Source organism: Lytechinus variegatus, chromosome 4 (genome assembly GCF_018143015.1).
Source record: "Lytechinus variegatus isolate NC3 chromosome 4, Lvar_3.0, whole genome shotgun sequence".
NCBI classification, from domain to species: domain Eukaryota; kingdom Metazoa; phylum Echinodermata; class Echinoidea; order Temnopleuroida; family Toxopneustidae; genus Lytechinus; species Lytechinus variegatus.
The window spans coordinates 49,956,682-50,100,860 of record NC_054743.1 but is presented as its reverse complement, the minus strand read 5'-3'; the positions used below and the strand labels follow the sequence as shown (position 1 = coordinate 50,100,860).

At 36.2% G+C, this 144,179-nt stretch overlaps 3 protein-coding genes and 1 long non-coding RNA gene across 4 annotated transcripts in view; all 4 read left to right on the top strand.

The window, feature by feature from the left end:
• Positions 1 to 77,931: 77,931 nt before the first annotated feature.
• On the top strand, positions 77,932 to 95,982 carry LOC121414242. The gene is made up of 2 exons (XR_005969828.1): positions 77,932 to 78,475; positions 93,523 to 95,982. It is a non-coding gene; the product is annotated as an uncharacterized LOC121414242 (long non-coding RNA).
• Positions 95,983 to 102,419: 6,437 nt separating this feature from the next.
• Positions 102,420 to 106,448, top strand: LOC121413049 (uncharacterized protein K02A2.6-like). Its single transcript, XM_041605810.1, has one exon. It carries the CDS (start codon positions 102,420 to 102,422, stop codon positions 106,446 to 106,448), a length of 4,029 nt encoding a protein of 1,342 aa, XP_041461744.1.
• A 10,057-nt stretch (positions 106,449 to 116,505) lies between these two features.
• On the top strand, positions 116,506 to 135,762 carry LOC121414241. Its single transcript, XM_041607355.1, has 8 exons — positions 116,506 to 116,931; positions 126,658 to 126,751; positions 127,667 to 127,844; positions 128,955 to 129,129; positions 131,308 to 131,472; positions 133,355 to 133,651; positions 134,038 to 134,202; positions 135,493 to 135,762. Exons 1-8 carry the CDS (start codon positions 116,683 to 116,685, stop codon positions 135,631 to 135,633), a joined length of 1,464 nt encoding a protein of 487 aa, XP_041463289.1. The 5' UTR covers positions 116,506 to 116,682; the 3' UTR covers positions 135,634 to 135,762.
• A 4,062-nt stretch (positions 135,763 to 139,824) lies between these two features.
• LOC121412739 overlaps positions 139,825 to 144,179 on the top strand; it is a 10,630-nt gene continuing 6,275 nt past the window's right edge. The window contains exons 1-3 of the mRNA XM_041605507.1: positions 139,825 to 140,149; positions 141,681 to 141,774; positions 143,578 to 143,755. Of these exons, the coding sequence (XP_041461441.1) occupies positions 139,889 to 140,149; positions 141,681 to 141,774; positions 143,578 to 143,755 (533 nt within the window). The 5' untranslated portion in view covers positions 139,825 to 139,888. The remainder of the gene's footprint in view (positions 140,150 to 141,680; positions 141,775 to 143,577; positions 143,756 to 144,179) is intronic.

Sequence of the window (144,179 nt, the reverse complement as noted above, 5' to 3'; positions counted from 1 at the left end):
CTCGGTTGGACACATCATTTTCTTAAAGGAGCACTTTTACTTTTTAGAGTTTAATATTATCAGTAATAGAGCGTAGACAGAGAACATGGGGAATGAACGAGAAAAGAAGAAAGATAGACAGAAGGAGGAGAGAGGAAGACAGACAGAGAGAGAAAGGGCCGGAGAAGGGAAACATGGGGAGAGAGAGAGGAAAAGAGAGTAGGGAGGGGTGGGGGAGAGAATGGACAACGGGTCGATGCCCCTCCCCTCCCTCCAGTTAACGTTTCCCTAATTTTTCGGGTACACAATTATAGGCTGCTTAAACAAATTATTGCCAATGTTTTAATTTTACTTTTAAAGGAGTAATATATTTTAAAAGTCAACCTTCCGATAGAAATGCAGTATCGAATGGCAAGGTTGGTGTGTAAATGTTTGATTTGCGGGCGGGGAGGGGGCGAGAGAAACAAAAAATCTTGTCGTATGTGACCTGGTTGAATTTTTTTTAATGTTATGGACATTTATCATTTAAATGTCATGCATCTTTCACTCATCCAAAAGCAGAGCTCCTATCAATATTGACAAATCCTTGATAATTGCCATCAACTGATTAGGGCTTATATTGCTCGCTCGGCAATACCAAACAAGCGGCTTTTTTTCACCCCAAGCACCAACAGAAAAAAGGTCCCAGGACATTTGCTCCAGCGAGAATTGCTCAGCTGTATATTCCACACACTAAACGAATAACCAAATTCAACACCATGTCCTTTCTTATAGGACAAGTCCACCCCAACAAGAATTTGATTTGAATAAAAAGAGAAAAATCCAGCAAGAATAGCACTGAAAATTCCATCAAAATCGGATGTAAAATTAAGAAAGTTATGACATTTTAAAGTTTTGCTTAATTTCACAAAACTGTTACATGCAAATCCAGGTCGGTATGCAAATTAGGAGACTGATGATGTCATCCACTCACTATTTATTTTGAATTTTATTATTTGATAAATGAAATATTCTAATTTTCTCCTCATTGTCAAGTGAAACAATGATTAATTCCTCCTTGAACATGTGGAATTAGCATTGTTCAATACTATATGGTTCATTCAACTTGGTACTTACTGTCAAATCTGTAAAAAATGGAAATATTGCATAATTCAAACAATAAAAAACAAACGAAATAGTGAGTGATAGACATCATTGACTACCTCATTTGCATGACACTGAGTTGTGCATATCACTGTTTTGTGAAAAATAAGCAAAAGTTAAAATGCCATAACTTACTTATTTTATATCCGATTTTGATGACATTTTTAGTGTTACGCTTGTTTTATTCTTCTCTATTTATTCAAATCAACAATTTTTCTAGAGTGGACTTGACCTTTAAACCTAACCCTAAGAACCAGCATAAACCCCATCGCAACCCTAACTTATATCTTAAAGGAAATAAAGCACAGATCAAATGTTGTGTCACTAAAAAAAAGGAGGGGGATAAATGGTCACAAATGTATCACAATATATCCCTTTTCCTGACTATGTTTTGAATCCGAGTCATTGATGTCATATAACAATCCTCTATAACAAGGTCTATTATTGAAATCTTTGGTTCGAAACAAACACACGACTTCCCGTTTAAGATGAGGCTGGTAATTTATCTGCTCATTAATCAGCCATCATGTTTAATCCGGTTGTTATGTCAAATCGTCTCCCAAGATTGGAATATTAGTTAAAACGTAACGAAACGTTAAACGAAATTATCTTCAAATCTATCTACGTGAGAAACAATAGCATTTTTGCCGATTGAAGTTACTTAAATAAAACATACGTGTTGTTTGCCATGCTTGCGATAAATATGTCATACAAGTTGACGAAATCTCAGGAATTGATGAATTGATGAATGTCTTTTTTCATAACTTCTTTTTTGTAATAAACAGAAGCTTAAAAAATCCAATGAAGTCGAGTGGTGCAATTAAGTCTGTCGAGTTTTGTTTGATTTAAATAAAATGTGGAATAAAAGATAATCATAAACCAAATAAAAGTGAGAAAATGTAAAATTAGCCGATAGCTATGAATGTATTTCATATTTTTTACATCTTGGCAACACATCTATTATGAATCCTTCATTCCAAACGAATTATGTATCTTAGAGGTTTCAAAAAACTATTTTGGTCACTCATTCACCTATAAATAATACATCGTAACTTATTAAACTCCCACAAACTTCGTATTTGTACAAATAGTATTTGATTTTTAACCATAGATTACTCTAGACAAGAGTGACGGCTGTGACCTTCGGGCAGATTCAAATTCCTTCACACCATACTCGATGGGATATTTCCTACTTTGAAAATTACATGCTTTATTCATCACTGCTATACAAACCATTAACCGTATTACCAACGAGTTGTTTTGATGTCAGAGACCTAAGTAGAGAGGGGTTGTCTTCAAAGGACAAGTCCTCCCCAACAAAAAGTTGATTTTGAAAAAAAAATGAGAAAAATCCATTAAGCAGGCATATCACTGAAAATTTCATCAAAATCGGATGTAAAATTAAAAAAAGTTAAGCATATTCGAGTTTCGCTTAATTACCCTTAACAGTTATAATACCATCCTGGTCTTTATGTAAATGAGGGGACTCATTTACCCAGCCACTACCCTTTTTTGAATTTAATAACATGAAATACGCTTTAGAAAATCATTATTAACAAGGGAAGCCAAGTATTATTCTTCTTGGAACATGTAAAATTAACATTGTTTCAACATTTTGTGGTAAAGTGAAGCTGTTCTTTGCTGCCAATCTTGCAAAAGATGAAATATCCTATTATTAAAAAAACCCGTAAAATACATCTTCAACTTTCCCAATCGCATATCACTCAGTTGTGCATAATTATAAAAGTTTTGTGAAATATGAGCAAAAATTTTAAATGCACAATCTTCCTTATTTTACATCCGATTTTGATGGAATTTTCAGCGTTATACTAGTTTCATTTTTTCGATTGGATCAAATCAACATTTTCTGAGGTGGAGTTGAGTAGGTGACTTAAATATAAAACGGCCTTGGAAAAATATTGAACTGTTATTATCCGGCCAAGTTGGTTATTATCATTACTTTTGTTCAATACCTATAAATATACAACATATAAATTGATGAGTAAAATGGCCTAAACAACGATAGGGACTGAGATAAAGATAGATAGATAGATACATTCATAGATATATAGATAGATAGATAAATGGATAGAGAGATAGATAGATAGATATATAAATATAAAGAGAGAGAAAGAGAGAGAGAGAGAGATGATGGGGCATAGCATTATGATGAGGCATAACTTTAAAGTATATGGGAAGCTGACAATGTATTTTCACATGCCGAATCAACGCCCCCAATAAAGTCACTCTAAACTCCACTGGTTACATCTTTTTCACGCAATCAGTTTAAGATTTGCTAACATATTTCCGAAATGTCTTATAGTTTGCATTAGTATATTAATACTACCATCAAAGTATACACACACAAAGCCAGGTAATCTCCGACTTAAAACCTGCATCAGCGTGGAGCGTTGTGGCCAGTGGATAAATCTCCTGACTTTGAGACAGGGAGTTATGGGTTCGAATCGAAGCCATGGCGTAATTTCCTTCAGCAAGAAATGTATCCACATTGTGCTGCACTCAACCCAGGTGAGGTAATGGGCACGCGGTAGAAAGAAATTCCTTGCATGCCTGAGCGCCTAGACAGCCCAGTTTTCAGAACTGGAGTGGTTTCCCTGGGTAAATATACCTATATTATTAGTATTGTTATTATTATCATTATCGGCCGAGGAAACATTTTGCTTTTGCAGCTTCCAACACTTGGACATTTGATTGATATTCCTCTTTCAATAAAAGGGCTTCTAGTATTCTTCCTCTTAATGTATTTTGCAAAGTTCCATTTTTCGCCTGCAATCCTTATATCATTCTTGAATAATTGATTGTTGATGTAGTCATGTTATCTACATATTTACCGTTGTTATTACGATCATCATTATAATCATTATTAGTATTATTGATTATATTATCATTATTGTTATTATTGTAATTATTATTCTTATCATTATTACTATTATTTCTTCATTAATATCATTATTACAGATAATATTAATGCTATGTTCATTATCATCATCAGAATTATCATCACCAAATAAATAGAACATGGCTGTCAAGGGGATCCCCCGTTCAGGGTCGGCGCTGCAAGGATGGGGGGGGGGGTAGGATTTTTTTAGAGGAAAACAAAGTTGGTCGAAAAAGATGAAACTGGTTTGATTTTCTTTGGACCAAACACAACGTATGGTCAGTAAAAGCGTAACGCCAATGTGTGAGTAGTAATCCTAACAATATCAATCCCTTAAAAATATATATATAAAGTACTTTGCGTAATTTCTCGGTTCCATTAGCTTAATGGAAATAATATTAACAATAAAGGATGTACATGTACTTAATGTACGACGCTAACAAATCAAATGAAAGCAGATTTATTTTTTATGATAGCACGGAAGCCTGAAAAGTAGTTTGGTTGAAAAAGGGAAGAAAAAAAGAAAAAAAAGAAGATTACAGAGTTGAAGTGGTCGGATGAAAGGAAAAAAAAGATAATATGCCAACAAGAATGATTAATATCAGTCCATTCTTAATAAGATAATATGAGTGAATTTCAAAGGAAAAGTGTCCTACGACTGAAACTCAAATATAACATCCGAAATCAAGGATTTATGACTTGTTTAAATCATCCGAATGATAGCATTATTTTCATCAGCATTATTGCAGTAAAATCCAATAAGTTCGTAATGCAGTCTATAATTTACACATCATTAGTTTACAAGGTCTATATCATCATGGACCTACTAGTAGGTCCGTGATATAATCAAGGACCGCCCCTATGAAGTTTCACATGGGGTGGTGTAAAGCTGACTCTATCAACGAAATAATAAAATGATTATATAGGTATCCAATCCAACGCAATCTTTTCAAATCACGTCTTCCTTCTGTCCTTATGAACATTCTTCCTTCTTTCAACATTGACAAACTCAAAGGTTTAGTGTCTCCCTGTCCTTTGTCGCTCCAACGGGCATTTTTTCTTTAAGTTTTATAGATCTATAAGAGAATTCAAATCACACAATGTGCTTATTAATAAAACAATAAACGGATAAATACTTTTTTGTTCAATTTCATCGAAATTCATCATGATCATCAATGATTAATTTACACTTTACATTAACAAAATATTGACACCCTTTTTTCAGATTCGGTTCAACGTTACGGTGTCTGTGCATATTGAAATCAAATAGTGAATTAAGGCATGTAGGGAAGGGTATAGTTTCGGCCTTTGTCGGGCTCATACTGTTAAAAACTTATCAAACATCACTTCACCCCCTCTCTCTCTCTATATATGTGTGTATACATACACACACGCATAGGCCTAAATATGTATATACATATATGCATATATATATAAATAGTTTGCTTCGGCATATGGAATAAAATAATCATAAATGGTATAGTAAATGCCGTAGAAATAAAATCATAGATTTAAAAGGAGCATAGCTCTCAAAAATGAAAGGTAAATTCACACTCTCCGTCAGTGCCCATGATGTGACAATAAAAAAGAGAATTCAAAATCCGTTTCTGAAACAGTCGCAAAACACGTCTGTTCATGGGCATACGGATTGTGAAACTCACCTTTCAAAGAAGTCAATGCGCTGAAAATGGCGTTACAGTGCGCTTCCTCCATCTTCAGCGTATTGATTTCTTTGAAAGGTGAGTTTCACAATCCGTATGCCCATGAACAGACGTGTTTTTGCGACTGTTTCAGAAACGGATTTTAAATTCTCTTTTTTATTGTCACATCATGGGCACTGACGAAGAGTGTGAATTTACCTTTCATTTTGAGAGCTATGCTCCTTTTAAAATCTATGATTTTTATTATATTTCTACGACATTTACTATACCATTTATGATTATTTTATATATGTGTGTGTAAAGTTATACATGTACACCAGCTTTTAGCAATTCTTTTTTATTTAAATATTGTATAGAAATGGATTAAGAGAACAATGGTAGGCGTAGCTTAAATCAAGGTTCCCCAGAGCTACCTACCCTTTGGAAAAATTGGTGATGCCGAAAAAATGTCTCTGCCGGGAATCGAACCCGGGCCCCCAGCTTTAAATATTTATATATATATGTGTGTGTGTGTGAGGGTGTATACATGTTGAAATATTGTGTGTATACTGTTGAAAAAAAAAGTATGCATATACCTTTGTTGTCCTCCTTTCTTGCAAGCACCGCTTACTCTACCACTGTCGAGCAAGATGTCAGTATTGAAAATGAATAAAGACTGCTTTATCTTGAAAAGACACATCAATCCCGACGTTGTGCACGAGATTGCACAAACTAATCACATGGCGGCATATCATTTTCAGAAAGGACATCTATGCAAGTATCGCCTCAAGGACGACAAGGGCATTAAAGTGATTGCTAATAATGCAATAGGCTTATTCCTCGTGCCTTCAAATCCCTCACAATATTTAACGGGTCTCGTCAATAAGATGGCCGCGCTCAGGGCTAAGATCATTTCAAGAGTCTTAAACAAAATGTTGAAGGAACCAGGTCAAACGGGAAAGTCTTTGGCAGGAAGGGCAACACAAAATAAAAGTTGCAAAGCGAAATACGTGTCCCCTGTCATGTTTTCTCTATGGAATATATTTCCGATCAGACAACTGAATACAATGCAAATGTATCAACCTTTTTCCATTTCTCAATGTAGCATTGCAGCCCAAGGAATTAGTCTCCAGACTTTAGAACAGATGATCGTTGATTCGAATCTCAGCAATGGCTTCATTTTCTTCTGCAATAAATTGATTTTTAAAAATGTGCTGGACTCAAACCTAGGTGAATTGGTACCCGACAGGAAAATACCTTTAATGCGCAGAGAACTTTAGCAGTTGGAGCTATGAAAGCCGGTGTGTCATTGAATCATAGCTATAAAGTCATGTAAAACTGAAAATCCGCGCCTCATAAATGCTTTGTTAGTAATGAATTTTGCTCTCAGAAAAAGTTTCAACCTTTAATTGGTCATCTTGCACAGAAAAAAAATGAAAATCCATAATTTATTGTTCGAAAGAAACATGAAATGAAATACTCCGAAAATTTGCTTTGCCCAATTGATCGTGGGCCCGGCAGCCGCTGTGCTGCAGCGCCAGATCGACGAGGCTCTATCCCTTTAATCGTTGAACGCCAAACAGGGTAGTAGTAACTCCCATCATAAAGTATTTTGGTCGGACGCGGCCGGGGTTTGAACCCCCGACCTCCCGGTTGTGAGACGGACGCTCTACCAACTGAGCCAACACACCGGAGGGGAATCTTTCATGAAATGCCTTACAAGTGATAAATCCAACCGGAAAAATGGTTCTCAGCCAATCAGAGAGGCCTAAATTGATTACAGTAGCTTATAACAGTGTGAAGGTGAAATCAGTACTAACGCTGGACAGAATGCTTCATGAACGCTCGTACAGCGATCTACGGTAGATGTGAATGTGTTCTTTCATAATTACTTCACTATTATCTTCAGCAGATTATACCTACACCTCTTGGACAATTGGCAGGATACCATGCATACTTTTTTCGATGTTCTTGAGCTGTCTTTGATTCAGCGTAAGGAATGCAAGGTTGTGCCCGCTAATATTTGTTGTGACCACGCTATCTTCTGTAGATGTAGACCTGTTATTTTCAAAGTGGTATCTATTCAATTGCTTGTTGATCTATTCTCGTATTAGAGAGAGAGATAGAGGGGGGGGGGGGGGGTGGAAAAGAAGGGAGCATTTATTTACCACATTATTTTGTCTCATTGCCTCTTCGTCCGGCGCACGCTATACGGTCCGTTTGCGATCTGATTTTGAAAAAAAAAATATGTAAAAGCTTATATGAGCCGTTCAGTCTATACCAAATTTTCGAATAGTAGTGTGAGTATTGAAATTCCAGTCTTCCCTTAAGAAATAAAAGCGATTCTAAATCCAATTCGTTGTGACGTCATAGCAGTCTTGCAATCGGCTGCGATTTGAAGCAAGGGCAATTTACTCCACCAACGAGGCCTGCAGTATGCATTTTTTTTTTTTTAAATTTCTTCCAAATACTTCTTCTCCTCCCCTTCCTCATCTTCTAACCTCCTTTTCATCATCATTATTTAAATGGCAAATCAGAGGTTCATTTCCTTTCATAATGGAAAATAAATGTATAGTTGATGAACCAAAATTTGATATGTGAACAAGAATTTTCGGCATTAATCCTATTTAAGATCGCATGCTCGATCTGTAAAATAAAAATCAAAAGTAAGAAAAAATATTGGAACCAGTGGGATTCGAACCTGTCATCTGCCGGGCAGCGACTCAACCACCAGGCTATTCTGGTTCACGGCTTAGTCACGATGAACTGGAATACGAATACCCTCGATCCTCTTATTCCTGACTCATTAATATGCAAATTTAATGCTGAATGCTTTCAAAGCCTCTTAATTATTCATTGTCCATTGCGGAATGCATTTGCATACTAATCCCACTGGCTCCAATTTTGTCTGACATATGATTTTCATTACAGATCGAGCATGCGATCTTAAACACATAGGAATAATGCCGATTTGTTTTGTTTGTTCACAAATTATTATTTTACCTCCTATTAAAGCATCTTTATTTACAAAATTTGATAGTTTCAAACATCAAAGAATGTATATTATGTAACCCTTGTTTTGATGATATTAACATTAAAAGTCTGCAATAAAATACTTTCAAGTGATTATTGTATCAACCCCACCCCTACAAGAAATAGCCTTTCCTTTGTTGTTCGAAATGTGAATACCGTGACCTCGATTTCAAAGAATGTATTTACATTTAGATCGATACCGATCAAAGAGAATTGTGTACATGATCTATAATCTCATATATTCAATAATATTAAAGCAGATACGAACCAATGACGCCATCTCGAGTCTTCAACTACTCATACCTGGCTATTTTCCTGACCCATAATGCTCGTGTAGTCTAGTAGACCCACTCGAATGATAACATGCTAATTAACTACTCAATACATTTATACCACTATAATTATGTTAATAATAATAGTCAGTTCTTGTATAGCGCATAACACATAATGAATAACGTCTCTATTTCGCTTCCAAACGACTTGGATATTATTACCCCGGCTGTAGCTCAAGCAGCTTTCACGCGCTCGACATGTTACCAAGAAGCAAAACAATTACTTTTCCTCTCAAAATATTTTAACTTCTTTATACAAATACAATTAAAGTTCGATTTATTCTCTTTAGTATTAGTAGATACCTAAAAACGTATATGCTAAGACTTTGTAATCATAACCAGTGAGAGACCAGACACAGTTCACTCCCCCTTTAAATGCCTATCGGTAGATGTACATTTGTGGAAGCGCCGTGGTGTAGCGGTTCTGACTCTCGCCTTGTTATCAGAGGGTCGTGTGTTCGAATCCCACCATGGCCTAGAGCCCTTTGACAAGGCGTCAATCCACACTTTGCCACTCTCACCCAGGTGCTAATTGGGTACCGGTAGGAAATAACCGTCATAGTGGTTGGTTTTAGCAAGTTTGAGCCTAACAGGCTGCTTGGAATGCTATGAATCTAGTGACCGGGTAATAATAATTGTGAAGCGCTTTGAACAGTCGTAGATTGATAAAGCGCTATATAAATGGCAATTGTTATTATTATTATTATCATTATTTTGCGTCTTTCCAGAAATAGACTAATAATGATCAGATAGAACGAAAAAGCCTCCACCCCCCAAAGTACCAAATGCAAAGTAAACATCAAATGATGAAATAAAAATGGCCCCTTGTTTGATTATTCTAAGCGATTAAACCAAAGAAGTGGGCAAATCTGGGGGGAGGGGGGGGGGGATGCAGGGGAAAGGCCTCATAAGCATACCACCAGACCCTTGAAGAAAACACTGGTCAATGTTGGTAAACACCTGTGTTACGATAATAATAGTTATACTACTACTGCTGCTGCTGCTACTACTACTACTACTACTACTAATAATAACAATAACGTCATATTTTTTCCCCAGGGAAGCCACTTAAGTTCTGTGAAACTGTTAAGCGGGCCCTGCTTAACATGATACTATCATCGTGCGTATGCATGCTTGACTTCATGGTCATTCAATGACCATTATGCTGATCAAGAAGCAATCTAACACTCAGAAATATTTTTGATACAAAAACATAATAAAAAAAAGATGGTGGAAGTGAAATGTCAAGTATTGTACATATTTTTTTCCTATCAGAAAATGTATACTTGAGATGTATGCAAGTAGCATATCATACGACTTAGGATAAGTGTCAATAAAAAGTATTATTTGTCTCTTGAAGAATATAAAGTGAATTAAAGTTATTTTACCCCACGCAACATGAAATGAAAGCCTTCCGATAATCAACCCGAGGGCAGTCGTCAACAGATATGACACGGCGGCTTATTGTGCCATTTCCCCCTCCGTTTCAATCGTTTCGGCGAATCTTGACAATGGTTTTGAAATGCTGTGTGAATGCTTTTTCGAAAGCCTTTGAGGAAATTTCAAAGGAATGTATCAAATTTATTTGACATTGGTGTAATTGAATTCTTAACGCGGCATTATCTTGAATGTTTTTTCGCTTTCATTTCAATTTTAGCAACGTCATCACGGATACACCTCGTAATTCCGAAGGTTCGTAATTTCTAAACACGTTTATACCTCGATGTTCGTTAATCCGCAAACGTAAAAGGGTTCGTTAATCCGAAAACGAAATAAGGTTCGTTGCTCCGAAGGTTCATTAGTCCGAAAATAAACTAATGTTCGTTAATCATTACGTTTTCGGACTAACGAACCTTCGGAATTACGAATCTCATTTCGTTTTCGGACTAACCAACCTTCGGAATTACGAACCCCACTTTGTTTTCAGACTAACGAACATTCGGAATTACGAATCTGACTTCGTTTTCGGACTTACGAACCTTCCGAATTTCGAACCTTCGGAAATACGAATCTCCGGAATAACGAACCTTCGGAATATCCGAACCTTCGGAATAACGAAGCTTCGGAATTACAAATGAATGCGCGTCATCACAACTCCCACCACAGTCCTCATCACCATGTCCCTACACATTGTTATACTCATTTAATACAGCATATTTTTAACTATTGCCATTATCACGTCCTATTTTTGTGATCATCACATTTATTCATTCTGATATCCATTTACCAACTCACTTTCGATGCAATTTTAGTTTTTACTATTTGGAATGAATTTCACACTTTTCAATATCCCAATCTAAGAATGAAAAAGAGGTACTTCGTAAAGTTTTTCGGTTCCCGCTTCGTGCACTAGGGCCGTTTGGTAATGTAAAATCCTCATTATCACATCCCTCGGAAAGGACCTTGAGCCGTCGATCCTCTGGTTGCTTGCCTACAAGCATTCATGTTTTCTTAGCAATCAGGTAAAAAAATCCTCATTCACCATCGTTAATGAAAGTACAAATATGCAGCTTTTTTTTACTGTGTGACAGATTTCAAATTTTGACAGCAAAATCTACCACAACCTTGGTAATCAATCATGTATGAATATTTGCATGCTAACTTCGCTAACTCGCAGTTTTAGAGAAAAAAAAATATATTACCCTCCCGTACCCTGAATGTCATTCCTTTTTTTGTGTGTTTTAGAACGCTAGTGTTTCAGCATGGAGCTATTAAACACATGCTTTCAGTGTGTGAAGGAAAGAATTACAATAATAATTTTGGCTTATAAAGGTCACCATTCAACGTATTCCAAATAAAATAAAGGCTTCCTCTCTTTTGTTGTAAAGTAAAATCTTTCTAACAAAATGCGCTGCATTGTTGAATTGTCGTGGTATAGTGGTTCTGATTCTCGTCCTGTAATCAGATGATCTAGCATAGGTTCGAATCCCACCAAGGCACTAGCGTACTGTGGCAAGGCGTATTTCTACACTAGACAACTCAATTACGATAGGCATGTTCTGCCTTCTTTTGTGTCCTAGAAGGCTAAAACTAACATTGCATGTATTTCTGGGTGCCGGGGAATAAAATATTACTATAAATATTTTCATCGGTATAACATTCCATCGGTATCCTCGTCGTAAAAGACAATTAATGATAATACTAGTTTCCGTATGGGTAAGATTAGGATTTGATGATACCAGACCATGTGAAAGGTATTGGAAATTGCTGTATGATATCATAGTTGCACCTTAGGCAGTTAGGAAGGGTCAGTGAATATACTGTAACGTGACTTTATTTATTTATTTTATTTATTTATTTATTGTAACATATTTAATCAGGATAAAGATAAAACATGATCAGCCGGGGCTGTTTTACATCATGGTCCTGACAACACACACAAAATATATATAATGCATAAAAATTATTTCTAAAAAGTAGGAAACTACAATGGCTCACAATATAAAAAGATTTATAAGTGGTATGACCTAGACGAAGAACAGGATAAAAGAAAGAAGAGAGACGAGAGAGGAAGGTAAGAGAAAGAGAGGGGTGGAGGTGGGAGAAAGAAATAAAAGAAGGTCGGTCAATTAGAAAACAATACATATCATTTCATTGAACGACAGCTTTAAAATATTGGCATTTATACATACGTTTAAAAACTTCAAGAGAATTTGCATTTTGAATATTAGATGGGAGGCTATTCCAAACCAAGCCACCAGCATATTTAAAACAACTCTTAAAACATTCAAGAGTAGGCTTTGGTAAAACGACGTTCAACGTATTGGCAAGTCTAGTATTAACAGAATGTCTTTCAAAAACCATTTCCACTTCATTGCACATTCGAACTGGGGCCTTTCCATGGATACAGTTATACATTATACAAGCTAAAAAGTAATCACGTCTGATATCAAGAGTTTGCCATTTAAGAGAATTAATTATATCAAGGCCATTTACATTATAATCAAAATTGCCTGTTACTATGCGTGCAGCCCTTTTCTGTAATCGTAAAAGTGTATTTCTATTATATAAAGAACAGTTCCCCCATACGGAACAAGAATAATCAAAGGTTGGTTGTATGGTGCATTTATATATTTTATTCAAAACATCCTTGCTTAAAAATTTACTAATTTTCATTAGTGTGAATATTTTGTAACTTAAAGATTTAATTAAATATTTTATATGAGCATCCCAGCATAGTTTACAATCTAACATGATGCCTAGGTATCTTATGCTTTGTACTTGCTCAATGATAACATTATTAATATACACTTTCAATTTAAGATCATTATTATTCCTTAAGTTATTGGCCAAAATCATAACATTGCTTTTCTTCGCATTAATCCTTAATCTGTTATTATTATACCATTCATTAATAGAATTTAAATCTTCTTGAAGCTTGGATGTTATAACATTAATATCTTTATCGGACACATATATTACCACATCGTCAGCGTAAATATTACATGTACAATTCTTTAAACAATCTGTAATGTCATTTATAAAGATTAGAAAAAGGGAAGGACCTAAAATACTACCTTGAGGAATTCCTATAGATATATGTTTTGTTTTAGATTGTTTACCTTGAGAAAAAACTGCTTGTTTTCTGTCTGAGAGAAAACTTTGAAACCAAAGGAGTTCAGTGTTAGAAATGCCATAATTATTCAGTTTAAAAAGTAATAATTCATGGTCAATACAATCAAAACATTTAGAAATATCGAGGAAACATGCACCAACTTTTTCTTTTTCATTAAAAGATTCGTACCAGTCATCAATAATTCAATGTAAGCAAGTATTAGTTGAGTGATTTGGCAAGAAGGCATATTGGTCAATATTAATGAGATCTTTGGTCTGTAAATAAGACAAAAATTGGGATTGAACTTCCTTTTCCACTAATTAAGCAATATGACATACAACAGAAATTGGCCTATAATTAGAAATATCGTTGGTGTCACCTTTACCCTTATAAACCGGTGTAGTTCTAGAGATTTTCCAATCATCAGGTAATGTTCCAAGCGTCAGACTTGCGTTAAACAAATTATTTAAAGATTCATAAATAATAGGAGCTGAAATACGAAGTAATTTAGTATCAAAGTCTAAAATATCAAGACTACTCTGATCAGATAAAAGAGAAAGATTTTTTATATGTGCTATCAGGAGTAATCGGTTTGAAGGTAAAAGAGTGGATACTGCTAGGATGATTCCATGATAAAGTGTGATACTTCCCTGTCTTATTCAACAGGCACGTGAAGAAAATTGGTGGGCAGAGCAACGGATTCGATTTTGTTCCTCTCAAAATAATTCAAAACACCCGCAAATATATACTTTAACGAAATAAAAGTGTTAGAATAAAAGCAAACATTAGTATTATTCATATAAATCAGAATATCCTACATGTACAGGTATAGCCAGTATTTAAGTAATATATTGTTTTATAATTCCTTTTTTCGGGGAGTGACGGGAGTAGACTACGTCCTCCTTCTCACGCACTAACACACGCACACCTCTCGCATACACGGTCGTACATCCTACCACGAACTATACAAAAATAATGAATGTACCAATTGCTTTTGACTAAAACCCCCACTTATTTATTTTTATATAAAGGTGCCGACATTTAAAGTGTTATTTTGCTTTAATACAGACGGCGTGGGATGGACTAATTCCGTTCCTGCCCTCGACGATTGTAACATCATTGAGCAATGTTATGATACATTAATTCCATTTCTTTGGAGACGATGGTATTTGAGGCAATGAATCCTCTCGTAGACAAATGAAACATACATTTCATCCCGAAGGGCATCCGATTAATGGAGGGCTCACATGACTAAATCATTGCCACAGAGGCATTGGTGCCGCGCCTTTCATGTCGGATAACGATTGGGAGCAAGCAGGATATGTCACTCTAATTTTATCGCTTAGGAAGAGGGCCGGAGCTGGATAAGTTGCTCTCTGGATGAATGGTATTCCAAACTCGTTTAAACGTGCCTGATTTTCATTGTTTGTGACAACATCAATTCCCCCATTCCCGTTTTTGTTTCGTGTTTTTTCCCCGTCGCGGCAGGTGTATGAACAACCTCACACACACTGTGCATAACGCGATTATTCACTGCACTACTCAAACTTTTCTGGTAACATTAACGCAAACTAATACTGACAACCAAACAAAAAGTTTTTACCTAGCAGTCGACGGGGGGGGGGGGGGGGACTTACATTGACGAGTGGATACCATGCGCGAACAAAAACGCGTAAAAAGGATGTCTTTTTCAAGATAGGGCTCGTTACGTACGTAACGTAATAAGGGTGTCAAGAACACTAAAGTAATGAGAAAGGGTATCTATTTCGTTAGGAAATTTACGTGTTTAGTGTCAAATTTGCGAGGGTATAAACAATCAAGACTAAAATGTATCATAAAGGGTGTACTTTCTGCCCCAGGAGTCAACACAGTACGATTTGGGCGAGTTGGGCTGTAATAAACCGAATGATGTAGGTAAAGGTAAAACCGACGTCCGTGTTTGAAATATCGCAGTACTTGTTTAGGGGTACAATTCAGGGAATACTTGCCAACAGTATCGTTTTCTTTCCAATACTTGTTAAGGGTAGGGTTTTACACGCCAATACTGGTTAAGGGGTGCATTTTCAGAATACGGAAAATACGTGTTTAGGGTGCTTTTTGAGATCTCATGGTCGCGCATGGTATCAATTTGTGAATGGAAGTGGGACCCCGGGCAGTTCACGAGTGGACTTAAAACTGATTAGAATAAATTAAAATGGTATATTTTCCAATTGGTCTAATGCCAATTCGTCCAATTACCAACTTGTCTACTATTATTTGGTCTACCATCAGTTCGTCCACTCTCCGCATGCTATAAATGCCATTTTGTCCATTCACAATTTCGTCTTGTAACCATTTGGTCTAATAGCCTCACAATATACCAGCTTTCTAATTGGACTAAGTGTTAATTGAGTAGATGATTGAATATAATATGGGTATTGGACCATCTGGTTACGAGACGAAATGATCATTGGACCGAATGGTTATTGGACCAAACGGCTGGTAGACGAAATGTTGAGAATTAAAAATGTATTTATTAAAAAATTATAATGTTCATTATTATAAACGTGTTTTGAAATTATTTTTAATGCTACCCTTGTAGGATTATTACATCATTGACATCTGGAGTCATTCATTGAAGTCATGTCTTACTTTGGCGAAATCAAAATTTACATCAATTAATACCTCCCAATCATCAAAGCGTTAACTTGGCAGGACAGTTTTTTGCTGTCAAAGATCATGTTTCACAAAGATCATGGTCTATCCTGGCACTTTAATGGAGAGTCTATCATTGAGGCCTCATCTCATAAACACCATCTCAAAAGGGGAAAAAGTGTTCTTCGTGTTGTTTGCTCTTGTTGGGACGTCTTCTTTCAGTGCCAGAGTTGTACCTTGCATTGCTACCATTTTTTGGTCAACTGTCTGTGTCCCGTGCATGTTATATGGCTGCTCCTGCGTGACATTCTCCTATGCTACATGTATGTTTCTTTGATTCTGATTGGCTGAAGGGCACTGTTCCTATGGTAACTGTCGGATAAAATGTCCTTTCATGAAAAGCCCCCAGGGCCATCTTTTCAAACGCATACTATGGCTTCCAGTGTCTGCAGCTGATAAATATGTGTACCTCATGACAGACATACTGCCCTGTCTTCTGGATATGAACGAAAAGCTTTTGTTTTTAATAGGAAAGATCCCGAACGTTGCCCCTGATAGAGCAGAGCGCAGGCTATTTCTTCATAGCATCTGTGCCAGTACCCCTTCTGTTCAACAATGACGCTCTGTTCTCTGGATGCTAAATCTTCCATTGTTGCACGAGCTGTTGGCGAGACCTCCAGTCTACAGCCTTTGGAAACGCGTGGTGGTGTTAGCAGTGACCGGAGCATCGGAGTCCAGGCAAAGTGAGGCTCTCTCAAAGGAAGATTCACTCTCGTTTTGGACCGAAGCCCAAGGCTACTGACCTGTAGCCTGGACATATTAACGATTTTCACGCAACCCACCAAGACCTCCTCCTCCTCAGCAACCTGTATAGCTCTAACAACCCATAGGGAGTGTCTGCAGACATTTCTACTCATACCAGCGATCTCCGATCTTAACGGAGGAAGGATGCAAGAGAGCCGGTAATTGCCAAGCTGTACATAACCAATTACATTTTACGTGAAGCTTAATCAGTCATATTGGATGCCCGTATAGACTTCATGCATGTTTATTAACTTCGGGCCTTTTTTTATCAAAGTGGAGACAATGGCAGAGTGGGGATTTGAACTCACAACATTACGATTATGAGTCCAATGCTCTATTAACCATACCACTAATTTAGTAGTTAAGCCACAAAAGTAAAGCCATGAAGACAACCATGGGCAAAAAAACTTAGCAATGTTAGTGGCATACCTTAACTTTGCTCACCAGTAGTGATATTTTATATAGGTATTCATGTTTTTTGTTTCCGAGTATTATTTTGGATCTTCCATCTCAGTACATTGCTGTCATTCCGTGTTTGGATCACATTTTTGCAAATGGGGAGGGGGCATTCTCTAAAGAAACAAATGAAAAGCAACGAAAAAAAAGCAGAGAAGGTTATCCCATCTAACTTCTTCTTCTTCCTCCTCTTCCCTAAATTCATCAATCCTTCTCTTTTCGTCTTTCCCTGATTTTCTTTATATTTTCGCTCTGGATTAATGTTCCATCTCTATCGTGTTCGTCGTCTCCAAGAAGGGGGACGACAGTACTTTTGCAGTCATGAATAAAACATGAAAACAAGGAATTGTACATTCGATGTTTACAGAAGGGTGTGTGCACTCCACACACCCTTCACTGTGTTCATTATATCACATCAATGCTCTTAATTCATATCATACTACAACATTACCTTGGACGAGGGTTGGATCCAAGGGTGAGCGGTGTCAATTGTTGGCCGGCCGCGGTTTTTGGCGCGCCTAATTTGGCGTGTAATTATTCCCGTCAAGATCGTTCTTAACGTTAGTGTCATTCACCGCAAGCAAACGTTTTTCGCTCTGCATGCGGCTTCAGTGGTTCTGTAGGAGTAGTATTTTCTAATCCCGCGCTGACATTAAAGACATGAAATCCTATGAGAGGAAATGAAATTGATATCATAAAATATAATCATCGATCCACGTCTTCATGATCTTGAAAGGACTCTTAGAATTTGAAATGCTACACCGTTGTATGAATGCAATGATTGTCTGCGGTATATTCGATTTCGAATCAAACAGAAATTGCTTGGGAAATATCAATGGATCAAACTATTAATGTAACCTTTAAAAAGTAAAGGAAATGTAAGAATGAAAGTTTCCCGTTCATTATCATTGATTATTTTATATTATGGAATAGCTCAGAAGGTGACCTTTTCGGATTTTCTAACGATAATGCCACATTTTATGCGCCGTGTTCAACAGTAGGATTTAAGAGGGAAGGTAAATCCCTTTTACACAGAGCTTTGTGACGTATAAAGTAGGATCATTTTCTATACTGCCTAGAAAGAGGGGACTAATTCATTTTTAGTGCATGATCGCACAGTAATATACAATCTTACAGCTCCACAGACATTTTAAAACAAGCGTATGATTGGCTGGATCCGATGACATGCAATACTCATGATAGTACAGGGCAAACTTGTGCAGGTTTTTCTTTTCAAAACGAATAGAATATCAATTCAGTAATTAATTTACTTACTATGTATTGATTTATCCATATCCTTATCTATTCATTAAATTGTCTAACGGCTAGGTACTCGTTAAACTCGTCCAACACTGTCAACGCCTTGCATCGAGAGCGGTTGGAACATTCCACACGGAGTGGAGAATGGGTATACACTGTAATAAAATAATAATAATAATAATAATCCGCTTTTATATAGCACTTGCTACATCGGAACGACGTGTCTAAGCGCTTCACATATATATCATTATCCCGGTCATCGGATTCAATCAGTCATTCCCGCACACAATGTGTGCCCATCCTCCACTCCCTGGGGAGTATTCCAGTCAGTCGCCGGTGAGGCGCACGCAGTACTGGACAAGCTACATTGACTTTCACATCCTACCGGGTACCCATTTAGCACCTGGGTCGAGAGTGGCAAAGTGTGGATTAACGCCTTGCCAAAGAACGCGAGACCGCGGTGGGATTCGAACACACGACCCTCTGTTTACAAGGCGAGAGTCAGAACCACTACACCACGGCTCCTCCACTGTGTGCTGGAATTACTTTTGAGTCCGATAATCAGGGGTAATAATAAGTCTTTATATATTTAGACACGTACAATTGATGTGTTAAATTTCTCATGAAAATGAAGATTATTATCATTATAATTACCATTAAATTACCATTACAATTAGTGTTGGCCGTTTGATTTTTGCCTAACACTTCTTATAGTAACAACCCCGATAATGCGCTTGATACAAATCGAGAATCATCTATAATCATGCATTCAAATAGATAGAAATCCTACATTCAAATGAATAAATTAACATTACATAATCATCAACAGATATCAACCTTAGAAAAAAGCGAAAGAATCGGCCAGCTCGTTTACTGGTAACTAGTTATAAAGATATTTAACACGAAAGGGCTTTATCATTCACTTTATTTTTTTTAATCAATTATTTTTCTAACGCAGACGATTAAAAAAAGACGTAATTGCTAAGTCGCATGGATTTCCAGAGGACAAAAATAGCATTAAAGGAATAGTAAGAAATAAAATGCATTGGTCGAATCTTGTCAAAGAACTATCGATCTGTTAGTCTACCGATGAAGAGTTAGGAAAAGAGAGAAAATTAAACGAATTGGCGCCAAAATCTTCAGTTAACATAGGGACAATGTGCGCAAAGGGTTAAATCTACCAAGAAGGTTGCCACTGACAGCGAACGCAGTCCTCTTCGCGTCGACTCAAAGCGTTTGATTCGCACGCTTTGATGTTGCTGTTGAGAGAATTGATTATCAATCTGCACTCCCTCAATAATCCAACAGTCAAGTGTGATGAAATCAAATGACAAAGAAGAGAAATAATCTCTACGGAATATTATTTTGACCGCTCATAAGGCGGTGTTTAAAATCTTAAAGCCTCCTCTAGGGGTTTATCGATTCCAAGAATTCTTTCACATAGCTCGTCGATTAAAAAAAAAAATGCTCATCAGCGTCATGCGTTATCAGAAAAAGTCTTAATGGCTCAAAGTTCAAAAATCACTTCTAGGATATTCGGGTTTTGAGTATTCCACCATGTCCATGAAGTAGTAAAATTGACCACGGATTAACGTGTAGACATACACACGTTCACTGCAATTACGTATCGCAATGAGTGGCTTTGAGTATTGAAGAGAACCAAGAATATGGCGACTATTTCTACCAAAACGTTTCTTAAGTCACAACCCTTCTTTACTTCTTATCGATGTGTATATCGCAAAGTTTATTTCAAAATATTTCCAAATTCTGTCTACTTTTTCGCCAGAGCTAGACGTTCAGAATAAAACGCCACTCATGCTTTTTTTTCTTAAATTCTCACAAAGAGACTAAAGACCCGAAAAGTTAAGGACCATCAAATATATATAAACAATATTAAGTTTGGTTGTATGGTGGAAGTCGATTCCATGCTTTAATTCAGAAGTGTTTGGTGATTTGGGAATTAAATAATCAGATTGTTTCCAACACTGTGGAAACGGAAGGCTCCTAAGCATGTAATATTAACAACTACATCCGTTTTTTTCTACACTTAATGATACACAAAAAAACATAGATAAAAATGATTTCAACAAAATGATAATTGTAAAAAAAGGTAGTAATGTGTTTTTATTAAAAAAAATCTAGAAGACGTCAGCCTGGATGATTTCTCTGGGGAACGGTTTGTTTGACATTAAATTCGACAATACAAATAGATTTTATATAATTCATCCGTTTATTATGCGTCTATAAATCCTCCCGAGGCAGACTCATATTCAAGTATGTTTCATCAAATGTAAGGAAGAGATAAAATGTAAGTTTAAATATCTGTACCTCATTGAGAAAACACTCCCAATAGACTTGATATTCCCGGAGTCAGAGTTTCATTAAAAATTTAAACTTACGCATTCGTAGAGACGCCGTTTTATATTAATGATTCTGAATTTTGCATAACAACAGGTGGCCAAGTGCGTTTTTTCATTCATCTAAGTTCCATGTACCTCGCATGTCTTTGTGAAAATGCCTCAAATTCATTGATCTGATTTCAAATATGAATGAACTAAGGTAGATGTACAGACATTTCATGGGCAATCATGAATGTATTTTAGTTGATACCCTGCATAACTTGACAAAGACGAGATTTTTAAAATTACTCCCTTCTCTTTTAATGGGTACATAGCTACGTTATCAGCAAGATCAGCAATAGCGTTGATTTCACATGATTGATGTTATGTATTACATGTTATTTCCGTCGCCCACCCTTATCCGTTAATCAAGTTTATTCATCGCACCCTACACACATTAATTTCACATGATTAATATAATGTATTGCATGTTCTTTTCGTCGCTCACCCTTGTCCGTTAATCAAGTTTATTCATCACATCCAATCTATTCCCATTCTTCTAATTACCCACTATCCCAACCACCCACACCCTCTACATGTTCGATTCACTGTATGATCATTGCTGGTGCTACAACCATGACTTTTTTCTGACTTCTCTCCCTTTTACGTACGTTAATAGGGTACTTACCCAGCTAAAAAAAATTCGATCACTTTAAGCCCCTTTCACAAGTTAGGTACGACCTGTTTACGACCGCCTGCAACAGTTTTTTTTCTTGTTGTTGCACGATCGATCTCTTGGTGTCTTATGAGTACTCGCAGTCGTTGTAGACGAACGCACGAATTCGAGGTGGTCGGAGGTGGTCGTGACTGGTCGCATCTGAATTTGAACATGTTCAAATTCCAAACACGATCAAATACGATTGATTTACTCGCATCAGGTCGTACCATCGGTAGGGCGATCATCGTGTGAGTGTTGTGCAACGTTGTACGACTTGGTGCGAGAGGTGGCACTACTATGTATAGTCGCATTTAGTCGAATGGAGGTCGTACAACATTTGCACATGTGCTAGAGACCTACAGACACCAGCCTTGCGACAGGGTGCGATAAAATAAGACTGTTGCGAGACCGATCGAAAATACGGCTTACAACATTCCACTACCGTTGCATTCGCATGTATGCGACCGTTCAGCCTCTTTAACAATTGGCGTCCGACCAGGTTACGACCGCCTGCAACAGTTTTTTCTTGTTGTTGCACGATCGATCTCTTTGTGTCTTGCGAACACTCGCAGTCGTTGTAGACGGTCGCACGAACTCGAGGTGGTCGTGACTGATCACATCTTAACTTTGAACATGTTCAAAATCCTAACGCGATCAAATACGATCGATTCACTCGCATCAAGTCGTACCCGGGGTCGTACCATCGGTCGAGCGATCATCGTGCGAGTGTCGTTCAATGTTGTACGACTTTGTGCGACAGGCGGCATAACCAAGTTGTCGCATTTACTCGACTGAATGTCGTACAACACTTGCAAATGTGCTAGCGACCTACATGTACAGAGACCTGTCTTGCGACTAGGTGCGATAACGTATGGGCCATAAGATTGTTTCAAGACCGATCGCAAAGGCTTACAACATTGCACTACCGTTTCATTTGCATGCATGCAACCGTTCCCCTTGCAATCCCTCGTACAATACTCGCATGTGATCGCACGAGAACAAAAGGATCATAAGCGACTTACTAGTGCAACGGGCTTTACTGGTTGTTTTTGTTGTACGACAGCTGTTGCAACTGTGAAAGCATCTGTGCGATCTTATGAGATGACTGGCGATTGCTGCCTGTTGCAGCCGGTCGCACGACCAAAAGGTCGCAAATGGTCGTACGTCAATTGTGAAAGGGGCTTTAGAGAGACCGGAACAGAATTAGTGAACGCAATACCTTAGGTAAAATACAAAAGTACTGCCTAGTTTTTCCAAAGGCCAAATAATATATAAAATAGTATGAACATAGAATTAATATACAAAAGAGTATGAAAATAGAATAATCATACCGTTTTCATTTTATATACAACCATAAACCATTTTGTCTATTTTTGCTGAATAATCTTCATCAACAAATTCATGTCATCTTTAGGCTACTTACGCCTGTCAAAAATACATTGTGTGCTGATGAATCACTCAATAGCCCTTACTCCTCGTCTAATCCTCTTCAAAGCCCCTTACGCCTTCTCCTCCCCTTCTCCACACCCCGTGCGCCTTCTTATCCCCTTTATAAACCTACCACTTTTTTATCCATTATGTCCCTTACGCCCTCCACTCATCATCCTCCATAAATCTTTCGCCCTCCGCTCATCCCCTCCATACTTTCTGCGCCCCTTCTCACCTTCCTTCGTACCCCTAACGCCCTCCATCATACCTCTTACGCCTCATTTTACCCTGCTTCATACCCCTCTCGCTCTCCTACAATATCCCCCATACCCCTAACACCCTCCGCTTATCCTCCCTCATACCCCTTATGGCCTCCTCTTATTCTCCCTCATATCGGTTATGCCTTTTCCTATACCCCTTTACGTACCCCTCTCACTCTCCTTCGTACCCCTTAACCTCCTCTCACTCCCCAACACCGCCTCCTGCATCCTTTCAGGGTTGCGCACTTTCAAGAGCTGATCGATCAATGGTCTCACCCTCTTAAGATCATGAAGATGAGCCTTGCTACTCGATAGAGGGACAATAAACATGTTGGAAGTGAAACCATGCATGCTTGCGCCTTTTATCTAGTTCTGTTTCGATTCCCCCTACATACTTTCACGATATCATCTCATTTCTCAGCGAGTCATCAATACGTAACGTCCGCCCCCTCCCTCTCCAAGAGACAAATACCGTCCCATTTCTCAAAAAATAAAAACAAGATTTTCCTGTATGGCGAACAAATTATCACGTTAACCAGTGATATCGTTGAGCCATCAATCAAACTTGCAGATTTGAATGATATTTTAATGAAATTACGTTCTAATAATAAGATGACTGATTTATTTTATAAAGTACTCTTTAAAGAAAAAAACCTTTTGAAAGTAAAATATGGCGTAAGAGTATCATTTACAAAGCAAAATAAAGTATGGAAACCTGCTAATTACCAAAAAAGAACCTACTTTTAAGTTTTGACATCAATTAAGAGAACATGAAGACAACAAAATCTCTATTGGACAATTATTGTAATTTGAATCAATGTAAGCCTTTCCTACTGGCATTGACTTTGTTGACGATCTTCATGATCACAATACATACGGAAACGAAGTATAGACAACCGTATTATCCGTGGCATCTGTTCTATGTCAATGGCTATACATTTGTCAAAGACATATCTCACATTTCACCCTTAAAGTGCCCAAGATATATACTTATCCTCTTGTATTCCTTTATTAGTTTCGAAATGTAATCTTAATGATTATATTTTGGTATAGGCCACCTTAAAGATGAATTAGCGGCAATTTGAGAAAGAAAATTCACTCACATTATCTGTGAGCAAATGTGATTAAAACATAATATATGACTTGACATAATTTATCACATGCTATTTTGGGTAAACGATAATCTGGACAATGACACTAACCTTATAGATCATTACTTTAAAAAAGACAACTACACAGTATAACCCAAATTTGTTCCATTGGCTTAGCACTGTTCCGAATGGTTCGCTTGTAATTCATTTTATTGTAGTCCACAAACACTATTGGCAATTTCTAACGACCTGACAATGTATCAGTTTTCTAGATTTAACCCGAGGACGATCTAAGATTCAGTTTAGTTGCGGCACAGGTTTCTGACCAGTTTTCTGAAGAAGATGAATAGATTCATGGTTGCTTTCGAGTATCGGGAATCTTCCAGCCCTATGCGCTTCCTCAGGGGCGTAAAACACATACGAGAGCATGGTGATCTTGTCAGCGTAAGTGGGGCAACAAGCGGACTAATAATTCAGTTGCACTCACATTTCTCTGTAGTGTTCAGACAGGCAAAGGACAAAGGGACAAATCAAAAATGAGGGTGAAAATATGAATCTTATTTTTGTTTTCTTCAAAATTTGAGCTTCTTATTTTTTTAAATTTAGATTTTAAATTGAACAAAATGTTAAATTCTGTTGCAGCCCTTTTCCACACCAATTTGTTGTACTCTATTTCTGCTCAGGTAATACATGCCCACTCTCTCCGCTCACCTCTTTCTCTCTCTGTCCCTCCCTCTCTCTCTCTCTATCCCTTCCTTCTCTGTCCTATCTCAGCTCTTTCCCAGCCCTTCTTCCTATTCAGTATTGTGTTTATATTTGCACTGTTTGTGTTACAGGTGTATCCTACAGAAATCTCTTCCTTTTATCAATTAGACCTTCTTTTGTTAACAAATCTTTTTATTTCATAATCTATATAACACATTTTATGAAAATGGAAGAAAATATATATAAAATGATTGAACGAACGAGTGAATTAATGAAGAAAAGCGAGAGAAAGGGTGAGGGAGGGGGGGGGGGGTTGTTGGAAAAGGGATAGGATGGTACGCCAGTGTTGGTGGCTGCACGCCTGAACGGGCTAAGATGAGGTGCGTAAGCGTTTCCATTTGCGCGCGAGGGTGTGCGGGTGAGGGTGATCGAGTGTGTGCGGGTGTAGAAAGGGTGTGCTTAATGAGGGATGGGTATTTTTGTGGGGCTGAGTAAAGTGTGATAATTGGCGTGTGGCAGGCAAAATGGGAGTAACGGATGGCAGGGAAAGAAGACATCCTAATCATTTGGAAATAAATTTTCACTAGGAACGTTATTCCCATTCTGTCCAGTACCTGCTGTTATAATGCACTTTTAAAACGGCGCCTTTTAGGACTTTCAAGACATTATACATGTACATGCACATCAATCCTCGGAGAAAGAGAGAGAGAGAGAAGAGAAAGAGAGTAACAGATACTGTTTTCCTCAGGTCACTAGACTTATTATTCTAGTTTATTCATTTCAGATGGCTTAGTGTCTGTTTCTTTTGATGGTCATCTATAACCTTTGTGGGGATAATGAAGTAAAATATAGATATCCATCTGTCTGTCTCGTCTTATCATTTCAAACAAGAAGGATTATCTATTTTATCCCGCTGACATTAATTAATAAAAGTAGGAATTCGGGGTCTACTGGCACGATCCTATTGGGGCACCTGCTATCATTTTCTTGCTATCTAATATAGCTTCAATACATCGAAGCACCTCCAGTTCTTTTCACCTTTTCTTCGTAAGCGTCAGCCCGGCAGACACCTGCAAACGAAACAATGAACAATTATTGTTTACCATAAAATGAAAGCGCGCAATTTACTTGCGCGTTGAACTCTAGATGAGTGGGTTTCGTATATTTAGAATGTAGTATGAATTAATAAGGCCTTGTTACAGAATTAGAAGAAAAAATGTAATACAGACGAAATCACCTGTTTAATTTTGAAAGGCTGGAATTCAATGTACTATTTAAAGCTCCTATAGAATTCTTATGTGTGAATTTAAATATTGTCATAGCATTCGTAACAATAAATTGTGTATGAAGAAAAATCACTACCCAAATTGATTTCTTTTGTACTCATTTTCATTTTTATTTGATATTTGTTGGTGACATTATTTCAGTCATCACTAGCATCAAAGTAAATGCATATCATAAAATGATCATTTTAGTTCTAGCTAAACTTTTTTTTGGATTGTACATGATATGGCGTTTTTGAGCAAATTTGTGTCAGTCATGTACTTCTGCAATGTTGCGAAATGCCGTCATATCGTACGTAGATGTTGTAGATTTTGTCTCATAACCTGCGAGAGAGTTGAATAAAAGAATATTGATTAAACGGCGCTTATAGCGATCATCAAATGTCACAGATTTATGGCAACAAAGAAAATTGCGTGGGCCTTTCTGCCCTTCCGGACTATCATGCTATTACTTTTAACGCCTATAGACTCGGATTATCAGTACTCACCTTTATCATCGTGGTCGAATCCAGTCTTAGACCATGGAGGAATTTTAGCGGTTGTCCACTTCAATTATGCGTTGCGTTCATTGAGACCAGCCCGGAGGATGCAAAAGCCGTTGTCTTGGACTCGTACGTCCATTTTAGCTTGGTCTATCCTTGTCCTTCGTAAACAGTGGCAGGTCCAGAGGGGGGGGGGAGGCACAGCCGGCGCCCCTCCCCCATTTAGAGAGCCATAATCAAATTTGTAATGTAAATATATCGTTTTTACCCAAGGGTGTCTCCCCCCCTTTGAAAGTATTTAATAAAGAATTATACTGTAAACTTTTGTTAATGCAGCCGCTGTAGGATTATGACATCATTGACATCCGGATTCATTTATTGCAGTCATGCCACACTTTGGCGCAAATCAAAATTTACATCACTGCATCGAATACCTGCGTCCGTAAGATGGTAAAACGGTCTAACTCGAAAATTTTACTTTTTGATGTAAATTCACTTTCCTTGTAGTGTGAGGGCGCTCTTTCTAATGGTGCTATCGAGAAATCCCATCATGTCTTGATTTACAGATAATTTCCGCTATCCTGGTACTTTTTTTGTATTTTCCGTCAGATTTGATGGTAAAATTGTCTATCTTTGAGTTGTTAGCCCATTGTAGGTAATATCGTTTGGAGGTAAAACAAGCTTTTTATCTTTTACATAAACCTCTTGACCTTCTTAATTGAGATTTTTGAATCATCGCTGTCAGATGGTAAAATGGTCTATCTTCGAGTTAGACCAGTTTACCGCCACGTCACACAGCCGTCAGATAGTAAAACGGTCTCGAAAATCGCTAAAGAATGTTGTGCATTGGGGTAAGATGGTAAAATGGTCTATCTAGAAGACAATTTTACCATCTTATGATGTGTAGTATGAGTGTACACATGTTCTGTGGGTAAACAGTCTATCTACACAAAAATCTCATTTATTTCATAATTAAAAATCCCAAATATTAAGCTTAAAAATTCTTCAGTTATTTGTGTTTATTGTGCTTCTTCTTTTCCTATTGCTAAAAATACATTATTTCCGTTTCATAAAAAAGCTCACATTCCTCAGAACAGCGATTTTTTTAGATAGACCGTTCCTGATCATTCAAGCGTTAACACATACCACGTATGGTATCAAATCGTTTGGGAGAAAATACTCTTGCAGGCCATAAATATATCATAATTATTTGTTCATGACATTATTTTTTGGTAAATTTACGAAGTTGCCATTTTTTTACTGACACAGTATAATCACAAATCAGATATTCATCGTATAAAAAAAACAACGGTAAAAATACATGTATAAGTGGCTTCTACAGCTCATTGAAAAAACACATTTTAATCTCGAAATTCATACTGAATTGAGATTATATTTTCAAGCAAGCATTTAATGAGATTCTGGACTCGTTAGCTTCTACAGGTGTGTGTCTTTTGAATTTTTACACAGTTCTCACCTCGAGACCTCGTAAAGCACAAACCTGTCCAAACTTTAAGCCCGTTCGGCTACACTTCGTAATTCTGAAGGTTTTTCCGAAGGTTCGATGTTCCGAAGGTTCGTTAATCCGAAAACGAAATAAGGTTGGTTGTTCCGAAGGTTCGTTAGTCCGAAAACGAAATAAGGTTCGTTAATCATTACGTTTTCGGACTAACGAACCTTTGGAATTACGAACCTCATTTCGTTTTCGGATTAACGAACCTTCAGAATTACAAACCTCACTTTGTTTTCGGACTATCGAACCTTCGGAATTACGAATCTCATTTCGTTTTCGGACTTACGAACCTTCGGAAATACGAACCTTCGGAATAACGAACCTTCGGAATAACGAAGCTTCGGAAATACGAATGTATACGAGCCCGTTGGAGGGATGAGCATGTAATACCATGCTTCCCACCGGATTTAGAGTTATGGTATGAAACTCACGCCTCACAAATACACCGTAATCGGTCGAGAAGACTTTATTATGCACGCTTGTGGAGAGATCCAATGGAGTTGAGAGTTTATTTCCAAAGTGGATAAAATATTGAGTAAATGGGAATTTCAAGGACAAGGTAAAGCAAACAGATTAATGGGAAAGACATAAAAATAACCGCCATTTGCACTTGGTTGTGCAAATCGATGCAGTAGACCGTTCGGTGAAGGCGTCTGATGGAAGACGTGCACAGTGAGCAAACCAAGAAAAACGTATACATCTTAGGTCGTTTTTTGTTAGGTAAGAAAAGGAGCAAAAACATATTCTTAATCCTTTTAGTTATGTTAAGAAACAGAAAAACATGAAAAAACAAATGAATTTTCATTGAATTTTGCCATATATTATGTAAACTCTGTCAGTCTGTTCAGGGGGGAAATTTCATTAAAAAAAATAAAAAAAAACATCTTGCTAGTAATTGCCATGGACAAATGCGATCTCAGCTAACCAGATTCAAATCAATCAGATTTTTAGAGCTAATAACAACTTTAGACAGTGAAAATAATTGAACATTTGTCATATGAAATGCTCCTACTGATGAATAAATTGAATATTCAGGTTTTTGGTACAGTCTCGTAGGCGTCATGGCAGACATTTTTTCTTTGTTTGTACCGCGAAATTCAGTACTAAAATATATACATTTGGAGAAGAGAGGGAGAGAGAGAGAGAGACAACCCCTCAAATTGGACTGTCATGCCTAATATGCTTGATGAGTGTGGGTTTTGAGTGGTTTATGTTTAACATGTTTAATGTCCGTTGAAATAAACTGATGTAAAGTAATAAAATCTGAAATCATTTCGTAGTTACATTGCTCCAACAATAAATTTTATGGAAAATTTGGGGAAATGGGAGGACATTAATGATTTGAACTCGGAATATTTTGAAATATTCGTGTATAATGTTTCAAAACGAAAAAAAAGTCTTATTGGAGAACATTCAATATCTCGACCTTTAATTTAAATCATCTGCAAGAATAGGTCTGTACAACATGTAGAACAAAACATGGAATATATTACAGTATGCAGACATTACAAGCTCTGCTTTTCATGCAGGTTCCTTCATATTTCACTTTATTTACTGCCATTATCTTTGTATTTGCTATGTAACCAAATGTATTTCTTGTATTATGCTATCATTTTGTTATCTTGTGAAGTATGAAAATAAATTCAATTCAATTCAATGTTTGAAAGTAAATCACTTTTTCGATTTACATTCATAATAATCGATGATTTGTTATAAGATAGATGAATAACAACATGAACAGAGTGGCATCTTTCAAGCAGATACCAAGCCGACACAGAAATTTCCCCTCAGTAAAAAGATGAAGAAAGCAAAACAAAAGCAACCGAAGAAACGAACAATCAAATCAAACAACCTATAGTTGAATCTGATAATGGCAAAGTGCAAATTGTATCAAGTCCATCGTACTTATGCATGTATATATCAGTACAAATAATATTCGCCCCAGTAAATGTCCTTGTTTGCTTTTTGTTTAGCCCCGAATTGAAGATATCTTGAAAGACGACTGACAAGAATAATGTAGCCTGACGTAAGGTTAGGAAATAAGAAAAATCAAGACATAACTTGAAGAAAAGTTGTCTGATATAATTAGTAGCTTTTGATCGACTTTACGTCATAATAAGCGTTATCTCACCAATCTATTGGGATCGACATGAAAGTAGAGTGTGCCTATCGATATTATTTTTCACTTGGATAACTTGATCAGAGCACTTAGTTTAACCCTGTTTCGCAGCAGAAGTCACCGAAGATACAGTTTACTTTGTCTCAGGAGAATATTTTGATGTCACATTGGGTACGTCGGCGAAGCCAATTAGACACGTCCCCCCGTCTCTTGCGGCTAGAGACGTAGAATAATCTCGTTCGAATTTAAGTTTCATACCCTTCGGTAACTATAATGCTGGCATGCTTGATAATAACGATTTAGCGCCCTCTTGAGTCAGAGAGATATCTTTGGTTGTGACGTACATTGGTTCGTTAGCTTTCATTCCTCAAAAGAAAATATATATATATCGAAATTTCGTGTGCAGGCTGGATATACACTCCCCAGTCCTCACCATTAACCGCGTGTACCGCAACGGGGGAACGCACTCAATCCCGCAATTACAACCCGTCTCAAGTTTAAAGGGATACTGAAAAGGTACTGAATAGATTGGTTTATATCACAGCAATCTTCCTCTATAATCCATGTTATTGTTTGCTTTAAAGGATAAACTCAAACGACAGAACAACAAAACCACAGTTCAATACGAATGTATGGGGGGGGGGGGTCACTGGAAGTTTAAATATTTTCATAGCTTCTAAAAAGATTGTTATTGTTAATATTTTTGTACTTCTAATGATTTATTATCGGAACCCAGACTTAATGGTGTACAAACATAATAACGGGGAAGTTCACCCTGATTAATTTTTTTTTAATGGTGGTGTCACACCTTGGCGTTTTAGACAGCGTATGTCCGACGTATCAAAATTTCTCTAAAACGTCGGCATACGCTGAACTTTGATTTTTTTTTCAACTCTGGGCTTATACTAAGCGTATTCATAATGAGTTGGACGTATACATAACTATTAGTAACTTATATCGAACGCTCCGTTAACTTATAAGTAACGTATTCCAACGAATGCTTAGCGTATTGCTGGCGTACACAACTTATGCCCTACGATAGCCTAACTTACGCATAGCGCGCGGCAGCGTATCGCTGACGAACACGTGTCGTAGCCTATAAAAAGGCTGCCGCTCGACTATTCAAATAACCGCACGATACATCACCGTATCAGCACCACCGCCATGCCGAAGAAAACTCCTGTGAACCCCACCTTATATACCAATTCCTGTAAAAGTTGTCAATACGCCATTATACAGTAGCTGTAAGTTATAAACACGTTCAGTAAGTTTTGTGGTACTCCGGAGCACGTCTTCATATGTCAGTATACGTTGGAGTTAAGTTACACATACGTTCAAAGCACGTTACTCATAGGTTAGAAGTAAGTTTTAGGGTACGCTGGACATTATCTCGACGTACATCGACTTATGAGTAACTTACGAGTAACGTGTGTCAACGTGTATCAACGATCGCGTAACTTGCCTACAACTTATGGCCCGCGTATGCGGAACGTATGAGCCATACGATGGCATACGTCGAAAAATTTTGTGCTTGCACAAAATTTTTTCGACGACCTCGCCGTATGACGACGTATACCAGCGTGTTTTAGCGTACTCTTAACGTATGCAAAACTTACCCGTAACGTATTCGACGTACGCCAGCGTATTCGCCAAATTCCTCATACGTCGGGCATACGCTGTCTAAAACGCCAAGGTGTGACAGCGCCATTGATAACAGAAAACTGTTATAATTGCAATAACTTTATTTTTTATGTTTTCAGTCGAACTGTCACGAGTATAGTTCATTATTTTTTTTTTGCTAGTTTGACAGCAAATATTTCGTCAGTGTGAAGTTCCTTTTTAAGTCTAATGCACTGATTGTAACATTTGGAACATGATGAAACAACCAATAGTACAATTATTCCTAACTGTATGCTAATGTAGAAGCTTGCCCAAACCGTTACAATAGCCTTTGATGTTATCATTTCCAAAGAAACAGAAATTCAGTTTTAATCAGACAAAGTTAATGTTGCTTTATCCGTATTCATATAATAATCAATTAAATATACCACACATGATTCGCGATGAATAAATGATAAGATTAAGATTCAGTGCAAATGAATGAATAATGTACACGAACCCCCTTCACAAAATCTCAAATGGAAACACCCACTCTCTTCATAATACTTCTTCTGATATTCAAATGCATCGCTGCAATTAGAAGCATCTCCCAAAAAAGGAACGAGGCATTAGTTACGGTCTGCGAAATTCCAGACCTCGCGCGGCGCTAAATACGCCCTTGACAAGCCGAAGTTATCTGATGAAAATTAGTCAGCCATCCGAATTTGTCATAATCCTTCCTCCTCAAGACATGTCGCTGTGTTAATTTGAGGAGGTTAGTTTCCCATAAATATGGTAGTGATCTTGGAAAGGGAGAAGTGATGGATGCCGAAAGAACCCCCTACACACGTCATATCCTCGTCGTGTGTTCTCCGTGTCAATCACATTCAGTTTAAGCCCTAGTCACATCAACGGAACAGCTTACAAAACTGGATGATGATATTCATTGGAAATAGCATTATATCTCTGACCGGTCTGGAGTAAAAATGTGTTAATATGACCATACACCACTACCAAGCTTGAATAAGCATACCCCCTCCACTGACCTGTACGACCCCTTCAGTTGACTTATCCCTCCCGAGTTATATATATACACTTTAACATGATGGCCAACATACTGTGTTTGGGTAATGTATGTCGGTAAAAAAAAAAATATATAGAGATCCTGGGAAATTATTATCAAATTGAGCAAATTTATTACGCACTTTGGGAAGATTTTAGCCAATAGTTGAGTGGACAGTATGTTGCCCATGGTTGATGACACGTTGGGCATTTTTTATATCTATCTATCTATCTATCTCTCTATACATATATATATATATAGAGAGAGAGAGAGAGAGAAAGAGAGAGAGAGAGTTCCATTGGTTTCAAAAGACTCACATACATTAATTTTTTCATCGTATCTGTACATATGTTTTTCCACCTTCAAATACTGGAGCCTATAACCATTGGTGTGTTTGCATTTATCCGTCAGTGTGTATGCTTGTGTGGATTCGTACTAGGAGTAATAGGATCTTGAGTGTCATTGATTTTTACAATTTTTTGATACCTTAATCAAAATTAAACGACAAAGTGAAATATCATTATGAATGTACAAGACTAATATCATACGGTTGTAAACTAAAGTATAGATTTAATGAGATAAGGTAAACCATGATATGGTTAAAACCCCATAGAGTAATATTTTATGTAGAGTAAAGGTAAAGCAGGTATGTTTCTAGAAAGCACCCTACCCTCTTTTACAATCGTAATTTGCATTTTTTTTTTCCTTTTTGGAATTCTTCAATCAATCAAATTGATCGGACCTGAGTGGTCCTTCAATTATTTCCTCCATTCACGCTGCTTCAAGAAAAAATGATCTTCAGTCTTGCCTCCTGACAAGGTGCATTTATACGATATAACCCTCGCTTCCTTTCACAGAGCTTGGATCGATTTCTTAGATACCACGAAATCCTCCTTCGGAGATTTCTGAATTGACAACTTCTTCGTTTCCCGTTCTTATCAGATCTTCAGTTTTCATGCTTTATTGCATTCCCTCTTCATCTTAATTTTGTATCTCGGTATTTCTATTTCATTTCGCCATGCTCGTTCGTCGAAATCCACATTTTACGGGTATATCGACTTTATTTGTAATAAATGCTTGTCCCTACATTCGTTCTTTATTTCTATGATTTTCTATTGCCCTTTCCCCTTTCTCGGCTCCTTCTGCTCAACATAAGATGTTCCCATAATCCCCCAGTAAATATCAGGTGCGGTGCAAGTGTATTTCAGGGGGGAGCAAACGTCGCCTTCTTTCTCATTTTCCCCCCTATATTCACTGTTTATGACATCTCTACTGTTTTTGTAGTAGAATTTCAACCGATGTCATGAAATATAAAGAAAAGGTATTTGAAATGAGTGTGATTTATAGGAAGTAGGTTCATTGGCATTGTCGTACACGTGGGTGCGCGAATGCTTCTATAGGCCTAAAGACTTACTTCTCAGCCATGACAGCAGAGCTTTCCGTACAACCTAAAATAATTAGAGGATGCATAAAAACATCATTGCATTGATCCATTGATTTCTGTTTGGATTGAGCCAGTATTCCATTCTATGCATAATACATGTTCTCTTTGATGCCCTGCACTTGCCGATCAAACAGACGGAAGGGAAAAAAATAATCGATATTTATCCCAATGGAAATTGAAGATTTCTAATATGATGATGACCATAAAAAATGTTTATTTGTATTTAAACCATTGGAATTATTATACTAAAAGCTCAGGAAATAGATGGAATTCTACCAAGATTATAGGGATATTTCCACCACGAATAAGGTATATATAGAGTAATTCCTACAAAACGCATTTCGCAAATAAATGGCAATGATGGGTCGTCAAATGCAATGGACTTGCAAAATGCAAATGAACACTTCTATCATGTGTTACATGTAGTTCTTGCATCAGTAATATCTTTAACATGCTGGCCATTGGGATAATGAGCTGCAATTTAAGGGGTGGGGTGAGACCTAGCGTATGGAGCAAAGCTTTTAAAAAAGTGCAAGCTCCTTAAAGCAAGCGAGCCAAAATTTGCCTTTTTTAATACAAAAATCCAATTTTGTAATAGATTTCGAAACGTTGTTTCGCAAACAATAACATTTTCACCCTTGTTTCATTGCTTTTTCTTCCCTTTTCTCCCTTTCTCTTGGTCATGATTTTTTTGCGGGTCCATGGTGACCAGGTCCCTTCCCGCTTCCAGTGATGCTGAATACGGAAAAAAGGGTCCGGAAGTTGGTAGGATAAAATGAAACATCGCTAAGGCAAAGGATATAAAAAAGTCTCCAAAGAATATCAGTATCAAAATGGGAAAGTTGGAAAAAATATCGACTAAACAATCAATATGTTCACTGTACATATCAACAGACAAATAGTTACGGAAACAAATATAGTTGGCCATGTACCATATCATGGATACAAAACTCCATTAAACGCCAATGGCCGTCAGGGGCAGACCTTTGACCAAAAAATAGAAACGTAATTTGCGATAGCATGATGAGCAAAAAAGTTATTTCATATCAATGTAATAACCATTATCTAAATGCACTCCGTATTTTTACCTTATGAGATGTTGCGGAAAAGACATATCGTTTTCATATGTATCAGGACAAGAGTTATTGGTACAAGACAAGAAACAACATAACCCCTTCACCTTAATTTTCAATCTGGTTGTGACGTCAGCCGGTAATTTCGCAGAGATATTGCCAATTTGAAGGCTCATTTCCTCGCCGCGTTTAACAAATTGAACCAAAAAGTTGATGGTCTGTATTTATATTCTTCAACGTAAAGCAGGAATGAACTGCCAAGAGCGAGATGATAGCATTTTGATGTCTCACTCTTTTTTGGCGGAGCAGAGAGGAAATCTCTTTTTCGAGAGAAACGGAGCTTTAAAGAGCTGGAATCTCAACTGCCAGCAAATTCAGGCAGCCTCTTTTTTTGAGACGGCAAACGATAGACAATTCAATTTCAATGTCAAAAACTCCCAATTCATTAAGAAAATTGAATTTTTTTCTACTGGAAATAGAATATTAGGAATACTTTATCGTTTTTTCTGAATAAAATAAACATGACTGTATCAACATGAATTGTACAACTTTTGGCGTATTTTTTTTCTAATGTGTCAACGACGCATGCCAGATGAATGAAGATTTACAACAACAACAAAAGTGGCATAACCCTGTTGATGAAATATTGTCCGTGATTTTTTACAATGAAAATGATTTTTTTTTCCCAATCTTTAGAACTTTACAGCTTGAGAACTATTATGTTTCACGATAAGAAAAAAAAAATATTCTCCCTCTTTTATTTTGGCTATCTCGCGAGACACACACCATACCACCTATTCCACATTATGTACTTTATCAGAATTGTTCCTGGTGCTCTGAACATGCTGAAGTAATCGCATGTAAACCATACGAGTAGTTGTGGTTTATGTTGAGGCAGTTTGATTCTTTGCATCATAGAATATTACCTGTGTCCCTGTATATGGGGACAGGAATAGTTTGAGGAGATATTTACCTGGCAGACCACAACCTGTATCTGTGAATCGATTTGGCCATGGTTTACAAAACTATTATTCTTTAAATAGATTATGTTGATGATTCCAATATATGCTTTATTTCACAAAAAAATGTCAAAGTACTTTCGGAAACGTAATAATCAAGGCATACACACACCCACCCCACCCTAGACACATATATAGATACATACATGAATTTAAATCGGTAATAAATTAGTCCCGAACGGAGAAGTACGCGGCTGGTGTTTTCTATATTTATGATTATACATTTGCTCAAGATATTGCTTGGGGACTTTATCTTCATGAACGTTTTGATATCAAGTAGCATCAAGGACATTTGGTTTGCCTTTATCCGAAGTATTACAGAAACCTTTCTTTTCTTTACTTATAATTATCTTAATTAGCACCTCACCTTTGCTCATCCAACACGACATATGCTTATTGTGTTGTCTATACATATGCCACATATCCTAATTTATGTTCTCAACGTGCTATTTCGAACGTGTTCTTTATCAAAAGTCAATGGGGGATTTCAAGTTCAGTGTTCAACTTTTGGTGTTGGTGTTAGGTAAATTTTTACACGAATATAACACCAAACAGAAATGAAGATGGTCCTGAAAAGTCACTCACTGGCTGTTGAGATTTCAATAATGTGATCTGGATCAGTTTTACAAACTGAGAATAGGTTTTGGAGCTGGGCGAAGCAATCCAAATTGTGCTTCCAACATCAGCACCAGACCCATTGTTGATATTTCTAGATTAAAGATGAAAAACATTTTCAGCTTTGCTCTGATTTGAGATTAATACCAAGTAAAACTACAAAACAAGTTGTATAGGTAATGCAAAAAAAGTCAATCAACATCAACATGTCTGTCAATCGCTTAGAGACGTCGTTTCGGTGTATTAAGCGCTATATAAATGCGGAATATTATTATTATGCACAACTCAGGTCGTGTCCGGTTCTAATTAATTAGCTTTTATAAGATCTATATATTTTAATGAATATTGATCACCAGAATGAAGATTTATAGGTCCTATTTAGTGAGGCTAATTAGAGCAATTCAATTATTCAGGACTTTCGTAAATTATATGATGAGGCAAATACTTTAATGGGTAACCCATTTTCTTATTACATTTCGTTTGACATGGATATGGAACAAGAGAAGGACAAATATAAGTGCGCCAAGGATAGAAATTCAGGAAATAAACACACATACAATACGAATGAAACAAATATACGTCTATGTATATGGTAGTTAAAAAAATGCGTCGCTCGTATATAGCCGACGTACACCTTGTATAAACTGTGATATACAATTAACAAAACAAGTAAGTGAAATAACAATTGTAAACAAATCTGAATGGAATTCAACAAATCGTCGAAATTGAAATCATCCAAATATAGAATTTCAGAAGAAAACCACAAAGCCGTCGATGAGTCATCACTGTAGCGAAAAGCGGGTAACTTATACAAGTACGATGGCATCAGGTACATACTCTCTTGAGACCCTAAGGCTCGACTTCACAAAGGTGGTCTTGAAAACCAACTTTTGAGTCCATGGTTTATGCAGATTTCCTGTATAAATTACGCTTATTTTACTGCGTATATTAAAAAATATCCAACGCTGATGCGCGCTTTTGTTACAGTGTGCCAGGGGGTGGAAACTCCGCTTCTGCATCCGGTCAGAATTGAAGAAAATTTTGGAGGGTCAAAAGTGCACACTGCTCCCATTTTACATGTACAAGCCAATGGACACCGCCACTGTTTTGGTACACCAGCGAAATGGAGGCGTGGTCATACAACGTCCTTCGCGCATAGCGTAAAAATATGTAAATTAGCATTTGGTCACTAATTAGCATAATGCGCGACCTGATTTAATATCGATCGTTGGTGTCTGTGATTAAAATAAATCACGCCACTCATTCATTCTTAACTTTCCTGTCACGATTATTACTGCACCTTTGATTTATTTTAGCTGCAAGTTGACAGTATCTATGCTAAGGCAATAACTGGAAACTTTATGGGAGGGAATTTAATTGAGCTTGATTTGCCCTCTTTTCATATAATTTTCATTCTAATTACATTCACTTTTTATATTACAGAAGAGGTTCCCAAAGAAAATGTTGCCATTATATTTTTTCCCCTTAAATCGTGTAAGTGTTCCTCGGTTGACAATAATGGTTGAATGTAATTACGATGACATCTCTTATGTTTATGAAACCCTTATTTATTTTTCAATCTTTTCTTTTTATTACAGAAAACGAAATGAACGTTTATTTCATAATTTGAACAAAAATAAGAACAAATCAAATTCTTTTACACAATTATTGTACAGTCTCCAATATAGGTCCTATTATGAATAGCAGTGGGGAGCACTTAATTCTAAATGGCGACTCAGATCTTTGTCATTATCATTTATCAATAGGCAATGACCCAAGAACAATATTTTAGGGAGATTCTCAAAATTATCTAGGCAAGAGAGCAAACCGATCATAGGCTATTTCTTTTTTATTTTCAACTGGAAATGAATCTGGTGTAATTTTCATATGGAAAGAAAAATGTTTAATATAAATGTTCCAATTTTTTTAGAATTAATTCCCCCTCTCCCATATTCCCATCATGAACAGTAAGGTCTTGTAATTGCTTCATCCAAAACATACTGAACTTTCACTAACTGCCCCCCCCCCCATCTCCTGCCCCTTCTCTCTCTCTCTCATTGTTTTGAAACTGACACGCACAACTATGCATAAAGGCAAACAATTCTCCTGTCAATTTACTTCATTTCCCACTCTGATCCTTATTTCTCTTGAAGAATATTTCAATTAACTGCTGTTTGCTCTCATGATGTCACAGTAGCATCATCACATTTCAGTACAGAGTGTAACATCTTGTGCCATTTGTGCATAAAACAATGCGGTAGCCCGGTAGCAATATATCATCACAATTTAAATAAATCAAAATGACCAAGATCAGATAATTCAATTCAAAATCAACATGTTTATTAAGGAATCCTTTTTCTAAAACATTGAAAATAACATAACAATAATAATTAGAGTCTACCAAACATTAAATATATTTACAAAAATAAAGGATTAAGTACATTTTTCTACACTTAAGTCAAAATGTACAATGTTCATTAAAATTTCATTCAAAAGATGTCGATGAGCCTAATAGTTAATATGAGGGATGCATCCAGGATTTCATAAAAAGAGCTTAAAAATCTGTGATATTCTGTTTAGTTTTTCCACAAAAGTTTGTCACTCAAAAAAATTGTAAATTCCTTCCAGATTTGCTGACAAGAAATATTCTACTGATGTGAGAGCACTCCTCATAAAAAAGGGGGGGGGGCATTCCAGATTCTCCCTAAATAGTGCCTTTCCCAATCAATACATTAGTGAATCATTCACAAAATTTGATACTGTCTACTGTCACTGTGTTTAGAATTCAATCTATTTGAAAAAATAGTTTATTTATACATAACTTTACTGAGGTAACCCATTTCAAAAACTTTAAAAAAAGTAAGATTACAATAAATGCAACTTAATATCCCTACATAATTATTCAAGCATTATGAAGACTTGCAATTATGGTAACTTTGTCCAAGCCCGTTGCAGCTACCATAAAGACCTTATTTCTTGCTCAGCCCTGTTATCATGGTAATTGTCATAGTGACAAGATTACAATAGTAATAACTTGTTTATGAAATGAGGTCCAGGAGTGATACTAAAATTATTTCTTAATCCTCTGATCACCTTTATTAACATTTATCTAAGCATAATTTTTATTTCAAAATATAAATTTTTGTCTTGTATACAATAGGCCTTTAAACTAGAAATTATATTTAATTTCACGAAAACTACTAAGAACTAGTAGAAGTATTAAATATCACTAAAAGGTGATACATTTGCCCATTGGAAAAAAAATATCTCTTACTTGTATTTTGTGTGAAATTGTGTATACTTTAATGTCATTGCCCGCTGATGAACCTGAACTTGTACTGCACTCTTTTCTACAGATGTGCAGTTTAAAGAACATTCAATGTGTTGTTGATATATCTATTCAAATTAATTTGAAGTAACTACTTATTAAAGGTATCGTTTAACTTTGTGAGCAGCCGATGTAAAAAAATTCTTAAACCAAGATGAAACAAGTGTACAAGTGCATGTATTAGAACTAATAAACCCCGAAAACAACCATTATTGAGAATGAAAAGCTAAAACTACAAAGCAAACCCAGATTTTGTAAATAGGCGTCTTATAGACGCCTAAATAGTACACATAAGTGTATGGGATAAAAGTAAGATGATGTTTCCGGTCACTTTATATTTCAATTTTTGAAGCACTAAATAATTATTTTTGAACGCAATTTTTTCTGGGCTTCATTTTTGTAACATATCACAGACACAGGTGATAAGTGTGACCTTCTAGCTCAGATTTTTTAAAAGTCAAACAATGTTAACCAATCACTTTAACTTGGCCTTCATATTTCTTCCGTCTTGGTCATTGTAAAAAATAGAGAAAGAACAAAATGAGCTGCTGATGTAAATCATTTTTACTCATCTAGTCAAGTTTTATTAAGAAGATTTAAACTCTATTTGTCACTTTTGTCCTACATCAAGATAAATTGATTTATCAATATAACTATTTACTGTAGGTTTTGATAATGAAGAGTGCAAATTAATTCAAATATTCATCAGATGATAACTGTTAATATCATGGTTTTTTATGTACATGTACATAGACAGAAGGTATGGTCGGTGAAAATGGAAATACTGGTGAATCTGAATTCAAGCAAATATTAACTATCAATGGAGCTTTAATTTTACATATCTTATCTTGATTCAGCTCAATTGGCCACACACCCCCTCCCCCCAAAAGAGTGAATATTTATTTATTTACAGTAGACTATTTTTTTTGGGGGGATGAGCTTAGATACAGCCTGTATTATTATTAAAACAACAAGCATACCTTGCAATTTTCCAATTCAGATGCCCTGTTCCTCATTAGAGTGTAACTCACACTTGCTGATCTGCATGGTTCTCAATTCTGTCCCTCTGACCGGGTGTGAACTGCTAAGATCTTGGTCCTATTGAATCTGCAATAAACATTTTTTTTTTTAGTTTGAGAGTATTAGAGATAAATAAAACTACTCTTCTTAAACAATATTAAAAAAATTTCCAGCTGCCCATATCGTTGGCCTATAAATATTCCAAACTAAGTTATCTGGTCCAAAAACTTCATTCTCTCTATCATAAACTTTTCAGAGAGGCATACGCATACCAGGTACCCGACTGTTTATTAAAGTAAAATGATTCTAACCACATATTGCTCCAGCTGTATAGCTGAATCAGGACCTGGTCTCTGTTGGTCCTGTATATAACTAAAGAATCACATCACATTTGAATGAAGTAAACACTAAGAACGTTTTCAGAATACCACCCCAGGCCCTGCCCAGGGCATCCTGTTCAAATAGAAACTTGATTTACGTCTAAGTCATTTCATTCAAATCTAGCACAAAATCAATTGGATTTCATTCATGATTACTCTGAAGTAAAAAGTTTTTGAATAAAAGAAGCTGCTGAGAATTATAATTATTCATATGAAGAGGAAATAGCGTGGACGGACTAGGCCTAAACTTCAACTTTCAAGCTTGAAGTTTGGGCCTAGGCCTAGTCCGTCCCCGCTATATTCATAGTACCCCATGACTACATCGACAATCTCGTTATCCGGCTAGCACTGCACCGCCGATATCAAGGCCGGATCTCGCTCTGACCCAAATCACAATTTGTCGTTACTAAAACAGGAGGTCGGAAACAAGTCCACATCTACCCCTGATAATTGACAATAAAACTGAAATACATATTTACTTTTTGCCTAAATGAAGCATTCCGATGAAGGTCTACGACAAAATGAAATGGTAAGTTAGGCCTATCTTTTTGAGAAACTCAGTGACAGATGATTTATTTGGAAGTCAGGCAAAAGACATGGGAGTGTATGGAAATGGAGGTTTACGTAGTAAAGTAATACGGGCCGGGATGGCCCGAACCCCGGCAAACACATCACCATTGCAAGTGAGATCAAAACATGAAAATGATCTTAATTTACTTTTATTCTTATGGAATGTCATTGAATTAATATTGATGTTCCCTCCAAGATTTTCTGCTCCAATGAAGTTCACCCAGAAATCACGATTTCGAACATCAATTCTATAAACAGATGATTAGTCGAGCTATTTCGTTGTAGAAATTGGAAATTCGCAAAGTCCAAAAGAACAACACTTCGCACAGATCTCGTGGGGAATTGTGGGAAGGCAAAACGTGTTTAATTCCTTAGGATATGAATAAAACATTAGCGTCTTAGCCAATCATAGAAGTGCATTTTGCGTAATTTGACGTCATTCTCATGAATTAAACATTAACCCTCCAAAATCACCCTTCAAATTGTCCGCCGGCAGCCATATTGGCTGTGTACAAAACCTATGGGAAATAAAAGCGCGCGAAAAGAGTTACCTCTCTAGCTCCCTTCGGGAGCTTACGTATATACGTAAGATCGTATCTCTGTGCAGTGTGCCAAATTGACGTCTGTTGCCGTGGTTATTCACGCTATTTTATTCATGAGTCCACTCTTCAAGCAATGGACTCATGAATAAAAAAGCGTTTCTAACCATGGTGACATGCGTCGATTTGGTGCACTGTAACAAAAGCGCGTTTCAGCATTGGGCATTTTTGTATACACGCGCCCGATACGCGCTGAATTAAGTGTAATTTATTTAGGAAATCTGCCAAAACCATGGATTCAACCGTGGGTTTTCAAAACCACCTTTGTGAATTCGGGCCTTAGGATACCACCCGGTTGTCCTGCAAAATTGTATACCAACAATTGTATTGGATTAGAAAGAGGGGCGAGACGTCGAATGGGAAACGGATAACTATTAGCGTACCTACGGGGGGGGGGCAGTACCCCCCTGACGAGTCATAACCCATGCAAAGGACGTATCCCTGGCCTCCTTGACGACCTTTTTTCATTATTTGTATTTTGCTCGGTATTTATGGCGCATTGTATCCTCCCTGTCTCACATCCGGGTATTTGAGGATGCGTTTAAAGAAATGCGATTCACCAAGATCCGCGCACCAACAATCATTACGTCATAATAAAACAACGCTGGATCCGGGCGCTTACATGTACATCATAATGGTGGAGTGAAAAGCTTATACCCTATAGATAGGACATGACACAATCAAACTTGATTTTTAAAAGAAATATCTCTATTTTCTTGATTTTTCCCCTACATATCTGATTTGGATGATAATGAAAATATTGACTGTACGTCATAATGGTAAAGTGAAAAGCCTATACCCTATAGGACATGACACAATCAAACTTAATTTTTAAAAGAAATATCTCCATTTTTTTTATTTTGCCCTACATATCTGATTTAGATGATAATGAAAATATTGACTGGCTCTTCTTTCGAGGAACATCAAAGATATAGCCCTTAAAATAACCATATTGCCTTTGTCTGAAGACTCGGGACAATATTATTCTTTGTGGGCATTATTTCTTTATTTTTCTCTGAAGGCCAATCAATAATGTATAATTTTTGTCTCATTACGAAAACTTTGTTTTCCAATGGTATCCCCCATTAAGGAAGCTATTCCCATCGGTCAATGAAAATCAAATATTCTTGAAGTCTACCACTTGAACGCAAGGTTACCAAATTGATAACTCTTATGCGACGAGGCAAAGGTGAAAACAACTTCAGTTTGTGAACTTCCGTGTTCTGTTCAACCTGTTGTGAAAGAATAATTATGATAGTGAATGTTTTAAAAGCAAATAATCGCAATAAAGATGCCATAACATAAAAAAGATATGAAGAATCCAGAACATGCAGAAAGCTACAACATAAATGTTTGGGTCCTACCTCTGTGTTTTCTCTCATACCTGCATTTTCGTGCACATGTGGCACACAGATGACTGATTTCAAAGTTTTTAAAAATATGTTAAAGGAATCTTTGGTGCAATATATCCGGATTTTCTTATTAATTTCGATATCATTTCTTTTTTCAAAAAGAAAGCTTTATGACCCGGACAGCGTTTCATAAAATGACTCGTCGTACCTTTCACCAGACAGGTGCCACTGGAACTGTGCTTTTCAGCCAATCAAAATTAAGGAAATACAGCAAAAACTGTGGTGTTATCCGGTAAACATAGAGGACCACACCAGTTATTTTACACCGGTGTTAAATTGGTGGTGTTATTTTTTTACACCTATAGGTGTTATTCCAACATCTTTTGTTGTTACATTTTTATACACTCTGGTGTTAAGTTTAATCTCTAGGGTGTAATTTTAACACCTCAGGGTGTGGTCTTATATTAGCACCAATTGGTGTTAGTTTTGACACCGCAGTTTTTACAGTGAAGTTGTGCAGATCTGGCAACTTTTCAGGGGGGAAATGTTGACGAAAAACTCTATATTGTTGTCTTTATCTCTCTGTCCACTGAAATAATATCTAAAGTATCCCAAATGGTTTTTGGATAGTATTCACAATGCTCATACCGTGGCCGAGGATCGAACCCTGGACCCTCATGTGTCTAGTCAGGTGCCTGAGACCACTCCAATTTGTTAGTATAAAATCATCAGCATTATCCAACTAACGAATGCTTAGGTCGTGTGCTCCAGTGGTTTAGAGCATTGGACTCATAATCGCAGGGTTGCGAGTTCGAATGCCATCTCTGCCATTGACTCCACTTTGATAAAGGCCCGAGAGTGATCGTCTATAATGCCACTTTGAATGATTAAACTAGACGTAAAATGTTTCCTTGGTAATTGGTTATACAGTGCGTATCAAAAAAAGTTTACACTTAGAAAAGATGCTGTAAAATTATACATTTGTAATATCCTGAAGATTTTTCCACATTTTAACATTGGTACAGATCCATTTAAGCAAATGAAGATATAACTGTCGAAAAATATTTCCGCTTAAGTGAGCACCACTTACTTTCGAAAAGTTAGAGAAAAATGATTTGCGCAGAACTTCGAAATAGTTATGCGAATAAAAGTAGACCTTAATCCTGAAGAACACGTGGAATTTAGCTATTAAAATTGACTTGGAGATATCTTTTACCCTTTTTAACTTGTTTCCTTGCCCAAAACTTTTCGGAGAGTGCAGTGCGCCCCATCCACTCCCCCACACACCGAGGCCATTGTGACGATATTTGCCTTACACTGAGCTGTGATTTACATGAAGTGGCTTAGGCGTGATTTTCATTTTGTTAATCATTGTCAAGCTTGGAAAAAAAGTGTAGAGAAAGAAGCATTAAATGAAAAGTGAAATGTAAACCCACTTTAAATGATAACAAGTGGAATGCCTCTGGCCGTCTCACCTGCATCACGCGGTTCAATATAGCAGCAGTGCTGACTTTGCATACTACTCTAACTCGCACAAGATGTTCAGTGATACATGGTTACTCTTATGTCCTCTTTTTATGAACTAGACCAATAAACTTACAGAGATATGATGGTTATTCAACAAAAAACCCCAACATGGCCAAAGTTCATTGACCTTACATGACCTTTGACCTTGATCATGTGACCTGAAACTGGAACAGGATGTTCAGTGATACTTGATTACTCTTATGTACAAGTTTCATGAATCAGATCCATAAACTTTCAAAGTTATGATGGTAATTCAACAGATACACCCAATTCGGCTAAAGTTCATTGACCTTTGACCTTGGACATGTGACCTGAAACACGCACAGGATGTTCAGTGATACTTGATTACTCTAATGTCCAAGTTTAATGATCTAGACCAATAAACTTTCAAAGTTATGATGGTAATTCAACAGATACCCCCGATTCGGCCAAAGTTCATTGACCCTAAATGACCTTTGACCTTAATCATGAGACCTGAAACTTGCACAAAATGTTCAGTGATGCTTGATTACTATTATGTCCAAGTTTCATGAATCAGATCCATAAACTTTCAAAGTTATGATGGGAATTCAACAGATATCCCAATTCGGCTAAAGTTCATTGACCTTTGACCTTGGACATGTGACCTGAAACACGCACAGGATGTTCAGTGATACTTGATTACTCTAATGTCCAAGTTTAATGATCTAGACCAATAAACTTTCAAAGTTATGATGGTAATTCAACAGATACCCCCGATTCGGCCAAAGTTCATTGACCCTAAATGACCTTTGACCTTAATCATGAGACCTGAAACTTGCACAAAATGTTCAGTGATGCTTGATTACTATTATGTCCAAGTTTCATGAATCAGATCCATAAACTTTCAAAGTTATGATGGGAATTCAACAGATATCCCAATTCGGCTAAAGTTCATTGACCTTTGACCTTGGACATGTGACCTGAAACACGCACAGGATGTTCAGTGATACTTGATTACTCTAATGTCCAAGTTTAATGAACTAGACCAATAAACTTTCAAAGTTATGATGGTAATTCAACAGATACCCCCGATTCGGCCAAAGTTCATTGACCCTAAATGACCTTTGACCTTAATCATGAGACCTGAAACTTGCACAAAATGTTCAGTGATGCTTGATTACTATTATGTCCAAGTTTCATGAATCAGATCCATAAACTTTCAAAGTTATGATGGGAATTCAACAGATATCCCAATTCGGCCAAAGTTCATTGACCCTAAATGACCTTTGACCTTGATCATGTGACCTGAAACTTGCACAAAATGTTCAGTGATGCTTGATTACTTTTATGTCCAAGTTTCATGAATCAGATCCATAAACTTTCAAAGTTATGATGGGAATTCAACAGATATCCCCAATTCGGCCAAAGTTCATTGACCCTAAATGACCTTTGACCTTGGTCATGTGACGTGAAACTCATGCAGGATGTTCAGTGATACTAGATTAACCTTATGTCCAAGTTTCATGAACTAGGTCCATACATTTTCTAAGTTATGATGACATTTCAAAAACTTAACCTCAGGTTAAGATTTCGATGTTGATTCCTCCAACATAGTCTAAGTTCATTGACCCTAAATGACCTTTGACCTTGGTCATGTGACATGAAACTCTAATAGGATGTTCAGTAATACTTGATTAACCTTATGGCCAAGTTTTATTAACTAGGTCCATATACTTTCTAAGTTATGATGTCATTTCAAAAACTTAACCTCAGGTTAAGATTTGATGTTGACGCCGCCGCCGCCGCCGCCGTCGCCGTCGGAAAAGCGGCGCCTATAGTCTCACTTTGCTTCGCAGGTGAGACAAAAACTTAGTGAAAAATGCTGTAGATTTCTGATATAAACTTTTTTCAGATTTAGTTATGTCCTCAGATCCAGCTGGCACAATAAGGGTAAAAGTTGTGCTTACTAGGTGTTCAAATTTCAATTTGGGTGGCAAAATTGTTACAGAATGTTTGAATGTACCCGTTTGATTTCAAGTGACTAAAAGTGCAAGGGAAATGTGTGAGAAATGTTTCGCAGGGTAAGTTTGATTTCGCCCTTTCCCCTTGACACAGCGTGAAAACGAGCATTTCTGCGCAAACAGATTTCTGCGAGCTTTACAAAAAAGGAGAGTGCTCACTCAAGTATAACATTCAGTCAATACTTTTACTTTCATTTGATAGATGAGACCCAAAACCCAAGATTATATGTGAAAAAAATACCCACATGTTGTATATTTTTTAATTCCCAGGGCCTTTTCAAAGTGTAAACTTTTTTTGATACACACTGTATACTAGCTTGGCGTCCCGGCGAGTTCTTACGGGAGTTACCATAAACAGAAACAGAAACAGACTGTCTGTCGTATAAGATTTATACATGTTCCACTGAAGATGCTAGAAAATAGATTCTTGAGGTAATGTTGTATATGAAAAGCAAAATGACCCACTGAATTATCCACGTTTGAAAAAGTGCAAATGTATATTACATCCTTAGCCATTCCAATGATTGACAATTATGTTTTAATTCAATAAATGCTATGACCCCGAGGTTATTGAAATCATTCCTCTTTAGTTGTCGAAATAGACTGATTTTTATCTCGAAGCCAGCCCCTAGTAAAAATCATTATGAAACAATCGCCTTGACGCCCCGTGAATGTATTCATGAATATAAATTGCCACCGTTTAAAGCAATGAAATGAAATCGATATCCATGATATGAAAACAAGCGTCATGAAATAAAATCACTCAGATATCAAGGATATGTTGCTCCAGGCTGGCGTTAAGATGAAGAAAAAAAAAAGAGAAGACATCATTCACGTGTGTGCAAGTGCGTGCCGTGTGTGTGTGTGTGTGTGTGGGGGGGGGGGGGTTGATTCGTAACTATATTCATACCTTTCATATTCATTCGTAACTATATTCATACCTTCGTAACTGTATTCATACCTTTGCTTTGCCTTGTCTCAATTGCTTAATATAAATTATTTATTCAACTTACTATAGGGGATCCACGCTCTACAAGCAATGCTTTTTAGTAGATCCCCTCACTTCCATATACGCCTTTTTTCTATTTAAACAAACTTTTGTTATATAATTATGCTAAGTTAAAATTATTTTGTATTCTTACTTTGATTTGTATTTGTATTTGATTTATATTTGTTATGGAAATGAAATAAACTTCTTGAATCTTGAATCATACCATGATATCTTGTAAGTACTCGATCTTACAGATTATGGTGGTTGTTTCCAAGGGTTTTTAGGTTAAGATTGCGCTGTCTATCATGGCTTTTAAAAGAAAACAATCGTTTGTGTTTGTATCAGTGATTAAATGGAAATTCAGCTATTCATCGCCTCCAAGGAGGACGGAAAAAATTATGCTCTATTCATAAAGATGCCGAATGAAAGGGAAATGACGTTAAAGAGTACGGTCAAGATCAAAGTGTTTGCCGTTGGCTCTGAGCTAATCGAAAAAAGGGGCTGAGCTTTATACTCATTTTGTTTAGCTTTAACGAGAAAGGCATCTCATCAGATTCTTTACATTTCCCTCTCTGACCGTTATCAATATATCCCAATATCACGATGCCGGTTTAAATATTCTCAGAAAACAGCGAAACAGAAGTACGAACGTTAAATGAGAAGCAAGTCTGACTTTATATAGCAAATGGAAACACGATGAGAGTTACAAGTTATATTTAGATCCTTACAAATAAAAATAATCAGGTAATAACATACTCAAAATATTGAAAAAAAAACCATTTGAGTAGTTCATTCAAGCTTTCGTATAATTGTATTTAGATTTTGTAACCAGATTGACTATTCGAAAGCTGTCACGGATTGGAACAGAAAAAATCACCAATGCTAATGCATTATATGCATATTTTTTCTGTAGTTCTATAATTCACTGTTTATTATTTATTATTATTATCATTTATTCATATTTGTGTTAATCGGTTAATAATCTGTCATGATTTAAATAATTTTTAACCGGAAAAAGGACATAGCTAATGTGAGAAAAGGGGCTTGATAAAGCCATACCGCAATGTAAAAATCATCGAAGGAAAAAGTGTTTGTCGTAATTATAAATGTTCCATGTGTGCACCGGGTATATTTTAGAGGACAAGTCCACCCCTACAAAAAGTTGGTCTCAATAAAAAGAGAAAATCCAAATAGCAGAACACTGAAAATTTCATCAAAATCGGATGCAAAATAAGAAAATAATGACATTTTAAAGTTTCGCTTAATTTCTCTAAACAGTTACATGCACATCCTGACTGGTATGCAAATGATGAGAATATGACGTCATCCACTCACTATTTCTTTTGTATTTCATTATATGAAATATGAAATATTCACATTTTCTCCTCATTGTCAAGTGATACAACGATTAATTCCTCCCTGAAAATGTGAAATTAGTATTGTTTGATACTATGTTCAGTCAAGTTTGTCCTTATTGTCAAATCTATGAAATATTGTATAATTCAAACAATAAAAAACAAAATAAGTAGTGAGTGATGGACATCATCGACTGAATCACCTAGTTGTGTATTTCACTGTTTTGTTAAAAATAAGCTTAAATTTAAAATGTCATCAAAAAAGCTTTCTTATTTTACATCCGATTTTGATGAAATTTTTCAGCACTTTGCTAGTTTGATTATATTCATTCAAGTTGGCATTTTCCTGGGGTGGACCTGATCTTTAATAGGTTTTGGTAAAATTCGATATCAAGTTGCAAGTCTCCGAAATGTTAAAATGAATCGATCTTGCCCGAAGACATGTCTTTTGTCTAAATGAAATAATAAAAAAAGTAGATAAATAATAAAAATAATTTCTGCCGACCCGGATCTAACAGACCTTGCTTTCGGTTTCAAATGTATTCCGAGGGTGCACAGCAGAATTGTACCTGCTTAAAATGGCTAAATATTTTTAATTCCAGGCTAATAGGCGGAAAAATATTTTGATATATAGACAAACGAAGGTGACACTTGTACCCGTGGTCCATTTTCCGTTCAGTAAATTTACCTTCAATATTTGTCATGAAATTTCATTGAACTGTCTGTATAATTTTGAATATGTACTGTTACTCCGATTATATTTTTGTTTATTTTGTTGAACGGAAATAACTAATTCAAAATCTAAATCCAAATCCTCACCCAGAATGGTTTAAACATGCCCCCCGCCCCTCCCGAAAATGAATTTTCAACTTTAATTCGAATCGTTTGTTGGTTTCGTTTAAATATCTGATATGAGTGTCAGAGTTTTAGTCCAAGGCTCCAAAACTGAATATATGACATATTTTACAAACAAGGATAGATTGTGTAAAAAGTCAGCCTTTTCCTTCGAAATAATACTTGTCTGATTGAAAATGCCACAGGGATAAAAGTGGCAAAAACCAATTTGGAAAAATAGTATAGATAATCTTCCACTTTACGAGGGTAAATAAACGAATCATTCCTGTCCAGACCGAACACTAATCAACGGAAATCTGAAAATAGCAAATGAATTAAGATTGTCCTTCTTTGTGACGAATAACCTAGTTACAAATTAGAATGAGAAAAAGAGAAAGAGAGAGAGATTGAGAGATGGAGGGGAGGGGGGGGGGAGCGATAGATGAAATGGGTGATAGAGAGCGCAAAGCGCTGAGAAAAATGAAGAAAACCTTTAATTATTAACAGGGATAGGAGACAGAGTGAGGTGGAGAAAAAAGGGGGAAGGCGGAGAGAGAAAGAAAGTGAAAGGAAGAAAAAAGAGAGAGAGAGAATGTGTGTATTTTCATTTGTGATCTGATATTGGATATTGATTATAGTATAAGAAAATACACTAATTTTCCCAAGCCCAAGACGCTTTATGCAAATTGGATATAGGGCACAATTCAACGAGGGACACAGAGCAAATGCTAAGGCGAACAACGATTTCTGAAGATGAAACATACACATACACACCCTCACACACACCCCACGCACGTCCCCACACACACATGGCTGATGACTTTCAATTAGAAATCTACTCAAGATTTGTAAGAAGTAGGAAGAGCTTAGTGAGATATAGGCAAGTTGCTGAAAACTTTGAGCACAGGGATTGCATTGAAATGTCATGTTTGAATCAGTGGCACCTATTTTATTTTTTTATTTTTTTTTGCAATAATGTGTCTTAGAATCGAATCTAGAAGAGTAAATACAAGTAAGAGATCAAATCAAGCTTTTCACCGTCTGACGAAACACAAACACCTCATTAACCAGAATTCGCACATTGGTACACATGGTACAGGCATCATTCTTTTCATCGATTATTCTCATGATTGTTCCCAAAATGAAAGTTCATTTGTTACAGGAAACAAGCTGAATAAACCAGGCAAGCTCGTGATATACATTGTATTACTGACCGAATCTGCTCGATTCGCAAATCATTAGTTTTGATACATGTAACATATATTTATCTATTCACCTGTCTCAATAACCCTTCGAGTCTCTAATTCATTTCTTTTTTCTCATGATTTTTTCTTCTGTATTTATATATTCTATCAAAAAAATCATTTCATGTTTCCATTTTTGGTAAAGTTCAAATCGAAATTTTCGTTCCCTATCATTCGACGGAAAATGCAGAGATTTGTTATCCACAGCGATTACCGACATTACTTTTTGAGAGATGATTTATTTCAGTTCAACTTTCGTTTGTTGTACTTAACTAGCGGGTCTTGTAGTATTTAGCTGTTCCTAACACGTAATACGGAATAAAATAAAGTAGTTCAGGAAATAGCCATCAAGACACAATAAACAAAAATGACTGATAAGAATCTTCAAAAAGTTGACAGCTCTATTATTACCCATCTTCATTTCATTTCTACCGCCTTTTTCTGTGCAGGAATAGTACAAATTTAAATGCAAATCTCCCTGCGCTCGAACGCTCGTACACTGTACTCGTTTTAGAGCAAGCTTGCTGCATTAACCGTCGCCCGGGGCTGGCATATTCCGTGTTTTGGTATACCAATTTAGTAATAGTTGGTTAAACCGAATCAAACGATATAAAAACCACACTGCTACTCAATAAAAGTAATTAAAGGTTTTGCACCTTTGGCCGTTGTCAAATATCTGCCGTATCCGGTGATCCTGCCCGCGGGTTCATGTGAGAGAAGATATTTGCCCGGCAAAGGCAGAGGGATTGCGCGGGAAAAAAAACAGAATAAGATATTATACGAAAGTTATTACGTCAGTGCAGACATCAAGAACGTAAGAGATTCCCTTGCCTTTCGTTCAACTTTTCATTACTAGGACCTTATCTCGACGTAAACAAGTAGATGATTTGTCAAATTATCATCATGTTCGTCAAAATCTATCCAGACAGAATGGCAGCTCATGGTTCCTCCGGCAAAGTGGGAAAGGAAAATGAAAAAAAAAACACATACAGGAAACATCTTGAACGCCTTCCGATTTTTGATAACTCGATCACATTAAAAATACATCAGATATTTTTGAAAACTGAAAAAGGGGTTTTACTGTAAACAACAAAAAAGTGCGATCAGCAGGAAAAACATTCACAACACTCAAATACCATCGTTGTGGGAAATTGGAAAGTGGATTTTTCTTAATATTCCCACAGCTTAGCCCCTCGAGATAAAAATAAAATAAAACTTACAACACTATCATACGCAAAATAAGAAATATCAATTCATGAGAAATGAAGGAGGGGGTGGCAACGTACCTCACAAGTTTCTTTTTGGAATGGAAACGAAAAAAATACACGTTTTGAGAACTGGTCAGTGTATCCGATTTTATTTCCCTAAACAGTTAAACGAGGTGGAGATTGTTCTCGCTTAATTTGGCTTTCCATAACGCTTCATCATACCCAATAACCACGATATTTTTCAGCTGACTGATGATGCAAGTGTGATATTGTATACGCTTCAGAGATATAGCGCCTGGCGACGCAGGACGCGTGGATAAAGACGCCCTTTTGTGCGTTGGATGGATGGCGCTTTCGGGCCCATCTCCCAGTTGTATGCATATAACCATCGGCGCTTCTTACGATGCTATCATGAATCAGACATTATTAATAAACGTCAGCGCTTCTTAACCCCCCCCCCCCCATTCCAAATGACGGAGGCTTATCCGAATGTGAGACGGATTAAGCGTCGACCTGATTCAGTAAATACTTAAACAGCCTCTTATAGTCACTATCTTCTTCGCCCCCGCCCTCCCCTATCTCACTTGAACTCCTCTCTATTTTCTTTTATCTATGTCCCTTTCTTTTTCTCGATTATTTCCCCCTTTACCGCATCCAGTCATCCCCCCCCACCCAACCCCATTTCCTAACTTTCCCCCTTCACCTCACCATTGTCCACAGAGTTACTTCTCTCGCTGGGTCTCTTTCCGACTCAGTCTTTATTTCCAAAGACGCAATAACACTCAGGCAAATAATATAGCCACCCCACTATAGGCCTGTCATATCGTAAACACTCGCACACGATAGCACACACACCGACATACCGATTCATTCAACCTTACACAATTAAAATTTGAAAGAAAAGTGATAATTATTGAAACCTTCATCATTTCATACCTCGTAATAATGATATTTACTGCTGCTACCACAGTATATGCCAAGAAACCAATATTATACACTGCAAAATCTTCGGTGTTGATTTAACATCGGCTCGGAATCTATATATGTCCACACCAGTATCATTGAAACAACACCAGTTTGGAATCAACCCGATGCTGTTTTAATACTTATTGGTGTTAGACTAATACCAAAACCGGTGCTTTTAAAAAAAACACTTCTTTGGTGAGAACATATGTAGATTCCGGGCTGGTGAAACTCTGAAATACTTAAAAGAAACAATTCATACCAGTAATCGAATAAATAATAACACTAAGTTTAACGCAATATTACTTCTTTAATGTTGGTGAGGTATGGTGAGGTATTTGAACTATAGGTTTGTCAATGTGGAGACACTATTCACTCAAAATGTTGCAATTAATTAAACATAATATTGTAAAACACCAATAGTAAATAAATCATTTGACATACTTATAATAGCAGTGTATGGAGTACCAAGTCATTGCGGGGATGGGGGGGGGGAGGATGTTGAGAGTTAGAAAGATATCACAGTTAAGTGAATGATGTTTAATAATGTAATTAAAAGCGTACGTGTGTATTCCTTGGATATGGATTATATCAATTTTTCTTTGATGATTCTGGACTAAACCATGCGTTTCTCCTCTCTAAAACTCCCGACATTTACTTCCTCAGGTCCTTGCCTTACTGTTATCACCCTTTCGTCATTCTTCCGTTTTCTTATTTTGCTTAAAGCAGTAATGCTACACTTTAAAAATGAAGTGCTAATTCAAGCACTGACAGTGCCTGTATAGTGAGTGCTAGTCTAGTTCAAATTCAAACTAGAAAAGCAACACTCGTAGTGCAGTCACTATACAAGCACTGTGCATGCTGTGATTGCTGAAACAGCACTTTACTTTTTACAGTGTCGGAAGTACTTAAAACAACTCCCTGTTTATTCCCTCTCTGTCTTTCTCTTGTCCTCTTTATCGATCCCACTCTCTACTTTACCCACACACTCTCACTAACAAATATATCTTATTAATTCGTTTCATCATTCATACAATTTTGAACTTAGTAATGTTAATTGAAATTTAGCTCACGCAGACTTAAAGAGAGATTGATAAATCAAGGTAAATAATCACTAATAAATGCCGGTTTCTATGGTAACTCAAGAAAGAGGAAATAATTATGAGTAGGCTAATACAGTTTTTCATGGCTTAGTATACCCATTATCTATTTGAACTAATGGTAAATCATTTTTTTTCTAATCAATGTTCAAAGTGCCGAAATGATATAAATCATTTCAATTTCAAAAGAGCATTTCATCTCGAATCGACATCCCACTCTTCTCTCCTTCGACAGAAATTAAAATATCAGATCATACACATTATATAACTTGAAATGAATATCTAAATCTAACTAGGTATGATGGAGTCATGCCTGTACATGCACCCATCACTCTAAAAACATTGTGGATAATTACGTTACTCCCTTTATTCCACAAAAAAACAACAACAGCAACAACAACAAAGCTTTTTAAAGGGATGGTTCAGGCTGAAGCTTTTTATAAATCAATAAATGGAGTAAAATTCACAAAGTAAAATGCTGAAAATTTGATCAAAATCGGATAACAAATAACAAAGTTATTGAATTTTAAAGATTTGCATTACTCTGGAGAAATAGTACTAAACATGTTTTTTATGAATATTCATTAGGAGGGGTGATGATGTCATATCTCTAATTGTTCTTTTGTATTTTATTATTTGAAATTACGTTTATTCATTTTTTTATACCAAGAACTAATACAATTGGATTGACAACTGATTAAGTGCTTTAGTTACGTATTGTCGCAACTTATTTCATCATAATGGAGACACATGATTTACACATTTATGAAAAAGATGAAACATTTATTATTTCATGTAATAACCAAAGAAAAAGGAAAGTGGAGATGTAACATCAGCCCACCTAATAAATATTCATGACGATGTGCATTTGACTGTTTTCACAAAATATTGATAAATATTGAAATTCAATAACTTAGTTATTTGATATCCAATTTAATGAAAATTTCAGCATTTTGCTCTGTGAATGTTACTCTATTTATTTAGATATAAATATTTTCAGCCCGGACCATCACTTTAATCATGACAGTTTTCCTGGAGCCTAAGATCTTGATGCGAGTCTTGCTGACTTGGTTTCTTCTCAACTTTGTGCACCAAATCTCTTTTTGAGCTAAACCAAAGCATACAGCTTCTTCTTAAGTTGGCATTGTACTATGAATACCCCCCCCCCCTGGAGGGAATTCATCTGAAGTAAATTGGAATTAAAAATGACCCTGGCATTGCAATACCAACTCCCCTGGCACAAAATAGTGATCAAGCAAGTGGGCGTCGATAAGATCTTACAATTTTCGTTGATGTAGTCCTTAGCGCATAATATTTGTCTTTCTCTTATGTTGCTCTCCTAAGCTCAGAGTTTATCAACGTCAGGTTATTAGCATACAAATCTTATGACATTTAGTAGACCTAACGAATGAAAAGAACAGTATATGATATCAAGGAAATATTAAGTATTTGATTATGTGGCTAAGGATTAATATCAAATGATGGTTTAATTATCACAATTTTCCAAAACCCTGGATCAGTGGAGATAACAAGATGATTTCTATCATCACTTGACGCAAAAAATCAAGACCCATTGACTGGGTTGGCGGCACGAAGATTGACTAATGTTCTTTGAGCGACGTTAAGTGGTCATTTCATCCCGCAGAATCGGGAAAATGTTTGTTAATGCGGCGAATCTCAGGCCTTTATAAGCAATTCGATTGGATGTTCCCAGTCGAGATTATCTTAAAGATACCATAATCAAGCGTAGCATGCATGGTAACGCTAATGTCATTCCAGTGGTGTCAACGACGCCATTATCTTCGTCGTGTTGCGCAGTATTAGCCTTAATCATTCGCTTGATCGGGTCGTAATTACTGCCTTCTAAATGTAGTTACACCCTCGTATAGCGGTATCCGGGCTTAAAATAACCCAGAGTAAACACAATATGAAGAAGGGTGAAGAAAATAATTACTGGTGGGATTAATAATGCTTATATTTAGTGCAGGGAAAACTAAAGAGGACGTTTGAATGCTTATTCGAAAAGCCGACAAGGATTTGTAATGTAGGTTTTATTCATGGTTTCGTTTTACTAATTTTTGAATTTGCTTGAACCCTTGCTTGCAGTTTGTAATCAACGGGTAACCTCTTTCAAGAAAGAGAAGTTCATGATCATCTATCAATTTACAAAATGAAAAGGAATTTGGTGATGTTTATGTAATGATTCTAATTTCAAATCTACCTCAAACTAAAGAAAACAAAAGTCAATGTTAACCATTTTTTTCTGGGGGGGGGGAGGTGGGGTATTGAACACTTTTATTTTTATCCATGTATGAGGTGTAATATTTGTTGAGAAATAAGAACAATATTCTCCTTATAAAATAACATAATTATTAACATCCACCTGCCATTTGTTTTTCAAACCAGAGTCTAGGTAGTGTACGATAAATCTCTGATGTGTCAAATACACTTGATTCCTCACAAACTGCAAGTGCAAAACAAATCACACCTATAATGGAAAAAATAATGTCATGAATGGTTATCTTCTCCGAGATAATAATTTGATACAAAACTGTGTGTACATGATACTGTAACAGCATAGATAACCAGTTGGTATCCTCTGCCGAGACGCAAATTTGATTTGTGTCAATGCTGTTGATCATGTGACACAGTTGATCACGTGAAAGTCTAACTTCCTCTTTTGCCACTCGTGCACCGTTTTGCTACCGCACAGTAGGCTGGCGTAGACCATCATGGATCGTCTAAATCAACTTCAAACCGTGTTTATTACACACATGCACATAATACACGAAAGAAACACAATTTCCGACACGAATACTGCTTTCGTTGGTGAGAATTAAAGTTTTCATCTTAAAACCGTACGTTACTCCGACCAGTACAACGGTCCTTTGGCGGTATCACTCTTGTGTGAGTTCTAGCACCTTTTCGACTTGCGTTTAAACCCCCATGAGGTACAAAAGTACCATAAGTTAGGGTTTTTTATAATACATTCCCCCAAAATAGACATTTCATTCTACACTCGTTTCACATCTTACGAAGATAGCAAGTTACATTATGTAGCCGTTTTAAGGTTTACATGTAAATTAGTTTTTCGTATTAAAATTGACAATACGTTGTTTTTTCCACCTACTGGACTGTTCATTCATAAAGTCACTTAATAGAAAGGAAGTTTAAAAGTTGGATATTGGCAACTTTGCAAAAAAGGCAATAAAATAATTCATGTAAATCAAATCGGGAAAGTTCGAGTGGTCACTTACATCGAATAAGATTCATCATTAGTACAATTTTTTTTTGAAAAATAAGACGTCTTATTCTTCTTCTCTCTACTATTTGTTTTTTTTAGTATCTGTGTAAGTGGTTGCAGTTAGATGAAACCGAAATTCTTATAAACCCCTCCATGAAAAGTTTGGAAATCTGAGTCTGGCCACTAATTTCTCGCAACTCCCAATTCAATGCAATGTTTATTTCATATCATTAAAAAGTTAATTTAATTATTTTTAAAATGATACCATGCTTGCTATGATATTCCTATTACGAAACGAGTAGGAATAAAAAATGTTAGATGAGGTATGAATTGAAAATCTGCAAAATGGGCAAAAATAGTCATGAAGGGTCAATAAAGAACATAATTCTTTTGTCTGTGTGAATCATCTCTACGGTATCAATATAGATGAAAAATTTATTCAAATCAAACTCCTGCTTCTTCATTTTTGATGTTTTGTTGTGGTTTAAGTAGTAATGGTTCTGTGAGATGACATGCTTTGATTCATGGTTTGAAAGACCCATGCAAGTTTGTTTAATTGTTCAGATGTATGTTTGGTTCCATTTTAATGTTAAGGCGCATGAAAACAAAAGAAACCGCTGAGGCACTCACTCATCACCAAAGAAAAAAAAAAAACAGTGACTTTCAAGATTGTGTCGTTTTGCACCTTTTGAATTTTGACCTTGCCCCCACATTCCAGGGCACTGCACCTCCATGTGAACCATAATCATAGGGTATCAATTAAGAGAATCTCGTGGTTCAATAAAGAGAATCACGTGGTCTATTCAGTGGTATCAATCACACATGGTTATTCACTAAAACCGAGGAGGGATTATTGATCAAAGTCAGATTTCCAAACTTTTTTGAGGAGTTTATATAAAATTGACTGAGTGCAAATTTGTCAGTGAAAATCATTTTATTGAAAAAAACCCTCAGTCGTTACTACAATAAATTAATTAATGTCTGTGTTTGAATAGTAGTTAAATATTAAAAGTAAATGACGGCTTATAGATTGTAAATCGACGATTTCCCTTTTCACCTACATAGTCACATTGCAAACCGAAAAAAAAATCACGAAACTTAAGAGAAGCAATATTAAAATACACACCCACACTTTATTCTTCATATGCTATTGGAAAATGATTTAGAGATTAGTTCTTTATGATTATAAAGTAATATAGCTATTTTTTTAGACAGAAGTGGGTTGTCTTTGAAGTGGGTCTCAGATTTGTGGATTCTATCGCACTAACTGACCCACTATTATGTATATGGGACCTACTTCCCAACCAACTATTAATATATGTTTTGGAGCGCGGGAGCGGGGGATATCTCGTTATCTCAATATAATGTTCATCGTCCTTGTAGCATGCCTGCACAAATATACACGATGTTTATGATCACACCCAGATAAAAAAAACCCCGTCTCTACCGATAATTATTAAATAGATCTCCCCACGTGGGATATTATGTCTTTGGGGAAAGAAATCTGAGGCAGATGTAGAACAGGGTGATATACCAAGGTGTCCTCGGAAAACTGCGAAGGCCCCCAAAAATGATCGAAATATCGATGGGCAAACACTTTGCTTTGAGAGATGAGATTGGAAAGAGACATTGTAACCAACGTGGACCAACCCTGGATGAAACAGCCAATATTTGATTTATTGATCTGTTGGTTTATGTGTCTAAATCCCACGAGCACCGTACACGATACCATCTCCCAAGCAAACTTGAAACATACTTTTCTGTTCCAATTAAACATGCATAATAATGTAGTTTCAGATAAGGGTAAATCCTGCATTGATGTTTTGATGAATGCTATCTGAAAATAATGATAACAATGATGATGATGATAATAATAATAGCGCAGTTCTTGTATAGTGCATATCACATTATGTCATAACATCCCTATGCTGTTCCAAAGGACTTGGATATTATTACCCCGGCTTTAGGCCTGCAGCCTTTTATAGCACGGTGGCATTTCAAGGAATTGATTCCTGCCAGGTATCCATTCATCTCACCAGGATTGAGTGCAGTACAATGTGGATGAACTTCTCGCTGAAGGAAATTACGCCATGGCTGGGATTCGAACACACGACCCTCTGTTTCAAAGTAAGAAGACTACATGTAATCCACTGCTCAACAACAATCCACAGTTATTCCTCTAAGTAGTATTTCCAGAGACTACCTTTGACTTTGTTTATTATCATGTATAAAATATGGGACACAAATTAACACAACTACCATAACTTAATTATCGTTGTGCGCATCGTATAGTCATGATCAAACCTTTATTGTAAAGGGGCGTTTCCCTGCATGTTCGTTACCCATTAATGGTGAATCCATTTGTAAGAATTGGCTGGGATCATTGTAATTATACCTGTATTTGTTAGCATCCCACACAAACATTTTTTTAAAACCTATATGAATAAAGATGAGACATATTCATAGTCTTCATATTTAATCGACATGAATTCCTTTTAAATGCCAAGATGTCAAATCCTCAGACTTTATTTCCTATTATTCGAACACGTTTCTGTCATGTAAGATCAAGTATCTTTTTAAGCTTTTTCATGGTTACCTTAATACTTGGTATGGCGTAAAACCTCTCTATTTCGAAACCTAATGGTTACATATTCATTGTACATTAAAGAGTTATCAAGGGTAATCACTGTGAAAATATCTACGTTACCAGGGTTACTTTATAGGTCCGAGCCTCTTTTCCCAAACGTTTGGTAGAAATGATAGGAATGATATTAAAGATGAAGGTTATTTCTAACCTGAAACATGTGAAAGGTTAAATCCATCGCAACAAAATGTTGATTTGAATAAAAAAAATAATCTACATGTAGCGTTAGGCTGCAAATTTCATCGAAATGAGATGTAAAATTAGAAAGTTATAACATATCGAAATTCCTTTTAATTTACCATAAAACAGTTATATGCACATAAGAAATTAATTGGTGTCGCTCACTTCCTATTCTCTTGTAATATATTGTTTAAATCATACAATATATCGTTTTATTTGAAGATTTTGATAAAAACGAGACGCTTCATCAAATCCCAAAAGATTACATTTGCTATTACTCATGTCCCGGGATGAATCACACATTGTGAAAAAAAAAGTTGTTGTCTACTTTAAAGAGAAATTCCAGTAGTTGCAGTAAATGCTGATTTCATGAGAAAGTCTGTAAAACCAGGCTTAATTGTCAGAATATCATCGAGGATCTAGATCTGGTACAGTTACATAAACTGAACTTTGTGAAATCTTGAAATCTACGCTGAAAAACGTTCACACTGAAGATCACCAACACAGATAGGCACACGTGGGACAGTGTATTATTATTGCTGGAATAAAGACCCGACGGAAGTGACCGAATCCGCGCTTATTTTGCTTATTTCTCAGCAATTACACAATTTCTTCCAGAATCCTTTGGCACATATTTTTTATTCATACAAACAGACACTTGGGTGGTCATTATATTAGATTCTGCAAAAAGTCATTTTGAGATCGTTACCAAAACTGGAATTTATCTTTAACCGATTGATCCCTGGGTATGTTCAAATGCTGTTTGAATTTCATAAGCATGCATTCAACGGGTTAATGCGCAAATTTATCTCCATTGTGCTGCACTTAGCCAACGTGAGGTAAATGCTTAAATGTTTAAATGCAGCGCGTGTAAAATAATAATAATAATAATAATAATCCGCTTTTATATAACGCTTAATCCATCGGAACGACGTTTCTAAGCGCTTTACAGATATATTATTACCCCGGTCATCGGATTCAATCAGTCATTCCCGCACACAATGTGTGCACATCCTCCACTCCTTGGGGAGTATTCCAGTCAGTCGCCTGTGAGGCGCACACAATACTGGACAAGCTACAATGACTTTCACATCCTACCGGGTACCCATTTAGCACCTGGGTAGAGAGTGGCAAAGTGTGGATTAACGCCTTGCCAAAGGACGCCAGACAGCTCTGCTAAATCTAGGGTAATTATACGACATTGTTTTCATGGTCTTAGAGCGCTTAGAGATTTTTTTGGGGAAAGTAATTAAGTTTTATATAATCAAGTATTAATATTTCATATATTTCATACTTGATTATATAATCAATAATAATAATAATTAATAATAATTAAGACTTATATCGCGCCAAATCCACTCTGTAGAGTGCTCAAGGCGCTTTTTAGGAAATTATAAAAGAAATTAAGAAGAATTGAACAGAAATGTTTTGAGGTAATTTTTGAAAGTTTCAGAAGTCAAGCACTGTTTGATGTTATGAGGGAGGCTGTTCCATAGTTTCGAGGATGAGTAAAAAAAATGATCTTTCACCCCAAGTTTTGGAAACTTTGGGGGTAACAAGAGAATTGGAAAGGGAGGAACGTAAGGATCTTGAAGGGGTATAACTTTTGATCAGTGAAATAAGGTACTGGGGAGATGAGCCATGAACACAATGGAAAGTTAACAACAAAATCTTGAACATAATACGCTGTTTTACAGGGAGCCAATGTAAGGATCTTAAAATAGGAGTAATGTGAGTGCGCCTGGTGGATAGAGAAACGATGCGAGCGGCAGCATTTTGAAGTTTCTGAACTTTCACTAACTGATCAAGTAGTATTATTATATGTTATGCCTTTGTAAATTACTTTTTATGTACATTTTAACCTGCCTTGGACCAGTATAGGTTCATGGACCTGTTTTCGCGTGTTACTCTTCATTGTTTCACTTCGTTTATTTGTATTCTGCTTTTCTTTGAAATAAAAAAATGATTACAAAAAAAGTTATGATCAATATCATTATCATCATCATTACTACTATTACTTAGTAACTTTTGAAATTACCATTTGAATTGAGATTATGTACACTGCAATACATGTAATGCATGCATGCATTATGTGTCTTTGTCCACCTGACTGGTCGAATAAGTCGAAATTAATCACGCTCGATGAATTTTGTTGTTATATTTATGTCATCTAACACGAATGCTTACGCCCGGGACCGTAAATTTACACCTCAGTCACTTTTCTTGTGGCAATCACCACGCACTTTGCCAAAGTGATAATGGACGTGCCAGCGATAGTATTACGGCGCAATGTTGGGCTGAACATTTTCTCGAATTCTGAAAAAAAAACGAAAGAGAGAAGAAAAGCACGTTGGAATATCCCTCGACAGAAACTGTTGGAGAAAGATAAGTGTCGAAACTTATATTTAATGCGTTTTTTTACTTGATTCCATGTACACTGACAGATATTTATTGCCGCTCCACATGTCTTCTGAAAGGAATTGTACAGAAAGAGGAAACATTAATATCTACTTTGATACTACTTACAATGTATCTCGCGGGCTGCTATATAAGTTTCAAAGAATATATCGAAAGTCATTCAACAAAAAAAAAGAAATATCATTGACAACGTGTAAACAGGCATTGATATTATATCTGCGTCTGCTTGCTTTGAATAAAGAAACCAAAAAGTTTTCTCAAGACTTCAGATATTTTTCAAAATTGTTGGAATACATATATATAAACTACTGTTTTCAAATGTAACAACCCTCTGGTTTTTAATGGTTGCCGAAACAGTTTTGTAGTTATATAAATATCCCATTTGCCTATATCATTGGTAGGTGAATTGAAATTAGAGTTGAGACTGAAGGGCAATAAAATTGATTATTTCCGGATCCTGAAAAGAGAAAATAATGAGTTTATGTTTGAGTGCGTTTTTATAAGCCTTTCAAGAAACGAAAATACTTCATTCTTTTGCTAATGCCAAAAACAATAATTATTTACCGTAAGTCATTTTTGTTAAGTGGACTCGTGATTTCTTGCACAATAAAGAGGCATTGTTTGGCTCACTTTGCCAAAAGCAAAACAAATAAAGCGTACATGAGGTTTCATCCTGGCAGTTGAATACAAGGGTACCTGAAAATAAATATCTTTTCATGCGAGAGACATGTTTTTTCTTCTCCAAATCATGTTAATGTTCAATTAAGTTCTAATCAATACAGCATAAATGTTGATATTAAAAACATGGCTTTCATAATTAACACAACCAACGTGCTAAAATTCGGCATGCTTACATCACATTTCATATTCATGGTATATTTCATTATGGAAATCAAAAGTATAGGAAAGATGATACACACACCCCAAACACACACACACATATACATATAAAACAACTTTCTTATGACAAAGCCAATGCAGCTATCCTAATAATCAAAATCAAAACTGGTGTGCACCTCCAGTTGTCCGACCCACAACTGTGAACTATTTAATAAACAGGTAGATTTTGAAAAGGGTTTTGAACTGATTCACAGACTTGGCATTATGGATAAAAGATGGTATACACTGTAAGAACTGTGGTGTTTAAACTGACACCAATTGGTGTTAATAGAGGACCACACCATGAGGTGTTAAAAACACCCTAGAGATTGAACATAACACCAAAGAGTGTAAATGTAACAACCATAGGTGTTGTAATAACACCTATAGGTGTAAACTAACACCACCAATTTAACACCGGTGTAAAATAACTGGTGTGGTCATCTGTGTACACCAGTTAACACCACAGTTTTGTATTCCAAAGGGAGGGGCAATTTAAGAAAAAGCGCGGTCACCACACCTTGTAGAGGTTCGACGTCGTCCAGGAGTTGACTGTATTGTAGATGATGAACGGAGAGGTCTTGAGGGGGTACTAGAGCGTAAAAAATAAAATAACCTTTTCCGTAGAACCGCTTCGATATTCATATATGAGGGTATAATTTCTTAAAAATCATGGGTGCACATTGAAATTGAATTCATTAGCAAACTTTATTCACTCGACAGGAACATTTTGTTTTACAATGACAACATAAAAAAAGACATATATTTACAGCAGTATCGTACCAATCGGTAATACATCACTACATTTTCCATACATTTCCAATAATCGAATGAATTTTGTATATATATACATGTTTTCATTATTTACAAAGAGGAATAACGTATCTAAATCTGACAAAGGGAAAGTATAACATGATGCAATGTAATATTTGGTATACCTTGGATTGTAATTAGCCTGAATTAGGAAAAAAAGCGAGAGAAAAGGATATTGATGTTAGAATTCCCGTCTCATTTTGTAATTGCTTTGATGAACGTAGATTATCAATTATGTTTTCATTATAATAATAATAATGATAATAATACATTGTGTTTATATAGCGCTTAATACATCGTGTTTCTAAGCGCTTTACAAAACGATTAAATAGCATACATCAATAACATTGAACAGTTTAACATACAAGAAAGGAAATGTACAGTGCAAAGTATTTACATATCACAAATTAGAAATTAGCTAAGAAAACTGCCTACTCAAGTTGGGAAGTACGTGTACAAAATAATGATAATAGTAAAAACAATGACATTTATTAATCAAATAGTTCGAATACAAAAAATTTTAAACAAAATGAATTATCAGGAATATCATGACATATAGATTATGTTCGAAATAAACAACATTGTACGTTCTGCTAAGAAACAAGAAATATGACTCCCACTTCCTCTGAATGTCATCTTAAACAGGCATTGCACAACTCATAGAAATCCGCTTCTAATATGAAATTTAACATTTTAATGTGTTTAATAACATGTACACATTTTCACAAAGCTGTAATTTACTCAATTTCGTAATGTACCAAGTTACAGAGGCGATGAGGCGACGTATTTTTTCGTGTAGTTTATTAATGAAATCATTTTATTAAATATGATAGCTGATGAAAGCCCAATTAATTATATTAGTGACAATACCACATGTTTACTGAGGAATCTAACCAATGCTAACATTATATTGGTGGACTATACGAATGAAAAAAAAAATAGGTGATGTCATCATTTCGTGCAATAGCATTTCACCTGTATCTTTTTTTTTCTAAAAAGCTAAAGTTTACAATGTTATAACGTCAGTATTTTGCACTAGATTATTTAAATAATCGTTAGGGTTACCCTTTTCTATTTTCATCTTATTCAGATAATTCCATAAAATGCATTAGATTTGACCTTTTGAAACAGTTTATAACAATACACCAATTAAAATGAGATGGAGAGAAATACGATAAACACACCGAACCAATAATTATTTTTATAAAAAAATCAACAAAATCATCAAAGATTCAGATGAAAGAATTGATTTGCTTCTCGATGATCCATTTGATAGATCATAGTTAAGAGTGGGTGGCGACTGAGGATGGCGAGGAAACCGAAAATACGTGAAAATGAAAATAAATGAAATAGGTCATATACCTCGGATTTAAGGTGAGCGAAGAGGAACGATTTTCGCCTTCGCGGTCGCCTTTTCTCCGGATCGATAAACTTTTAAGTGAACAGAGATTGAGATGACGAAGATGGTTGTCGCTCGATATTGCCGTGTCATCTTATTGGAACCAGGTATCATTTAATCCACCACAATTGGAAGACGTAAATTGTCACCTCCATGTCGAGATAATATTACGTCACAATGGAAAATTACCGACGTCATCATGATATTGACATCTCAAAGATGCGCGTTGAGAGACATTTCTGAAATGTTTTCCCTACCAGCAATGACCCTTTTGTACCCACCCCCCAAACCAAAAAGAAATTTAACAAAGTATTTATATTCACTTCGTCAATGTACAATTACCGGGTTTCACCGACAGGATTTAAAATATTAACTCTACGCCAGTGTAAGCGATTACAACATTCTATTAGCTTTGCACACAAAACTTCGAAGAAGTAGCAAAATACAAATGACTTTCCCACACAGATTTCTTTTCCCATTACTTAAGCTCATGACTCTATATTCTGTTGATTGGACAACAGATGTGAGGTGTACTGGTTAATAAACTAACATTTCACTCCCATGAATACAATTGCATAATAAATATAGGTAATCCCCTTAACGGTTTTTCTTTTCAAGGAATAAATAACCTTATAAAGAAGAAGAAGGAAAAATAATATGTAGCAGTCTAGCAGAGTTAATGGATTTGACCGGGGGCAGGCACCTTTATCTTATTTTAGTTGCATAATTGCTGAAAGAAAATGCTTTGTGATCAAAAAATCATTTTAGCTTTTCACCTCTCTCTTCGCAACCATCACGATTTCCATGTATATCCAGATGACCCGGCATTACTAGTATTCTGAATGGCATAAGCAGGCGGAATCGTTGAAAGTAATGAAACATCGTATTTTTGCTCGGGGTTATTTTCTTTTGTCGGCCAAAGATGCGAAGGCAAATTGCTTCTTTTGCTTCTTTTTTTTTGAAGTATGAAAAGAACAAAAATCCCATTTGCGCCATCGTGAAATAGTCTGTAATCCCATGAATCTAATATGAATGTTATTGGTACGAAAGTCGTCCGATTGCACGTGGCGGGGATGTAGAAACAAATATTGAAGATAAATTAACTGACTTGCCAAGGAAAGCAGAGCTTGTATAAAAGTCCCAAACTTAGTTTCACTACTAATTAACATAATCTATATACAAGAGACTAAAAATAGGTAATCTACAAAATACCAAAATAAAGCGAATACGCGACAAAAAGAAAGAAATAAAACAATTTAGATAATGATTACAATTATACTGATAATGATGTATTCAAAATAGTAATCATAAAATTATGACAACATATAATTATGATAATTTTTAACACTATTATAAAATAAAAGCATTATGGAAATGAAATTTTATAACATGTAAATTTCCTCTATCGTCATAGAATATTTCAGAAACCTTTAAAAACAATTACGAAAGAGATCCTTCTAAAGGTTTACTTGCAAGAAAAAAAGCAGAAATATATATAAAAAAAAATCTTTTAATTAGAAGGGAACAATGGGATTATCTTTCTCCCAATGGGGCTCATATTCTCCCAGTAGAAATAGGAAATTGGGATACATAAGTCCCGGCGTGCCAACAAACGGGTCAGGAATAAGAGCCTTGGTTTAAATCATTTTTCTCTGAAAATCCCCCCAATTTGCACCCCAGTCAAACTACAGACACACCAACGACATCAACTCATACCCACCGATAGAATGCCATTGGTAATACGGCAGTCTATTTGGTCGTTCTGGGGCCAGTTTCATCTGAGAGACTGTGGCATTATGAAGAATCAGGTGTGGACATGGGGGAATAAATCGTTTTGATTAGTTTCCTCCACTAATAACACTCACTTTAATACTTCATATACCCTATATAAGATGGGTTCGATTACAGATCATGGGTACTGGCATTGCGAGGAATAAGGGGGGGGGGGGTGTACTGAGTTCGATAGATCTATTTCAATACATCAAAGATATCAAGTACGCATGCATATCTAAATATGTATAATATACAATAATGAATATTTCTCCCACAAAGCCCATCACGACACCATTCTCACGGTGGAAAAAATATATTTAAAAGACTATTCTCTTATTTTGGTTCCCATTTCCTCCTACACAATGCAATCATTTATTTTTTGTCTTTCATACGAAATACATAAAGGTATAACCATTTTAAAGGTAACTTTTATATATGCGATTTTCTTTTTCATACGAGCTGGAAGTCCAGTACGTTCGTGCAATACAATTAAAGTTATGATGTGAAGCTTAATTTTTTATTGGAAGATCGGATAATCATTTCTCTTCTCACCTTTATTCGCTATTTTTCCTTTTAAGCTTGTGTGTCCGCGTTCTCCTTAACATGAAACTGTCGATAAACACAGTGTTCCCGTTGGCACTGACTGGGCGAGATACTTTGAAAGAAAAGGCAACTTACAGATGATATATATATATACCGTTATTAATACGATCGGTAAAAAACAATATTGTTGTTCATATCATGCATTTGAATGATACAGACTTTTTAGTCATTGTGTTCATGTCAAACAGAGGCCTATAAGCGACAGCTTCTTTCAACTGCCAGAGCATGTGGTGAGCATGAAGGCTTATAGACGCCATTTTCTCGAGGCGGTGCTCTTGGCATTTCTGTTTCCTATTGGGCAAACATTTCCCCTTTCTTTCGCCCAATGACTTCATAAACTATTTCGCAACAGACATGGCAAATAAATAATTAGACATTGATTACAATACGATTAATGAAATCACTGACGTATTTCCAGCCTAAAATATAAGGCTTGAGGTCGATCGAAAATAATGGCACGACTACTTTATGCTAATGGACGTGTAAAGTGAAGGATTAATATACAATTATATACATAGATAATATGAAGTGCGTCACGCGTCATTAACATAAGCCATATTATTTATGATCCTGCAAACATCAAATGCTTACGTGTTTGCAAATTAAACAAAAAGAAAAGAATAAAGCTAACCTTTTTTGAGAAATATATGTAAAAATCAAACATAAAGATCAAACGTAAAGAAAACAAACAAATAGATGTCGCCAACTCACAGAACTCACAAAACGAGTCAATACCGGTCCCACGTGTTGACATTTATGTTTATGTGATGCGCTGTAAAATAATTATTGCCCGTCAGTCAGAGGACACTTAATGGCTATTTATTCAGCCCTTGAGATTTGAAGAGACATGTCACAGACATTTTAGCTTTTTCTTCTACCCGATGTCCGTTCTCACTGTACCTGTATGCCTATAGATATATGTTTACTGTCAAAAATATTTTATGCTGGATCATTTTGTCCTCATTTCATCTCTCGCTCTTTTTCTCTTATGCTTATTTGCTACGCTCTATCATAACAAAAAAGGGATTTAAAACAAATACAACAATAATGATGTTAAAAAACCAATAATACCGGTACTAATGTAAAAGACGAAGGATAACAATAATACAATAATGAAAATCGATTATATAAAGATAGGAAATTCTGTTAACTGTAATGATAATGAAAAATGATAATTTCGATGTTGCAAATCATCACAACGACTCTCATCAAGAAATGTCATTCTTGTTCTTTTTCTTCTTACCGATAATGATGATTATTTTTATCATACCAATATAATACTTGGTGATGATTATACAAAATTATATGTCCTAGACATGGGTCAGGCATCTGTACATGAATTATGACGGTCTCCGATGAAGTGATGAATAGACAATAAAGTCTGTCAGTGTGAACGGATTTAAAAAAAATATGACGTTCTTCGATGAAATGATGAATAGAAACTAAAGCCTGTCAGTGTGAACAACTTTCCCAAATCGTGATTGATGATAAATCGCCATCTCAAGAGGTCTAAAAGCTTTTAACTTAATATTTGACTTCGTAATTTCTTGTATATACGCAACATTTAAAAAAAGATGCATGTCCAAGGAGTGTAGCTATCAGAATTATAAGGACGATGAATGAAATGATAGAAGCTATCGATCTAAATTTTAATGGTTTGCCACACATCGTTTTTTCCGGAAAAAAACAATTTGTATTGATTATGTTACACGTTTAATACATTGAAGATCTCTTATCAATCATAATTTTTTTTCTAATAAAGGTCATTTCATCATTCGTAAAATGAACTATGAAACACCTACTCACAATTACTGGCGTAGTGCTTTAGAAGTTTTATTGGGGCGGGGTAGAACCACCTGTAATTTCGAAATGTACTTATATATTTGAATGTTAACGATTGGATAGAGTAGATTTTAATTCATCGCACACTGAAATAATAATAACAACAAGAACAATAATAATGAAAGTTATTATTATTACTATTATGATAGTGACAATAGACACATCTTGTATGGCGCATAACACATTGAAATTATAACTTATATGCGCTTCTAAAATAAGTACATATTATTATTACCCTGGCTTTTTAATAGCTTTGCGACGCACATGCATTTCAAGGTATCATTTCCTCTCAAATACCAAATTACCTCATCTGGATCGGATGCGGCACAATGTGGATCAAGTTTCTGCTGAATGAAACTACGGCAATGATTAAATTTGAACCCCGACCCTCCCTTTTCAAAGTCGGGAGACTATTCCACTGGGTCACAATGTTCCACAGTTTCCTTTTTTGTCCCCCCTCGTAACCTTTCTTGGGGATAAAATACACATATCAACATCGTATCATGGACGAATTCTATCATATCTCTGAGAAACTTTTTTTTTTCAAAAGTCAAAGTTTTCCTCGCTTGTTCGCTTTTCATTATCTTGTAAAAAAAAATTGCGCCCTGTTAGGGTAGAGAGTGTTGACATAATACTTCCAAGTTTTAAGTCAATTTCAAACACACAAAAAACTGTCACAAATCAATAGATAGCGTTTGTAAAATATTGGGTGAAAAACTGAATTGTGAAAAAAGACACATTTAACATTAAAAGAAAGAAAAATAAAATACTGAAAGTTTGACTAGAAGATTTGAAAAAATATGAGCAATGCCGAGGTATGGCTTGTATCAAAGGATATTTGTTAAAAAAAGAAAGAAAGAAATAGAATTGATTAATCAGTCTGAAATCAACCACAACTTATTTCTATTTAAGTATGAAGTGTGACATGGTGGGTTGGATTTCCAATGATGAGAACATCTTTCTACTGTATCACTTGTTTCACATTTATAAGATCTGGCGGATATGATCCATCTCCGTTTTTACGTCTGGATTACACAGTTGATAATTTACGGCAAATAGGTTCAATGACATCAGGTAGGGCACCGTGGAAACAAGTAGCAGACCAGCGTTATCGAATTTGATTCGCACCAGATGAAATTGAGGGGATAGTGCTTATGAAAAGTGTCTTCACCTCTTGGTCACCCGAATGTGACTTATTTATATCAAATTGTTGAAAGGAAATACAACTACGGGTATTTGGAAGAGGAAAGAAAGGAGGCAATGGAAAGTACAGAAGGATGCTATTTTTGCGAGAATACGCTTTATTGGTAGAATCGAACACTGCCCGTGGGGGAAGCTACAAATTTGGCTAATATGGAGGCGAATCAAAACATCCATGTTGGATCGTGTTAGTGCAGGGCTTCGATGACTTCTGAGAATAGGCGGGAAGCTTGACTGAAGTTTGAAATATCAAGAAGCGATACTTTTACTTCCGATAGCGCGTAGAACTATCCTGGCTTTATGTGTGAAAATTTACGAGGCGCTACCCGAGTGTGTGGGGTGGTCGTTGTGCATGACTAAGTGAGGGTGTGTGTGTGTGTGGAAGTGTGTGTGCGTGGTGGAGTTTCGTTAGTGAGAATTTGAGGATCTTAACTTGCATAGGATGTTGATCTAAGGTGCCAAGAGCCTAATTACATCAGGAAGGCTAAAGATATTCGTTCGACCCAACCCATTCGATTTTTTCAATTTGATATTGCTGATTGAAAAAAATGAATATGATTCAAAATCTAACATTGATTCTAGAAATGGTAACTACTGAACTTGCTCCGCCCAAACTGGGAAGAAAACTAAGTGACTTGGAACTATTTTTGGACTGGCGGAATAATTAGAGCTATTTTACTGTTTCAGTTGATGAATTTGATCCATTCATAGTTATCTTCACAAATGGCGATTTATTTTAAAAATGAGCTGGCTACGGTACCCTTTCCTGGTCAGAAATGGAATGTCAGATATATATCCCCTCCAATGGTAGTAAACATTTCACCCTCTTATTTCACATTTATTTTTTAATGAATTTTTCAAAAGTGCCATTTTAACACACAAGGCGATGGGGAATGTTTTACGCTCGTGACACCCTAAACGGCGATTACACACTTCACTGCATGACCATTAAATGAACCTCAGTTAGAAAAATTGGGAAATCGAGTTTAATACGGAAGTGCGAATCCTTCCTTTTTCGGAAGCTCTCTTTCCGATATGCTGGCCGCAGAATAGAACGTATCGTCGCAGTTGTAAACATTCGCGAGGGATATGACCTTCGCATTTCACTCTACTTGCGAAATTAATTTTAACACTGCGCTCTACTTTAGATTACACATCGATTGGATCTTCAGACAAATACCCAAGATAGAGAGCTATATCTGCGATCTTTCCAGCCAATATGAGACTAAAACATTGCCGAACACCGAAATCATATCTTGCAAGGATTAATGTAGCTTGGATTTAATTTTTTGTTGGAAAATAGTTTTGCTAGAGCAAAATCCATGGATATCGATCTGGGAAAATATAAATTATTTCATTCATTTTTTTTTGGGGGGGGGGGGCTGGGAGACGTAGTTAACCGGAAAAGAATGATAACGAGAACAAGATCAAATAAAAAGATTTTCGTTGAATTGTTTGAATTTCAAAAGGAAAAGCAGAAAAAATGAAAATATTCTTTATGCTCATTGAGATAAAATTTAGATTCGTCTGTTCTTCTGTCAATTCATATTTTTTGATCGTTTAAACTTGATTATATATAATCTTTTTGTCTGATTCCCATTTTCAAAATGAGGTACTGGCACTCTACCAGAAAGTTATGACTATTATGAATTGATGCCCACCAGACAACATATGAGATCATATTTAGGCCAATTAATTGACCGGAATGAAAAGCAAGGTGGTAAATACTTAATATCCAATATCGTCCCCGATCATTTTATTCGCCGACCGTTCGCAGCACATTGAAAATCAACCCAACTCCGTCAGTACCTACAAAGTGAGAACAATTTTGTTGTCTAAGCTGAAAGAATACGTTATTTTCCCGCTTAGGAAGATAAACGATATTTTAAGAGAGTGCAATGATATAGGACTGAAATGTGCGGATTGCAGGCTCTTGTAAAATGCTATTGATCGATGCCCCATAACAGGATCTTGTGTTCAGCTTGTCGGCGAATATCAAACGACGCGCATTCCTTTGTAATCTACTTTGCGGTCAAAGACTGAAAGGTTCCCAGGCTGTTGTAACGCGGTTGTAATATACTCAGATTTTGAGACGCAGGTGCGCATTCCGCGATAAATAATCCATGTTCAGCATTAGTAGAGCGCGTATCTTGACCAAGAAACCTTTGCACTTAAAGATTATTTCTAATCCTTCAAAAAGGTAAAAAAAAATTCTTACATTTTATTCACTATATAAGCTGATGGATGTTTGATTTCATTTAGAGTAGATTCATGTTATTCTGGATCATTGTTTTACAAAGAATAGAGTTCGGGTAGTCTCATGATGAAGATTCTATTTTAATGATGCATTTATTTGCCTATTTACATGTATACATATTCTTTTTATTTATATTCACTGCTTGAATCTAAAACAAGGCAACTCATTTTGGAACGATAAAGACAAAAATGTATCAAACAAGTGGCAGTTCAGCTTTTACCACTTTTAACATGGTAAAGGGAAGTTATTCGTATTTAAAAAACTTGGTTTTAGAATGTTTTATAGTTACATGTATCAATTAACTCCATTGCTCTTACAATGTGATCCAAAATGGCAGTTGGTTCATTTTTATGCTAATCAAAAGACGTCCAAAATTGATCCAGGTATTGTTGACATATTTTGAATACATTTTTACTGAAAAGTGATATTATACTATAATGATACGTGTAACCCTCTTGTTTTAAGAAGAAAATACATTAATGTTCGTTTTCAATATTAATGAACGGTTCGTTATCTGGTAATTTTAGTAGTGTGTTGTATTAAAACAAAAATTATTAGACGGCATGTCAAAGATCTTGTAAAAAAAATGCTGAGAAAATTCATTACAGGATTAGGTATATCAATTCACACTCTACAGAAAAACGGAACAAGAGAACACAAGGCAGTACTCTGATTCTTTTGATGAAGTAAATATATGGAGGCTGAACGATATTTAAATCAAAGCAACAGCAGCACCAGTCCAAGTAAACTTTAAGGAAAAAAAAGAAAAAAAACTATGGCAACCTATGGACACGAACGTAATTACTTTGGATACGATTTAATTCCATGTCAAGTAAACATATTTTCTTCTCTGATAAATGGAGGAAAATTTACCGAGCCTGTTGTCTGGGTCGAGTTCAAACTGACGACATCTATGTTCCCTTCAGTCAAGGAATGTAGATATCATTTTGATCAGTGAAGACTGAAGTATTAAATCTGCCTATTTACATCTTCTACTATCGAGTGGATTAAAATCCAATTATAAGGGAAGAGAAAGCAAGATTAAGATTTAAACCCCGAACGATTAGCTTCATACTGATGCCCTACCACAAAATAGCAGTCACACTGAGCCCCATTACTCAAAGCTTAAAGGTCACGTCCACCCCAGAAATAATGTTGATTTGAATCAAAAGAAACAAAAAAATCTGACATAACGCCAAAAAAATCATCAAAATCGGATGTAACTTGAGAAAGTTATGACATTTTAAAGTTCCGCTTATTCTTCACAAAACAGTGATATACACAATTCAGTGAAATGCCAATGAGACTGTCGACGATGTCCTTCACTCACTATTTCTTGTGTTTTTTTATTGTTTGAATTATACAATATTTCAAATCATTACACATGTGACAGTAAGGACCAACTTGACTCAACCAGATCACGTAAGCAATACCAATTGTTCAAGGAGGATTCATTCGTTGATTCATTTGTAAATGAGGAGAAAATTAGAATATTTATTATTTCATACAATAAAATACTAAAAATACTAAGAAGATGCTGTCATTAGTCTCCACATTTGCATATTTTTCGTATGTATGAATCTGCATTGTATTTGAATATTTTTTATAATGTTTACTTTACTTGTATTTGTACATGCAAACAGGCGCATATTTCAGTCTTTGACCATGTTGACTGCTTGTGATTGTATTTTGATAGTATATCGCCATAAAATCCTATACATTATATATTATATATATACATATATATATATATATATATATATATATATATATATATATATATATATATATATATATATATACAATTATTAACGATTGATTGTTTTTACAACAATGTACGGTTAATCGTGAAATTCAAGCGTGCGATCAATTTTTAACCTTTGTGTTACTGGGGCCAGATCGATCAAAAGCTGCTAACAATGACGTAACATCAGTACGTGTGACCGTAGCCTATATAATTTACACAGTGAGGTTCTGTTGTTCAATACGTCACGTTTCCAGGTTCAAGTATGATTGCGGGATAAGCCGCTTTTAAGCCGCCAGAGCACTCGGGATGTTGGATGCACGATTAAAGGTTTTGAGCGCCCGGCCCACGCGCAGAACTGCATTTTTCCATGCAGCTTTCAGTAAAGTTCACGAAAGTAGTCATGATATATGCAGAGTTCATAACACCTTTCTGTTACTTGCTTTTTTGTCACCATTTTTATGTAGAAAACATATGAATTACATGTATTAGGAATCATTACATACTTAGATGTAACCTTTTCATTTTTCATTCCGTCATACGAAAGAAGAATTATAAACGTACCGCTTTTGTGAACAAAAGATTAAAAAGGCATCTTTGACATTTGTCGAAAGAAATGAACTATACTTTTATTGATATTTAAGTATCGTCCATTTGATTACCAGCGTTTGCAAGCTTATATTTTGTTCTCGTGCGAGATGATTTCGTATTTGAAAGTACAATGTATTTTCATGATTTCTAAGTAGTTCTATTGAACATAATTTGTCTTTCATCGGGTATAAAAGCCAATACAGTCATCGTTTTCGAAACTAGTTACTTATGAGGCTAATTCAACAAACAGACCCTTTCAGTTTCTTTCTTTGTATCCTTTTTGTTCTTGCCAAGCATTTTCTACCCAAAACAAAACAAAAAGTCATGACGCTAGATAGTTACTGACCATGGCTTGTTAGCCCCTCCCTATTGGTTGCGCACTTACTATGAGAAAAGCGACAACGCCGCTCGCCCACACACTCCTCCGCTTTCCGCCAATAGGGATATATATCAGGGAGCCGCTCTCGGACATGACGGTAATTTGCATAGATAACGCTCGAATGGTGTCATCATCCACCTGATGAAGATAGTCACTCAAGGTTGACACGTATCGTGATTGCTTTACTCCTCTCTCCGTCTAGTCAACACACACCATCACTCGGCTGTCTCTCTTCCCTCTTTTCTCATTTAGATAAAGCATCGGCCCGTTGAGCTACCAGCATCATCAATCTTCTCCGAGGAGGAAGCTACCCGCGAGGAACGAGGCCTGCGAGGAGAAACCAGTTCGAAGCGACTCCTCAAGGGAGACTGTGTAGTATTACGAGGTACCAAGGATAAAACAAAACAAAAACTTTATATCAAGATGAAAAGTCTACTTGCTGGTGTTCTTATTGTGATAGTGGCCTTGGCATCGATGCTCTCATGTTGCCACGCCGAAAGGATGGGCGATGGCAAGGACGAGTATTACGAACTAATCGACTGGTTAAGTGCTGTAAAACGGGGATCAAAGGTAAAATTTCATTCGTTATTTTCATTTATTAGACTTATTCCATTAGTTTAATCTTAAGGAATGTTGGTAAACAAAACATTTGACAATGCTAACTTCTCTATGTGCGGCATTCTAAAAACTGAAATATTACATCCACAATTGAAAGGTTGAAGGAGATAAATGTTATAAAATTTTATATTCTAGCTTCTATTAAGCCATTCATTACTTTCATCTATTAGACTTATTCCATTAGTTCAATGTTAGAGAAATCGGTTGACATAATATTTTCGACGATGCTAACTATTGTGTGCGCTGCATTCCAAAAACTGAGATGTTATAAATCAACAATTGAAAAAATGTCATGGAATGTTATATCCTCCCGTGCGTAAAGCTGAATCAAACAATTCAAGTGTTGGGTTACAGTTTTTACAGTTTTTCTTTACTGTTAACGGATTAGAACAAAAAAAAAATCAAATCCGTGCTGACACCAGACAAAACTGCTTTATTTAAATGTGTTGCTGGTGATTCTAGATGTACACTGTAAAAAAATATTGGGCAAAATTTTCATCACACTGGATGAACAAAAATGCCGAAAAAATGTCCAGCATTTGTTGGACACATAATTGCCCTAATTGAGCATTTTTGCCCAATATTTTTAGAGTGAGTATAATGGAGAGATAAAGGGATTTTTCTCGTCACTATATTATATTTTGTTTTACTTCTTTCAAGCACTGAATAATTATTTTTCAAGCGCATTTCTTTTGTCCAAAGCTTCATTTTCACAACAGGTCATACACATCAGAGATAAATAGGACCTTACGACTCAGATTTATTAAAAAGTCAAACCCATGTCAACCATTGCATTTGACAAAAGTGAAAACGATATAAATTTTCAGTTTGGAATGAAACACACGATGAGCATGCGCTATTTCGATGTTTACTCAAACATCAATGCAATATTCTAATTGCTGCTTACCTGTCAACAACAAATTCAAAATGGGGAGAATGTCTATATTCGGACAATGAATGGCTTGTCAAATATTTAAAAAAATAAAACAAATAACTGGCAAATAATTGGCATTTTCCAACATATCACAAATACTGCACTCAAATTCCCTACGATTTTTTTTATTGTAAGGAAGCTGTTTTCTCTTTTTTTCAAAACAGGCCTTTTTTATAACAATTTACAGAATAATTTGGTTATTTCTTCCTGTAAAATCTTTTTTTTCTTTTGTAAAATATTCCGTTTTTTGATAACCGTGGTCAATACCCTAGCCTCAGTTCGTCATTTACACCAGTTCAAAATTCATAAAATCATATATTTTTCGGACACATTATTTCCTTTGATCCATCACATTAGACGCAAACAGATAATAGAAAATGATAAATAACTGATTACGACCAATTTATATATTTCATGATGCTAAATTAGTTCAAAGCATACATTTCAAGTTGGCTCATATTTTTTGAACAATACAAACTACATCGTTGAATATCATGACCAACCTCGGGGAACTTCCAAAGTTAGAATCAGAGATTCTTTCTGAAAAAAATTCTCAAACTAAAACAAAGGCAGCGTTGTTGTGAACTCAGTTATTCTGCATGCTCTCAAGCTTCAAAGTGCATCAGCATGTACAGTAGCTGAAATATACAGAAAAAAATGATGCAAATTGGTACCCCTTTCCTCATATTTGGAATCCTCGAAGAAAAACGGTCTCCAAAAATGTCTCTAGGGTGATGAAGTACCTTAAATGTTATCTAAAGAATCTAAAAGGTTTGAAAATGTTGTTATTGAAGGTAAGTTAGAGCCATTTATAGGGAACCTTTAGAGGTTCCAAATACGGGGAAATAATGGAACCCTCTAAAATCATTCTTTTTTGGTTTAAGAGTGCATTTATACTACACACTTTAAATGCTGGGCAACATACTGTCGATTGTGTTGGGTAATATTATTATTATTGTTAGTTATTTATTATAAAGCGCTATATAAGTTCTTGTTAAATGTTATCTAAAGAATCTAAAAGGTTTGAAAATGTGGTTATTGAAGGTAAGTTAGAGCCATTTATAGGGAACCTTTAGAGGTTCCAAATACGGGGAAATAATGGAACCCTCTAAAATCATTCTTTTTTGGTTTAAGAGTGCATTTATACTACACACTTTAAATGCTGGGCAACATACTGTCGATTGTGTTGGGTAATATTATTATTATTGTTAGTTATTTATTATAAAGCGCTATATAAGTACTTGTTATGTTATATATATATATATATTATGAACCTGTTATGTTTTATAAATATATATATATATTATATATATATATATATAATATATATATATATAAAACATAACAGGTTCATAATATATATATATATATAACATAACAAGTACTTATATAGCGCTTTACAATAAATAACTAACAATAATAATAATGATATTACATTAAACAGCACTTAAAATGTATCTACGGGGACTGGTACCTGATCTTAATGCCCCGTTCACCCACAGTTTAAGGAACTTGCCCAGAAGGCAATCCGGCAGGTTCATAACTCACAAGGGCTCTAAAACACCAGGCCTAAGCTAAACCCTACAAAAAACCGATTTACGAAAGAGAACTTTGAATATTTAAACCACTGGTTACACCAAAATAAAAAAATATCAATGAGCAAACAAAATGTGTTTAAGCAGAGATTTAAAAGTTTTAAACTTGTCAGCAGATTTTAGTGTTACAGGCAGTTTATTCCATAATTTGGGCACAAAATTAACAAATGCTTTATCACCAATATGAACTAAAACCTTTTTTGTGTTTAAAGAGGTATTGGTCAGCATGTGATCTAAGGAATCTAGCATTGCCCATTTAAATATAATTACTGTTTATGTCTGATAGATAACCAGGAGCTTCCACATACGTGTTTTAAATACAAGAGCAAGAATCTTAAATTAAATGCGTTCAGAGACTATATATATATATATATATATAATATATATATATATTGGTATACAATATATACAATGGTAGGCAATGGTAGGCGTAGCTTAAATCAAGGTTCCCCAGAGCTATCTACCCTTTGAAAAAATTGGTGATGCCGAAAAAATGTCTCTGCCGGGAATCGAACCCGGGCCCCCAGCTTTGAACGCCGGTGCCTTAACCACTAGACCACAGAGACGGTTAGTAGCTAGGGCGAGCCCGATCCGATTGACCGTCAGATAGACAGATTTTCGACACTATACTAATTATATATTCCTTTGTCGGGTGAAGGTGAGTTTTGAACAATGTGTCTATCTGACGGTCAATCGGATCGGGCTCGCCCTAGCTACTAACCGTCTCTGTGGTCTAGTGGTTAAGGCACCGGCGTTCAAAGCTGGGGGCCCGGGTTCGATTCCCGGCAGAGACATTTTTTCGGCATCACCAATTTTTCCAAAGGGTAGATAGCTCTGGGGAACCTTGATTTAAGCTACGCCTACCATTGTTCTCTTCATCCATTTCTTTACAATATTTAAATAAAAAAGAGTTGCCAAAAACTGTTGTACATGTGTAACTTTACACACACACACACATATATATATATATGGCAATCAATATTCACTTGAGCAACTTTACTACCCAATTATTAGTTTTTGTTACCCAATTTGGACGAATTTTAACCAAAATTGTGGATTAAATAAAAGTTAGCCGTTACCATTTTCTGTGTATTTGTGCTTTTATTAAAGCTGAGAGGCAGCTCGAGCTAAAGCCGGGGTAATAATAATAACAACGCACCTCGGAATAGAATATTTCTAGATAGATGGCGCTATATAAATGCCTATTATTATTATTAAAGCGAATTCAGCTTATCCTCGGGTCCTTCTTTTTACAGAATTGTACTTATGTAATTTTGAATATGAATAACATTTATTTCCCTTGATTTTGAATTTGATTTTGAACATGAGAAGTTTCAGTGTGATTCCTGTAGCTTTTTAGGGCTATTCAGGACAATAATTTTAATCTCGTAGTTGAAGTGTAAGTGAAAATAGTGTAAGTAGGAGTAAAATGGATCATAATGAAGACCAATCGTATGGTGAAAAAGATCACCCTATCCATATTCCCGTGATCATTTTGAATTACAAAAAGGTACGCCAGGCTGAAATATGATAAGATATAATGATGTTTGACGTTGATTTTTTTTACATTCGGCAATAATAGTAAAACAAAAAGAGGGGGCACAATTACCAATGTCGTTATGAATATTTCGCAGATGGGCTGATGAGGTAATTTTTCCAATATGCTTTCATGAATTCTATTGCATTAAATCCTTATTATTCATATTCCATACTTGTGTCAGATTCGAGCGTTGTGGCCCAGTGGACATTGGTATTAAAAGACTTTGAAAAAAGGGGTTGTGGGTTCAAATCCCACCCATGGCCTAATTTCATTCAGCAGAAAAATGATGCGCAATGTGCTGCTGTCAACCCAGGAGAGGTGAATTGGTGCCTCGCATGATTGATTCTGTTAATGCACCAACCTGTGGAGTTATAAAGTCGGGGTGATATATATGCAATGCGCCATTAAAAAGGTAATTTGATAATCCTTCCTCATCACTGCTATTGTATTATTATCTTTATTACAATTATTGTTGTTGTTGAAGTTGTTATAATATAATAATAATGATATAGGTATATTTATTTACCCAGGGTAGCCACTTCAGTTTCGAAAACTGTTCTACCAGCGGGCCCTGCTATTATTATTACCTCGGCTTTAGCTAAGCTGCCTAGGCGCTCAAGCATTCAAGGAATTTGTTCCTACCGGGTACCCAGTTACCTCACCTGGGTTGAGTGCAGCACAATGTGGATGGGTTTCTTGCTGAAGAAAATTATATATTTTATATTATATAATTATACCCTGACACAAAGTTCCAACAAATAACAACTTGCAGAGTAAGAATTAAAAAGGAAAAGGAAAAAAAATGTCAGTCCTAGTAATGAAATGCAAGATAACGAACAGAATAAGAGGGGAGGTGACATCTTTACCTTGTTTGTTATATTCATGAGGATATGCAAAGAAATGTTTCGTCATAATAACGCAGTATTTTGAAATATTTGGACTGTCATCCTCTTTGAATTTTGACGGAATTTTGTTTGTTTAATTTCGATTCACATAATATTTAACATGGAGTGCCATTTCAATATTTTTTACTTCAATAACAATAATTTCAACCGTTTTGAGTAAAATCTGTAAGTCAGTAAAAAATAATGTGAGGTGAAATTTTTGACACAAAATCGTACTTTCTTTGATCGATACAGTGAACACTTTGACAAATAACATCTTCCATAAAACTTAACCATGATTTGAAAATCACGTAAACACCACCATAAGAGATTAATGTAATGCACGAATAGATTAAAGATGATTGCATAATGGGGACATAGTGGGATGGTATCCTTGAATCTTTTACATTAACCCTAATCACTTTCGTAATTGATGATTTATCGAATTTTGGGGTAATGGTGCCAAAGTAAGCTCCAAACTATCGATTTAAAACCTTTACAATTACATTTTTCCCGTTTTCATTTCAATTCTCCCCATCTTCCCCTCTTCTTTTATTAGTTTTTAGACCTTCCATGTCGTGGATAATATTTTTTCATCTTCTTTGAGACTTGATCTCTCCAAAATATGTTTTCTTAATCTTTTTTTTTACATTCGTTGCTCACCGATCTCTTCTAATTATCAAATGGATTTGTAGGATCGAGCTTGCCTCATATTAATAATAAAACAAGTAATGCTAAAACCTATTTTTCAAATATCAAGGTTGATTAGCGTCTCGTTGAACTTTTTTCTTCAAATTACAGTATGTGTATTTTTTAATAATGATATATTATCTCTTCTGAAATTGCAATATGTCATCATGGATCATGATCATTAGTGTGGGGTGATCCTCTGCATTTTCATTTTTTTTTCTTTGCTAAAGAAAAAGCTTTCTAGACATGTCTATAAGGATGTCAAACTACATAATTACAATAAATCTAGAACAGATGGATTATCTTAAATATAATTTCATACGCCAATGCCAACAAAAAAATCAAACTCCGGCGTTTTTTTTTCTATCGGCTACCCAGGCTTTTACCTTAACCAGTAAAGCTCTTGAATGCACATATTCCAACAAACTGAAAATGGACCACCAGTTGGCCCGATAATGGTTTGAGGATTATATCATGGCTTTACACACTCACACACAAACACACACATATTATCCACTCACACTTCTCTTATATGATACACAACCTCTGTAAACACACTCCACACCTTCACACACACCCACTATAACAAACTCACACCCACTCTAACAAACTCTCACCCACATTGTCACATACACACGTTCTTTAACCGTTACGCATTCCTTCTGAAAAAAAAATCGTATCGAATACATGGAACATTTTGTTAGGGGTAATTTGGAATGAAACGTGGTGATAATCCGGTTCAAGAAAGTAGCGAATGACTCTTATTTTGAGTCTCAACCAGATCATACTAAAGCTGCATGAAAATAATTTCAGGTGTACAAAGTACAATGTAGAGAAATTGATATTTTGTTTAAATCAGTTAATTCGATGAATTGATACGTTATATTTTTTTTTGAATAGCAGAAATGTTGCGTAATTGGTCGAAAAGACACAAAATCTTGGTAAAAGTAATATGGAGAATATTTTATGAAAGGACCTTTTCGAGGTTTTTTTCCGACAAGTCCCATTTCATCCGCCAGTTCCAATGGTAACATTGCCTCTCAGCCAATCGGGTTCAAGGAAAGATGTCAAATCTAACAACCTGTTTGTTCGAAAATATTGATGAAATGCTACCCGTCCACCAATACATTAAAGGGGAACTTGGGGCCAAAATAAATTGATTCGATTAAAATTAAAATTTCATTCTCGTTCGTCACATATTAGGTATCAAAACAAAGAGGAATACTTTAATTATATTATTATTTGAATTAGATATCATAATTCATTTGCCTTTGAAGAAAAATACATGGAAATCCCGGTTTCCTTTTTTTCTGCGACGCATTGTACAAGGGCAATACAAACTCGAAGTTATTGATTTTATTAGCGGTAATTATTTCGGTTCAACAGCTTTTTGGTTTTAGTTGTGAATATGTCTCTCGAATATGTAAGACCCATCCGACCTTTATTCTTCATATAGTAAAATCTGTTTAAAACAAGATTGTATTTTCCTAGCAACACAGTAAGTTATAGCAATGAATATCTTGCACATTGGTCATTCCCTTTTATTCATTGGTTACTCCTTTTTTTTCCATCTAATAAGATAAAATGGAAATGAAAGTGGTGGAGATGATATAAAACAGGAGCCGCGGAACGGTTTTCAAGGGGGGGGGGGGGGCTGACCATGCAAACAAATCACAATCATAATTATGGTAATTTTTACGTTTTTGTACACGGTTTTGGAAAAAAATGCGGGGAAGCCCCCCCACCCCCCCCCCCCCGGTTCCGCGGCCCCTGTAATAAACCCGATATTTGCAAAGTCATTATGACTTATAAGAGATTGTTTCATTGAAGTTATCATCTAGTGAGATACGCCTCATTCATTCTTTATTTATTTTCTTACCTATTTGGATGACATTGTCAGTGTGTATTTGTTTTATTCTACTAACAAGGATTTAAGATTTATCCATTTTAAAGGGCGCCTATCGAAGCATCACACCAAACAATTCATTACAAAAGGAAAAGTCCTAAATGTTCTACCCACTGAAGAGCATTCTCTCCCATTTTACGACCAGTCCTTGAAGATGAAGCCCATGGATAATAATAAAGAATCGATGCATACATGTATATAGTCTACATAATATGCGATAATCTTGTGTACGATAACCATGGACCTACATGCGATAACTAAGGTAAAGTTGACCCTTAGAAAGGTTTTCTTGTAAAAGTAATACAAATTGGTGGTAAGAGATTACACACACAAAAACCGATCAAAGATTGAATAAGTTATCAGATTCTATTATTGGTTCATTTGTTTCCGCATATGCGAGCAGCTTCCCCTTATATTAATGCAATTAAAAACGAGCAATGAAATATCCTTTTCTCAAGATAGTGAATATTGTTTTATCATCCCTTTAGTGTACCAAGAGACAAACCACTTTTGTTTTGTGAAATGAAGCGAAACTTTAAAATGTAATAACTTTCTCATTTTACATCCAATTTTGATGACATTTTTAGTGTTATGATTGTTTGATTTTTCTCTTTCTATTAAAATCAGCTTTTTGTTGGGGTGGACTTGTCCTTTAACCGCAAAATAGCAATACTGTTTATATCAGAACAAGCTTCCATATTCTTGATCGCAACGCCTCACTACAAATATTACGACATTTTGAAAAATGCCATGTTGCAGTTAACATTTCACACCGACGCTAAACGACATTCGCATTACAATACAACTCGTTTAATAATCCATGCAGCATGGCTCAGGATAAGAAATTAACCCTGAAATAAACTAAACTTTGTGAATCAGTTTTTGTTGAACCAAATGATTCAATTGTGTACATGTTTTGAATGTCACATATTCAATTGAGAGAAAAAAAATGGGCAAATTATTGGCTGGGTGAAATCTATACTTCAACATGCTTATTAAATAAAAATCAAAGATGTGTGAAAATCTAATCATAACATATTCGTTTTACCCCGAAATATAAATGATGTAAATAGGAGAACAAACCTATTTATAGAAGTACGAGCTACTTTTGGTTTTTTAGTCTGGACTTAACCATAATTCAACGGACATCAAATATCTTCAAAGTAAAAGACATATAATTGAAATGAAGGTATGATTAAAGACAAAACGAAATGGGCTATGCAAGGGGCAAGCTAGATCTACAAAGTGCGAATTTCACATGATTTGTTAGTAACGACCATTTGCTTTTATTTATCATCATCAATTCACCTTTTGAACGAATGGAAACACATGATCGAATACAAACATTTGGGTTCAGTTTAGCCAGAAGATATTTCTATTCAATTACAACGGATGGAAGGAGGATTCTTCTACGTTTCTTCTTCAGAGTGTGGTATCTCGTGGGTTGTGGGTGAGGAAGGCATCAAGGGGAGATGCCCCCGACTCCACTGTCAGGAGGAGCAAATAAAAAAGGAGAAAGGCGCCACTAGTCGGAAGGGGGTGCAATGGGACATCTTCAGCAGCGGGCAAAGATTTCCCTCGATGCATCTGAGGTTTAAAATGGTATACGATCCTATTCGTTCATTAAACAATGATGAAAAAATACAATGGAATAAACCTGTAGTTGAATTCTTTGTAGAAATATTTTTCGATGTTGCAAAGGGCTAAGAAGCAAGTGCAATGTTTTGCTCTTCATTGGAATAAAGTATCGCATAAATGAATTTCCAAACAAAATATAGGAATCAAAAGGAAAATAAACGTATTTTTTCTTATTTGTGAGCATAAACGCGACAAAATATATCCTAACTATCAAACAAAAGAATCAGTTGGTGGTCAGGGGGTATAGAACGATATTTTGTTTTCCTCAGGGGCACACTTGCCACATTTCCTCTCAACTCTCTTATACGTCCAATCAATAAACTCATTCCATTCTTACACCTCTGCCTTAATCAGCTCGCAAAAAGTAAAACGCACTACGACAACCACACCCACACCCACCCACATATTTTTCCTCCTACCGACCCATCCTCATTACCCGATGCTCCGATTTCGAAACACCGTCTTCTTTATCCATCTAGGGTATTTGTTCGCGATCTCCGCTCGCACCTGCCCTCCCATTCACCACTTGGCCCGCTCTCGACCATCATCATCCATTACATCTGAACAAACGTCATGTCGGTCATATGCCTTCCAAGATCAAGAGGGGTTATCTGCACTACGGGACTAATTGAAAGCCAGTTTACAGCGGCCACACACCGTATCACACGTTGCATTTTACATCAAACAGATTTTTCGCCCGCGTTCTTAGTTAAAATAGGTATTTAGGGAAAGTATATTTATATTGATATAAATCGTTTTCGTTCTTTTGCCCAAAGCATCTTTGCCTATTAAATCGGTTTATCACCTGTGATAATCAATTTTAAGCAGGTGCATGAAGCTGCAAACAGACAAATTTAAAATGAAGAAGAATCCTTTTGAAATATAAATGATGACAGATCTTTTTCCAAAATCAGTTATTAGCATTGAACAGACAAACAAATAAGAGTTAACTAAAAGAGAATCGCTGTTAGGAAACGCGGATCAAGTATAACATGAAATAGCGTCCGAATTAATCAGCTACATTCTAGGAAAAATGCAAATCTGTCTGTATATTGCTAAAGATCATTGAAAACCATAGTTTTATCAATCATGTTTTATATTCGTTTGATGAAGAACTGTTTACATCACCCCTGAGAGCAGATGATGCCCAGGCCTTGGGGCTGTTTCATAAAGCTGTTCGTAAGTTAAGAGCGACTTTAGGAAGGACTGATGAACGTTTCTTACGCGCTTAACCATCGCCAATGAATATACCATTCACCAAAAGAAATGATCACCAGCCGTTCTTTAAAGTCGCATTCAACTTACGAACAGCTTTATGAAACACATACCTGGGTGATGTTTCATAAACATGATAAAGCTGTTCGTAAAGTTACGAACAACTTAACGGACGACTGGATCAAGTGCGAAGTAAACTACATAGACATGATAGATATATATCATTTCCCCCGAGAAAGTGTCACCAATGATGAGATTTGGCTAAACGACCAATGGAATGATTTAGCTCTTTGATAGTTCCGCAAACTGTGTACAGGTCTTGTTTTCACTTTATTCCCCCTAAGCATGCTAAGCTACATTGGCCAGAAGAGGGCGGAACAAGCTCGCTTACAGTCACGAGAAGATGTCGTTTGTCATTACTAAGGAGGACTTGTACCACTATCAATGGTAGCGGTTATCCTGGTGCCCGTAACACAAAAATTGGCAATGATCGTCGAACATTTTTCCACGATTGGTTGCCTTGACTACAATGTATAATCAATCACAAAAATCAAGCGTACGATTATTGCTAACCTTTGTGTTACGGGACCCAGATCGTTTTAAAAGTTCGTCTATACTACAGTAAATTACAATATACTCAACTACAGTAACTGAATATAATTTTGATATATCGTGGAAGAAAGCTGAATGAAAATGGCGTGGGCGAATTATTTGGAAACAAAACAAATAAATGACCCCTCTCGAAGCGTAAAGAAAGTTCTAGGAGGATTACAAAACAGCTTCATAATTTCTTTCAGTGATAATCTCCATCCCCTGAAGAAAAATTGTCGGGAGCTATACTTCTTATGCAAACGACGGGTCTAGTCATTTTCTGCTAACAAAAACGAAAAGGTAAATGTTTGTCCTTTTATAGGATACAAAAACAATCAAATGCACTAAGAATGACATATATCATGGAAGAACACATACACATCGGAGCGCCATGACGTGTACTTCCACACTGTAAAACTGTGGTGTTAAAGCTGACACCAATTTGTGTTATTAATAGAGGACCACATCCCTGAGGTGTTAACATTACACTCTAGAGATGAAACAACACCAAAGAATGAAAATGTAACAACAAAAGGTGTTGTAATAACACCTATAGGTGTAAAACTAACACCACCATTTTAACACCGGTGTAAAATAACTGATGTGGTCCTCTATGTACACCGGTTAACACCACAGTTTTTGCTGGGCACCTTTCTCAAATTTTTAAAAACATACTTGATCTCATGCTAGATTATTTTGTTTTTGAACGGTATTTTACACTGTTTTGTTAACTTTTCATTTGTTATGTATGTTTTTTTATTATAAGTATAGACTTAATTACTTCTGTTGTAAAGCGCATAGAAATTCTATCGAATATTATGCGCTATGTGAACTTACATTATTATCATTATTATTATTCGGAAAAGCTTGGATTTTTTTTAAGATAGGATGTCGATTTTGACCAGTAGTGATATTAGAGTGACTTCTACGTTTTAAATTCTAGGGACAATGATTAGTTAGAATGACAAACAAACATTGTTTGAAAAGTTTCAATTAATCTCAAACGGAACAAAAAAATTGTGCTCACAAGCGCGCGTTTTATTTGAAAATTTGCGTGCAATAAAGATCAATAGACAAATCAAAACCACCTAGTCATATAAATAGGTAGATGTGATGACACTCAAATTAAGAGAGAATAAAATATATGCATGTTTCAATAATTATATAAGATATAAATGAAAACATTGCCAAACACGTGGGAATATGCTGGTCAATATCTTTTTAAGAGGAATTTAACCCGCAAACTCATGTCCCGACTGTCGGCAGCCTACTCGAAATCGGTACCTCATGGTCAACAAGCCATTTCAAAACAATATTCAAACAACTCATTTCATCTATCCACACCCGCATTTCATCCATCCACAACCAAAACACAATTCTTCACCCACAAAAGAGGAATACGAACTGCTCATTCAAATCCATTAAGTAAAAAATATTCATAATCTTTTTTTTCAGAGCTGTAAACCCTTTTTTTCCAGGAAAATATTAGATTGGACACCTCAACCAATCTTGATAGGTACAAATCAAAGGGAAATTATTTTTTAAGTTGTTATATCAAAGGTAATCGCGCCTCTTAAAACACAATGATTAGACGGCCGTAGGCTTTATCTACTTTAGAAGGAATGAGTGTAAAGAAATTAAGGCCTAAGTGTTCATCATTGAAATGAAATTGGGTTTTTATTTCATGTTTTATATTCACTCCCATCCCCCCCCACACACACACACGTAGAGATAAACGAGGATATAACAGGTGAAGAGATCAAGAGAAGAATGGCAAAAAAAAATCATTTTGATATTTTGTTATTGCTTTTATCAAGACGATTTGCGTGTATACTCAAACCGCTCAGCCATCTGATTTCCTAACATTATGCTCAAGCTAAAAGCAAAATGGCCTTTTCATGCGACAAACGAGTTGCTATGCTGCTATGATACTTGCACGATTTTGGATCCCCCTTTGGCACGATTTCATCATGCCAATTCGTAACAATGCGGGACACACAGAACATCAATGATCATGATGGTTCGTGCCATCCTCCCGACTAGTTCACGCCATTGTCACGGCAGGTATACGCATAGGTACGACAGGTTCACGCAGTACTTACGAATAGTTCAAACACCGTCACGTCATTCACTTCATCATCATTCGTTGGATCATGAAATCGGACTCCATGATGATTTGGGAATTGTCGTTCGTTATAGCAAAACTGCGCATACGTAATTTTTTTAGCGAACAATTCTGATATTTGCAGGAAGTATGCGTAACCAATTCGTTAGCCATTCGTGAACTCGTAGTGAAATAGTCATAAATAGACTTTGTACCACGGCACTACTTTGCCTGAAGAAGTGGGCACACTTTGCGAACAGTTCTCGTCAATAATTTTCGGCATCTATATCGATTGTTACTGGGGGTGCTGCGACAATGCTCAGCGTCCCTAGTAACAATAGACTAATCTTCCGTGGATAGGTCCTTGGTATTTATCATGCCAGGATTTTTGAAAATTCTAAGATGTTGGCACGGAACTTTAAGCATTCTTCGACACTGGCCCACTCACTTCACGACATTGAACGTAGTGGCACGATTCAATGCTCGGGCTAGTCGTCAAATATTCGGGCACCGGGATCTTGTAAGAGCAGCATTAGGCACGACCATCCAGCTTAAATATTGTTAAAGGCACTATTTTTTGTCTTAAAGACTAGTTAATTTATAAAATCCATACTTTATTTTCTGTCTGAAACTAAACTGTCTTTGTTGAAAATGGAGGTACGTCGTACTTGTTCTTGTATATTTGAATGAATCTTTCAGATATGCCATATAATTGTCATAAAAAATACAATATTTGAGAATATCGATAATACAATTTTAGACATTTCAGTAGATTAATAGATCCCGTTGTCCCTACTCAAATACATTAAGGCAAATGAGAGAATGACTTTCTTTGCGCATCCACAAATACTTCAAAATAAATACAGTACGGGGATCGCGTACGATGAACTGTAAAAGAAAAAGCAACACCTATACTTGACTTGCAAGTGGATGAAATATCAATTAATGCCCTTTTAAAACGTGATTCCTGCCGATTCAAATTCCAAAGAGGTGCCTTTCATAGGGGGTACGTGTGCCATCTTGAATAGAAGTTCCATGGACCAAAACGTGACATATCAGCCTGACATTGAATTCATGTTTTATCCGTGCCTTTCATGTATAAATCGCCCTCCAGCAGATGACATTTTATTGACAAATCAAGAGGTCTAGCGATAGAAAGTCGCCTCTTGATGATCCGAATATGAAAAGGTGGATCAAGATGTCTTTGTTGAATCTTCATAAATAAATTGAGTAGCCATGCAAGAGGAAAGGAAGTGGAGATGGAAGAGGTTGTTTACGCGGGTGAAAGGATTTTTATTTTTTCTACAAAACTATGGAAACGTGGGAATGGACGAATGAATAGCACGAGGCAAATTATGGGGAGGAGGGATTGTAAGAATGAAAAGGTCAGTTATAGTAACGCAGGATATCTTGGTATTAAAGGTCTGAAATATATACAGGAACCTGATGAAACACAGTTATTATACTGATTTTCTTTTCTTTTCCAAGCTGGTATCCACAGGGCTTGGATCCTGCAATACATCAGTTTTCTGTTGATTTGCAGATTTGGAACAACAGTTCTTATTGTTTTCTGGCCAGTCTAAAAGCGAATGAATAGTGTTCCCCCGCTACCAAACATAAGTGCACTTTATACACAGATATCATATGATCATGGATCTCTGTAGCGCATGAGTCCAACCTTTCACACCTTTTCCCTGAAAGACCAGAGTGAAAATAATGGATGAATACACGAATAAATCACCAAAGGAAATATACACACACACACACACACACACACACACATATATATATATATATATATAAACAAATGAGAGTATACAGCAAATACAACAAATGGATGTTAATATTATGAATAACATACATTAAGGTTTCTCACTTTTCCCCCATTTTATCGTTTCTCAGGGTGGACTTGGACGATCTTTCTGTAAAGTGGACAAGGACAACGCACACAACTGTCGCCGTGGCTACACCTGCAACGCCTTCCTCGATGGTGGACAGTGCACTAGGAGCACGAGGTGGTGCGTTTGCCGCCCTCATGATGAAATCAGTTGGCTATTGTAGAGACCTAACTTAGACCAAAATTCCCACCCGGCATCTTTTCCCTTCAAGACACACACATCACAAGACTATTAAGACCTTGCCAGATTAGACGTTTTTATTTAGGTTTTTCTTACCGAGTTGACTACGTTTACACCCTGGCCAGATGATTGACGATCATTGGGATTTTAGAAGGATGTCTTCTTCATTGCATGGACCTGCATTTCATCGACACGTCAAATGATCGCCTGTGAGAAGGACTATATATGAATCAACTGTCACAAAGAACTTAAGCATCCGAATCCCCTAAATTCTGAGAACTAGTATGTAGACTTCGAATGAAAGATTATCGATTAGCAAGTCCGGATCGAATGATTGCCTATACAATAGCGAGTTTTTGCACTGCTACGGGGAACGAATTCAAGAACGCAGTAAATGTATTTATAAAAAAATGTCAGATGTCAACAAGCACCTCGGAGGCATTTGTCGAAAATTGGTGATCCGGAATATAAGTTCGTCCAAAGTTTCGGAGCTTAAGAAAAATTGCAAATTCTGGGTTTGTCCGGAGTCCGATTATCGACAAAGAATTCCCGGTTGCTAAATGTCATGAAGGCGTTTGAGAGTACATTTTCTATGTTCTTCAAAGTTTTCTGCGTCGCGGTGCGAAAACTCTCTACATTCAAAGAGACCCTCTTCGTCCTGATGGTGTAAAAACAGTGTGGGTGTCATGCGAAAGCCTGCTTCAATAATCTTATTACACATTCCTATTAAAATTATTTCACATATGATGTAATTTATCAAGAGATTGTAGATATTATTTCATAATTGTTTCAAATATATTCACATTTTTAAAAGTAATTAGAGTTTCAGTTTACAAAGAATAAAAATGTGATGATAATGACGAACCAGAACATGTCCCTAACCTTTAACGGGGAATTAATATAATTAATAGGAAGACACATTTGCAAATAGACCATGGAGGAGATACCTTCAATCTTGTCAAACTATTGAAATGGGAACTCATTAGGTACGAACTATAATGCAAAAGATGCTAGTTTGTGATATGCCATTCAAAATAAATAGCACAAAAAGCTTTACAGGATTATGATTTAATCAGGAGTGGGCGTATGCCATGAACCTTAAGGTCTCCCATCTCCCGACTATTGTACTTCAAACTTCAAGAAATTAAACACTGAAAGTATTTTGGTTTGTTATGGATAGTAATATGACTTCGGTGATCGTTCTTTTTTAGAATCGAATTTTTGCCCTTTCATGGTAAAAATAAATGTCACTTTTAGCAAAACCTCCGTCTAAATATTTTAGTGTATGAATATTTATAACAACGACTCACGTCCACGCATTTCGTTATATTACCGGTGATAAATCCTAATGGATTGAAAATTGCTGGGATTTGAAAAGAATGATTGCCCGCTGTCCAAGTTCATGTAATCTTTCTAAATTGAAATAATATTATTCTTTACTCCGAGCTAGAGCTAAATTATACCGTTCTTTTTTTCATTTCATTGATCATTTATTTTTTTAAAAGAATACTATTGTTATAATATTATATTGTTAGTCTCACTATTTCGTTGTGGCTATTAGTGCAAGGTTGCATAATATTTATGAAAAGTGAACTGCATTATTTGCAAAGCCACTTACAATCCTAATACATAAATTGATTAATTTAAGAGACTTGTGACAAAATTAATGCTGACCAGTTCCTGGTTCGATCGACCACGATTTCGTGACAAACTTGTGTTTCATTCAATAGCGAGAATTGCTAGGACTGATCACATATGAATGATCATTGGGCATTCTTATATTTCTTTGTCAAAGAAGGTTCATTCTCTGATTGTACAATTTACATTCCTTTGCTAATTAACAACATTATTTTTTTTCGTTTCTCTAAACCGAGATAGATTCATTCCATACGTCGTGTAAACAAGGACAATATTCATGTTTCACCTGTTAAATGTCCGCTCATATCAATATTTCAACCATGCCTATGAAAAGAAAAAATATTATTATAATTTTGATCGGATCTTCAGATCACTTTTTCCAAAGTCTTTCTTATAATGTCTCAAGTGACAAAAAAAGTTACTCCTCGTTTATTATTAACCCTAATGATGTTAATTGAATGACATGGTCATAGATGATGTATATGGTGAAAATTTCCTCTAATTTCAAAACTAAACGGTAATTATTTCTGTTGAATTCATTATTGAATTCATGTTCCTGCACTTACATTATCATCCCAACAATGTTTTTATCCTTTTCTGAGATGTTATTTCAGTTTAATGCAAATAAAGTATCTTTTGAATTATATTTGCAGTCTGTGAAGTTTTTATTTTCATTTTATGTCATATATGTGTGAATATATATATATATATATATATATATATATATATATATATGTGTGTGTGTGTAAAGTTATACATGTACAACAGCTTTTGGCAACTCTTTTTTTATTTAAATATTGTAAAGAAATGGATGAAGAGAACAATGGTAGGCGTAGCTTTAATCAAGGTTCCCCAGAGCTATCTACCCTTTGGAAAAATTGGTGATGCCGAAAAAATGTCTCTGCCGGGAATCGAACCCGGGCCCCCAGCTTTGAACGCCGGTGCCTTAACCACTAGACCACAGAGACGGTTAGTAGCTAGGGCGAGCCCGATCCGATTGACCGTCAGATAGACAGATTTTCGACACTATACCAATTATATATTCCTTTGTCAGGTGAAGGTGAGTTTTGAACAATGACAAGCCGCCATGCCTCAGCTGGATCAAAGCTATTGCTTCGATACAGTACACATATGGGAGAAGAAATACAAATGTGTAAAGTTATACATGTACAACAGCTTTTGGCAACTCTTTTTTTATTTAAATATTGTAAAGAAATGGATGAAGAGAACAATGGTAGGCGTAGCTTAAATCAAGGTTCCCCAGAGCTATCTACCCTTTGGAAAAATTGGTGATGCCGAAAAAATGTCTCTGCCGGGAATCGAACCCGGGCCCCCAGCTTTGAACGCCGGTGCCTCAACCACTAGACCACAGAGACGGTTAGTAGCTAGGGCGAGCCCGATCCGATTGACCGTCAGATAGACAGATTTTCGACACTATACCAATTATATATTCCTTTGTCGGGTGAAGGTGAGTTTTGAACAATGACAAGCCGCCATGCCTCAGCTGGATCAAAGCTATTGCTTTGATACAGTACACATATGGGAGAAGAAATACAAATGTGTAAAGTTATACATGAGGCATGGCGGCTTGTCATTGTTCAAAACTCACCTTCACCTGACAAAGGAATATATCATTGGTATAGTGTCGAAAATCTGTCTATCTGACGGTCAAACGGATCGGGCTCGCCCTAGCTCCTAACCGTCTCTGTGGTCTAGTGGTTAAGGCACCGGCGTTCAAAGCTGGGGGCCCGGGTTCGATTCCCTGCAGAGACATTTTTTCGGCATCACCAATTTTTCCAAAGGGTAGATAGCTCTGGGGAACCTTGATTAAAGCTACGCCTACCATTGTTCTCTTCATCCATTTCTTTACAATATATATATATATATATATATATATATATATATATATATATATATATATATATATATATATATATATATATATATATATATATATGTATGTATGTATAAATATACCCTCTTTCACACACACACTTAAAGGGGAAACAAACCCAAATAAAAATCGTTTTTATAGGAAAGAGAAACAAAAACAGACAATTTGATAGGTGAAACTTTGAACAATAACGGACAAACAATAAGAAAGTTATGAATTTTAACAAGTTGTATTGCTTATCACTCTTCCCATGAAGACTTTGAATTGTCCGCATTTGTCATGTTTGTCGTGTCATTGTGATGTAAGGCAAGAACTATTATTCCATGTACTCCCATATATAAATAGCTAAAATATCAGTTTTGCTTCAAATTTAATGTTCCTTTTATGCGGACATAAAACAATATAATACCTGGATTATATATAGATTACTGACCCGGGTGATTGGGTACTTAGGGGAAAACTACAAATCCATGATAATTAAGTACATGGCCTACAGATTAGTATTCCTTGCTGCTTGTCATAATTCACTTACCTAGTTGCCAACTTGAAATCTACATAGTCTTATTGATCTCAGTTTTAAAAACCATAGCTTTCTTATTGCTTGTCCGATTTATTTAATACTTTCATCATTCTATTTTTATTTAATATTTGTCTTCTTCCCAACACAACGATGTTTTTTTTACCAAGGGTGGATTCCCTTTTTTTTAAGTTGGGCAACATACTGTCCACTGTGATGAGTAATGTATGTTGGAAAAAATACTTACATACTCTATATTCTGCGCAAGTATTATCAAATTGAGCAAATTTGTTACCCAAATATTAGTTTTTATTGTCCAATTTGGGCAGATTCTAACCAATAGTTGTGTGGACTGTACATGTATGTTGCCCAGGGTTGGTAAAACGTTTGACATTTTTGTCCAATTATTTTTAGTGTATATGAGCGATTTCACAGTCAGACGCATTATACTTTTAAGTTTCTTATCTAATACTTGGTGCCGTCAGTTGTACAGGAATGAGTCTTTCTATCAAGTTTGTATGGTCAATGCATCTTGACAACCGGGGCTCTAAAACAGTATTGTATGCTTCATATTATAGACGCCATGACGTCCAAAAAATCGGTCAGTGGCATTACATAATAAGGATAAGGAAAAAAGTAACCTGTTAATAGTTCTTTCAAAACAAAACACTTTTACCAATGTTAATATCTTCACAACATTTACTTACATATTGATGTCTCAAATAAGACATTTGAATATGGGAAACAACTTCAAATTTCTTTTGTGGATACAAAAACTCCGGTCAGTCGCATTACGGTCAGTCACATTGCACATTGTCCGGTACCACAAATTTGACATTATTTATTCCTTCCCGCAACTTATAATTGAAAATGTTCTTGTGATATGATGTAAAATGATGACCTTCAGATTACCCAGCTGACAATTATAAATAACTAAAGTTTTTTGTTCAATTGAAATCAGGCAAATATGAAAAATATATATAGTCCCATGTATATGATTTTTTTATATGGTTCGGAATGTCATATAAGGAGATGCGTATTAAGAAAAAAAACCCTGAGGCTAGTCATAATCACCTTAGGCATTTTTAAACTTCCTAATCCATATGAGTTGTAATAAAAAAAACTTTGATCTGGATTTGAAAGTAAAGCCAATATAAATTGTGGGCGTCTAAAATAGATGTACATAAATAATTATTTGTTATTTAAAATGTCAAATCAGAGTTCTTTATCGTTTGTATGATGGTAATGAAAAAAATAATAGCAATAAGGCTAAGGACATTTATCTTGAAAAAAAAATGTATTCCGAGGTGCGCTGTTAATGACATTTAAGACATGTATGGTGTTTCATGATATTATGGACATTATCATTCAAGGAAGGGGGTAGCATTTCGGCATAACATTTAAGTCTACATCGAAATCCAGGGTTAACTCGTTAATTGACCATCTTGTATCTATACAAACAAGTCCCATTCAAAATCTCAAAGGATCTGTCATATTGCCGCATTGCTCTTTTGCCTTTACGGCATTGATAATAATATATGTTTATATTAATAAATATGTATCTATTTTCAAATGCACGTACATCTTCAGAAAATGAAAATGGATGAAATCAAGAAAATCTTTTTTTTAAGGTCATCAGCTATTTATGATATCCGAGGCTTGTAAATTTGTCCGCTATTTCTCAAAGAACTACTAACAGTGAAAAGAATGGAAACATAAAGAAAAGATATATTTATTCCTCCAAAAGGACGAATCAGGGAATGGTATTGATCGGATCATTTATGTATTCATCCATCGCCTTTAGATGAAAATTGCTTCTAAGAGCCCGTAGTTTTCTTCATCTAGCAAAACTATTGCAGGAAAGGTCACTTTGGTGTTTCAAACCATGTGTCCAGTTCTGAATACTTTAAATCGATATTTATTTTTGTTAATGTACGACAGCAAAAAAAAGGGAGCTTTCAATATAAATTTACTTCAGTACAGTAGGTGCATCTTTATTGTATCCAACGAACGATTAACCTATCATAAAGGTCATCATGATGTCATCAAAATGGCGGCGGTACCAACAAATTTCATTTTGCATGTTATGACGACATCAAAATTATGTACATTTGACTGTACCTCCGTAAATCTTGTTAGATTTTCGCCCACTTTTCGATATGTTATAGCTGGGGCCACGCTCCTTATCAATCGTTCATTTTTTTTTTCATTTTCAGAAAGCGATCATCCTGAAAAGGGGCAATTTATATAAGCATGCCATTTTTCTTTTCAGTCTGCGTGTAATCATCATCTCGAAACTGGACCCTACATTTATGTATTTCGTCAGCAGTTTTCATTATTTCATGTCGCTTTTAGCTGAGATGGAGGGTGGTGTAGATGAGATCCTTTGGTTTCCGGTACGTTGCCATTATTTTTGCACCGGGCAAAGTATTGGATTCAAAATTCGCAGTTCTTTTCAACTCCACAATATAATATAATAATAATATATAAAGTTTGGAAATCTGACTTTGATGGATATTCCCTCCTCGCTTTTAGTAAATTTCAATAATAATAATAATAGCGGCATATTTACCCAGGGTAGCCACTTCAGTTCCGAAAACTGTTCTCCCAGCGGGCCCTGCTATTATTACCCCGGCTTTAGCACGGCTACCTTGATCGTGCGCTCGAGCATTCGAGGAATTTCTTCCTACCGGGTACCCATTCACCTCACCTTGGTCGAGTGCAGCACAATGTGGATAAATTTCTTGCTGAAGGAAATTGCGCCATGGCTGGGATTCGAACCCACGACCCTCTGTTTCAAAGTCCGAAGACTAATCCACTGGGCCACAACGCTCCACATCAATGTGTAATTAATATTAATGAATAGAACATGTAATGTTCTTTAAAACGATATCCTTCATGATATGACTTTGGTTCACATGGATGTTTAGTGCTTGAAATGTGGAGCAAGGTAAAAATACAAAAGTTGCAAAATGAAACAATATTGAACGTCACTGTTTTCCGTGGTGATGAGTGTCCCAGCGTTTTCTTTTGACTTTTGATCGATAATTCCTCATCGATTTTTTAGTAAAATATCAATGTGTAATTAATATCAATGAATAGATCATTTATTTTTCTTTAAACTGATACCCTACACGATGTGATTATCGTTCACACGGATGTTTAGTGCTTGAAATGTGGGGCAAGGTCAATATTCAAAAGTTGCTAAATGACACAATATTGAATGCCGCTGTTCTTTTTTCAGTGGTGATGAGTGGGTTTCTCAGCGGTTTATTTTAATTACTTTATGCACCGTAACATCAACATTAACATGGAATCAAACACACCTCTGCACAAGAAAACACGTAACAAACAAACACGCATAGGTATTTCAAACCACGATTCAAACCATCACTAAAGAAGCAGGAGCTTGATTTGAATGGATTTTCATCTCTATTGACACATGCAGACAAAGGAATCATGTTCTGTATTGACACTTAAAGACTATTTCTGCTCGTTTTGCAGCTTTTCAATTCAGACCTTATCCCACCCTTTTGAATTCTGCTCTTTTCATAATGGCATGTTCATAAAAAGCATGGAACTGTTTTAAAGAAAATTAAATTGTCTTTTGAATGATGTAAAACATGGATTGTATAAAATTGGGAGTAGGGAGAAATTAATGGTCAAAGACAGATTTCCAAACCTTTTTTGAGGGGTTTATATTATATAACAGCATCGGTCTTTGAATAAAAAAAATAAGCTGTTGTCAAGTAAACTTGCTTCCGTTGTTGTTTTTCATTTCACCCTTTTTATGTCAGCACTGTTTATCTTTGAAATACTCCTATTCGTCCGTGATTTGTTTTATTTCTTTTTCTAGCCCGCCGGCTTAAGATCATTGGTTCAAACGTCTAGAGGGAAACACGAATAATGTCTACTTCAGCATTAGGTGATTTAGATTCACTCGTACATATTATTATATATATATCATATACAGAAAGAATCATTCCACTAAAAAGAAATAACCCAATTTTTATAATCCTAGCGGAATTATGAACATCACAGTGGCGTTAGAAGGGGGAAAAGAAGATGGGGGGTAGGCATGGCACATGGAGCCATTTTAAAAGCTGCGAGCAAAACCAATACCTTTTTAATCTTCTAGACAAAAAAACTTCTATTTTTTATTTGTGTTTTTGTTGTATAGTCCTTTTTCTTGGTTATGGAACATTTGGAGGTCCGTGGCTACAAGTTTCCCATCTGTAAAAGAATGATACAATAGGCATATTCGGTTTATATTAAGAAAATTAATGATTCTTACTTCATTCAAACATGTATAAACCCGTGTATCTGACGGAAAATGATTGTGATTGATCAATCATTTTAGTTAATATATACAAATTAACTGAATTAGCATTAGTGAAAATTACAGCATTAAAAAAAATTAAAATTAACTGAAATTGCTACAACCTTTAACTTATAACGACCCCCTACAACATGTACAAGATCTAACAAAACTCGGCATTCTGAAATACCCATCTCGGAGGTGTAGTATCGTAAGTGTTCTTTTGTTATGTTTTTAAGGATACCGTACGAGACGGTCGGTAATAAAAGTGAGAAACAGGATAAACAGTGTTCAATCCACGTTTTGTTGTTTTGAGAATATCTAATCATTATATTGGCGACGAGTAGAGTGAGGATGAATCTCCCACAATTTGAACGATTTTCTGTGCATGATGAGCCGGCAACAGTTGGACAAAGATGGGCAAAATACGTCAAGAGACTGAATAATTTGTTTACGGCATTTGCTATCAACGATGCCAAGCAGCAACGAGCGCTTCTCCTCCACTATGCTGGACCGGAGGTTTCGGACATTTTTGACACGTTACCTGATACGGGTGAGTCCTATGAATCAGCCAAAAAAGCACTCGAAAAGCATTTCTGTCCATCAGTGAACATTGAATATGAGCGTTTTGTGTTCAGGCAGTGTAGACAAAATGAAGATGAGACTGTTGATCACTATTGTCAGCGATTGCAAAAACTTGCTGTTTCGTGTGATTTTGCTGACAAGGATGGCGAAATTAAGTCGCAAATTATTCTTGGATGCCATTCACAAAAGCTACGCCGACATGCATTGCGAGAAACAATCTCGTTGGACAAACTCCTTAGTACAGCACGGGCTTATGAACAAGCAGATCGTCATGCTGCAGTGATCGAGGGTGCTGAAGCTACCGCTATGACCGTCCAAGCGGTTGGGGCTCGTAATCGTACACACCCAGTGCAACGTCAGCGACAGTCGCAACAACACCATACAGCAAAGACTGAGCACTCTACATGCCGCAACTGTGGAGGTGTGTTCCCACACCGACACAAACCTTGTCCAGCCAAGGGCCAGACATGTCATGCCTGTGGTAAGCAAAATCATTTTGCCAAGTACTGTATGTCTAAAAACAAAGCTAAAGCTGCTAGTGCTAAACACGTCCAAGCCAGTACCACTACCACCTGTGACATTGACCCTCAAACCAAGAGTTCAGGCCCAGAACCTCCAAGTACAGGTCAATATGAGCACTACCAGTTTCATGTCCAGGCACAATCACTACATGATGTGCCTAAACCAACTGTAACTGTACATGTAAATGGCACCCCCATCAGTGCTCTCATCGATACAGGGGCATCAGTCATGATGATGTCTCAGCGGACATTCGCTAGGATCACGCCACAGCCACGTTTAGTTGTACATTCTGATCCTGTGTACGGCTATGGCAGTGACACCCCTCTTGATGTTCAAGGTACCTTCATAGCGACAGTAAGCTACAAGTCGTCGTCTGCTAACACTACAGTTTACGTTACCTCTCATGATGGTGCTACGCTTCTGAACTTAGCAACAGCCACTGCCCTCAATCTCGTAAAACTCACATATGCCACATCATCAGCTTCGCCTAGGTCAGTCTATCCAGATCGTTTTACCGGCATAGGCAAACTGAACAACTATCGCTATCACATACAGGCAGACACATCTGTAACTCCTGTAGCTGTTCCACATCGTCGTATACCATTTCACATGCGTGACAAAGTGGTAAAGGAGCTTGACCGGTTGTTGGAATGTGATATCATTGAAAAGGTGGAGAACACACCTACGCCATGGGTCTCGCCTATCACAGTTGTGCCCAAGCGGAATAGCGAGGCCATTCGCATCTGCGTTGATATGCGAAATGTCAACACCGCCATCAAGCGTGAACGTCACATCATTCCAACAGTTGATGATCTTATCGCATCTCTCAATGGTGCAACAACATTCAGCACGCTGGACTTAAATTCTGGGTATCACCAGATTGAGCTCGATGAAGAGTCGCGTCAGTACACAGTCTTTTCTACACATGTTGGGCTCTTTCGTTACAAGCGGCTCAATTTTGGTCTTTGTTCCGCGTCTGAGGTTTTCCAGCATGCAATACAGATAACATTTCAGGACCTACCAGGTGTGCTGAACATCAGCGATGATCTTCTTGTCTTCGGTCGCGACCAAGCAGAACATGATGCACGACTTCATGCTGTTATGCAGCGTCTACGCTCAGTGAACTTGACGCTAAACCCTGCTAAGTGTGTCTTCAGCACAGATCGCGTAGTGTACTTCGGGCATGTCTTCACATCCAACGGCATCAGTCCTGATCCGCGTAAGGTGGATGCAATCAACGCTGTTGCAGAGCCACAAAACATCTCAGAGATGCGCAGTTTCTTAGGCATGGTGACATACTGTGCTCGTTTCATTCCTGACCTCGCGTCCATCTCTGCTCCTCTCAGACAACTCACAAAAGCTGACGTGCCATGGACATGGGGACCATCTCAAACATCAGCATTCAGTCGCATCAAGGAGCTAGTCTCCCAACACTGTACTATGGGATATTTCAACCCAGCAAACCCCTCAGAGGTTATTGTCGATGCAGGCCCTCTTGGTCTTGGGGCAATTTTGGTCCAGCATGACTCGCGCACACAGTCAGTCATCCCTATCGCGTTAGCTAGTCGGTCATTGACACCTGTAGAACAGCGATACTCGCAAACCGAAAGGGAGGCATTGGCCATCACATGGGCTGTCAGACACTTTCATATCTATTTGTATGGTGGATCATTTGTTGTAACCACAGATCACAAGCCACTGTTGTCAATGTTCAATAACGCCCATTCAAAGCCGCCGATCCGCATAGAACGCTGGTTACTGCGGCTACAAGCGTACGACTTCCAGGTCCAATACCACCCTGGAAAATTGAACCCAGCAGACTACATGTCACGCCACCCACGTATCGCGGAGAGCGCAGGATCATCAGCAGAAGAAGAAATCGCAGAACAGCAGGTCTCCTTCATTGCAGCAAACGCGATTCCAAAGACAGTCATGCATGAGGATATAGTATCTGCAACAAGCACTGATGATGTTCTTCAAAACTGTATGCGTGCTATCCAGGAGGATAGCTGGAGTGATCTTCTAGCAGCTGCAGATGCATCATTGCAGAGCGAATATAGAAGCCTACATGAAGTACGCGATCAACTCACTGTATCGGATGGCAATAGCATGCTCTTACGCGATCATCGTATCGTCATTCCGCGTTCGCTTCGGCAGCGTATCATCGACATAGCACACGAGGGCCATCAGGGCATAACTAAGACAAAGGCTCTCTTGCGTGAGAAGGTGTGGTTCCCTTCCATTGATCGTATGACTGAACACACAGTTCGTGATTGTCTGTCCTGTCAGATGAATACCGTTGAGCACGCCAAGGAACCACTTAGAATGACGGAGCTTCCGCAACAGCCTTGGACAGAGGTTAGCGTAGACTTTGCCGACCTTCCTAGCGGTGATCACATGTTGGTAGTCATTGATGATTACTCGCGTTTTGTCGAAGTAGAGATTGTTTCCTCTACTGCAGCAAGTCAGGTCATTCCGAAACTTGACCGAATCTTCTCAAGCTTTGGAGTTCCTACTGTGGTCCGTACCGATAACGGCCCACCATTCAATGGTGCGGAATTCAATCAGTTTGCCAACTACCTGGGATTCAGGCATAGGAAGGTTACACCGCGTTGGCCTCAAGCTAACGGTGAGGTTGAAAGGTTCATGAAAACACTCAAGAAAGTCTATCGCTGTGCCATCGCAGAACGCAAGTGTTGGAAGCAAGAAATCTACAAGTTCTTGCGCAACTATCGTGCGACACCACACTCTACTACAGGGGTTCCCCCAGCGACCCTTCTTTTTGGACGACCGCTACGCACGCGTCTTCCAGAAGTGCCATCTCACCAACATCACAATGACCTCGATGCTTCTGTTCGCGATCGCGATAGAAACAAGAAACAGAGCATGAAAAGCTATGCAGACAGTCGCGGAAAAACCCAACCATCACCAATCGCTGTTGGCGATACTGTGCTTGTTCGTAGGGATGGAATGGTCCCAAAGCACCAGTCGCCATATCTTCCGCAGCCATACAAAGTTGTGAGAAAGCGTGGATCTCGCATTACCGTTCGTTGTGCCAATCATTACATCACACGCAACTGTTCGCGATTCAAGTTGTATAGTGGTCCGATCCCTTCCAATCGCTATGATGATGATGATGATGACATGGAGACTCATTTTCCTCCAAATGCACACAATGTCCCAATGCCAGCAGGACATTCGCAGCCTGCTGTACCACGGCGCAATCCGCGTCGTGAGCGCCGTCCTCCGTTACGTTTTCGTGATTTTGTACCATGACTAAGTATACATTCCAATCAAAAGTAACATAACGCTTACCTGATGATGCGAAAAAAACAAGAAAATTGATAAGAAGACAACAGTGCATTTTAATGCATATTCCGTTTGTTTCTTTTGATAATTTTTGAAAGTGTCTAAGAATGGCAGACACATAACGAGTTTTGTTAATTGCCTTCACACATTTTTGTACAAATGTTATAATTGGCAGTATATTGTCTGAAGAGTTATGCATTTCTCTGAGTTGATGTTAAGATGAGTATAAAACAACCATACAAGCTTCCTTGTTTTATTATTTAAACTTACTGTACCCTCCGGATGTTAGTTCACTCATGTGATGACGATAAACCACTCTTCATATTGTACAACACATTTTTAAGGGAGTACTCATATTCTGTTGTTTTACCTGTATATGCTAACCAGTTTAATATTTACAGTGCCCACATTTTAAGGGTTACTTTTCAAAATTCAAAATGACACAGAATTGTATTTGTGTTTTGCAAGTAGACAGGATGACAAATATCTGTGTAGTATAATTTTGACCATTTTTCTTTTCTTTTTAGCTTTGTGTACAAAAAAAAGGAGGAAAAAGGGAGGACTATGAGTGTTTTATCTTATGATGAAGAAATTGAAAGAAAAACCCAGTTTTATGTTATGATGAAGAAAATGAAAATGAAACTGACAAATTTTTGGTGATATGTTTTATTTTGAGGTTTTGAGAGAAACTTGATTCATAGTGTTCGCATACAGGCATTTGCATAAAGTTGAATTTGCATTATGTATTGTTATTGAGATGTAAAGGTAGAAAACACAGCTCAGTAAACCAAAAGAAGTTAAAAAAACAAAACAAAACAAGTTGAATGTTTTGATCAGTAATCTTGGTTTATTTCAAAAGTTATTTTATGTTTATAAAAAAAAATTGTGTTTTGGCCATTGAACATGGTAAGAGCAGTATAGCAGTTAAGGGGTCCATTATAACATTCAGTAGCTCCTCAGTTACACTGTACACTTGTATTTACAATGTTTAAAGGCTTAACATTCAATCCAAGGTGAGGAGGATTGTAGTATCGTAAGTGTTCTTTTGTTATGATGTTTTTAAGGATACCGTACGAGACGGTCGGTAATAAAAGTGAGAAACAGGATAAACAGTGTTCAATCCACATTTTGTTGTTTTGAGAATATCTAATCATTATAGGAGGATAAACAGATGATTACTATTGTTGAATTTGTATGGAAAATGGATTTCCGTGGTAATTTGAATATATTTCCCTTTCCGGAATTATGCCGAGAAAATATTTGGAATAGCGTTTCTTTTTTTTACTTAATATTCGACAATGCGTGTAAATGGTCGCATTATCGAAAAAAAAGTGAAACGCCTCTGGAAGTCTCGAGTGCATTACGCGATTCAACATAACAGTGCTGATATGGCAAACATAAGATGAATAATTATTCACCAAAACAACATTCATATGATGATAGAATAATATACAGTACATTGACCCTTAATGACTTGTGACCTTCATCATGACTTGTGATCTGGAACTTGTGCAAATAATGGTCAGTTTCGCATGGTTACCTTGAAGTATGTCAAATACACATGCAATACCTCCATTTACTTTCAAAGTTATGGTAATAAGTGTTGACACAAAATGGTAATACCATATTGACCCTTAGTGACCTTTGACATTGACATATCACATGAAACTCGTGCAATCATCGATACCTGGTTACCCTTTCACCCAAGTTTTATGAACTACACTCTAAAAAATGAAGTGCTATTTCAGCTCTTAAAGAGCGTGTATAGTGACTGCACTTCGGAGTGCTGATTTTTCTCGTTCAAATTTGAACTAGACAAATCAGCACTCCGAAGTGCAGTCACTATACACGCTCTTTAAGAGCTGAATTAGCACTTCATTTTTTAGAGTGTAGATCCATAAGCATTTTTAAGATTATGACATTTTGAAAAAAATAGGCTCGAAACATAGTCAAAGTCCATTGACACCAACTTATCTTTGACCATTATCATGTAACCTACCACTCATCAAAGACGACCAATCAGACGGGCTTACTCTTTTGTCGAAATGTCATGAACTTGATCAAGAAACTTTCGAAGTTTATCATGTTTATATAACATTTCAAATGGCATTTGACCATGGTTATGTGACCTGAAAATCATGCGGAGTAATCAGTGACATTTGATAACCCTTAAAAGACAAGTCCACTCACCTCAACACAAACTTGATTTGATTAAAAAAGAGAAAAATCCAACAAGCATAACGCTGAAAATTTCATCAAAATCGGATGTAAAATAAGAAAGTTATGGCATTTTAAAGTTTCGCTTCATTTCACAAAACAGTTATATGCACATCTCGGTCGGTATGCAAATGAGGGAACTGATGACATCACTCACTCACTATTTCTTATGTATTTTATTATATGAAATATTTTGATTTTCTCATCATTGTCATCTGAAATGAAGTTTCATTCCTCCCTAACCACATGGAATTCCATTATTCAAACATTTTGTGGTTCAGGCAAGGAGGTTCTAATTGTCAAATTCGTAAAAATTGAAATATTGTATAATTCAAACAATAAAAAACAAAAGAAATAGTGAGCGAGTGACATCATTGACTCTCTCATTTAGATGTAACTAACTCGTTCATATAACTATTTTGTGAAAAATAAGCGAAACTTTGAAATGTCATAACTTTCTTATTTTACATCCGATTTTGATGAAATTCTCAGCATTGTGCTTGTCTGATTTTTCTCTATTGATTCAAATCAACATTTTTCTGAGGTGGACTTGACCTTTAAATGTGAGCACATTCCGAGTTAGAAGGGCATTTAACACAAATCTTGGTGAAGATTCCAATGCTGACCACGCCGACGTTGAAAAAAAAAACGGTGCCGATATTTCTCTTTGCTATGCAAGCGAAACAAAAACCCGACCATATCTAAAATACGAATTCACCAACTGTAGTCGTGTAAATAGGTAATATGCGTGCGCTTACGTTTATTTAAAGGTCAAGTCAACCATATCCGTAAGAAATTGATTTGAATAAATAAAGGAAAATCAAACTAGCATAACGCTAAAAATTTCATCGAAATCGGATATAAAATAAGAAAGTTAAGACATTTTAAACTTCCGCCTATTTTTCTCAAAACAGTTATTTGCACAATTCAGCGACATGTTATTACAATATTTGATGTAATGAAATACAACAGAAAAGTGAATGGATGACGTCATCAGTCTCCTAATTTGTATACCGACCAGGATGTGCATATAAATGCTTTGTGAAATTAAGCAAAACTATAACCTTCTTCTTTTACATCCGATTTTGATGAAATTTTCAGTGTAATGCTTTTTGGATTTTTTTCTCCTTTTATTCGAATAAGCTTTTTGTTCGGGTGGACTTGTCCTTTAAGCGTACCTTTAAATACGCAGTGCAGTGTAGTTTTAGAAACATACTGCACTATGCAATTAAAAAAAAACATTATTAAGTTGCTCGCAATTTCCAAATTAAGGTATTCCAGCTCCATAAACTACAAATTAATTGAATTTTGATTCAGTTTTGCGAGTAAAAAAACAAGATAAGAATCCGTTTAATTGACATTATATCTAAAGAGGCAACTATTGCCATGAATTTTACCTTTGGCATTCTCAAATACCACTTTTCATAGATTAAGTCATTTCTTATTACTTATTTACTAATCGATGTCTTTTATGTTGCGTATATCAATCGTGAACTCGTGTCTCTATTACACAATTCACAAGTCCAACATTCGCGTTCATACGACGTTTGAAAATCATTGGGATATGACGGAATGACTGTAATGGCGGGGGGGGGGGGGGGGTCCGTTTGACTTAGACGAAGCAAATTCGTAAGATTCATAATTATTTATGACATAATTCATCATTTTCTCCATTTACCTGATTCGCTATACGAATCAGAATCAAATATAAGAAGCAGTGATGTACTCACAAGACTTTCTTTTCGCCATGTACTGTTAGCATGGGAACTGATGTTGCTGAGATGATAAACACGATCCCAAATTATGTTTGGGAACGATGATGAATCGCATAGATTGATCACGTTGATAAAAATCACAGGTCATGATCGAAACACTCATTAATGTTCATCAAATCGACCGGTTTGGGTTGGAATACTGAGTAGGGGTTCACAAAACCTTTACAGGGTAACTTCGGGTACATCGATATTCATTCATTTTCAAACGTACTATACACGAACACGAATGGGGCGTTGTAACAAACTTACGATTTTTTACTCAGTGTTTTTAGAGTGTATAATTAACAATCATTACTTACACATTGAAATAAATGTTTTAAATTCCAAAGCCGCAGGATGTGACTTGGTCTAGTGTTCTCTGTCTGACTATTATGGTCCTGTGCGGCCAGCACTGAATTATGTACTACGGATAAAATTGATCTTTCAGTTGTAACATTTCAAACAATAGAAAAAAGAGTTGGGACATGAAATTATCAGCCAACGCATTGCATATTCATGAGGGCAGAATATAGCTGTTTTAACAATATGTTGCAAGACTTTGAAATGTAATAACCTCCTTATTTTTATCACATTCGTTTCTAAATCAGCGTCTCACTCAGTGAATAATATTCAAAGCCCGGAATTATTCAATTATTCCACCCCACCCCACCCCCAGTTCTTTATCTCATGTCTCATGTTATGTCATATTTATCTTGGGAATATGGACATCTATGATACAGGTAGCATAAAAACGTAATATTGAATAGCACCTATGGTCATATTGCTGTTATAGCCTATATGAGAGTTATAGTATGTAGTATTTCAAATTAAGAGAATGTTTGAGACCTTTCGGGCTTTCCAAGAATCCACGAAAACACATCTTTTTAGCTTGACGCACCTTTGCCATGCTTGCAGTCTGTTGTCCTAATTATTGCACATATTTTGCGGTGCATTTGTGTGATTTTCATAGTGAGGTTTGCGAAAAAGTTTCGATTTGCCCTGAACGCCTAAATGGTAGGCGACGATAATCATTTTAGAATTGATTATTTAACATGTTCAACAAGGCAACGTCTGCGTTATTCATCATAAATTTGGGACCTACAACCACCACCCCCCCCCCTCCTCCGATCTTCGCCAATGCTACGTGTCATCTTAACTGGATAATTAAATAACCGGATAACTTTTTTTAATTATTTTTTTATTATTTGCTTTTTTTATTTCGTTCATTATTTGCCCTCTTTTATTCCGTCGTTACACTTGGGGCGGAACCTCGCCGTGCAAAGTACATTAGAAAGTGGTTCGTCAATATTGCAATCGAAACATTGTAATTGAGTTTCTATTTTTTAGTCAGCTTTCAGATATTAGTAGGTAGTTCTTAATATTATGGTTATTATTCGGATCACATTTTTAATTATCACTAAAACAAAAAATAATCAACGTCGGTGTTGTTGTCTTAACGAAAATAAATAGCTTTGAAATCAAAATGAAATGAAGACAAAAAAGAACATGCAGCTTGATTCCAAAAGGGGCCAAATCCAGTTTTGACCAAAACTGTTTTTTTTTTGTATGAATAAATGTATTTTACACATGGGAATCAAATGCACGATATAGCATTTGGAAAAAAAAATGGGGGATGATTAAAAATTTATTGCAACTTTTAGTTTTATGTCAAACGGATGTAAATCAAGTACCGGGTCATTTGAAATTGGTTAACTTTACTATGCAACCTAAAGTTATGCATATAAATATTAAGGTATATGTTGTGGATTCAAGTTTACAACATCTGTGCAAATTTTGATGAAGATAACTTTCTTTTTCTAATTTTCAATGGATAAACATCAGATATGATGTAAAACGTACACTTCTATCAATATTTATGTGTTACGTGTTCGATTTCCAATATTAAACATGTTTAAAATGGCAACTAAGGTTTATTTCAAATGGAGCTAATTCCATGAAAAAGAACATTTTGAAAAAAGAATGTCTTAAAAATTGATATTGAATGCTGGATTGAAAAAAAAAACATGATTTAATCAATCCAAGATAAATGAAAATGAGACGGCTGTACGTGGATAAGGGAATGTGGTGAATTACAAAACAACAACGTTGATTTACAGAAAAACACCAAAAGTAGATATTAACTCCTTTTGGAATACAACTCTTAATTAGGCCGGTAGGGACATCATAAATAAAACTGATTAGAAAGTCACAAAGTTACATCATCTGTGGTCAATGCTGTTCAGTAGAAACAGTGTTAGTGCCAAAGGGAAGGGGGTAAGTTTGCAAGACTACATAAGATGAGTAAGAAGAGTTCGCGTCCTCTCATGCATATTATTCTTCTATCTCCTCTCTTCCTGTTCCTTCCTCATATTCTTCATTTTTCTTTTTTTGGTCATCATGGGGAGAGGGGGGGGGGATCCCGGGGGGGGGGGCAGTCAAATATATTGCTGTACACACGCGTAGTCCCCCCGATCCCCCCCAAAAAAAACCGTTTAAAGGGTCGGGGGTTTTCAGTTTTGGACGCAGGCCGCGCCTGCACTCGTTAAGGGTATCAAAAACACCGAATCGGATGTTTAAAAAAAGGGGGTAGTTTTGAAATACTGGTCAATCGCAGGGTCAAACGTATTTAGGGTATGTTTTTTTTCGATGCTTTTTCCCCGGGGTATTCTGGCATCAACTTTTTAAGGCCTAAATATGTAAAAAAAAAAAAAAAAAAAAAAAAGCCCGCGAAAAGCTTGTTTAGGGGATTATTTTGCACACAGAGAAAAACTCGTTTAGGGGGTGTTTGGAAATAATTTCGGCACGCGTGTGTACAGCAATGCGCTCGACTGCCCTACCCCCCCCCCCCCCCCCCCGGAGGGGGCAGTCAAATGCATTGCTGTACACACGCGTTGGGCGCCTCTAAGTTGAACATTTTTAACAAGGGGTGGTATTACATTCACTCAGACTGGAATCACAATGAGGGCCGTTCTCCATCCGTCAATACACTACAGGTCGTTGGTACCCCAATCGTTCGCTAATTATGCAATCATGATCGCAAACTATTCCCAAACCATGACTGTATAACACATTTTACGCAATGCAGTCGCATTGTGCTGCCGGTGGAGGTGGCGTGTTTGCCTTCATAGTACGAGTTGATAAAATATGAGCGTGTGGGAGAGGGCGCGTGTGTCATGAGTCGCAGGAGTGTGCGTGTGTGTTTGTATTCCTTCTGAGGTTTGGTGTGCGTATGGATGAGTGCCGTGTGTTCGTGTGCGTAACGATAATGAGAAAAAATGTGCACATATAAGTTGTCAAAAGTCTTATCGGTTTGAAGTCAGTGACATCGCTTGAAAATGATAAAAAGAACGCGTTTCTCACCTGTCAAATACATTTGTTGATGCTAAATGTCATAACATTTGGTATTAAGCCCCGATTAATTGTTTTCTGTAAATAAAATGTGGAAACGATACCATATGCTAATGTTGATTAAACTGGTTTGCTCCTTGCCATAAGATAAGCTATTTTATGCAACGGTATTGCGTTATGAAATATTAGTCTTATTTCATTTAAAGGAAATGTATGCTTTATTCATACTTTTATTTTCGATTTTAAATGGCAGTATATACTACGTTGATATAGCACGTTGTTGGCTTTTCCTTTCGTTCATTTTCTTGACCCAAGACTCCAACCGCTCCGCTTCCACCTTCTATTTCTATTTCTTCTTTTATTTCATTTTCTTTTACTTTCTTTTCTTTCTTTCTTTCGTTTTTTTTTTCACTCTTTCTGTTTCTCCTCTTCTCCTTTTTTTCTTCTTCTTCATATCTTCTTTTTTTCTTGTAGTGGATGGTTTCTATAACATTTTAGTCCCACAAGTGTCAGATCTGGCAACTTTACTTGATTTTGACTGGCTAAGACACGGTTACCGTGGTTTATCGGATAAGATAGCAGGGGAGCGTTTCATCAATATTTTCATCCGACAAGTTGTCAAATCTGACACCTTTCCATGATTTTGATTGGCCGAGAGGCAATATTCCTATGGTAACTGTCGGATAAAATGGGACTTGTCGGATGAAATGTCCGACAAGTCCTTTCATGAAACGCCCCCCTGGACTCGTCGGATGACACATCCGACAAGTTTTTCATGAAACTTACACACTCTCTCTTTTTATTTCTGTCTCTTTCTACCATGCATGCTTATCCCTCTTTTCTATTCGATGCCGTGAGATATTTTGATGAATCACTTTTATATTTTTGTTTATTTGCCCACGTTCCTCAAAATGTATGTTTTTTATTTGTTTGTTTGTTTGTTTTGCATTGGTTTTTTAGGTTTGTACTACATGTACTTTTTATTTTTGTTCCGAACAGAATATTGGCAGATGCCAATGATTTTTTAATATATAAATTCAATTTAATCTACGAAACGCTCCCCAAACTGTCACCTCATTCTTTGTTTTCTGCCTTGGAATCGGCAGAATTATGACATAGACTCATGTATTGATGTTGTGAAAGTGAGCCAGATATGGATGTATTGTATGCCTCCATTTTTAAGTACTAACCTTATCAATTCTGGTTGTGTTTGACAATGGTGGAAACGTAGAAAGTCACTGCTTTATTTACCAATAGATGTTGTCAGCAGAATCTGAAAATTCATTTTGGTTCAGACTATTAAATATTGGCATAGATTCAGCAGGATCATTGTGAGTTTTTGCAACCGCGTCACAGAACACTTTCGGGGACGAATGTATCGTCAAATGCCCTTCATGATAATGAGGTCTTTGTCGAGGGTCGCTGAATTGAAATACTGTAAGTGTTTCAACCTGGACTCTGGATCAACGACATGATGAATACAAATACAATTTATCTTCACCCCCGAAACGTATGATGAAACAGATTTTGGACAAAGACCTATGAGCTTTTCACTGTGATTTGAACATGAGTATCTTTCCATATATGACGAGTTTGGTTGCAAAAAAAGGGGTTAGATCCATGCTGGACCATTCCGAGCAAATCCTTTTTTTTATTCTCCCATATTGCAATATCCTTATGAGAAAATGAATTGTCATGATGTACTACCGTATCATGTGAACATAAAATTACCGAGGTATAAAGAATCTACCTGTCTTCATTTTTGTATTTATCTTTAAACAAATATCTTTGTGGATCTAACCCCTTTTGCAAGCAAACTGAAATGGATCTAACTCCTTTAAAAAAATTATTTGTAATTTTTGTTCACTTTTGAATGTGAAATTCATCTTTTCTTTGTTATTATCTTATAGAGTTACTAAAAGTCTATACATTGAGACCAAAAAAAATCTAATTTGATGAAAAATGGATCTAACTTCTTTTGCAACTGAGCTCTTCATATACGTTGCAGGAAAGAGGACATTGTGATTGTTTCCGAATTAACTTCCTTTGACGAAGTTCATTTTAAAGCTTCATAGTTAAAGCCTTATTAATGACCTATCAATATGACCAATGTGCATATGATCATGGAATTCTACACAAAACACTCTGCAAACAATTAGAAGTATCGGTACCAAAAAGAAACACAATTAGGCACATTTATGAAATGTACAAACGACTACCGTCACCATGCACATGATGTAGCCTTGTGAGTGAATTCGTATATTACTTTTGGGTCTCGTCTGTATACATTTAGCAGTTTAGAGGTAAAAGCTAGAAGTGCACGAAGAGTTAAAAAAATATTGAATAAAAAAATAACCGGGCAGGTGTTTCAGAAAGCTGTTCGTAAGATACCAATGACTTTACTCACGACTGGTGATCCCATCGTTTGCTAAATGCTACATCCCAATGCCATTCATTTGGGACACAAGAACGTGTTCCAGTCGTTCTTTACGCTGTGCGCAATTTTACGAGCAGTTTTGTGAAACACCCACCTGCCTTAGCATCACCCTGTTGTAAAGAAAGGGGGGGGGGAATAGTGGTATTTCAACTTGAGTTCTGGGCAGTGTGACTGCTCTCTTTAATCAATTAAGTCAACAACGATATCTTGTTAAATCTCATTAGCCCATCGTACAGATAAAATAGAGGAGGTCAAACTCATTTTTCTTAAATCAGCACCCCGAAATTGATAAAGTTAGCTAATAGAATCCACCTTAGCACGCAAATCCAGCTGGAAAACACAGTCGCCTGTTAGTACTATATGTATTGTTATCAACTGCGAGGCATAAGCTTTACTAGCCATCTTATCAAACTAGCCGAGCAAAATATATATTATTAAAATCGCGATGTTTGTTACCGTTCTCGTTGCTTTTGCCCTCGTTTTAACACCGTTGGGTGTCCATTGTGTGTCGACAGTCGTCGTCGACCCCGTACGCGATGACGGAGTAGAAGCGGGTTTGGTAGTGATTCCAGGAGCGGAGATCCGCGGGGAAGCATACCTACCTCTTGCCGAGAGGATCCAACAGAAGTCCCCCCTTAAGCTATGGGTAGCTTTGACGACGGATTACATTGGAGACACGCCCTTCCCTCCTCAGGTATGATTTTAATTTTTTTTTATTGAATATCTAACTAAATCAATATCTATTATGTTATTTTCTGTTTAATAATGTACGTATTGTTATAGTTATTCTCTCCTTCAGATCATATTTTGTATTTTCTTTTTTTTTTCATGTCTGTTGTATAATTATTTTCTAATAATATTCTTTCAATTAATTATTTTTATCAATTTATCGCCTGTCTGCTGTTACTCCATGTTTAAGCATTATCACTCTTATAGGTGCCATTTCATTCTTTTATACGCTGTTCCGCATTGGATTTCGTATTCCATTCCTTTCTATTTTGTTTTTCTTACGTGGTTCTTTCAAGTCTTGTATCATTTCCTATTTTTCGAAAGGTTGATCTAAAAGACAATTAGGTTCTGGAAACCCGGAATAATCTCCGCTATTTGGTGTTGCATTCTGAATAACTAGTAGAATTTAAATGCCTTCATATCATTCATTGAAGATGAGTGTCGAATGTTAAATTGTATAAGTGGCAGCACCTTAACATTTTATTCTATAGCGGCCCTTTTGTAAAATATATTTACAGACGAACGAACGAAATATACCGAAGTAAACAAGCTGGAAGAAATTGATTTATTGACTCTATTCTTCGAAGCTTTATGGCGCAAATTGAAAATTATAATTTAAAGGAGAATACAATTACAACATCTTCAAATCGTATTGAACAAAATCACCCTGATATTGTCTCTTTTAATTCATTGCTTTTCAACAATTATTTCCAAAGATAGAAATATTAGTTATTTTTGGTGTACGTTTTTATTGGTTATTTTCTCAAATCATGTTTTGCATGGCCCTGATAAAATATTTATGTGAAACCTGCAAGACTAAGAGATATTAAAAAAACTTAAAGTTACACGAATATACATTTAAATTAGATCATCGTCTGGGCATTATGAAGTTCCATTAAATATTTTTTTTTAGATTGCCCCCCCCCCTTTTTTTTACATGTACAAATTTGTATTCAAATAATTGTTATATTGTTTTATTTTTATTTTTGTATGGCAGGGCTCCCGTAGGAATATTTTCTGAATTTGAAAAACAGGAATTATGCAACAAAATGTAATGCCATCTGTTAAAGGGGAATGAAACCTTTGGAACAAGTTGGCTTGTGTCGAAACAGAAAAATCAAAGAATAAGAACAAAGAAAGTTTGAGAAAAATCGGACAAATAATGAGAAAGTTATGAGCATTTGAATATTGCAATCTCTACTGATATGGAGATCCTCCCATTGGCAACGCGACAAGGATGTGTGATGACACTGACGAACAACTTTCCCTTTGATGGACTATGAAATACCCTGAAAATGTGTCTTTTTGCTTTTTCGTATGGTGATACAAACTCTTTATCCATGATGTATTCTTTAAAAATCTGTATTACATGCCCTCCTATAGAAAAAATACATGTTTTATTGATAGATGTAATAAAAGAGGCAATTTTAAGTGAAATACGTATTAAAGTAATGGGGAGAGTTGTTCAAGAGTGACATCACACATGTTTGTCGCATTGCCAATGTGAGGATCTCCATAGCATTAGTGATTGCAATATTCTAAAGCTCATAACTTTCTCATTACTTGTCCGATTTTTCTCAAGCTTTCGTTGATCTGTTTCTTTGATTTTTCTGTTTTCACACAAGCTATCTTGGTCCAAAGGTTTCATTCTACTTTAATTTAATTTAAAATGGTATTTTTTTTCATCGGTTTAGGCACATTTATTTCACCCACTAAGAACATTTCGAATTTCAAATTGGGATGTAACTGGTGAATTTATGCGATATTTATTCTGATATGAGTAAAAGTAATCGGGGATTCACACTTTTAAGTCAATATCAGCATCAAATTGCAATAATTTTCTTTAAAAAACCCTCACATTTAGTTGCACACGCGTACAGATGGGGGCTTGGATGGACCCCAAACACTTGTAGATGTAGACGGTTGTAGATGAACTTTTGACTCGAACTGGAGGTGCTTATGTAAGCTGGTTGGTTTTCTTGGAGTGTCAATAATAATTTATCCAGCTGGTTATTAGAACAATTTCCCCATGCACGTAATATCAGATTAGACTATTTGCAGTCACAACAGCGAAACCGTTGCATTGCGATGTGCTAACGTGCTTTGATACTGTATTTTTGTTTGTATATTCTTGAAATAACGTTGCTATCATAAATCCATATCGTTCATTACCCTTTACCGTAATTGCTAAGTAAACATACATGTACTTCCCTATGTATTCCTGCAAAGGGTAGATCCTGGTAGGAAATACGGCATCTTTAATCACCAGATCATGTTAATATTCAGCCCAACTCCATATTTTTACCAGGCTCGGTTAAGATTAACAGTCCCAAATCTAAAATAGGGTGACTTTTTCTTTATACAGGGAGGAAAGGAGATAGTTTGTCAAAAAATGATTCAAACAATAAAACTTTGAATAAGTATTGAGAGTTGATCATATTATAACTTAATAGGTCCCTGAAGGATTTCTTGTGGCACTTCACAGATATACTTTTGAAAGGAGGCAACTTCTTAATTTTAAAGGGGAATCTAACCCAAATAAAAAGTTTATAGATGAAAAGGAAAAATCAGACAAGTTGATTCTTAGAAAATTTGAACAATATCGGACAAATAAAAGAAAGTTATGGATTTCGAAAAGCTGCACAAATCGATATTCACTAGCCCCATGGAGACTTGAAATTGGCCGCATTTGTAATGTCATAGGAATGTAAGGCAATTACTACTTTTCAACTTACTCTAATATATAAAATGGCTAGAATGTCATTTTTTTTTCAAAATGTTTTACTTTTAATTATATTTCTCTTCCAAGATGGAATAAAACAATCTGCTATTTGGGTCATATTTTGATTACCGCCCCAGGAGATAGGTACCACGAAACCACAAAATCCTGATCTTAAGGTCAAGGTCTACGGGAAAGTTGTCCACGCCCCTTTATAATTTACTTTAAGTTGCCAATTTTGATATATACAAAGCCTTTTGGATTTGAAAGCAGCCATAACTTTCTTATTTCTTGTCCGATATATTTCAATCTTTCACAATTATGTTTGTCTTATTTTTGTTCTCTTTCTAACACATCATTATGACCATGATGACTACGGATGGATTCCCCTTTAATATTGTAGCGCTTTGAGCACCTAACAAGGTGGATACGTCCGCTATACATATTCTCTATTAATATGTATTCATTGGGAACATTGTCGTGCATCATTGCCACAACTTTCGATAAACTTTGTAGCACTCCCACACATCCAATAACAGTAACTGTTTAAAAGTTGTAAAATTTATAATTGAATCAATAGCGAGTGGCACCAATAAAAGCAAAAGTTTTGAAATCAAACTAGCATAAGGCTGGTAAATCTTGGTAATATCGTTTTTTTCTTCACGAGTAATGACATAGACATTTTTTCTATTTTCAATACAAACAATGCATCATGTAATAAATATTACTCAACTGAAGATTTTACTTCTAAATTTAGAGACACAGAACACAAATTCAGTTTGCTTCACGTTAATGCCAGAAGCTTGAACAAAAACTTTGAATCATTGGAATCATTACTCTTTACTCTAAATAATTTCAAATTCTCCATTATCGGTGTCACGGAAACATGGCTTCATAATAATTCACCTAACATATTCAACTTGCAAAACTATAATCTTATAAGGCGAGATCGTGAAGATCAAAGAGGAGGTGGTGTAGCATTTTACATCAATGAACATTTGCAGTTTAAAATAAGAAAAGAAATATCATTAAAACAAAGTGAAACTCTATTCTTAGAAATCATGAAGCCGAAAGGCAAAAATATAATTATTGGATTAGTTTACAGACCCCCTCATGGCAATGCAAATTTATTTTGCGAAGAGCTTGAAATATGCCATCATACCATAACAAAAGAAGATAAACAAATATATCTAATGGGTGATTTTAACATTGACCTGTTATCCCAAAATAATGACAACGATTTATTCCTACATACTATGCATTCATTTGGTTATTATCCCCACATAGATCAACCGACCAGAATTGATAGCCATTCATCAACACTTATCGACAACATATTTTCAAACATACTAAACAGAGATACTTCCAGCGGACTAATAATATCTGATATAGCTGATCATTTACCGGTTTTCTTATTATGTGATAATGATATTTCAAAAGAAAATTCACCTAGATCTACAATGTATAATAAAGAATCCCCAATAAATATTGAATCGTTTAAAAGTGATCTTGCGATTGAGGAATGGTTAGATGTATTTAATGAGTCAAATTCAGATATTGCTTACACAAATTTTAACCAAAAATTGCAGAAATATTACGATAAAAATTTTCCTCTATCACCTATCAAAAAAAAGAAAAGCAAAAATGCCATGGATTACTAAAGCTATTCTACGATCCATACATACCAGAAATAAACTATACAAGACATTTTTAAAGAACCCTTCTATTCAAAACAAAAATAAATATAAAACTTATAGAAATAGACTAACCAATATAATTCGGGCTTCTCGCAAATTGTTTTATTCCGAGAAACTTAACAAAGTTAAATCAAACATGAAAGCCACATGGGAGATCATCAATGATTTGATTGGCAAGAAACCCAAAGTATTACCTAAAGACAATTTCACAGTTCATGCTGCTGCAATAAATTCAGATGATGTAGCTGATACCTTTAATTCCTTTTTCGTTAACATAGGACCCTCTTTGGCAAACAACCTTGCCAGACCAAACCAAAGTTTTGCAAAATTTCTTCCCACACCCATCAATTCTTCCCTATTCTTTAACCCCACAAATGTTCAGGAAATAATTGAAATAACAAAAAATCTCAAATCCAGCAAATCAAAGGGATATGATAGAATTAGTACTTTCCTCCTTAAGCAGATCATACATTATATTGTCACTCCATTGTGTCATATTTTTAATCTGTCGATCAGCACCGGTAAATGTCCAGATCCCCTTAAAATTGCAAAGGTAAATCCTGTTTTAAAAAAAGACAATCCACATGAAATAACAAATTATAGGCCTATTTCTATTCTCCCCAGCATATCCAAAATATTAGAGAAGATTATTTACAAAAGACTTTATAAGTTCCTAGATACTTTTCAGTTTCTAAATTCAAACCAATATGGATTCAGGAAAGGGCATTCAACTGATCAGGCTTTAATACAAATATACGATAAAATTACAAATGCAATGACAAATAAAGAACACATAATAGGAGTATTCATGGACCTAAGCAAAGCATTCGACACTCTTGACCACCAGATTTTACTTAAAAAACTTGAAAATTATGGAATTCGGGGAATCACACTATCATGGTTTGAGAGTTATTTGACTGATAGAAAACAATATGTCACTCACAATAATATTTCTTCTAATTTTCAGACAATAAAATGCGGAGTTCCACAAGGATCGATCCTTGGCCCCCTACTTTTCCTTATATATATTAATGATTTGACTACTGTAACGCCTTTATTATCATTTGTATTATTTGCCGATGACACAAACATTTTTTGTTCACACACTAGCTTAGAAACTTTAGTAGATACATTTAATCGTGAATTACCTAAACTATCTTTATGGTTTAAATGTAATAGGCTATCACTTAATATAGACAAAACAAACTTTATGTATTTTAAGCATACAAGTTCACATATTACTGAGTTTCCATACGACATAAGCATAGATAATATTCCACTCAAAAGGAAAAAAGAAACAAAGTTTTTAGGTGTCACAATAGATGAAAATTTAAATTGGAATGAACATATACGTTGTATAACTACTAACATCTCCAGAAACGTAGGTGTACTTTACAAAATGAAAAACATAATTCCTCATACTACACTCGTTTTACTCTACAATTCATTGATATTGCCGTATATATCGTACTGCAATATAGTTTGGGCAACGTGTGCAAAAACTAAAATTAATACAATATATTTATTACAGAAAAAAGCAATTCGAATTTGTACTAATTCGCAATATTTATCACACACAAATCCATTATTCCATAAACTAAAGACTCTAACTATTTTTGACATAAATTCATTTCAAAGCTTACTGCTTATGTTCAAATACGTAAATAACATGCTCCCACCTTCATTTCACAATTTTTATACTATGAACACATCTATCCATTCATACCCTACGCGGAACTCTTCTAATTTCCATTTAATCAACCCCAAATTGCTTATTGCGCAGAGATCCATAAGACACCATGGTCCTGATTTGTGGAACTCTCTACCAGAATCTATAAAAAGATCCACGTCCCTTTACTCATTTAAAGCAAACGTTAAATCCATGTTGATATCAGAATATTTGAAGTAAAATTTCTGTGTCGTTGTGTCATTAAAGCATCATCACCATCATCATCCTCTCCATCACCTTCATCTTCACCATTTCACCGTCATCTTCATCCTTATCATCTCCATCTTCAATGCTCAAATTAGATTACTGCTGTTTTTCATAAAATGTACTGTGTATCGATTCTGCTGTATTAATGTATTATATTAATCAATGAGTTTTAACCTGGGGTTGTCATTTTTTCAAGCAATCTGCTTATGATGACAATCCTTCTCCTGCAAATTGTAAATGTTAACTAATTTGGTATGAGATCAATTTTGTTTGTAATGATAATTTTAGTACATTTAGTTATGATTCATGCCAAAAAAATTATCAATATACTATGTTTGTTATGTTATGGAAAATGTATTCTATACGAATGATGTAATTGCAGAAGTAAACAATAAAATCAAATCAAGACAAATCAAGATATTGGTATTAAAAAATGAATGTAAATATGAAAGTTATGTACGCATCAATTTCAGTATAATAATGATATAGGGTATTTATATTGCGCACATATCCACCTTGTTAGGTGCTCAAGGCGCTCCTATATTACCCGGCTAAGCTAGGCGTGTAGGCGTCTTGTCAAAGGTGTGCGTACGTCTTTACCTTTATATTCTACTGCGAAGCCGCTCAGCGTGCCATTGTCCATTTTTCTTTCCTAGCGCACGCAGCTTTTTAAGGAATTACTTCCTACCGGTACCCATTTACCTCACCTGGGTTAAGTGCAGCAAATTGTGGACCCGGGGGGCCACTTCCATTCACGAGTGGATACCATGCGCGACCATGGGGTCTCGAAAAGCACCCTAAACACGTAATTTCCATATTCTGAAAATGCACCCCTTAACAAGTATTGGCGTGTGAAACCCTACCCTTAACAAGTATTGGAAACAAAACGATACTCTTGGCAAATATTCCCTGAAATGAACCCCTAAACAAGTACAGGAATGTTTTATTGTTACGGGTCCTTCGGTCGTCGGCTTTACCTTATTTGGTTTAGTACGACCCCACCTTCTACACCTCGTGCAAATAGGACTCTAAACACGTAGTGTTGGGGCAAAAGGACATCCTTTATAAAACATTTTAATTTTGTTTTATCATCCCCGCAAATTCGACCCTAAACACGTAATTTTCCTAGCGAAATAGATACCCTTTTTTCATTATTTGTGTGTTTTTGACACCCTTATCACGTTACGTACGTAACGTGCCCTATTGTGAAAAGGACATCCTTTTTACGTGTTTTTTTGGTCGCGCATGGTATCCACTCGTCAATGTAAGTGCCCCCCCCCCCGGGATTGTGGATCAGTTTCTTGCTGAAGGAAATTGCGTCATGGCTGCGATTCGAACCCACGACCCTCTGTTTCAAAGTCCGAAGACTAATCCACTGGGCCACAACGCTCCACATCTATCACGAAATTTATGATATCTCGATTGGATAAGTGTGCATAAAGAATTGCAATTGACATACCACACTCATTCTCTCTGTTGTTTTTTATTCATTTTGTACCAAGGGTTCCGCATACTTTCATTTGATTTATCCATTGCAGGAATAACATTGAAAATAACGGATATTTGTCGACCTTTTTTTTATCTCCAGCGCATTTTGAGAAAAATTTACACTGTAACACATACAACAAACGTTTACCAAGTTGCAGATAATGCGATTAAATTCATTGTTTGCCGTTGCGATCTAATTCGCTTTTTTATTCATTAGTTCATAAGACAATTATTTGGATTTAGACAGACATTAAGCAAACAATCAATGCATTTGTCTTTTTAGACTGATATGTATATATCGTTTGAGTAGATGTACATATTAGCATGTTCCGCTTTTTTTTCAAATCTAAACTTGGAAACGTATTAACAAACCAGCTCCACAATGACCAATGCTTGTTTTTCAACGATCCATCGATTAGGTAGAAATCAATTATCGTTTGATGTAACCTTTTTCGACCATGCGTCATTTATATTTTACGCATAAATTCTCATATACATGTAGAAGAAGAACAGATGGATATTCATATTGTGAACTTTTCCGAATAGGTAGAAATAAAGGCCAGAAAATACCCACTTAAAATCGTAAATTGCTTGTTCAAATAAATATTTGGGAGCACCCTTTTCCATGGTTCTAACTCAGTCATGCTTGCATTATGAACTTTGAATAATAATATAGGGTATTTATATTGCGCACATATCCACCTTGTTAGGTGCTCAAGGCGCTCCTATATTATACCCGGCTAAGCTAGGCGTTCATAACGCACACAGCTTTTTAAGGAATTACTTCCTACCGGTACCCATTTACCTTACCTGGGTTGAGTGCAGCACACTTTGAGATGGGCTTTTAATGAAATAGGGGAAGCATATATTTTCATTCATATGTATCCCATGAAGCAAATCTATGATTGGGATGGCCAGAGATTACAAACAATCTTCATTGTGCTTAAACGGACAGTACATCATGATACAGCATACGATGTCCAAACTCGATCAATGGCCATGGAGATGTATTATTATTATGTCACTGACTTACTATTCTAGGAGTCTGTACCTGCCGCTCAGGAACATTGTGAGCCTTGGGCTATCAGTATGCCCAGTCACACCTGTCTCATTGTGATGTCAAACGTTGATCCAGGATGAAGAAAACGTGTTCTTGGGACATTTGGCACAGCTGCGACATAACCGGTTGTAACAGAGTCTCTGCTTGCGCATTGTTAGCGCTAACAATGTTTCTGTGCAGCCGGTCCTGGTGCCCGTTGCATAAAACTTTTTACCTGAGAAAACTCAGGTTGTTTTTACCGGAGTTTTTGCCCTGTGTTAAAGTCAATGGCAGAAATCAGACTAACCTTAGTTTTCAGTTTTTACTAGAGTTTTCTCAGGTAAAAAGATTTATGCAACAGGCTACTGGTCTATGCTATGTCTTCCTTTATAGGAATTATATTACATTGCAAGTAAAGCTAAACATCGTCACGTGAAAGAGTTATGGTTCATCCTTCAGTCCTATTCATAGACGCCGGAACTGTTCCATGACATTTGCTCCGGCGACAATTGCTCCGATGGAAAATCTGCCTTTAAGCAAAACATGAAACTTGACCTCCAAAACTAAATAGACCCTAATCCTTATATTTGCAATATTCTCAACAAAAAACTCTACAAAACATATGCTTTCTGATATATTAAGTCCGGAGCAATTGTCGCAGGTGCATATTTCGCCGCCGGAACACCCAGGATCGATCGCGTAGAAAGTCATTTAAGAAAGGTTATTTTATTAGCAACTGTAATTTTTGTTTTTAATAAACGCATCATCCTTTGTATTGTAACGTTTTCCCCTAATTAATTTGGTGTATATAGATAACCCTTGCAATAAACGATGCCTTAGACGAACTTCAAAGGATTGGGATGCCTGCAAACACTCCGATATTCTACGCAGGCCATTCTCTCGGCGGTAAGCGTCTTCTTGACTTATTGTATAAAGGGGAGTATTATCTCTGCTAACGTGCTATGATCGGTCCTACAGGCGCTGCGTTAATATAGCTACATTGTAATTCAACTTTGATTAATTTCCGAAATATGAAAACCGAAGTTCGTTTGAATTTATTGAGATTTGAAAATGCAAGTATAGTTTCTTATTTGCTCTGTATATGTTATATTGAATATCGTGAAAATTGTTAATTGACCCCTTGAAAATATGCTGCTGGTCAGTTTATGTGAATGTACATACCAAAATTAAATGAAATAAAATTTACATAAATAGAAGCAAAGCAATGTGATATAATCGTAAATATATGTAGACGAAAAGTAAAAAAAAACGTTATCGGGCACCGTTGTCAATCGTAATTTACTTACATACTGTTTAATAGCATTGATGTTTATATCTGCGTCGAAAGGCTCTTATCAGTATTTGTATTTACTAGAATATTTTTAACTCTCTGTTGTTATGTCGTGAATTTGAAAAAAAAAATAACCGCCCTACTATTAATAGAAATAGTGACGAAACATCGTTTTGGGTTTCATAGTAGTAAACCACAGAAACAGCAAACGGGTGTTTCTTATATGCATAAATTCTTTTTAACGTGTTTTCCAGATAGTTTGTATTGTAATATTGCTCCATTTTCATAAAATTGCAACATAAAATAGTTTATTATTATTACTACTACTACTATTATCATTATTATTATCTTCATCTTTATTTGATTATTATTATTATTGTCATTATCAATATCAAAAATATTATAAACGTTTATAATTATTAATTTCATTATATAGTTGATTATGCATGTTAGATTCCGGAAATTCTTTCTTTGATAAAATATATATATATATATTTGTTTACACTCACTTCTGTCAAATACTGTGACAGGTACATTTTTGCAGAGTTACGTTAACAGGGATCCGTCCAGAGCAAAGGGAGTCATGATGTGGGGATCATACCTGACGGGGGCGTTAGATGATCTTGGTGCCTACCCCACCCCCATCATGCACCTGAGTGGGGATCTAGATGGTCAAGTAAAGATCACAAGGATAGGAAACACATTCAGGTATTTATAGGCATGCAGGGGTCTGCATCGCTTTCGGGTGCACTCACTCTTTATTTTACTCTATTTTTCTTAGAAATAATGTTTGGAAAGGAGGAATCAAATGATGAAAGTCGAAAAGAAATATTAAAACGAGAATGCTCACAAGCCATGTGTAAATCGTGTGGTCCAGTGGTTAGAGCATTAGACTCATAAGGCTGTGAGTTCGAATCCCCACTCTACCATTGTCTCCACTTTAATGAAAGGCCCAAGAGTAATATCTGTGGTCAAAAAAAGTCAGCCACTATGACTGATTGACCAACACGTAACATGTTTCCTAGGTAATTTTGTTATAGGCATACCATCTTGGCGTTTACCCGCAAAAATGCTGTCCTGCCGAGTTCCTACGGGAGTTACAATGAACAGAAACAGAAATCTATGATGAACTATTGAACTGAAAACAGATATGGCGTAATTTGTAGTTGCCCCCGCCTTGGTATCGCCCCTCTATGCATGGTGTATCAAAACACATGAAGCCTTATTTCCATACTCTTTTATTAAAAACATTCACAGTTGTGGGTCGGTCAATTGGAGGTGCACACCAGTTTTGATTTTTGATTATTAGAATAGTTGTATTACCTGTTTCATTATCCAGTGCCACTATTTTTTAACCCAAGTACAAACCATAAACAGAAAGCAGTGCGCTTAGAAACACCAGTAGTAAGCGCCTTATAAATGTTATGTATTATTAAAGACAAAATTATATCAGCAGCAATAAGATTCACATCATATTCATGACTACAAATGAAATGACTAGCACGTGAAAATCAAAATGATACGTTGATTTTTTTTCTTTAAGGCGATCTCTGATCACCATTGTACTGGAAATGTAATGCAAAGTGAGTTGTTTCACTTGCATGATAAACACATTCGACCTGTTGTCTATAAAACATAACAGGTGAACAAAATACATCATAAAATGTCTGAATGTTGTCTTTTTCCGTTATGTAATTGTATCATCCAAAATATAACATGTATAAGTCAACAATGAGAACTGATAACACTTGAGATTGCAGTTTGTAACCACAGAGGCGTAAATCACTGTAAAAGAAACTGCTGCCTTTCTGTCTGTAGGGATTTAGAAACGCTACTCACGGAAGACCAAACGGCTCTCGCAACGAAACCAGTCGTTGTCGTAGAGGGGGTGAATCACTTCCAATTTGCTTCTGGAGATGTCCCACCAGCAGTTGTCCGGGGAGACATTCCTGCCGAGGTGACTGCCGATGAAGCCTGGACGCTGTTGGCAGAAGTGAGCAAACAAAATCATGAATATTAATAAATTATGTAAAGTTTATTCGAGGGAGGAATCTTTTTCTCGAGCAAAAATATCCTGAAGTGTATTGAGCGAAACGGAAAAAGAAATAGAGTCGTGGTAATTGCCACCTTTTTAAAATACAAAATTAGTGATATCTGCCTCATTTGATCAAAATCCTTTGTCTGGTTTTCGAACGTTACATGCCAATCAAATACAAACATCATTCTGGTATGAAAAGACAAGACATCTATCACTTTTTTTCGTTTTTTTTTTTGCTGATTTGGTCGACTTTTCAATTTCATCAAATATTCGTCGCAGATGGTGCAGTTTCAATAATTGCTATCAGTGGTTCCAAAACAACATCCATGAAAATAAAAAATACATACAAATAAATGAAATAAAATGATAATACACCATCATACGGATAGGATAAAACTATTCAGCGACAATATTATCCTCGGAAAAGTCGAACAACTATGCATTTGTGACGTGTCACCCCTCCATGAGATATTCAAGATCCTTCGTAAACATTTAAGACGGAAAGCATCTAGACATTGCCTGTCTTTGGCCGTCATTTCCCAGGTTTCACTTGCATAAAGGAAAATTGATAAAATGATGGCTTTATGAGATTTGTTTAAAAGCATATCATTAACTTTGAAATTATATTGAATTTGTCAAACTGATCAAAACATTAATCTAGACAAGAACTTGGTTAAATGTAGAAGAGAATCACCGAGGGTTCCACAAAATAAGGCGAAAAGGGTTTGGAGTTCAAGGTTCACTCAAGCATGAAATGAACGCACTGTGTCATGTTAGTGAAACTTTGATGTAGTCCGAAAAAAATATTTTGTATTGTATTCAACGTTACAACTTTAGATTTTAGCTGTTTGAAAAAGGGATTACTGTTTCATTTCAGATAAGCTAATTGTTTAACTTTTACTTTTTGAAGACCAAAAATGAATGTTTCAACTTTTAATAAAGAAACCTTGTCTTGTGACTTATTTTGTGTTTTGTTGGCTGGTTTCATCATTTGAATGCGCTTTTTGTCTCACCTGCGAAGCAGAGTGAGACTATAGGCGCCGCTTTTCCGACGGCGGCGGCGGCGGCGGCGTCAACATCAAATCTTAACCTGAGGTTAAGTTTTTGAAATGACGTCATAACTTAGAAAGTATATGGACCTAGTTAATAAAACTTGGCCATAAGGTTAATCAAGTATTACTGAACATCCTATTAGAGTTTCATGTCACATGACCAAGGTCAAAGGTCATTTAGGGTCAATGAACTTAGACCATGTTGGAGGGATCAACATCGAAATCTTAACCTGAGGTTAAGTTTTTGAAATGTCATCATAACTTAGAAAATATATGGACCTAGTTCATGAAACTTGGACATAAGGTTAATCAAGTATCACTGAACATCCTGCACGAGTTTCACGTCACATGACCAAGGTCAAAGGTCATTTAGGGTCAATGAACTTTGGTCGAATTGCGGATATCTGTTGAATTCCCATCATAACTTTGAAAGTTTATGGATCTGACTCATGAAACTTGGACATAATAGTAATCAAGCATCACTGAACATTTTGTGCAAGTTTCAGGTCTCATGATTAAGGTCAAAGGTCATTTAGGGTCAATGAACTTTGGCCGAATTGGGGGTATCTGTTGAATTACCATCATAACTTTGAAAGTTTATTGGTCTAGTTCATTAAACTTGGATATTATAGTAATCAAGTATCTCTGAACATCCTGTGCGCATTTCAGGTCACATGACCAAGGTCAAAGGTCAATGAACTTTGGCCGAACTGGGTGTATCTGTTGAATTACCATCATAACTTTGAAAGTTTATGGATCTGATTCATGAAACTTGTACATAAGAGTAATCACGTATCACTGAACATCCTGTGCGAGTTTCAGGTCACATGATCAAGGTCACAGGTCATGTAAGGTCAATGAACTTTGGCCATGTTGGGTTTTTTTGTTGAATAACCATCATATCTCTGTAAGTTTATTGGTCTAGTTCATAAAAAGTGGACATAATAACCATGTATCACTGAACATCTTGTGCGAGTTAGAGTAGTATTCAAAGTCAGCACTGCTGCTATATTGAACCGCGTGGTGCAGGTGAGACGGCCAGAGGCATTCCACTTGTTTTGTATTATTTATCATTTGATAGGTCATTGGCGACTTCATGTCTTATAATATGGATGTGAACAAAGCCACGGCGTTTCAAAGTTTAAACGCTCGGTATGTTGAAACTCAGAAGAAAATGGCGCCACTTTCCTCATTCAAAGATCTCGAATGGAACGGCACAGCTTCAACATGGATCAGAGAGGCTCAGGTAATCATATTCTAATTATTTACATGTAAAAGTGCAAAGGTGTAGTGAACCATTGATTGGGTGATTTCAAGTACGGTGTTGACCTTTTGGTGTTGGTGTTAGGTCAATTTTTACACGATTATAACACCAAACATAAAATGAAGATGCTCCTGAAACTGGATCAGTTTTACAAACTCTGAAATAAGTTTTAGAGCCAGGGAGAGCAATCCAAATTTCAACACTTACACCAACGCCGAGGCCAACACCGGACTTGAAATCACCCATTAAATATCGCGACTTATACATGACTATCTCAATATAAAAAACGGCACAAGTCCAATTTTTGGCAAAATTGAGTTAAATATGGGAAATTGTTCATCTTGTGTATAAATGATAAATCCTTAATCATCTCAGAAATGCCTTGAATTAAGGAGGAAAATCTGATATAAGTGTAAGAGAAGCCCAAGTCAAGAACTTAGACTTTTCTTACATTCCTATCATAGCACCTTCTCTCATTACTTCTACTACTTACTACAGAATTTCATCATGTATGTGAGTGTCAGAATGACCCAAGTCCATATGATTCTAAAAACGACCCAAGTCCACCGGACAAAAGGCCCCGCCAACAAGTAAAGTGAATATTAATGCTCATTAAAAATTTGCACCTAAATTTGTTTTAGGATGTTCTTTGATGTCTTTGGGCCAAATATACTTTAATCGCCCAAATTAAAAGAATATCCATTTTTTTTTATTTACTCGAAATGACCTCCGAAGGACTTGGGCATTTGTTATATTCATATACTCATATATGTTTTGGAGTTTTCACAACAGCTACTCATGCGCTTTCTGGAACGTAGAGAATCTGTCATCAAATGTCCTTAATGGCAACGAAATCTCTGTTGATGGTTGGTACATCGAGACAGCAAGTTTCGTTTATGACTCTGGATAGACTATTATTTGCGATTTTTCGTCAGCTCTGAAACGTCGGACGAAACTGCTCTTCCGATTCACCGATCGTCGACAAAGACTTCGTTATGCATTTGATTTGCATTTTGAATGCATTTGCTCCGTTGTAGGATTCATTTCGCGTTGTAGAGTGAAAACTCGCAATTACAAGTTAAGGAGCTCATATGAATTTAAACATTAATCCCCGTTTTCGAACAAGCTACCCAGGTGAGGTGAGTATTGTCGGTAACTGCATGGTTCCTTGAAATGCGAGGTTGCCTCACTGGCAGCTATGCTAAAGTAGATGGGCTTTTCATGAAATTTTGTTCATACGATACGATCAACTTTACCCACGATTTGTGATCCCTTCGAAAGTATAAAATCAGCACCATTGAAAAATCTGAAGATCTGACTAGGAAAGACCAACAGTCGTTCGTAACTTCGCATGGTACAGCTATGTAACACCCAACCACTATGGTAAATATGATAAAGTAACACTGCAATATCTGACAGGCAGAAGCGCTTTTTAAGAACCTACTCTTGCCGTTGTTATCATCGTCATTATGACATGGCTACAAAGAAACAATGGGGAGGGGTAATTAATGTATACAAAACTGTGAGTATCAAGTCTTTTCAATTAATGTTTGTGGATGTTCAAATTACAAGGATCAGAATGAACAATATACTCGAACCTGCAGTGCGATCGATCGATCATTAAGCTTGTCATCATCATCTCCATCACCACCACCACCTCATCACTGTCATCATCAGCTACATCGTCACTTTTCTTAGAAACATATAAACATATCAAATGCATCTCTCAGTCCTTCGAAGAGGAAACGCTGGCATAAACCTAACCACATGCCTGGATCTTAATCCAAACTTGATATTTTCTTTTTACCTTTTTTTTCCTGACACCCTAATTTCCCTTTAACTTTTTGAAAATCGTATCTTTCAGGAACTTGTCAACGCCTTTCCTGAAGACATCTTGACACCGGTGACCATCTACAACGTTGGTTACACCAACCAACGCCAATTCGAAGAATCGAAGCCTTCGGTAGTCAAGGACTCCGATGGAATGGTCATCATAACAACAAGGTCGAAGGTCGAGTTCCCAGTCAACCCTATCGACATCTCGTCCCTCATGAACTCGGCCAACGAGATCGCTGGAAAGATGAAAAACCAGGAGGCGGTTAAGAAGATTGTCAAGGGAGATGGATATGGCAACAGCGCCACCTGCCGGATGATCAATGAGGTACGTACTTGAGGATGGAATCCTAATTTACCATGATCAATATTTTACGGAAGCCCGCCAAGAAAAGGTATTCTCCTTGTCCACATGAGAATTGTCCCCTTTTGATTAACTGAGAGTTTTCTCGTGTAAATTCACCCAAAAGGTTTGACGCAAAGTTGAAGTTCCCACGATTTGGCGAACATGATGAGAGCGTATTGGAATTTGATGCTCGGAAAGTCCAGTGCCATTTGTTCCTAAACTCTGGTACGTTTCAAAACGGAGAAACTAGAAGAACTAATCCGATGAAGAATTTACTTTAAAAACATGTATATTTACAAAGTATTTTGAGAGACTTGTTTTCCCTTTGTTTCTTTCATAATTTACATCATGTTATTTTATGTGAAAAGGAAGCATATCGTTCGGCCTATAACATCGCCCCAGCAATAGTACGGTCACGCTACGATACAAAAGGAAAACAGATGATTTTTAGCGATGATGTGAACACGTCCACTGGCTCCCAATGGGTCGATTCACACGTACAGTATGAAACGCTAGCAGATGGATCACTTCAGGTAAGTTTGTTTCAAGACTTCATTATCATGAATACTTTTAATCGTCCATGAATGGGGAGTTTTCGGTTCCAAAACGCGTGACGAATTCAAGGACATAGAAAATAGAAAATTACTGTTCCGGTTCACAAACTTTTGAAATAAAATCTCCCTGCTGTTCATTGTCATTTGTAGGGGTTTTTTTCCAATACATTTACTTTGTTCTTGAATCCGTCCTCGTTGTAATTGTGAAAAACCCCTGAACGTCTCTGTCACACCAACGAAACCGACTCCAAATAGACCGATAACTCGACGGTCGAAATGGGGTAATGACTTTGAGGAGACGCGATAGCTCAGTCGGTAGAGCGGGGGATTCGTATTCCGGTGACCCGGGTTCGATTCCCACTTGGTGCACTATAGTGCCCTTTGGTAAGGCATTAATCCTCAGTACCAGGTCCTTCGGAGGGGACCATAAGCCGTCGGTCCTCTGGTTGTTTGCTTACAAGCATTCATGTTTTTTTAGCAATCAGGTAAAAAAAATCACCATAACCATAACTTTGATCGGTCGAGATCGGCGTCTTTGGTGTTGCGGAGACAGCATTATTAGAAAAAAAGGTCGAATTGTAGCCCTTTTGTCCCGTATTTGTAACCTTCCCTTCGAGAACAGGGTCCCTCACACAAAAAGGTTATTTCCTTGCTCAAGAACCTCAAAATTGTTTTATAAAGAACCTAAATATATTCCAAGTATCTAGTAAATTTAGATTAGAACCTTTTAGGGAACTCGTAGAGATTCTAAATACGAGACAAGCTTATCATCCTCTAAGAAACCTTTTTTGTAAGGGCATGAAGGGTGATTGATCATTTTATTGTTTGACCCAATGATAGCCGCTGAAAAATGCTGAAGACAAAAACAACAATATCTATATACAATGCAGTAATTCGATTACATTCTAAAATAATATGGGGTAAAAGAGTATGGGATAATATATGGGGTGCAGAGTAAAGAATATTTCTTACATTATCCCATTCGATTTCATATTCTAGTATTTATATTTATTCAAGCCTGTCTCCCCATTTCAACTTCCCCGTTCACCACATTTTATTTTGCCCCTCTTAGAAGACCCGATTTCCGTGACTTAAATATTGCACCTTGTTCTTATCAATGGGTCTATAAATTTTGCATTCATTTTCTCGTTATTGGTTGATTCTCAATGAATTAATTCAACTCAGATCCCTTTCTCAACAGTTTCGAATATTTGATTGTTGCTTACGTTTAACTAAACTTCCTATCGTTGTTTTTCATCTATCTCTTAGGTAACTTCCAGCGCACTGTACACAAATGTGGATTTTCCCTTTGTGACCCTCGCTGGGATGTATTACTGCAAGCTCATGTCGCCTTACAGAGCCCTGGAGTGGATGTACGTTGATTCGCTCCGTCCAGACACCACCAACTAATTTGACTTCCAGTCCTCTAAACACATCGGCCCGTATGCCATGTATACTGAAGTCAGGCTTAAAGTGATTGGTTAACATTGGTTTGACTTTAAAAGAATCTGAGCTAAAAGGTCACACTTGTCACCTGTGTCTGTGATATGTTACAAAAATGAACCCAGAAAAAACTGCATTCGAAAATAATTATTTAGTGCTTCAAAAATTGAAATATAAAGTGACCAGAAACACCATCTTAATTTCATCCCATACACTTATGTGTACTATTTAGGCGTCTATAAGACGCCTATTTACAAAATCGGGGTTTGCCTTGTAGTCTTAGCTTTTCATTCTCAATAATGGTTATTTTTAGGGTTTATTAGTTCTAATACATGCACTTGTACACATGTTTCATCTTGGTTTGAGATTTTTTTTTAATCGGCTGCTCACAAAGTTAAACAATACCTTTAACTTGGACCATATGGTCTAACTCTGTGCTAAAATTATGGATTTTTTTGCTCACATTAACAGTTCTTATTTTTGATTATTTTGCTCTTTTATAACTCGTCATGATGAAGAAAGCTATCTTATTTATCCTTCCGAAACAGTTAAGAATGATTAGAGAGAAAAATAAGCTGATACATTTAAATAAATTTAGATAGATATATTTCTGACACTATTGGCTATCCATACCACATCTTTAAACCTGAGATTGATTAAACCCGACTTCAGAATGCGGAGCAATGATTTTCGAGAATTTATTATCACCTGGGTCTATTGGTGAAAGGCACACGAATCCAGTGGCGGATCTAAGGGGGGGGGCTGGTTACCCCCTCAACCCCCCATATTATGGACTGCCAATTACCTTTATGACCTTTATTCTTTTTTTTTGCTTGTGAAAATGATCTTCATTTGGTAATGAAACCATTTTTGGCATTTCATATTGATCGGTAATGAAATGACCTTCATTTGTAGGTTACCCCCCCCCCCCCCACATTATAATAAAGCTAGATCCGCCTTTGGAATCATGACTGGTCTAAGTGATATGTCATTTGTAATGCACTTGACTTGCTTTGATTTACTTTAATACAGTACAATATTAACGCTTTATCTATTGCCGTGAATCTCGATTTATGACAGCCTATTCATTCTCCATTTTCATCTCTCAAAATTTGTTTAATCTACTATAGTTAAAATATTGCAAGCTCGTGTATTATGTTTTGCTATACAATGTTAGCCATGGTGACATTTCTTTTTCAATAAATGAGGTGCAATAAAGTGTCAATTTGACTCCCAACTTTATGTCTTGTCGCTTGTGGAAAAAGTCGTACTTAGTGTTTTATTTAGTGTTAGCGAGCTATTGTCGCAGTTCCTTCTTTACTTTGCATTGTCTATTCAATGTTTCTCATCCACTTGTTCAGCCTTTAAGTTCTTCCATCACTTTTACATGTTCTCTTATGAAATACATAAGGAACAAGTTTGCTTTCGCAATATCTCTTTATGGAGATATTCAATTTAGATTACAAAGATGAAATCTGAAAAAAAAGGAAAATCTGAAGTGAAATTGAGTATTAAATTTGCAAATATTTTTTTTTCAGAATGAATTGGCATATTTTATTCATAATAAATAAAAAAAACAATTATTTTCAGAATTTGTTTTATACTGCCTTGTAGTTTATGTGGTAAAGAATGTGCGTAAAAATTTTCGGCGCGATCGCTCGAACGGCGGTCGAGATCAGAAGGGGGCCATCATGCCCCCCCCCCCCCCGTTCTCAATACATCTCAAATAGCCCAGTCCTTTTAGGCTTTTAGGCCGTGCAGATTTTCCATCGGAGCATCTGTCGTCGGAGAAAATTTAATGGAATCAATATCATTTCAGTCACAGTATGTTGGTATATTTAAATATACCAACATACCATGCATTCTGCAACTAAATCGATCCAAATCTTAGCACAGTCATTTCGGAGAAAGTGGTACCATTTGGGCACCATGCCACCAACCAACGACTTTCTTTTGTATTGTACATAAAACCGGGACGACACGACTGCGCAGGACCAGCGCTCAGTGCTCTTCCTACCATTGGAATATCAACCCTCATTTAGAGTGTTCAACTCAGGGGCCGGGGAATGGTCCCACTCTCCCCCTCCCCATTCCTACACATGCGCACACACCCACACATACACACAAACAAAATAAAGTAGGTTTATTAGAGAGCAAATATCATTGCCCTGGTGAGCGGGGGAGGTGCTGGCGGTGTTATTCTCCACAGGCAACACCCCTTGCTATTCTCATGATTCTCGTAGGTGTGAAAATATAGAGAAATATAACCAGAAAGGGAACCTTTTCTTAAAATTATTTAGTCCTTTTTGTGGGGGTGGCTTGCTCTACCATTACCATGCAAAAGATTTTGCGGTCAAATATGACCAAAGAATAAACAATTAATGCATCCAACACATCAATTTTTTGGTCATCGAATAAGAGAGCAGTCTGATCACACGAATTATTATTCTCCTCTTATATAAAATTATTGAGCTATTGATTATCTTCTTTCAAATTTGAATTGCTTTACTGGGACAAAGGCTTGCCGTGATTCGCCAATGTAAAAAAAAAAAAGAAAAAAGATCGAGAATGTGGTGTTTTTGATGGGTGCATTCGATCCGATGAGAACAACGGTTTCTACCCTGATAGTCCAGGATATAGGCCCCATAGAAAATTGACCAAACCTTGTTTTTCCATATATATAATTTTATGATTTTCATGGCTAATGTGCATATTTTGGCGGCGACATTATATTTTGCCTATTTGCGGAAAATGCTCAAGGTTACACGATTGCCATCTTACAGGTTTGTAATCAGCACCCTCGAATTGACAAGAAACCATTAAGAAATGTAGTATATATGAAAATACAAGGTTATGCCTCTTCTATCCTGGACTATGATACTTAAAGATCAAGTCAACCTAAGAAAAATGTTGATTTGAATCAATGGAGAAATATCAGACACGCAGAATGCTGAAAATTTCATCAAAATCGAATGTGAAATAAGAAAATTATGACATTTCAAAGTTTCGCTTATTTTTTAAAAAATAGTTATATGAACTAGCCAGTTACATCCAAATGAGAGTCGATGATGTCACTCACTCACTATTTTTTTGCTCTTTATTTTTTTGAATTATACAATATTTCAATTATTACGAATTTGATGACTAGGACCTCCTTGCCTGAAGCACAAATTGTTAAAATAATGGAATTCCATGTGTTCAGGGAGGAATGAAACTTCAATTCACATGACAATAACGAGAAAATAAAAATATTTCATATAATAAAATACAAAAGAAGTAGTGAGTGAGTGATGTCATCAGTTCCCTCATTTCCATACCGACCGAGATGTGCATATAACTGTTTTGTAAAATGAAGCTAAACTTTAAAATGTCATAAGTTTCTTATTTTACATCCGATTTTGATGAAATTTTCAGTGTTATGCTTGTTGAATTTTTCTCTTTTTATTCAAATCAAGTTTTTGTTGGGGTGGACTTGTCCTTTAAGCCCTTAAAATTTACATTCTGAGTCTTTAAGTGATGAATAACCATGTTAACATTTTTTATCGATAGAAAAAAAATGTACCCAGAACATCTGCCCCACAGTAGATTAGATTCGTGTATACTCATCAGTGGTGTACCAGGGTCTAAAGGGTTTGAAGGGGAATAATTATTGTGTTAACTGTTTTTGGTTAGTCATAATAGTGGACTACGTTAAAGACACCATTAAAATGTTCAATTTTAACAGCGAGTCAGGATATAATTTCATATTGAGGACACCTCTATAGTGTGGCCATTCATAGTGTAAGTTCACATAGATAATGAACAGTTTAAATTTTATATAAAAGAAGCAGAATAGTTTCTGAGGTCAGACTGCTCTCATATATAAAAATGAAATTGTAAGATGCATTTATGTAAAAAAAATCATACTCAAGATGTTCGAGAGTTGATCGCATAAGCTTTCGGCAATGAATTTCTTTCGCACTGTTTCTGCTTTTATTAAAACTCACTTATCGCCAGGGAGAACTTTCCTTTAAGGGTTTTTGATAACCTGTCCCCCGTGTTATCTAAAGTGATGTGTTATCTCTTTAATATTTTTAATCATTAATCATTATCTGGTTATGTGAGCTAGCTACGTGGATGTTATTCACATGCAGTGGTGTCATTACACTGAGAGACGGTGAAAGTTACAGACGCATTAATTTGATTTGGAATTCCTTTTTAAATACGTTTTTTGCCATACAAGATGACACCCTTCGGTGTAACCTATCTTCTAGTATTTGCCCCCTTCCTGATATCACTACAAAGCTCCGTGAAGGGGCAAACAGTGATCTTATTGGACCCCATCAAGTCCGGAGAAGAAGCTGGTTTAATCGTAGTTCCTGGAGCGGAGCTGAGGGGAGAGACGTATTGGAATCTGGCCGCTCGGATCCAGCAACGCTCACCCCTCAGACTACATGTTGCCCTCACCACCGACTATCGCGACGACACTCCAAATCCTGTCCAGGTTAGTCAGTGTTTTTACTACACTTTCCTTGTTTCTAGATGAGTGTTAATGGATGATAAAGGAAGTTTTCAAGTACATTGTAAAAAATGAAGTGCTAATTTAGCACTTACAGTGCTTGTTTAGTGACTGCACCACAAGTGCTGATTTTCTAGTTTAAAGTGGAATGAATCCTTTGGAACAAGTAGGCTTGTGTCGAAACAGAAAAATCCAAGAATAAGAACAAAGAAAGCTTGAGAAAAATCGGACAAATAATGAGAAAGTTATGAGCAATTGAGTATTGCAATCACTAATGCTATGGAGATCCTCCCATTGGCATCTGTGATAAAAGAGGCTGTTTAAGGGAATTATGCTAAAGTAATGGGGAGAGTTGTTGACAAGTGACATCACACATCTTTGTTGCATTGCCAATGTGAGGATCTCCATAGCATTACTGATCGCAATATTCAAATGATCAGAGCTTTCTCATTATTTGTCTGATTTTTCTTCAACTTTCGTTGATCTGTTCCTGTGATTTTTCTTTTTTTTCAAACAAGCTATCTTTAGCTCTAAAGTTTTCATTTTCCTTTAAATTTGTACTAGAAAATCAGCACTCGTAGTGCAGTCACTATGCAAGCACTGTAAGTGCTTAATTAGCACTTCTTTTTTACAGTGTAGTGTTGGAATGTTAACATTTGCATGATTAGCGAGTTTTCTCAACCACTACGCAGACGTTTTCTGGTACGTAGATAATCTATTGTCAAAACCCTTTATGACAAAGGAAGCCTTTGTCGAAAATCGGTGAATCAAAATAGCGGTGTCGTCTGTGACCCAAAACAATGACGTATTTGCAATTTCAAATTTTACGACGATCTGCTATACCGGTTCACTTAAATATTTGGCAAAGGCCTCTCAGCTGTTTATTGTGATTTGAAGGGAAGTTTCAATAATTGTCTGTGTTGTAGGATCCGTTCCCGATGCAATTTCCTAGACTAGCTATTATCGATTTTGCTATTCTTAGATCGTCATCACTGATAATGAAGAGAACAATAATTAGGATGGTGATGATGATGATGGTGGTGGTGGTGGTGGCGGTGATAATGATGAACATAATGATGAAGAACATGATGATCATGATCACCGAGCCGATATATCCTATTGCTGTTGGCGAAACTTAATATGTTATTTTCTTTGCAAAATACGATTAATTATACTTGATTATAAAGCTTACTTTGACAGACGTCTCTTAAGCGCTCCACAGTAATGCAGCATAATTACCCTGTCTTTAACAGAGCAAATTCCTACCAGATAGGCCTCTCCAATCACCTCACCTGGGTTGAGTGCAGCAAATTGGGGTTAAATTTCTTGCAGAAGGGAAACACACCATGAACTAGAATCGAATCCACGTCCCTCCGATTGAAAGACTAAAGCCATAACCAAAGCCACGACCAGAACGCCCCACCTGCATTAAACACTGCATAGTAAGGATCTTCCTTGTCCGAACTCCTTTCCTTCCTTTGTCAATTCGTAATTATAGTCCCTTTTCCCCCTCCAGGTTGGGAATGCCGTTGAGCTTGCAATCGAAACACTCCGTAGTAACAATCTACCAGATCATGCTCCCATCTACGTGGCTGGACATTCACTTGGAGGTATGTAGTACAATTACTGGGCATCGTTTCATCAACATATTTATCCGACAAGTTGTCAGATCTGACAACTTTCTTAATTTTGATTGGCTCAGTATCTATTTTACTATGGTAACTATCGGATAAAAAAGGCTCATTGGATTAAGCATCGGGCAAGCTCTTCCATTAATTTCTCTCCTGAAGTTGCTGCTTCTGCTGCTGTGCTGCGACTATTGCTTTTATTCTACTACTGCTACTGCTACTGCTACAGTTCTAATACTACCATGACTGCTTCTATTACTACTTCTACTACTGCTACTACAACTATACTACTACTACTACTACTACTACCACTACCACTACTACTACTACTACCACTACCATACCACTACTATACTACAGTGCATATATTAAAAAACGGGACAGTTTTGAAAAGACTATAAAAAATTGTTTTAAATTATGATATCTATATTTTGATGTTAATAGAAGCTCTGAAATCTTATCTTTGAAATACAATTTAAGAAATAAATATTGTTTATGCTTGAGCGAACACGGGACGTTTTTGTCGGGGGTTCAAAAAGAGGCTTGCGCCAGAATGGCAGAATGTGAGACTTCTTGCTAATCAGCAGACTTCTTTGTAACTTTAGAACTATCTGTGTCATAATTTTCGAATTATGCTGTCAATTTTTATTTACAAATGTATTCATGTACTTGACTATTTTTTTTTTAAATTAAACTTCTTTAACCTTTAAATTGTCCTTCATAAGTAAGAAAAGAAGACTTTTTGTCAACCCAAGCAAGAAGATTTGCAATATTGATTGAGAAAACTTGTGATTATGTTATTGTACCTTCAAAAGACATGAATCCATTTTCAAGGGATTATTAATTCCTTGACCAAGTTTAATTATACGCTTGACAGGAGAAACAGGAAGGGATTCATGTTTTTTCAAATGCAGTGGTGTATTGAGTTAAATTTGAAAGAGCTAGATTTGGCAGATCGGTTAAAATGTATCAAAAACTTGTGAGCGAGCGAAGCGAACAGGCAAATATTCCCACTTTTTTATTACAATATTAAATTCTGTGATAGATTTTGACATAATATTCAGAAAATAATATTATATCTTACTTTCTATCTTTCCTTGTATTTCCTTTCCACTTTTTTTCTTGGTCATGATTTCTTTTAATTGAGGGGGAGGGCATCCCGAGCCCCTGCCCACCTGTATGTCACTGTTCAAAAGGCACCATAACCTTTGTAGCACACAATGAAAGGGTTTGAAAAAAAATACACGCTCTCCCATACTTCAAAAGAGAACATTTTCAAAATAAACAACAACAGAACAATTAAAAAAAATGAAAATGAGTTTTGACCGCATAATTTGAAAATTATGGCAAAGATAATGAAACGCTTAAGAGGAAGTCTGCTGATTAGCAAGTAGCAAGAATTCCGATCATCATATTTATCATTTTATGCCATTTTGGCGCAAGCCTCCTTTTTTACCCCTGACAAAAACATTCCGTGTTCGCTCAAGCATGAACAGAACTATTTTTAATGGCATTTGGAAGATCACACTTCAGAGAACATGTGAACACCAAAATATAGACATCATAATTTGAAACAAAAAAAATATAGACTTTCAAATCTGTCCCGCTTTTTGATACGCGCTGTACTCCTACTACTACTACTACGAACACAACTACTACTAGTAATTTTAATTCAATTTCTACCTATACTACTGCTGGTACTGTGATTACTTCTTCTTCTTCTCCTTCTTCTACTACTGCTACTTCAAACAAAAATATATTCGTCATATTTTCCCACTTTTTCAGGCACCTTCTTGCAAACATGGGTAAATAAGAACCCGACCCTAGTGGCTGGTATGATGCTCTGGGGGTCCTATCTGACCGGGGCCACGGAAAACCTTGCTGCCTTCCCCACCCCCGTGATGCACCTGAGTGGGGACCTGGACGGACAAGTCAGAATCACCAGGAATGCTAAAACTTTTAGGTAGACCCTATTCAGTGATAATTTATCGCTACTAAATCAAATAAAAAAATAGCTGCATCTTCTCTTTGGAATAATGTAACATTAAACATAAAAAATATATATGTTTTATTTTTACAAACTTACAAATCTATTCTGAAGTCTTGTCTTTGCTAACAGAATCAGTTTTTGGAACCAAGATGACATTCATCCAAACTTTGTTTTTTTTTTCATTTTCTTGTGCGCTTCTGAATAGAATATTTTCCGATAGATGGTGCCATGTAAATACATATTTTCCATTATTAATATTATTATGATTATAGACAAACAAAATGCGTTTAATTATTTTTGTTTCTTTAAAAACACTAGGAATTCTATCAACTCCAAAACATGTATATATTTGGTTTAAGCATTTAATGTTTATTATTTTCTTATTTGCTTTGTTTTT

Bases quoted from the DNA above. Each gene is read 5' to 3' on its own strand.
- LOC121413049 (XM_041605810.1), top strand. From the start codon at position 102,420: ATGAATCTCCCACAATTTGAACGATTTTCTGTGCATGATGAGCCGGCA.
- LOC121414241 (XM_041607355.1), top strand. From the start codon at position 116,683: ATGTTTGTTACCGTTCTCGTTGCTTTTGCCCTCGTTTTAACACCGTTG. The intron at 129,130-131,307 runs GTGAGCAAACAA...ATCATTTGATAG, and splicing joins CCTGGACGCTGTTGGCAGAA to GTCATTGGCGACTTCATGTC. The intron at 133,652-134,037 runs GTACGTACTTGA...TTATGTGAAAAG, and splicing joins CCTGCCGGATGATCAATGAG to GAAGCATATCGTTCGGCCTA.